We start from the raw sequence: 121896 nt of genomic DNA, 5'->3' as shown, positions 1-121896 counted from the left end.
ATATATTTGCACATGTACGTACAGAAGGATCATCATAAAGCTACGTATTTAATCTAGTATCTTCAGATATTGTAACTTTGTTAGGACTTTCTGAAAACAGATGTATAACTCAGTACAGCCTGAAACATTCTGTTTTTTAGAACCATATAAGTGTGTTATCCAAAAAAGGTACTTTGCCTAAGGGCACTTCACGTGATTGGAGAGCCATCATAACAGATTCCTCTTTTATCAGGGTCTTTTCTTTCGAATAAGCACATCATTTGGATTCTTCTGAATTTATCCTAAGGCTTCCCTGTATAGCACCCAAATCAAGAAATTATCCTACCACTGTCTGAGCCTTCTCTAATCACACAAATCTTAGAATAATGAGATCTTCAAGCTAGAAGAAACCTTAGAAATCAAATATTCCAACCCAAGATCAGCCAGTAGGCCAATAAAAGTGATTTCCTCAATACCACACAGCTAGTTAACAGCAGTATCAAATCTTTCTCCCTGCCTCCTCCCCATAATGCAACTTGCTTATGTATTTTTTAAAGGGTAAGATTTACGGCATAATCCTTGTGGCTTCCAGCTTGTTCTGAGTTAGGTAATTCCAAAGAAACACTCAGCTACTAAGACTGTTTCATCCTCTAGTAAAACGGAACCCAGCTAAAAACATTCTCTTGGCCTCTTCCATTAGAGTTGGGCCCCATCACTTTCTCATAACTGTGCCCACAGGAATGTTGCTCTTTTTAAGAAGCATTAGTCATTTTTTTTCAAAGATTATTTTAGAGAGAGAGAGAGAGAGAGCATGTCCACACACACACAGCAGGGAGGGGCAGAAGGAGAGGGGGTGAATCCCAAGGAGACTCCGGACTGAGTGGGGAGCCTGTCGTGGGGCTGGAACCCACAACCCTGAGATCACAACCCTAGCTGAAACCAAGAATCAGGTGCTAAACTGACTGCGCCACCTGGATGCCCCACTAGCATGTTTCCATATAGTGCTAAACATAAAGTGTGACATTAAGCTTGATTTATTTTCCTCAAGGACAGAAATACAATTACTTAAAGAATTTCAATAATTTCTAAATTTAGGCAGTTGAAGAATACATTGAATCTTGGGGTTATGATTTCATGTGACAAGTAAAGTTCAAATACCTCTTTCAATAAGAAAAAGACATTTTTTACATAAGGTTAAGTGTGTTTCTGAATTCACAAAGAACCAGCAATTGACTAATACAAAAGAATTATGTTACTGCTTAAAAGGCAAACATAAACTTATCTCCAGCAGAAGAGAACAATCACATTAATTGAGCCTGGAGGTATTGTGGCATTGTCAAGAATCATCATCTGTTAAAATGAGGGCTTCATTTTTAATATGACAAAATATGATGATGGGGCTGACTCCCTGATATTAATCCAAGCTTTGCAAAACCCAAACATGTGATCCTTAGGAAATTCAACTCTTGTGCTGTATTTATTATACCTAAAATTGTATAGTCAAGGTAGAAATGGCTTATATGAATAATTAATTTGGACTAAACACTGTAAACTCATGAGTTTGCCTTTGTTCTACCCTATAAAGATTAGTGGACCTGCAGTGAATTCTAATAGATGTGTTTACTTCTTCCTGGCTTTCTTCATTTTAACATACCAAATAGTTACAGACATTTATGATAACCTGTTATAGCTGCATCAAATATAATCACTCCAAGAAAAGGGGAAAGGGAAAATTTTTTTCTTTGACTTTAGTTTCAAATTGTGACACAGTTTGTGCTATAAAGGTGATTTTTGAAAGATTTTATTTATTCATGAGAGAGAGAGAGAGAGGCAGAGACAAGGCAGAGGGAGAAGCAGGTTCCCTGAGGGGAGCCTGATGTAGGACTCGATCCCAGGACCCCGGGATCACAACCTGAGCCAAAGGTAGACGCTCAACTATCTAAATGGCTAAAAGGTGATTTCTAAATCTCTTACTCACATGTCTTTCACCTACGCAAGGTTTTTTAAAATCCATTTGAAGAACATTATTAAATTTGTATTTTCAAATTCATTTACGAGCATTGCTCTAGTAAGATGAAGCTCATGCATCTGTAAGCCAAAGACCACTTTGGAAACAAAGGAAACACACTGCATTTCCAAGTGACTGCCCTTTCTAAAACCCAAGCGGAAAGTGTCACACAGTGGGATGAGCCAGGGCCAAGAGCTGCTTCCAGGTCTTGCAAGAGCGTTTCTGGCAACCTGAAATATTGACAGAGAAGTTGCTGGGTCCCCGTATTCTTTCAGTAAGCCTCCACTTGGCAGGCATATTTTAATTAAGTAGATGGTTTAAAAATTAAACATGCCGGCCACAAAAATGTCCCAACTCTAACAGATTTGCAGGTCTGATGTTAGTACATCAAGTCCCTCCCTCCCCACCCAGCATTTACTAATAAAGAAGCAAAAATACGTCTTTTGGGAGTGCCACCTTACATCTGTTAGAGGCTCTTGGGGCGTCACTGCAGAGGGTAGGGGCCTAGCTTTGGATCTGAACCACTGAGATGCGGGTTCCTACTCTACCGTCTACTTGTGGCATAATCTTAATAAATTCTTTAACCTCTCAGAGTTTCCTCACGTGTATAATCGGGAAAATTGCACTTCCACACTGAGCTGCCGGGAGAACTAGGAACAAGCCTTGCACAGGGCTGGGCACACGCAGGACGCTCTCAACAGCAGCTCCCGAGTATGCACGTGGTAGTTCTTTTTTTACCTTCACAGGCAGGATCTTCCCAAACAGCAGGGCCGTAGCACCCCAGACCCTTCCTTGTGGCCTCCTCCAGCTAGTTCTCCAGGGTGGATGGCTTTGCCCCCAAGGGCACAAGCGACACTGTCTGTGGATGTCTCTGGGTGCTAACAACTGAGGGGGGACAGGGAGAGATGCTCCCGGCATCTCAGTGGGGAGGGCCAGGGATGCTGCTGAATACTCTAGCATGCCCAGAACAGCTCTCCCTACCCCCACAAGGAATCATCCAGCCCAAAACGGCAATCTGTGCTGAGGTTAAGAAACCCCAGCCTACACAATAAGCATAATAAATTTTAGAGGCAGGGGAACCATAGCAACAGTCAGAATATTCATCATAAATTTCAAACTATCCATGAAGGGAATAAAGGACAGTCTTAGAAATAAGCATAAAATAAGCACAAAAAAAAAAACTATTGAACAAGCTGCCTTGTAGGTGGGTGTGGGTGGGTGTGTTTGTGATTTATTTTGAGTTTGTCTTTTTTTTTTTTTCTTAACAGTACAGCCATTCTTGCTTCAGATATATACATATATATAGTGTCTGATGAAGTCAATGTTGTGCACCACCAATCTGGAATAAATGGTGACTTGCCCTGCACAAAGGGCTTTCAGTGATTCCATAAATCTTCAATCCCATGAATTAAAGACCTTAATATGGGCGTGTACATATCTAAAACCTGATCAGACTGGACACATAAAATTAGTACACTTCATACTTAACCATATAAGAAGGTTTAATGTATAAAAAGGCTTATTGTACATACTTCGGTGTATAAAATTTTAATTAAAAAAATAAAGAAGAGAAACCGATATAATCCAAGCAGGAACTGGGCTAAAGTTAACTTTGTTTTGGAGGCGACACCATGCAAACTAAGCATTAAACCCGTCAGAGTTTTTCGTGGACCCTTTGTGCTTTTGAGATACCTATGCACATGGAGAGCCACTTAACTGCTACTTTAAATCACACTTGTTCAAGCTGGTCCTCCCACCTCAATGACTTTTATTAGCGTCCTGTGAGTTTTAAAATAAAAAGCTCATTCATATTTTTAAGAATTCAGAAAGTCTTGTTCCCTTTTGAACTGAAGTTAGTTAAGATCATCTAACTCGAATATTATTTTGGTTTCTCACTTGAGGAATTTTGGTATTTTCAAACCACTGCAAGAAACAAAAAGCCAACTCGGAATGTCTGGGATGGAAGGAAATAAAAAAAGGGAAGAAGGAATAAAGTCCAGTTGCAATCAGTGGTGTACTCTCTCCCCAGATCTCTTGAGCAAACAATGTATATATAGTTTTCCTGTTCTCCCATGATGTAAAAAAATGCCAGAAAATATACCTGATGTATAATAAGGTAACAATTTGGTTTGCTTTTATGCTATTTAATTAACTTACTTGAAATAGAATTTTTGAAAATCATTTGTGGGGGTAAATGTCTAATCCCGTAAATAAAAATGATGGAGATCATTTGAACTACCGAGAACCTACATTTACGGTTTAATTTTTAAAAACGCAGACAGGATTGGCATTACTGAAACACAGTGTAAGCATCCCAGGAACGAGACAGACTTTGGCTCTCAGGCCGCGGTCTTAGAACAAATGCCAACTGGCCGCAGAGGAAAATTCACTTAATCTTTGACATAATGTATTAAAAGAGAGAGAGAGAGAGATTTGACAGCATAGGCAAGGCGGTGGTTGAGAAACCAGGTCTGAAGTCAGAAGAGGCACCAGTGAAGACACCCACATTTGCCTGTGCTTAGTTTCCTAGGAACAGAAGGGGATGTAGGTCTGAAAAGAATCTGAGTTGACGTCCTTGATAGTCTAGTCTTTTAAACTCAGTGACAGAATTTGGTGTGTCTAAGTCCCCAGAAACCAGAATCAGGGGCGCTTGCGAAGCCACAGTGTGGCCTCAGCAAAGGCTAAGGAGGAATGTCTGAAATCCACAGGGTCGTAAAGAATGGAACTGAGCAGGTGAACAAGGAAACCCTTGACAAGGAGAGTGACAGTCTAAGGGAAGGTCCTATTTTAAACGGTAAGCTACAAACTTAAGACTCTCATCAGCCCAGCAAAAACGGAAAATGGATGTAATTTCTTTTTCATGTTGGTGAAATTTTTCACGGATTTTAGATACATACTGAATTTTAGGGAAAACAGGTAAGTGGGAGGGGTTATCTTCCAAGTTAAACAAAGGAGGACGAGCATCCCCGCTGTGTCGGAGGCAAACAGAAGGCCTGGGATTCAGGCAGATGGAGGTTGGCTCCTGGGGCCCTCCTGCGTCCATCCCTTCCACAAGTGCTCACTAGGCCCCTCCCACGGGGCAGGTGCCAGGCTATTCGCACTACAAAGGCAATAACACGGTCCCCACCTGGAGCTGGTAACAGGCTAGCGGGAGACTGAACAAGTGCAGGGATAATTAGAAAGCCGGACGTGCCTTATTCTCCAATTGTTTCCTTGAGGTCTGGATGACGTCCTGCATCCTAGTTCCATCTTGTATTTACCCAACTCAGAGTATAACAGCTGCTTGCGTTGAAAATGTCTTTCTTCAGGAAGAGCTGGGGTTTAGATAAATCTTTGTAACTATGAAAAAGTCTGAAACCCTTTAGTTCTAATTCTTTGAGGAGGCTGTACCAGAACCGCACGACACTGCTGTCACCGCCACTGACCTCAAACCCGGGCCAGTGGAGATGAATCTCAAAGGTGAGCTGTCCAATTTGTTCAAGGACATCTTCCAGAATGAGATTTTCTAAAACTTTCCATTCTGCGCTTTCCAGATCTGCTTTGAGAACATCAATCTGTAACAAAATGATGAAATGAGATTAGCAGATTCAATAAATGTTGTTAAAAATACCGTCTTGACATCAGGAACATCGCTGTGTAACTACCTCCTACGAAAGCAGCATGTTTCAAATTTTAGGGTTAGAGGTTTTTTTTCAATGGCCACTAATGCCATGAGTTTCTAACCTCACTCCACACCATATGTTAACACACAAATAAGGAAATGCCAGTCGGAAATCATAATGGAACCTCCTCCCCTCTGGCCAGGGGGTACAGATGCCTGAGACAGAGATGCTGGAACATGTGTTTCACAGAGCTGCGTGCCCACAGCCTCTCCCCAGAAACCTAGACACTGGTCACAGGAACCCAGCCACGTCAGGACAGAATGGTGGCCCCAGGGAGGGACAGAGGGCCACACTGCCTGCTGGGACCACCTCAAAACCTCACCCCCTTCCAACTTCTCAGGACTGGATGCCAGGGAGAGGTCTCAGGTGTCTGAATATGAGACTTGTAAAAAGAAGAAAAACTATTATTATCCTGTGAATTATTTTAAAACTATGCACCAGCACAGCATTTTAAAGTTGGGGAGGGGGAGGCAACACCGTTCTCTGTTCATTTAATGAACGGAAGTTCACATTCCAGGTGAGATGAAATATAGGGAGAAGGGTAGGATAGGAGAGGTTTTGCAATTAATTAAGTTATGAGAATCAGCTCATTTTTGCTGGCTTTGCTATAGAATCACAGAACCCCAAAGCCTTCAGGAAACGATGAAAGCTAATTACTTACTGGGCCCTTGCTTAGATGCGCCTGGCACGATGCGAAGTGCTTCGCTTGCAATATCCGTTTATTCCTCTCAATGATTCTGCAAGGGTGATTCTGTCACTACCCCTGTTTGAAGTTTGGGAAGTCAGATTCAGAGAGTAAGCCATCCCCAGTCACTGAGCTGGAGAGGCAGGGGTGACACGCAAACTGAGTCTGTCTACGTGGGCCCTGGTTTTAACCACTGTACCATGATGACTCTGCATAAACCACAAGAGGAAAAATGGCCCCTCTGATTCCCTAAAAGGCTTTTGGTTTGGAAAATAAGGTGCTATCGGAGCGTGAATAAGGGTCAGGGAGCAGAAGTATGGTTATCAATATCCCAGTGTACATCTACAGAGCACTTTATAGTTTAAAGCATTACTTCCTACATACATCAGCGCAGGGAAACAGCCTGATCTGCAGACAAGGACTTGGTAAAAATGGCTTTGGGCTGCCAACATTGCTTGTGTGATTTCAGAGTTGGGTAGAGGAGAAGATGCATAGGATTTAGACATAACTGCTCCAGGAAAATGATCCTTCCCAGTATCCTGACATCCCGAGGGAGATGCTTTCTTTTTTTCTGCCTTGCTTTGGACAGTACCTCACGGTCCACCAGGGAAAGAGTGATGGTTATATCCTAAGAATACCAGAAGGCCTCAGAATAGTCCAGATGTCTGTAAACCAGCCTGTCCAAAAAACAAAAAAAACAAAGCCTTCCAAACTCAAAGAGAAAAAAGTAATATGAAAAACAAAACAAAAAGACTCCTTTCTGAAAGGAACCAAGCAAAGGCAGATCCCACGGGAACATGTACAAGGCTAAGATAATTCTTGTGAATTGGACACAACAGAATTAACTCACTTTTTTCATCTCTGCTGCCCCGTCACTTTCTTGACTTTGTTTAATCATTGGAATTTTAAGAATAGTCTTGAATTAGGGTAATTAAACTGCTCAACAGAAATATGTAATTAAAACATCACAAAATTTTCTCATTAGTACAGAAAATATCCAAAATTCAAAAATCACATAGTTACAAATGTTTTAAAAGCCTTACAGATTTATTTCTCACTGTGGTTTTCTGTAAGTTCCCATATGTTGAATGGGATTAATACATCAAACTATCAAACTATTAAAGGGCCAGGGCAAAGTTAATGAGCCTGAAACTGGCCTTTAAACTACATTGGTAAAGATAAAGGAATATGTGTTTCATATTTTTTCCAAACATACTTTTAACATAAGCTATCAATCAGAAGTTATGAGCCACAGGGGGAAAAAAAAAAACAAATCAGGATAAATCATAGCAAATATATGCTTACTGTGAAAATCCAATTTTCACTTACAAAATGCTCTCGTATCTAAAGAGCAGAAAGTATTTTCAAATACGACAATGCTGCTAACCCCTTTTGATCCCAGTGACTGCAAATTCTCCACTTCAATCAGAATTGAGTAGGTCGATCTAAATCATGCAGCCCAGGATAGCACAGTACCGAGGAGCTCATAAACTCTTCCCTGACTTCCAGAAAGCACAACCAGCCAAATGCTGTGAATAAAACACGGTTTTCTTCCCTGTATGCTTTTTCCTTTTTATTTATTTATTTTTTAGTTTTTATTTTTTTTATTTTTTGGTATTTCAGAATGTTCCATCACCACCACTATTTTGCAGATGCAATTTCCATTATTACTGCATAATGTACCCAATATTATTGTTATTATGAGGCACGAAACATTTCTGCATCTCGTAGGCCACTTCCAAGTTTCTACCATCGGCTTTCAACAATCACGGCACGAAAAATCATGCAAATGATTACGTCGGAAGAATCAAGGGTCAATCCGAATAGTTAGGTTAAGTCAGGTTTCTGGAGAAAAACAACTAGGTCTGAACTCTCTGTAAACTCTGGAATAACTGAGGACATAGTCTCGGGTGGAAGGGTCTCAAAGAAGGTAGATCAAACGATCTATGTGTTACAATTTCAGAGGCATTAAAGAGGTCCTCCTCTCAAAAATTATCTCCTTTCCCTTGTGCTTGAAATATCCAGTAAATCTCCTGTGACAGAACTTTTTGAGGAAATGAGAATTTTAATTTTAACCGGATTAAGGTGTGAGGCCATTTGGCAGCTCCATCACGGGCATGAGTGTAGGCCTGCGTGGGCCCAGAACTGCAGAGAGGAGAAAAAGTGGGTAACGGGGCACCGGCCTTTGCACTGGTTTGCTGGGGCTGCTATAAAAAAGCACCACAGACTGTGTGGCTTCAGCAACAGGAATGTACTGTCTCCCAGTTCTGGACAACACGGTGTGTCAGACAGCACTGGTTCTCCCTGAGGGCCACAGGGGACAATCGGTCCCATGCCTGTCCCGAGCTCCTGGGGGTTGGCGGCCATCTCCATCATTCCTTGGCTTCTGCCTCACTCTGATCTATTTCTTCATCTTCACATGGTGTTAGCTCTTCGCCTACACATTGCCCGTGCCCAAATTTCCCCTCTTTGTAAGGACACCAGTCACGTTGGATTAGAGGCCCAGCCTACGCCAGCACGACCTCATTGAAGCTAATTACATCTGCAACGACCCTATTTCCAATGAAGGTCATATTCTGAGGTACGAGGGGGTTAGGACTTCACCATAGGAACTCTGGAGGTGCACATTCCAATGACAACGGTGTTTGAGGTTAGCCATCACTTCGGAGCTTTGGCAAAGCAGCATGTGTTCCGGAGCCAATTCCCCAGTCAGTGCTTGGTGAAAGCGCCCCATACCACAGACCCAAGGGCCAGCCCCTCTCGGAGGCAATTGTGGATGTAGTCCACAGGCCCTACTTCAGCCAGCCCAGCCAGCTCCGACTTCGCAATATCCACAGCAGGTGGCCCCAAGGCCCCAAGGCCCCAAAGCCCCAAGGCCAATTAAAACCACCATCATAAAAAAAATAAAAAATTTAAAAATTTAAAAAATTAAAAAAAAAATTTAAAAAATTTAAAAACCCTGGGCTTCATTCCCCGGTTCCTTCACCACCAGGCCCAGCAGGTGCACTTTGTCTCTGGCACCCGCCCCCCCCCAGTTCCCTAGCTGCTTCCCTTTCCCTCCTGGAACTCAGCAGGCACGCAGCATCTCCAGGCCTGCAGCTCCCCACCTGCGCCTCTTCCCTATCAAGGCGGCTCTCCAGCGGGATAGGCGGGCGCACTGCACACTGCAGCACCTTTCCAGGGCTGGGGCTGGGATGGCTCTGGGATTCACCAGCATCACCTCCTCTGCATTCTATGGGGCCAAAGCAAAGCCCGAGGCCAGGCCAGACTCAAGGGAGGGGAAGCAGATCCCAGCCCTTGAGAGTAAGAGTGGCCCACACAGAAAGGATGTGACAGGCCATTCAGGGTCATGTCTGCAAATAACTGACCCCAGTGATTAAAAGCAATATTCAGATTTATATACAAATCCATGAATGAACTATAGCATTAGGTCAGATGTGAACCTTTGCTGGACACAAGCAACACCCCAGGAAAAATAAATAATAAAGCCCGTATTCATCAGAATATTACTGAAGAAGGGACATTAATTAAAACATAGCATTTGCTATTAGATCTGGCTTTCCTTGGAAGTTGACAAAGAACCTAGGCTAGCCAATGGATTAAGGATGACTAATAAAAAAAATACTGAAAAGGACAAGGAAAATAAGTACGTGCGAGTCTTAGATATCGTATTAGTGTACCGGGGCTGCTATAACAAAATGTCACAGACTGAGGGGGGCTGAGGGCACGCTTAAAAAACAGACATTTATGTTTTCTCCCAGGTCCGGACGCTGGAAGGTCCAAGATCAAAGTGTCGGCACCTGTGGTTTCTCCCGAGGCTTCTCCTTGGCTCGCCGACAGCTGCTTCTGCACTGCATCCTCGGGCGGACTTCCCTCTGTGCCTCATCTCTCCTGGTATCTCTCCCTCGTCTTCTAAGGACATCAGTTTTATTGGATGAGGACCCCACTCTCATGACTCCATCGAACTTAAATTACCTCCTTAAGGACCCTATCACCAATACAGTCACACTGAGGCTAAGTGCTTCAGCCTATGAAGTTGGGGAGTGGGGGACACAATTCGGTCCATAACAGATAGAAAACAGATATTTTTGCTAGAGTCCATTCAGAGGCAACCAGTACTTCTCCACAAGGGGTTTTAAAATACATCCCTGTTACTGTTACGGCAGTCTGGCTGTTGGTGAGCTAGGAGTTCTTCCTTTGTGGTTATCGGCTAACTCCAGATCTGGGGAGACCAAATGTGAGCCACCTCATTAATCGAAGAGGAGTCATAGAGGCCGTGGCAGATTTTTACTTTTCAAAGACAGGGATCCCTGGGTGGCTCAGGGGTTGAGCGCCTGCCTTCAGCCCAGGGCATGATCCTGGAGACCCGGGATCAAGTCCCATGTCAGGCTCCTTGCATGAAGCCTGCTTCTCCCTCTGCCTGTGTCTCTGCCTCTCTCTCTCTCTCTCTCTCTCTGTGTCTTTCATGAATAAATAAATAAAATCTTTAAAAAAAAAACAAAAAAACAAAAAAAAAAAAAAACAAAGACAGTCTCACCATTAACTCCCATCTCTGGATTTTCTACAATATGGCCTTGAGATGGACTCGGTGTTCCCCCCAGGGATGGCTTTATGGGATGCAACATACACAGCCACACCATACTTGGCTTAATGCTCTGTTGTTGCTGACTTAAAATTCTTAATATGTTTTCAACAGGGGACCCCCTGATTTCCATTTTTCTGCTGGATCCCACAAATTATGTCTCCTGACTTGTGATGCCCTTCTTGAATCTTGATAGGCTTGTTGCCATTGACTAAGAGTCCACTAGAAGTGGTTCTCGATGACATCCAAACCCGGTCCATAAAAGCTTCTTACTTGGTTCAGTGGTACAATCACTCTTGCAAACTTTAGCTCCCCTGCAAGGTGTCTGACTGTCCTGAGGCTACTGTGCTATGAGAAAATCCAAACTAGCCCTTGCAGAGAGAACACATGAAGAGGCCCTAAATCAACGTAAAGAAAGAGATGCCTGCCTGGCCAATCCTGCTGTGCCCGCCATCATCTGACTGTAACCCCAGGAGAAACCCTGAACCAACACTACCCAGCAGAGCCCTTCCCCAACACTGCCCCCCAGAAACTGTGATCCACAATGTAATTATCAATTATTGTTTTAAGGAACTTGAGTTTTGGGGATGACTCATTATGTAGCAGTAGGTAACTAGAACAGAGACCAAGCACCATTTATGCAAAAGTTAGAGATTACTTGTAGAGCATCAAATACTATATATTCCAAAGCTGTGATTTCTAGAAGATTATATATATTTAACCAAAAATATTCCCTTATTAAAAAATCAATACAACGGTCATTATTTAAAAATTATAAAGCCACAGATAAGGAAAAAGAAAAGGAGTTAAAATACCCATAATCCAGGTTTTAGAAGAGTTAACTCTTGAATACATGGTGTATTTCTTGCTAAACATTTTTCTTTGCCATAAACACACACACAACACATATATCACAGCATACATAGGCATAACTCAAACACACATGTTGTTTATAAAATTAGAATCATAATGTGTTTTCAAATATGCTTTTTAATGTAACAATGTAACAAGCCATGAATATCTTTCCAGGCCAATCCATTTTCATCAAAATGTTCTCAGTGTCCCTTGGGGATTTCATCAGCATATGACTGAGGTGGCTGGGGCCCCTGCAGGAGCGAGGGAGATGTGGGCAGGCTCTGGATCCTCTACCTCCACTCAATAGGAGCAAGTCCCCTTTTCTCTCTTTTATATATTTGGAATCCCTCACAAATTTTTACTTGAAAAAGAGCTTTCCTGCCAAGAGAAATGGTTAGCCTCCATCTATAACGTGTCTTTTAATGACTTTTACATTGGTTTAATTTACTTAACCAATCCCCCTTCTGATGGACATCTAAGTTCTTTCCAATTGGACATGGCACACCGATGTGATCAACAACCCTGGAGCTAAATATTTAAGTATGTGCTCCTATTTTCTTAGAATAACAATACTCACAGAAGAGGAGTAGCATGTGCAAAGGATAGGCCCAGGTTACAGCTCCCAATAATTTTTCTAGACCCTTCCTGTACTTGCTCTTGGGAAACTGAGGACATACCAAGTTGTGCTAAGGCTAGCAGCCCTGCACAGGCGCACCACTGTCATCAGGCTGTTCAAGGACCACTTGTTTCCTTTCCCCAGAGCCATGTGACACTCTGGAGCATCCCTAAACATCCCTATGTCTCTATGCATCAGTGATTCACTAGATTAGACAAAAACCTGCATGCCATTTAAAGAAAGAAAAAAATGGGGATCCCTGGGTTTAGCGGTTTAGCGCCTGCCTTCGGCCCAGGTCGTAATCCTGGAGTCCCGGGATCAAGTCCCACGTCAGGCTCCCGGCACAGAGCCTGCTTCTCCCTCCTCCTGTATCTCTGCCTCTCTCTCTCTTTCTATGTCTATCATAAATAAATGAATAAATCTTAAAAAATTTTTTTTAAATAAAGAAAAAATAAGACAAACCAATTTTAACTAAGTACATGTTAAATTATTTCCAGATAATTTTAAAAAACATTTTTAATAAAAAATGCTGTACCTATTATTCTATATTTAATCTTTAAAAGGGTATAGATTTTTTTTACACCCAGAAAAATGTGTATTAAAGCTTAAAGCTGGCCATTACCATCAGCTATAAAGCTAATTAATTATTATGTTAATCAAAATCCCTGGCTAAGAGCCAAAGTTATAAGTAATGCCAATAAAGTATCAATATTGACCATCCAGCAATCAACTAACACAAAACAAGGAACTTCCTATTCTGTCAGTCAGTGACCCGCAAACACAGCTGCCTGCCTCAGTATCAGCTGTCTGGTTTGGGGGCCAGAAACACACACTTAATGGCATTTACAGATACAGCTCATATTCTGTAAAAAATAGATTCCCGAAAAGGAGTGTACAAACTGAGCTTTGCAACTGAGCTCATGTTATAAAAAATGATTATTTAACCACTCATCTAGTTATTTATGAATGTTTTAAAAAATTAAATGATCACTACCTACCACCCCAACAGCTCAAGCCACACTCGCTCCCCCATAGTCACTGTAGTTTGGGTCAATATTCAATCATAACTTTTAAATCATTTTATCTATATAACTTCTTCTTACTTTTTGGCTTAATTATGAAAAGTTATTATTTAATGATTAAAGCAAAGTATACCCGGGCTTTTATATATCAATTCTACTTAAAGCAAGATATATCTGCACCTACAAAATTAAAAGCTGAACACAATAAAAAGAGAATCTTAGTTTTGTAGAAAAAGAGAGAAAAATGTAAGAAATTAATCTATCTTAAATGAACAAGAGGATTAAAAGTCTCTTTAAGATCCTCAGAGTTTAAACACACTAAATCAGGCTTAATTATCACCGCTGGCTGGCAAAAATGTAACGTTACAAGATTTCCGCTACCACCAGGGAAAGAGAGATAAGGCTTGCCCTGAATATTTCAAGAAATATGAAGGGTCACTCGAAGCTAATGTAAGACCAATTCTGAACTAATAATAAAAGAAAATAATTTTATGTAGTAATCAGATCACAGAAATGACCTCTGCGGGGAGCAACACTCTGCAAAGGAATTTTTAAGGAAATAAGGGAAACATTTACAAACAGAGACTTTTTTGCCAAATCTCCAGCCTGTGCAGAAGAATCCAACCTGAGGCCGCTGGGCCAGAACCTTAGGGGCAGGATGCGCGGCTATAACCTGGTCTTAGCTCCCGAATCTAGGAAATGGTGAGCTGCTGGGAAGTCAAGAAGTCAGCAGGGCTCCTGGTTGACGTGGGAAACAAAGGCAGAAGAGAAATCATTAAGTGTCCTTACTCCTACAGCCCATTCACTAGCCCTTAAAAGAGCCAGAGGGGGACATCTGGGGGGCTCAGTGGTTGGGCATCGCCTTTGGCTCAGGGCATGATCCGGGGGTCCTTGGGATCGAGTCTGCCATCTGGGCCCCACAGGGAGCCTGCCTCTCTCTCTCTCTCTGTCTCTCATGAATAAATAAAATCTTAAAAAAAAAAAAGAAAACAGGCAGAGTGACATTCCTCTAGGGACTCAACTGCCTGGATGTTAATGCTTTCCTAAGGGCAAAAGGCAATCTCAGCCCCACCCCAAGGACCCTGTAAATCTCCTATAACAATAAAAATTCCTCTGGAAACTTCCTTTATCTCTAAACCCCTGGATACATGTTAGCAATCATCCCCCAAGCACATGGCCCACCGATGTACATCCGAAGGGCCTCATGACTATGGTTTTATTAGACGGTAATAAATGGCCTTTTCCCAAGAGCTAGCCCCCTCCAGGTCCTGGAAACCCCACTTCCTAAATTCCTTAGAGACTGACTCTCTCCCTAACCCCCTCCCAACTTGCAACTATACCATGGGCCACTTCTCACCACCACCCCACCACCCCCTCCACCTCCCACCCCCCTCCCACCCTGGGTGCAGCTCTCTCTGCCCACCAGCCCTGTCCCCATGCTCTAATTTAATCACCTTCTGCACCGAAGACATCCCAAGAATTCTTTCTTGGGCGTCGGCTTTGAACCCTAACATCTTTCCGACATTACGGGGGACTTGTGACAGCGAAGAGCCAAGCTGTGCAGATCTAGCAGGCCCCGAAGCCGCAGCAAGGGCCCGGGCCCAGGGAGCCAGGCAGGAGGGCAGGGGTGGGGCTGGGACGGTGCCAGGCAGAGGCTTCATTTACTTATCCCCTCCCCCCGGGGGGGCAGCTGAAAGGGACACATCTGTCTCAGGCCTTGGGTCAGAACCCTGTGCCTTGAAGCCACATCACCCGGGGCTACGGTTGGTTTATTTTTCTGGCCTAATCGTATTTATACAAGTATTCACAAGTATTTCCAGAAAGAGATGGGACGTTTTTATTTAAAAAATATACATATCAACTATTCCTAAAGGAATAGAGGCATAAACCAATAAATCACCAAGCAAATACTCAAATAGAATGGTTTCCGGCCCGACAGTTCCCCCTCAGACGTGGGCCCGAGTCCACCCCGGAGCACGGCAGGGCGGGCGAGGGGACTTGGGCCACAAGAGACAAGCCCCAATACAAAAAGCACTTAGAGAAACGGAACATAAAGTCCTTGGGTTCTTAATTTTGTTTTTAATAGACTGAAACTTGGGGGGATCCCTGGGTGGCGCAGAGGTTTAGCACCTGCCTTTGGCCCAGGGCGCGATCCTGGAGACCCAGGATTGAATCCCACGTCGGGCTCCCGGTGCATGGAGCCTGCTTCTCCCTCTGCCTATGTCTCTGCCTCTCTCTCTCTCTCTGTGACTATCATAAATAAATAAAAATTTAAAAAAAAATTAAAGTAGACTGAAACTTGGGGTGCCTGGGTGGCTCAGCGGTGGAGCGTCTGCCTTCGGCCCAGGACATGACCCCAGGGTCCCGGGATCGAGTCCCACATCAGGGTCCCCGCAGGGAGCCTGCTTATCCCTCTGCCTGGGTCTCTTCCTCTCTCTCTGGGTCTCTCATGAATAAATAAAATCTTTTAAAAAAAATTTTAAAAACCACTGAAATATGAGTGAAGAAAAACACCGCTGGGGGTGAAAATTATGAAGGGATCAGCGGGTTCGGTGGCAGAAATGAGCAAGGAGGGAAGAGCGAGAGGCCGGGGCTGTGCCCTGTGCCGGCGTCCCCGGGGCCCGTCTCTGGGCCCTGCACCGGCTCGGGCAGGTGCTTATTACGCAGGGGCACTACCCGCACTCACAGCTGCACGTTAGAGTCCCTTCCCCACCTGCCCCATCCATTCCTCAGGGCAGGGCCCCACTCCTGTTTGGCGGCCCCTCTGGCCAGGCTTCCTGACAGGCTGTGGGTACAGGAGCCCGTGGGCTACCAGGTCCTGTCCGCTCGGCCCGGGGACACCTTGCACCTTGACTCACTTTTTCTGTCCCTCTGCCCCCAGCACAGTGACCATCCTGCTTATGACCTACCGCTTGAAAAAGAGAGTCACAGGGTGGATGTCAGGAATGGGGGCAGCTGGGCATCCCACCATCCCACTCTGCACAAGCGGTGGCAGCATCTTAATCATTTTTTAAAGATTTTATTTATTTATTCATGGGAGACACATTGAGAGGCAGAGACACAGGCCCAGGGAGAAGCAGGCCCCACGCAGGGAGCCCAATGTGAGACTCGATCCCAGGACTCTGGGATCACGCCCTGGGCCGAAGGCAGACGCTCAACCGCTGAGCCCCCCAGGGATCCCTAGCATCTTAATTTTCAACACTTGAAAACCCTACACTTACACTTTAGCCAAATGTTATTCTCATTATGCCATGAAACATCCTGCCCTTGCCCTTTTATTCGTGTTGACTCCCTTTTCGTGGAGAACACCAAAGCTTTCTGCCAGTGACCACATCTCGCCTCCGCCAACATCCAGGACGCCACGATGGCCCCTCCAGTACAATCTCATTTTCCCTAAGGAACTTAAGCTGCTGAGAGTTGAGAATGCTGACTTGAGAATATTCCAAAATTCTTGCCCTCAAAATCTAAAAGCAGAAGAAATTATCTAAGAAGGCACTTACCGACCGTAAGTTCTGACCGGACTTGGGAAATACATGCAAGTTGTTTTTCTCTTACGGAATATTTCACTGGCATTAAACTGCAAGGGCCCCATCCCAAACATTTTCTAGTTAAATGACATCCACACTGGAATAAGGAAACAGATAATATTAATACGTAATTCTACATGGGGCATTCAGTTTGTTTGTTTTGTTGTGTCTAATGCAGTGAATAGTACAGATGTAAAGGCCTAGGAATGTTCAGGAACGCTGTGGGGCTAAGTGGTGCCGTCCTACACAATAGCCACTCACCAAGTGTGGCCATTTAAATTTTATTTTTTTTAATTTAATTAATTAATTTATTTATTCATGAGAGACACACAGAGAGAGGCAGAGACACAGGGAAGCAGGCTCCCCTCAGGAAGCCCAATGTGGGACACCATCGCTGGACCCGGGATCACATCCTGAGTTGAAGGCAGATGCCTAACCCGCTGAGCCAGACAGGTGCCACTTGAATTTTAATTAATTAATTAAAATCTAGCAAAATTAAAATTTCAGTTCTCCTGTTCCCAAGCCAGCTGTGCTAGCAGCTACCATGCTGGACGGTGCAGCCATAGGACATTTCCGTCATTGCACCAAGTTCTGCAGGACAGTGCTGCTCAGCGTACCACACGCATCAGAATCAGCCGGAGGGCGTGCGAACACAACAGTTTCTGATTCAGTAGATTCAGATCAGAGCTGAGTATTTGCGTTTCTACCAGGGACCCAGCTGCTGGGGATGTGGCTGATCCAAGGACCATACTTTGAGAACCACTAGACTTGGCTGATGACGCTACGTGACTTATTGGGTTTTGTTTGGTTGGGTTTTTTTTAAAGATTTTATTTATTTATTTGAGAGAGAGAATGCAAGCATAAGAGGGGGAGGGGCAGAGGGAAGGGAGAAACAGACTTCCCTTTGAACAGGGAGCCCAATGGGGGGCTCCAGCCCCAGACCCCAAGATCATGATTTGGGCTGAGGCCAGACACTTAACCCACTGCGCCCCACCAGGGCACCTCTATTATGTGAGTTTTTAATGACATGTGTGCACAAGACTCTCAGCCTCTGCCCAGGCAGGGTTCTCTCCCTTCTTGTGAGCAGGTGCAGAAAGTATCCACACACTGGTAATCCTTGATCTGGGAAGGTATATTGTGGTTTTTCCTAAATAGGATACCATTAGGTCAGAGTTCCCTAAACACATCACCAAGGTGGTGGTGAGGCTCACGTTCCCTGGAACCACATGCAAAAATGTGTGTTAGTGCTCATGAGCACTCTTCCAACACTGTGGTCGCTGGGACTTTGGCTCTAGGACGATTGCTTCATCATATGGGTCTGGGGCAGGTTGTTTAGCCTCTCAGTGATTCAGAGAAAAACAGCAGGACTCCTGCTTGTCCTGAGGTTAAAGGAGAAATGAGCATAAGGCACCATGTGCAGCACCCAACAGAGCATGGGCTCTATCGGGACTAGCACTGCTAGCTGCTACTATTTTTACCAATTCTCAGGGAGGTCCCTAACCACCCCGTCCCCCATATTAAGGTCATCTTGTGCAAGCTAATATAGAAATGTGCTTTCTCTGCACCACAGCAGCTATGTTTTGGGAAAAGACTCAGAGGAAGAATTAACATTTGGTACAGGAAACATACAGAGGTGCTCCACTCCTGATAGCCATGAGCCACCTCTACTTAACACACGGGCAGGTGAAGCTGAAAACAGTTTCTTCAGCTGCATTTACATCTGACAAGAGGCAAAAGCATTATCTTCCCTGTGCCCTACAAGGGGCTGTAAGCTCCATGAAGGCTAATAAATTATTATTTTTTTTTTAATCTTCAGTTTCCAGCCACACTGCCAGGTACTATCAAAAGTATTTGGCAGGTGGATGGGTGGACGGATGGGGAGATGGGGAGATGATTAAATCTACCTCCCAGATTCCAGGTGAGGGAAGATTGGAGCCAGCAGCATTGTGAACATCTGGTCCAATTTCCTCACTTTCAACAGCGAAACCTAAGCCTGAAAGAGGCTAAATGATCTGACCAAGATCACAAATTAATTAATTAGTGGCAGATATTCCACATCTCAAACACCACTCCTCTGCTCTGAATCTCTCTCTCTCTCTCTCTCTCTCTCTCTCTCTCTCTCACTGTCCCACACACACTAACATTCATCAAGCACTAACTTTCATCACACACTAGTGCAGCTGCGGGGTAACTACAAGTCTAAACTTCATCCTCCCAGAGACTTAAGGACCGAGAAGGGTTCCATCCGAGGACTGCTACAACATTTGAGAAAGAAGTGTGATCCCTTCCCTCTCCTGATATCCCTCTCTGCCAAGAATCTCTTTGCACCAGGAGTGCCCAGAAAAAAGCACAATCTGGCATGTTCTAAATTTACTTATGATCGATACCAGCTCCCCACTAAACACACGGTTACAAATTCAGATCCTATTAAATGCTTGGTTCTTAATAGAGAAAAATAGCAACATATATACTGTCATTTAGTTTAAAGGCAAATGTAGCACCGCAAAGCTATCACTTGCTCACGTATCTGTTCTCCCATAAGAAAACCCTGATTTTTAGCTGATCCCATTGCTGCCCAGATAAAAGACCATCCTTCCCAGTCTCTCTGTTATGACTGTGTGACCATGAGATGAAAATCTAATGAATAAGATAGAAGTAAAAGTGTCATGTAGGATTTCCAGGAAGTTTCTTTTTTAAAAAAAAAGGGGGGGGGGGTGGAGAAGGGTGGTACTTAGCACTTCCTCCATCACTTTACCGGGGACAAGGTTGTGATGGCTGAAGCAGCAGCAGCACTATTGGACCCTGAGGGGTGGAAGAGACCAGAGCTGGATGGATCCTAGGTCTCTGATGACTATGCAGTCTCTCTGCAAGATCTGAACTATCTGCCCCAAGACATCTCTTATGTGAGAGAAACATTTTTATAGTTTAAGCCACTATACATTTTTTTCCCAAGTAACTAACCTGATTTTAAAAATATTCAACATATCCCAATATTCTTACTTATAAAGAGTGGTGTCGATTTTAAAAGTTATGCAGAGTTGAAGCCTTCTGTAAAGAAGTAATTAGTGACCGGGAATGCATGACGCAATCCACGCCTAGGGGAAGGTCACTGTTTGTCCTGAATTGGTAAGCAACTTCCTAATTCTGGGATCACTACCCTTCCCCTGGATTCCCTGCATATTTCTCTCTTGCCTCCTCCTTTTGCTCCAGAAACATGGCACGCGTTCTCTTGCCAGAATTCTCACGACCACAGCATTGCACTCTCCCCTCCTCTTGGAGCCCCCAAATTTATAATGCATTAACAAGATGGAGCTGTGAATCACACTTGGCCAGGCCCTTAGCCTGAAAAACCTAGGTTTGAGGCATTATGTTAATGCAGTTAGATCTCTTCTTTATCTGTTCTATACATTTGAAATTCTAATATATACTTAAGAAGCCAGATACTGACTTATTTTGACCATCCAATGAATTCTACATGTCTGTACATTTTCATTGAAAGCACAGGATACTTTTTCTTGAAGAAACAAAGCAAAATTCAATCAGGACTCAAGTTGAACAAGAAAATAAAGATCTCTTCAGTCTCATAATGCTCCCATAATAACATTCACTTTAGACGATTTTGAGTTGAATATATCAAGTCTTTCACCTGCAAAACAAATGTAACTTATAATTGGAGCAGATCAAGGTTTTGTGGAGCTCGAAGCTTATTTAATTTAAGGGCCCTCGTTATGAAAAATAATACAAAATCAGAAATACAGAATTAGGTAAAATCACTTCTGCTTATAATCAAGACATATACACAAGTCCCAACCCAAGAGAAAAGACATGATTAAATGAAAGAAAACTATAAACAGATGTATCACCAACAGCCAGGAAACAAGAAAAAAAATTAAAAGGTTTTTTTTTTTTTTAAAAAAGCCTTCAATAAAAAATACCAGTGTACCAGTTTTGAACCTCCTGTTAAATTTATGTAGCAATTACAATGAGAGGAGAAAAAAACTTAACATACAAAAAGATTAGTACCAGCTATCACATACAGATATTATCCATCAAATACTTAAAGAAATGTGTTAAATATTGAGGCATGGATTATATTTTAAAACCTCATCTTAGGGGAGCCTGAGTGGCTCAAGTCAGTTAAGCATCTGCCTTCAGCTCAGGTCATAATCTCAGAATCCTGTAATCAAACCCCTTGTTGGGCTCCCTGCTCAGCCAGGAGTCTGCTTGCCCCCCTCCGTCTCCCCTCCCTTCCCCCTGCTTGTGCTCTATCTCCTCTCAAATAAATGAATAAAATCTTAAAAAATAAATAAATACAAATAAAAACCTCATCTTAGGGAAAATGTTACGACTTCTAGAAATAACCGTTCATTGGTTCTTACTGGATGCAAAGCCCTAACATTTGTTTTGGATGGGCCATCCCTCAGAACACAGTGTCTTTTTTCTCGTATCCGCTGTAATGGATACAGCCAACTTTAATTAAGCGCTCGCTATGTGCCGAGCCAAGCAGCATGCTAAGCCTTTTCCATGCAACACCCCAATTAATCTCGCAACCAACAGATGAAGTGTTTTATTATCCTCATGTTACAGACAGGGAAACTGAGGCCTAGGTAAGTCATACGGTTTGTAAGAGGTAAAGCCAAAACCAAATCCAAGAAGTTTCCATAGAAACCTGAGATTCAGAGAAGTTAACTAACCAGCCCAGGGCACACAGCTACTCAGTGGTAGATTCTAACTGGGTCTGACTCCAAAACAGGCTATTCTTAATACCATGTCCTTATAAACCCACAAGTGTTAAGGGGTCCAAGTGCAAAATACGACATTGTCAACGGTTTCTGGATTTATAGCTCCTTTTGGAAAAATGACAGGAGAAAAGCAAATGTGGAGTGTTCATTAGTTGGAGAAGGCTTTCTTGAGTTCCTAACTTGTGTATGGTCCACCAGCTGCCATTCTGGGGGAGAAAGGCAGCAGGTAGGCTTGCCTTCAGACAAGGCACACACATTTCAGCAGGTACAGCTTATTTTACCACAGGAACTAGTACCCTCAGTACTTTGTTCCATCGACTTATTTTTCTAGAATAATAACGTTGTCATGTATATTCATTTCATAGCTTCTGTACGACCAAAAGGCATAACTTGGGGCTGGGACATTTTCTTTGCCACTTCGTATTTTGTAAAGTTCCATACAAATTAATATGCATACACAATTAGAAGAAAACCACCATTTGCATCTGTGGAGGCTGTAATAACTGCCACAAGCCTCCGCTCCTGCTAAAGATGGGTTTCCTCCCACTAATTCATCCCCTCTACACCAAAAATGGACTATGTATCCCCTTCAATTCCTAATTTCAGGTGCACGTCCAATTGGAAGAGTCCAGGCCTAGAGCCAACATCATATAACATGTTAAATTGTCAAAAAGAAAAAAACTGTTTGAGACCTAACTTAGCAAACAAGCATATGATATCCCCGCCTACCCAGGCTTCTCCATTCCCTAGAAGACGACAACAATTTGGGATGCTATTTGTTTGTTTCTATTTATAAAATAAGACATGGTATTGTTAAAAATTGGGGAAGTGCAAAAAGATAGGGAGAAGAAAAAAACATTATCGAAAAATCCCTGTCCCAAGAGGAAATGACTATTAACATTCTGGTTATAGTTCTTGTATTATTTTATCTACCATAGCAAATAATTGAGATCAAACAGTATATATAATTCTGAAATCTGTTACTAGTGGGGGGTTTTGTTGTTGTTTTCTTTACTTTAAAAGGCCATCTACTCTTTTTTTTAAGTAGGCTCCACACCCAACGAGGAGCCCAACTTGGGGGCTCAAAAACACAACCCTGAGATCAAGACCTGAGCTGAGATCGAGAGTCGAACAATTAACTGACTGAGCCACCCAGGCGTTCAAAGGCCATCTGATCTTAATGCTCGTGTTCAGCTCTCTTATTTTTCAGGCAAAGATCAATTCAAAATTTTTAGTATTCTAGAGACATCTGCAAACAGCCCAAGCTCCCAGGACTTTTTGATTGCACAGTAGTAGAGATGTGCCCGCTCAGTTGACCCTACACAGAGCTACAAGACAAAACAAGAGGTGATCTTCCCCAGGAAATATGAATTGTCATTGTATTTTCATGCTATTATGAATTTAGTGAGAAGTCTGTTATTTTTTTCAGGTCTCACAACATCTATGATTCACACCTGGCAATCTCTGAATTGCACAAGGAGGGAAGATTGCAAATTCAAAAGAAAGGACAGGACATGGCCCAAACGGAAGAGTGGAGGAGTCACTGAGACACAGGATCAAAGTATCCAAGAGCCTCACTGGTTCGACAAGGAAGTGGTGGTAGAAGAGGATGTTATAGAGGAGGAGGTGGACAAGGCTCGCAGAAGACCTCGGGTTGAGATTTCTCCTCTCCCACTGCCCTAAAATCTTTTGTGTTCCTCAGTCACACAAGGAGCACAGTAGAAGGGCTGCCCAACATTAAAGTGAAAAGACACACTTGCTGCTTTGTTTGATACTAATTGACATGTGAGAGATTTGGCAGATGATTATCTTTAAAATCATCCAACTCTATACACTTCTAATTGAATCAAAGAGATCAATACATATAATGGACTTTTTAAAGTCTGTGCGTTGGCCCAGAACAAGGAGAATGAAGGTAACCGTGAAAGCTTTGCGGGTTGTCAACTCATCATCTTGCTGATTTCAATGGTGACTCATTGGATCATTTTTAAATTGAGGTTCCCAGGATTCTCTACCCTCTTATTCATCTTCCTTCTTTAAAAGAATCACTGATGGGACCTGCCTGCTTCTCCCTCTGCCTGTGTCTCTGTCTCTCTCTGTGTGTCTCTTGTGAATAAATAAATAAAATCTTTTTTAAAAAATTAAAAATCACTGATGCCTGGGAACATTAGACATGAGATGATACAGTTTGACTGGAGCTGGAAGAGTTTTCCAGACGGCATTTTTTTTCAATAGAAACCAAGGAAGGGTAGGATGCAGTTTTCCTAACGTGGATACACTGCTCATGGAGCTTGACAGCCAGGCCATTGTTAACCTGTCGCCATGAACACCTTCCCTATAATGGATGCTCTATATTTCACGGAATGGGTGGGTTCACGCAGATATTTTTCAGGCACCACAAATAGCTCGGAAGCATGTTAAATAGAATGAGCATCATTCCCTCACAGCCCTACCAGCTTCTTCCCTGAATAGTGTAATAACATTGGAACTTCCTGGAAAGCCAAATCTCTTATAAGACACTATCCTAGCAAGTTTAGGAACTTTCCGTTACTAATGACCCTCCTACCAGTGTTTTCCACAAATGTCTAAGTAGAGACAAACGTGTTCTAATTATCTTGTCTCAGAAAGGAAGCAAAAGCAGCACCATCTTGGTTCTTCTGATGTGAGTTGCCAAATTAGGTTGAGTTCCTCCGCACCTGGATGTCTAACTAATGAATTCACACTCAAAACAGTTTCCTAATATCTGTAGTTAACAGCACCGATTTTCAACTTGCTGTTTCCAAAAGAGCTGAACACAGTGAACTAGACTTTCAGTGGTTGAATTTCTTGATCCATGTACTGGAAATTGTCAACCAGACCCACACTGGAACTTTTAAAAACAGGTTACGGGGAAGTTATTTTTTTTAAAGTCATTTCCCAGTTATCTATGGGATAATTTCCACACCCACATTCAAAAGCAGTTATAAGTACACAGTTCATAGCTAAATATCAAATATTTATTTTGAGATCTAAACAATTTAGATTAGCTAGATCCCGGGAGGAAAATAATAAATCGCTGATTGTGCAAAAGCCGCTTTCATTGTTTGTGGGGAATGTGATATATTTCTGCTTTCTTCATAGGCAAAAACCCAGTTCAAATTTGTTTATAGCAAGCCCTGGAGGAATTTTTTAATGTTTTAGAAATGAATATTTCTATAAAATGAATTATTAAATAGAGTTTTTAAACGTTTTATTCTGTAGCTTTAATTTTTTTTTTTCTAGTGGGATTTGACTTTTTTTTCCAAAACAAATTTGTTTTAATAAAAAGTTGGTTGTAAAAATGTAACTGGGAAAGAAATTTACTTTCCATTTTGTGGAAAGTAAAAGTCTCTTATTCCTGCCCACACTTAAAATTTTGGCAGGGATTGACAGACATGATAGCTATTGCTAAAATGCCAAGGCTGACTAATGTCGCCTTCCCCACACTGGCTTTTATCAATCCTTTAATGCTTGCTCACTCAATATTTCCAATGAACTCTACTCTCAAGAGATGTTAGCCTTGAACTGTCCACCCTTCACAACGTTTCCAGAATTATCTACCTAATTTAAACCCTGATTATTTAAGTCCCTTGTTCCAGGGCTTTCTGCAGGCTCCCTGCAGCTTCAAAATGAAATCCAAACTCCTCTAGTGTGCTCACCCGGTCCCTCACAGCCTGGACTCCACCTCCCCTTTCTTGCTTCATGTCCTTGCTCCCGCCACAAATCACCTTTTGTGCCAGCCACACTGAATTCTTTACTTTTGGGGGATGATCGCTACCCCATCCACGCGCTTGCATTAACTACTCCCTCCTACTTTCAACATACTCCTTTTCAACTTGCAAAAGCCAGTTGAAATATCACCTCCACTGAGCCACCTCCCTGAACACACTCCCCAGCCCAAGAAGAGCTACTCCTCTTCTGCTTCTCTTGCAGCTATACTTAGTACATTACTGTATACTTTTTGTACAAGTATTGGTTTCTCTCTATAGATCATGATGTCATTTGAGGGCAAGGACCTGATCATTGCTGCCCTGCCCCTGGCTGAGTTCCTGAGAAAGGGTTCACTGAGTACCTAAAGAGCGTTCATGAGCACCCGGCAGAAGTAAACAGCAACACTCTTCTTCTTCTTCCATAGCATGGAATAGGAAATATCCGAGAGCATTAACAACCTACGGCTGGTCTTCACAAGCCATAAGACTCTGCAGGTGAGCATCTCCACAGCCTCAGTCAAATGGCAAAGAAGGCAAAGTATACTCGGGTGTTTCTCCTTCCCATCTTCCTCCTGCCTTCCTCTCTCACCCCCCGTGACTTCACACCCACTGCATTTGCTCCTGTGTGCCCGCTGGCTTGACAAAGCTCATTATGGAACGTATACCAAGCCACACACACATAGCTCCCCCCCGGTCCACCTCAGCCAACTTCTAGTCTCCCAGCCAAGTGCCATGAGACACCTATTGGAGAACCAAATAAGGTTATATGACATAGTCACTGATGTTCAGTTAAGAATAGGCTCAATCTTCCAGAGAGACATACCTTTTTTAAAGATTAGCTAATTAATTTAAATCTAACCAGCAGAATATACTAAAGAGGTATTTTTATTAGAAGGCCTTCCCCAGAAGTACTTTGGACTTTCTGGGCCACTAGATACCACCAGCTCCCAGAAGGAAGAGCTGCTGTCTGGGAGATGCTGGGCCCCCCATCTCTGAAAGGCTGCCCACACCTGGCACGTCCACAGGGATTTCCCAGGGCACCTCGCTTAGATGGTCAGTGCTCAAAAGACCACAATGGCTCGGTGTACACTTTTGGCCCCAGTGGAAAGAATCATTAAAAGGCACAGAGAAGTAAGGCAAAGGGAACGAGGAAAGAAAAAGTTGAAAGGACAGTAACAGGTGAGAAGGTTCTTCAGTATTGGAGGAACCACACAGAAGACAACACCCAAATAGATGGCACTGGGCACTCACACAAAAAGCTTACTGTAAAAAATCAGAAATGTATCCATCTCATCACTTTTTTCCATTTAAAACCTGTTTAAAACCTATTTGCCCCTGAGGAAGCTGAGTGTCCTATAACATAATAGCTATAAAAAAATTTTACAAAAGATCGAGTGGGTCAGAAGACTCCAAAGAACTTTTCTTCCTGAAATTATGAAAGCCTACTAGAGTGACTAGAAACGTCTCCGCTCTACGCTCATTTCTCACGATATTAGTTTCTATCCCAAATTTGATCTTATTTTCAGCGCGGCCATTCCCTTTATAGCTACGCATGCTGAGATCAAAGGATGGTGAGTCTGTCGCAAAGAAGACTAAATGTTACTGAGAGAAGAGCTGGAAAGGGCTCAAACTTCATTACATAAAAAATAATTTCAAGGGATAAAAACCAGTTCCAGAAGAAGCCAAAACCAAAAATAGTAGCAACTTTAAACTTCATTTTAGGAGACTGAGGATGTGATACCCCTCCATGTGGTTGCCTAGGGAACAGGATTCATTTAAGCTTTGCTATCCAATAATGTTGTGGAAATTGCTACCCTATATTATATCTATGATGGTTAAATTCACTCAAAATGGAAAAGCCTCTCAAAAGTACAGCTGAAGTTATAGTATAGGAATCTTTGTCAGGAAAGTGTTATAGAAAGCTAAAGCTCCTTTAATATCTCTTGCTGTCGCCACACATGAACATTCTTCTACTTGGATAGGAGATTTTCTTATCCATAATATCCTATTCTTCATGGTGATTGCATGTGATGTGAAATCTTCGCATAAGTAAGTGAATCTGTCTTGATGAAACCCACTTAACTTAGCATGTCCAAAAAAAAAAAAAAAACCGTAAATAGAAATATTCCAGTCTGAACTAAGCCATGCAAAATTATTGTGACTTTCCCCTAAGCATTAGTGAAAGAATGTCCTTAATAACAGAATGTGTAGGAAGCATAAAAACAATATTGGGTTTTCCGTACATGATACATTTTCTTCGACTGTTGCCTGTTAATAGCCCAACCATGAAGGAGAAAAGCTTGGGTAGTGTCCTGGGAGGCTTATTGAAAGTGCCATCATTATTAGCACATGCTTTTTAATATAAAAACACTGTTGGCCAGATCCCTATCCTTCTTCCTTCCAGCAACTCTGTCAGGCCAAAGCCGCTATTTTCACTGAATGTGCTGAGTTTTTCATTTCTGTGTCCCTTGTGTTGTTAAATGAATAAAGAGCATTTTGAGAGCTGACGTTCCAGTGGGGAGAATATTCCTTCTTGTTTATGTTCTTTGCTAATGCTTTTGGCTTCTCTACGTAGGACCACTTTTTACAAGGAAGCTAGCTAGACAAGGCTAAACTGTAACTCTTCGCTTTCCTCTCTGGACCAGCTTGTGTTAAAATCTAGATTAAAATCTAGATCGGGGGAAGAAACCGAGACCAATGGCTAAGGAGGGGGTAACACATGATTTGATGAGTTCAATATTCTATGAGATTTTAATTAAGATACTGCGTGTCCTGTGCCTGAGACCAGAGATGTTGTCCTTCAGACCTGTAATCCTGTAGCAAGACCACCTCTGCAATGATGGCCATTAGTTGATGGCAAAATCTCAATGAACCAGAATTTAACCACAGGAAAAGGAATCCTACGTGTCACAGAGCACTGTCATGGGCACTAGGGGCCTTATAAATATGCCCAAATAACTTTTTCTGCAGATCCATTTTAAGGGATTTGAAGAGAGCAGATTCATATAAGAAATTTCGTGGCTTTTTAAAAATATATTTATATGTTTATTTTAGAGAGAGAGAATGAGGGAAAGAGGGTAGAGGCAGAAGAAAAGAGAGAATCCCAAGTAGACTCCATACTGAACATAGAGCCTGACATGGGGCTGGATCTCGACCTGAGGCGAAATCAAGAGCCCAACATTCAACCAACTGAGCCACCCAGGTGCCCCATAAATAACTAAAACTATAAAAAAAATTAAAGAATGGAAACTATTTCCACAGGAGGTCCTAAGGTAAGTGTACACCCAGTTCTACCTTCTACAACCAATTCTGTAAGAGTGAAGTTCAGAATGACTTTACAGTATTGTCAAATATCTCAGTTTGCTCACTCTACGTTATGAGTGAGGCCCTAGTCATAGCTGGATAGAGGTGGTTGAGCATTCAAGTGCTGAAATGGATTAATGATGAAAACAAAGTTAGTCAACACAATCTTATCAATTTCAAGTTTCTTTTTTTTTTTTAATTTCAAGTTTCAAACTAGTCATGTGCATCTGTTGTTTTGAGACTATTCAGTTGTGCTATAGAAGACAAGTAATCAAATAGGATGGGTGAAATTCTAAGATGCGTAAAGTAGAGGTAAGTAACTCAGGAGACTTAAAGCATAAGTACAATAAGTAGTAGAGACATGTGCTGAACATACATAGGGGTAGAAATACTGAGTAAACACTAAAATTGTTGCTGAACATTAAATATAGATGAGGTATGAGTCACCCAATATTTATGAGGTTTTTAATTGGCCACCCATTGATTACACCCACTCTGGCCCCACAGATATTGAGCCAAATAAAACTCAAAGCTGTTCACAGACCAATTAGTGAGTTTCCAATTGTAGCCAGACACATTTGTCCCTGTGTCTCTCCAGTTGAGTCTCCTTGCTCCAAAGCTCAACTCTGTTCCTCATAACCCCACTATCGGCAGGGAAGGCTGATGAGAAAAGAAGAAGGGGTGGGGGAGAGGAAGGAAGAGAGTGGAAGGAGGACAGGGAGAGGAACAAGGATGGGGGCTGAGACTGACCAGCTGGCCAGGACTGTGTGGGCTTTCTACCTCACTTGTACCCAATTCCAAATACAAGGATACATGGACCTACTCCATCTCTTCCCCTTATTTCTCACTGTATGTTTTTAATTTATTCAATAAACCATGTGATTCAAGCATCTTACTTTGTGATCTGTAACCCATGGGATAGCTCACCCAGTAGTATATTGGGAGACTACACAGCATCAAGGTAATTTCTCACATGACAAAACTAATTAGTGTCTCTTAAGCCTTCACACAGTCTGCTAATTGTCTGCCACCAAAGGCCAAGAGAAGAAAAAGAAATAAAAGGTGGCAACCAATTATTAATGGGGAAGCCTGAAATTGTCAATCCTCCTTAGTCCTACAGCTTGGTTACACGTGGTCCTTGTTGTGACTTTATAGTACATACATATATAGTCACATTTTCTGCTGGTAAAATGATCGTTAAGTCCAATGGTTAAATTACAGGTATTGGTACTTGATGATGTTCCACAAAGAGGACAGTGGTCTGTAAAGAAGGCTACGATCTCAGGATGCTCAGCCAGCTGAAAAGTTTCACTACCAACATTTTAGAAAGCTGCTCATTAACGGTATGAAACTAACTCATTTCACTGCACCTGTATTTATTTACTACACACTTCGTGTGGGCCAGATGCTATGCGGCGGAGAAAAGGTGAACAGGATAGATCACCATCTCAGGACTTGCATAGTGTATACCATAGAGACACACAACGTATCACAAAGATACACTAAATACCCAGGTAATTATACAAAAAACTAGCTACATTTCATAAAAGGCAGGCAAACAGAAACTTATGGAAATTCAAACAAGTAAGCAATCACATTCACTGGAAGAATCTCAGTAAAATAAAGTGATAAAACTCTCCAGAGAATCATTTAGTCATGTATATAAAAAGCCTTAAGACTGCACAGTTTATGGCAATTAAATACTGAAAATAATCTATATACATGTCTAAAATTTTTAGAGTGGTTAAATAAACTCTGATACATCCATTCACTAGAATATATGCAGCTCTTAAAAATTACATTGTTGGTAGGCATTTCATAAGGTGATATGGGAAAAGTAAAAAATCCACATGGTAAAAAAAAAAAAAAAAAAATGTTCCAACTCTTCAAAAGGACAGAGAGTGAAATGTCTTTCTCCCACCCCAGAATCTCCAATTGATCTTGGAGATCTTTTTTTTTTTTTTTTAAATTTTATTTATTATTTATGATAGTCATAGAGAGAGAGAGAGAGAGAGAGAGAGAGGCAGAGACATAGGCAGAGGGAGAAGCAGGCTCCATGCACCAGGAACCCGACGTGGGATTCGATCCCGAGTCGATCTTGGAGATCTTTACATTATCAGTGAACTATAGATCAATAACCTATTCTTTATCAGAGTGCAACTGTAGGAGTTTTAAATATATTTCACTTAGTCAGTCCCCTATTAAGGCAATCACGTTGTTTCCAGAATTTTGCTATTACAAACAATGCTGCAATACATCTAGATGAAATGTCTAATAATATGCGAAAATGTTCAAGATAATTCCGTTAAGTTAAAAAACAAAGGCAGATGAACGTCTGGCTTCCAGTTCCTCATGTAGGAAGCTGGAAGTTGCTACTCCATCCTAGCAACAAGTAAAAAGCTGAACAGACTGAAAAACTGACACCTCTTGGATCTGTAAGAGAGGAGGATGCAGGGCAAACCCCAACCCCTAAGATTAGAGAACAAGAAGTCCAGAGAGAATACAGGGAGGCTTGGCTTTCCAGGGCACAGTCTCAGGAGTGGAACAGCGGGAGCTGGTGCTGGGGCTGGAACTGTAACCCACAAATTGCTGGAGGCTCAGTGTGGACAAGTCTGAAGACTTAAAAACTCCAAGGAGACCCAGTCACAGAGTATATATACCCACAGTACTGTGAGATTTACTCCTAGGTATTTGGCCATATTCCCACAGTAAACATCAGAGAAAAATCCCCTTCTGGCAGGGGCCATCATTTTTAAATATGTCAGAGCATTCTGATTTCCCTAACAAGGCTGCCCTCAGGAGAACCTGGCTAACCTGAACTTCACCTGCTGGGGTATTCTTAGAGCCTAACTAACCTGAGGAGGGGAAATACCCAACTCCAGCCCACTCTAGCCATCCTGTACCACTTAACGGAAAGGGAAAAGCCTGAGAAGCTCTTGAGAAGTTCACAGTCCAGAGGCATATGCTCACTTAAAGACTGAGGCTAGGGGACACCTGGGTGGCTCAGAGGTTGAGCATCTATCTGCCTTTGGCTCAGGGTGTGATGCCGGGGTCCTGGGATTGAGTCCCGCATCAGGCTCTCCACGGGGAGCCTGCTTCTCCCTCTGCCTGTGTCTCTGCCTCTCTCTCTGTGTCTCTCATGAATAAATAAATAAAATCTTAAAAAAAAAAAAAGACTGAGACCTAATCATAAGACCATAGAACACCTTCCCTCTCCTCACACCTCATCATCACATTACTAAAGGCCTATTTATAGAGTTCCTTTTACGCAATACATCATGTCTGGCTATCAAGAAAAATTGCAAGGCATTCTGAAAGGCAAAAAACACAATTTGAAAAGACAGACCAGAATCAGACATGGCAAGGATGTTGGAATTATCAGACTGGGAATTTAAAATAGCTACGATTAATATGCTAAGGGCTCTAATGAATAAAGTAGATAGTATGCAATGCAAGAACAGATGGGCAATGTAAGCAGAGATGGAAATCCTAAGCAAGAATTGAAAAGAAATGTTAGGAATCAGAGATGTCTGGGTGGCTCAGTTGGTTAAGCATAAGACTTCAGCTCAGGTCATGATTCTGGGGTCCTGGGATCGAGCCCTGCACTGGGCTCCCTGCTCAATGGGGAGTCTGCTTCTCCCTCTGCCTCTACCCCTCCCTCACTCATGTTCTCTCTCTCTCTCTCTCTCTCTCTCTCAAATAAATCTTAAAAAGAAAGAAAGAAATGCTAGGGATCAAAAACACTGAAAAACTAACCCTAACTCTGATGGGCTAACAAGTAGACTGGACACAATATAGAAAAGAATCTCTAAGCTTAAGGATGTATCAATAGAAACTTCCAAAACTAAAAAGCAAAGAGAACAAAGACTGAAAAAAAAAATCAGAATAGAGTATCCAAGAGCTGTGGGACAATCACAGAAAGTATGTAGTACTCACATAATGAGAAACAAGAAGAAGAGTGAGAAAAAGGAACAGAAGAAATATTTGAAATAACAATGACTGAGAATTTCCCTCAAATTAAAGTGAGACATCAAACTATAGATCTGGGAAGCTCGGAAAATATCAAACAAAATAAATATCAAAAACCTACACCCAGGCATATCATTTTCAAAATACAGAGAATTAAAGATACAGAAAACATCCTGAAAAAAGTCAAAGGAAAAAGAAACCTTACCTATAGAGGAAGAAAGATAAAAAGTACCTCCTAGTTCTTTTCAGGAAACATGCAAGCAAGAAGCGAGTGGATTATACTGAGTATCCAAAGAAAATAAAAATATTAACTTGAAAAGATGTATGTACCCCTACATTTATTGTAGCATTATTTACAATAGCCAAAATATGTAAGCAACCTAAGTGTCTGTCCTGCAGATGAATGGATAAAAGAGCAGTCATACACACACACACACACACACACACACAGGAATATTACCCAGCCATAAAAAAGGATGAGATCTTGCCATTTGCAACAACATGGATGGACCTAGAGGTATTATGCTAAGTGAAATAAGTCCGACAGAGAAAGAGAAATACCATACAATCTATAACACAAAATCTAAATTAAAAAAATCTAAAATAAAAAATCTAATTCTAAGAAAAAAACAAAGAATAAACAAACAAAAAAGCAAAAACAGACCTATAAATACAGAAAACAAATGGATGGCTGCCAGAGGGGAGGCGGTGGGAGAGCTGGGTAAAATGGGTGAAGGGGGGTGAGAGAGACAGGCTTCCAGTTATGGAATGAATAACTCACAGGAATGAAAAGTACAGCACAGAGAACACAGTCAATGATATTGTAATAGTATTGTATGGTGACAGATGGTAGCTACACTTGTGGTGAGCACAGCATAACAAATAGAGATGTTGAATCACTATATTGTACATCTGAAACTAATGTAACATTATGTGCCAACTATACTCAAATTAAAAATTTTTTTAAATTATAAAAAAAGAGAGTGGAGTAAAATATTTAAAGCATTGAGAGAACCACTGACCTGAATTCTGTACTCTGCAAAATTATCCTTCAATGATGAAGGAGAAATAAAACTTTCTCAGACCAACAAAAATTGAAGGGTTTTTGTTGCCAGTACATTTGCCTTGTAAGAAATGTTAAAAAGAAGTTCTTTATAGACAGAAGAAAAATAATATAAGTCAGAAACTTGGATCTACATAACATAAGAAAGAGCTTTGAAGAAGGAATGAGGTAAAATAAAACCATTTTTCTTATTCTTAATTGATCTAAGAGATAACAGTTTGTTCAAAATAGTAATACCAAGAAGGTATTTTATGGTGTATGAGTATGTATTTATCATATGCTTACACATAAGCAATCAATGAATTGGAGGGAGAAATTAAAATTATCTATTATTATAATGTACTCACACTACCCAGGAAGTGGTTAAGTATTATTTGAGTTAACTTGGATTAGCTGTAAATGTGTAATGCAAAGTCTAGGGGAACCACTAAAAAAAGTTTAAAATGAGGTATAAAGGATATGCTAGGAAAGAGGAAAAAATAGAATCATGTTCAACTAAAAAGTTCAATTAAAGCCACAAAAAGCAAAAAAAAAAAAAAAAAAAAAGTGGAAGACAAAAACAGAAACAAAGTACAAAGACAAAAAATAATAAACAGTAGTGAATATGGTAAATATTAATCCAATCATAATCACTTTGAATGTCAATGCTCTAAATGTATCAATTAGAAGACAGAGACTGTCAGAGTGGATCAAAAACAACCCCAAGTATGTACTTTCTACAAGAAACCCACTTTAAATATAAAGACATATATAGATTAAAAGTAAATGGACAGAGAAAAAATATACCATGCCAACACTAACCAAAAGAAAGTGAGAATAGCTATATTAATTTCAGACAGAGCAGATTTCAAAGCAAGGGGAGTTATCAGGAATAAAGAAGGGCATTACATAATGATAAAGGGGTCAATTCTCCAAGACATAACAATCCTTAATGAGCATGTGCTTAACAACAGAGTGTCAAACTATGTGTGGCAAAAAATAATAGAATTGCAAAGAGAAATAGGCAAATCCACTATCATAGTTGGAGACTTGAATACCTCTGTATCAGAAATGGTAGATCCAGCAGGCAGAAAATCAGTAAGGGTATAGTTGAACTCAACACCACCATCAATCAACTGTATATGATTGATATGTATAGATCATTTCATCTAACAATAGCAGGTGACATGTTCTTCTCAAGCCCATATTGAGCATTTACCAAGAGAGATCACATTCTGAACCAAAAGACACACCTTAACAAAATAAAAAGAATAGAAATCACACAATGCCTGCTCTCAGACCACAATGGAATTAAACTAGAAATCAGTAACAGAATGATAGCTGGAAAATCCCCCAATACTTGAAGATTAATAAGCAAACTTCCAATAACACAGGGATCAAAAAAGAAAACACACACACAGGGATTGAAAAAGAAATCTCAAGTGAAATTTTTTAACATTTCAAACTAAATGAAAATGAAAACAATTTATCAAAATTTGTGGAATGAGAGAGAGAAAAAAAAGAAAAAAATTATTGAGTGCATTTAAAGTAGGGGGCAGCCCGGGTGGCTCAGCGGTTTAGCACCCCCTTCAGCTCAGGGCGTGATCCTGGAGACCCAGGATCGAGTCCCATGTCCAGTTCCCTGCATGGAGCCTGCATCTCCACCTCTCTTTCTGTGTCTCTCATGAATGAATAAATAAAATCTAGAAAAAAAAAAAAAAAGCAGTGCTTAAAGTGAAATTTATATCATTGAATGCCTATATTAAAGAAGAAAGACCTAATATCAATTATCTATGTTTCCATTATAAAGAGACTAGAAAGAGAGCTAATTAAATCTGAAGTAAGCAAAGGAAAAAATAAGAATTAGAACAGAAATCAATGAAATTGAAAACAGGAAATCAATAGAGAAAATCAGTGAAACCAAAAGTTGGTTCTTTGAAAAAATTTATAAAATCAATAAGCCTTTAGTCATGCTAACTAAGCAAAAAAGAAAGAGGACACAAATTTCTAATATCAGAAATAGAAAAAGGACATCACTACAAATCTTATGGCATCAAAAGGATAGTAAAGGAATTCTACGAACAACTCTATTGCCAAAAATTTGAAAACCTGGATAAAATGGACCAATTTTTTGAAAGACAGAACCTGCCAAAATTCACACAAGAGGAATAGACTATCTGACAGGCCTGTACCTATTAAAGAAATTGAATCAATAATTAGTAACCTTCCAAAACAGAAAGCACCAGGCCTAGATGAGTTCACCAATTAATTCCACCAATCATTTAAGGAAGAAATTATACCAATTCTTAATAACCTATTTTAGGGGCTAGAAGTAGAAGAAATATTTAAGTATAAGTCCAAAAAAAATATGTACAAGATCTGCATGAGGAAAATCATAAAGCTCTGATGAACAAAATAAAAGAAAAACTAAATAAATGGAAAAATATTCAATGCCCGCAATTAGTTAAGACACAAAACTGTCAAGATGTCAGTTCTTCCTAATTTGATATAGATGCGACACAATCCCAATCTAAATTCCATCAAGCCATTTTATGGGTATCAACAAACTTATTCTGGAGTTTATATGGAAAGGCAAACCCCGACTACCTGATGCAATACTGAAGAAGACTACAGCTGGAGGATTGACAGTATCCATCTTCAAGACTTACTGTAAAGCTATGGCCACTGAGATAGTATGTTATTGGCAAAAGTATAGACAAATACAACAGTAAAACAAAACCTCTTAGAGGACCTAGAAAGAGACTCACATATATAGAGTCAACTCGTTTTTGGCAAAGGAAAAAGGACAACACTGGAGGAAAATACAACCTTTCAACAAATGTGCTGAAACAATTGGGTAGCCACATGCCCTCCCCCAAGCCCCCAAGAATCTAAACATAGATTTTACACCTTTCACAAGAATTAATTCAAAATGGATGACAGACCTAAATGTGAAACACGAAACTATAAAACTCCTAGAAGATAACATAGGAGAAGCTCTAGATGACCTTGGGTTTAACAATGACTTTTTAGATACAACAGCAGAGGCACAATCCATGAAAGAAAGAATTGATAAGTTAGACTTCATTGAAATTTAAAAATTCTCCTCTATGAAAGAAAATGTCAAGAGAATGAAAAGATAAGCCACAGACTAGGGGAAAAAAAACAAAACAAAAACACTGGCAAAGGACGTATCTGGTAAAGGACCGTTATCCAAAAAATACAAGGAACTCTTGAAATTCAACAATAAAAAAACCAACAACCAGCTTTAAAAATGAGCCAAAGACCTTAACAACTTGCCAAAGAAGATCTACAGATGACAAGTAAGTAAGTAAAAAGATGCTCCACATATGTCATCAGAGAAATGTAAATTATAACGATGAGAGACCATCATGCACCTATTAGAGTGACCAAAATCCGGAACACAGCCAACACCTGGTAAGGAAGAGGAGCGACAAGAATTCTCATTCATTGCTGGCAGGAATGCAGAATGGTATGGAGCAGCCACTTTGGAAGACAGTTTGGTAGTTTCTTACAAAACTAAACAGACTCTTGCCATATGATCCAAAGGAATTGAAAACATGATCACATTTTTTTAAAAAACCTGCCTGTGGATGTTCATAGCAGTTGTATTCATAATTGTCAAAACTTGGAAGCAACCAAGAGGTCCTTCATTAGGTGAATACATAAATAAACTCATTCAGACTATTGGACTATTAGTCAAGGCTAAAAAGAAGTGAGCTATCAAGCCATGAAAAGACACAGAGGAAACAAATGCATATTACTAAGTGAAAGAAGTGAATCTGCGAAGACCACATACTTTATCACTCAAACTATATGACAATCTGGAAAGGGCAAAATTATGGAGACAGTAAAAAGATCAGTGGTTGCCAGCAGGTGGTGGGAGGAGGAGGTGAATAGGCAGAGACAGGATTTTTAGGGCAGTGAAAATACTCTTCATGATATGATGATGTATACATGTCATCATACATTTGTTCAAAACCACAGAATGTATAATACCAAGGGGGAAGTGTAATATAAACCATGGAGTTGGGTGGTTACAATGTGTCAACATAGGTTCATCAATTATAACAACTGCACCACCCTGGTGGGGGACGCTGATAATGGGAGAGGCCATATAGTTGGCGGGGGGGGGGGGGGGGGGGGGCAGGAGTATATGCGAAATCTCTGTACCTTCCCCTCAATTCTGCTGTGAACCTAAAATGCTCTAAAAAATAAACTCAAAAGCTAAGGGGAAATAATAAAACAGCATATGCATTATGATCACATTTTAACTTTGTGAAAATATTATTTACCATTGCAAGAAAAAGTCCAAAAGAAGAGACTACATATATTGAGTAGTTGTCTTAGTGGTAGAATTATGTGTGATTTTGATTTTCATCCTTGTACTGTCTGTATTCTCTATTATCCAAATTTTCTACAGTGAACAAATATTAAATATATAATTTTAGAACATTAAATTTGAGACATTAAAGAACAACTTTGTGGATGAGACAGCATTTGGGCTAGGACTTGGAAGACAGGTGAGATTTTGATTTGCTCAGAAACAGAATGTTAATGATAACAAGAATTGTGATCGAAACTCCATGAGGTGAGAAATTTCAGGCAACTTGGAAGTAAAACTGTCTAGTTAGGTTAGAGCACAGAATATCCATAGGAAAGTGGTAGAAAAGAAAGAGGTTGGAAAACTGCACTGAGACCTTGCACATCAGCTGAGGGATTTACACTTAACATAGTAGGAAGCACAGCAGAGGAGCAAGAAAGACCAGAGTTGGGCAACAGCACCTCTTTCATGTAGTCAGAAAATGTGGTTATCCAGAATATTCCTGAGCATTTAGTTCAGGCAACTGCTGGTATTATACTTGATATGTCTCCAAAAAGGAGTCAAAAATTATCTAACAGGGGTTTCAGAGACAGAGAGAGATCGACCTAGAGAAAAGACAATGTCATAAAGCAAGTGTAATGAAAGTATTAAAGAATCATTGCTTCATAAAATACTTTCAAAGACATCAACACTCACCACCCAAGTGATTTCCCAACAATATACTCAATAGTCCTGTGGGACTTTAAGCACTTATGCCCAAGAGATGGACATGAGTCAGACGACTGAACTACAAGATGTTTACCAATGTCCTGAAGCTGGTGGACTATTTGAAATTCACGCCAATTGTATTTATGACCATCACTGCGGGAAGATCAATCCTAAGGACACTGCAGTGGTGTCTCGACATGAGATTCATACTGCTGTGTTCTAAACACTTCCATAATCCATTCCAGGATACTGATGCTCCTTAACATTTCCTGGAGTGAACGGTTGACCTATTGGAGATTCCACACTCTTATTAAGAAAACAGAACCATAAAATATACCTAATGCTCCACACCAGAATACTCCATTCCAGGTATTTGAATACTGCCTAAAACAATTCATATCAATCCAACTTAATACATATTTTAAAAATAGCTCCCACCTGGGGAGCAACTGGCCAGGCACTGTGCTAGGTTCTTTATAGACTTTTTGTCTTTGATCCCAACGGTCTTGCACAGAAGGTGTTATCATCTCCATTTTACAGAAAAATAAAATATGGCTCAGAAGGCTTTCAACTAACAGGAAAGAGAACGGATGCTAAGGTCTTTTTGGCTGAGAGTCAGTGATCCTTCCATTGGACAACCTGCCCCCAAAACATATTCTGAAAATATCACCAATACTGTTTTCCTGTGCCAAAACCATGATGGGAGCAACTGTGAGAAACCCTCAGGATTCATTTCAGACAGATAACTGGATCTCTGTAGTTTCTCATCATAATAATGCTATGGCAAACAGCAAAACCAATATAAATTTCCAAGGAAAGAGCTATGCTGAATAATTCCGTGGCCAGCCTCTTTCTTTCCTCAATTGCCAGCAAAATAAAAAAGGGATAGAATAATAACTATGTCTTTCATTGGTTTGGGGATCAGATAAACAGATTCCTTTTATAAAACTAGAAGCAAGAAGTAAAAAGTCTCCAAATACAATGCATATACATTTTGAATATCTGAAATTCCCTTTAAAAATCTCAAGAATTAAATTGCAATTTAAGATATCTATAAATAGCATGGAATTGAGCAAAATGCTACTGATTTAAGCCAAATGAGAAAATGAGCAAGAGCCCCTTTTGCTATCTTTGTAGAATGAAATTCTTTAGGGACTAGAGGCAATGTTCTAAGAATAGAAAGAACATTTTCTCCCTGAATGCCCCACCACTCACTAACTTCACTACACTTTCATCTTACATCTGCAGGCAGCTTTCTTTTCTCTCCCCCAAAGAAAAGGCAGGAACATATCTGGTGGAAATATCTCGACATCTTTGAATATTAGATGAGATACAGAATAAGAAAAAGAACACTACTGGAAAATACTTCCCGTACTTTCACCAGAGATCAATAGAGGTAACCAAGGAAAAGCTAGTAATCTATTAAATTCTCTTACTGCCCTGCAGTGCCATTCCTGCAGAACAGAGGGCAGCTGGGTATCAGGAAAGAAACAAAGGAAAGGGATCCAATCACCTAGGGTCTGAATGGTTCATTTACTCACCCATCAGTTATCAAGTCCCCACTATGGACTAGGCATCAGGAATACAAAAATAAATGGCATATTAAATTGGATTTCTCTATTAAACGCTCCCATAGCACATCACACTTCTTTGTAGCACTCATTACAGGATCACATGTCTGGTTTTTTAGCTGCATGTTAAATCTTAAGAGGCTTGTTTATGGTAATGTAAAATGGTACAGCCACTATGAAAAACTGTAAGGCAGTTTCTCAAAAAAAATTAAAAATAGATTCCCATAGGATGTAGCAATTTCATTTCTGGATATGTATCCAAAAGAACAGAAAGCAGGGTCTTAAAAAGATACTTATACACCCATACCCATAGCAGCATTACTCATAATAGGCAAGAGGCAGAAACAACCCAGTGGTCCAGTGACAGATAAACAAAATGTGGTATATACATGCAAAGAAATACTATTCAGCCTTAAAAAGCAAGGAAACCTGTCACATGGTAAAACATGAATGAACCTTGAGGACATTATGCTGAGTGGAACAAGCAAGGCACAAAAGACAAATGCTGTATCCTTTCATTTACATGGGGTACCTAGAATAATCAAAATCATTGAAACAGAAAATAGAATGATGGTTGCCAAGAGCTGCAGGAGGGGGGAATTAGTGTTTAATGGGAAGAGACTTTCAGTTTTGCAAAATGAAAATGTTCTAGAGATTAGATGCACAACAATGTGGATATAAGATGGTTCCCAACTTATAATGGTTCAACTTATGATTTTTCAGCTTTACCATGGTACAAAAGCAATATGTATTCAGTAGAAACCATACTTCATATTATAATTTTGATCTTTTCCCCGGGCTAGTGATCCTCTGTCCAGCTCCCAGTCAGCCACATGATCACAATGGACAACCGTCCATTCGCTTACAACCATTCTGCACCCATATAACTACTCTGTCTTTCATTTTCAGTACGGTAGTCAATAAATTACATGCCATACTCAACACTTTATAATAAAATAGGCTTTGTGCTACATGATTTTGCCCAACTGTAGGTTAATTAAGTGCTCCGAGCACATTGAAGGTAGGCTGGGCTAAGCTATGATGTCCAGTGGGTTAGGTGTGTTAAAGACCTGACCAGACTCTTCCCGAAGTGCCCATTGTTAGGCAGTGGGTTCACCACCTTAAGGAAGTATGATAGTCAAACTCAACCCATTCCAACAAAAGGTTCTGTAGAGGGCTTTGAGCCCTCAGACAACAAGTGTCTGTTAAGAGCTATTGACGGTGAGCTCCAAAGAAGTGAACAAGTTTCATATGGCTTACTCAGACCTATTGAGAGCTAACACGGATGGGCTGAAGAAGAGGGACTAACCAAGCAAGAGTAAGAAGAGCAAAGCAGCACAGTGAAGGGCACCAGATAGCCTGCTTTCACCAACTAACCACCAAATTACTATTTTTCTTTTGGTTTTTACTTTTGGCCACAAAGCTTTTGTTTCTGGTTCCCCTATAACAAATTTTCATGGGAAATGAGGGTCATGTTGGATGGAGGAAGAGCTGCAGTGTTTACAGGATAGTTGTAAGAAGCCAAGTTTATTTTAGAACTGGCTGATTGGTCAGTGTTGCATGGTTGTATATCCTGGGATTATAAAATCTCTGTAGCCATCTGTGTGAAGAACAATGGATCATTAAACTTGCATTTATCCACCAAAAAAAAAAAAAGTTAAGATGGTAAGTTTTATGTATATTTTACCACATTTTAAAAAAAAGTCCTAATTTAAAAAAAGACTTGGGGCACCTGGGTGGCTCAGTGAGTTAAACAGATGACTCTAGGTTTCAGCTCAGATCATGATCTCATGGTCATGGGATCCAGCCCCGCATAGTGTTCCACTCTGAGCACAGAGTCTGCTTGAGATTCTCTCCTCTCCCTTTCCTTTTCCCTTGCCCTCTGCCCTGCCCCCGACTGTTTGCATGCACACGCACTCCCTCTCTCAAATTAATAAATAAAATCTTAATAAGAAAGAGACTTTTCCCCCTGTAGCTTCATGATTTAAGCACAGGTCTTTGCATATGGAAGATACTTAACAAATATTTATCGAATGGATAGATGAATGGAAGAATGGATGGATGGATGGACTGGACAGACAGATGGGAATCCAAACAGAAGAGTAACACATAAACCAATAGTTACTATACCATTTGAACATAGAGAAATGGACCCTGTGAATATGAAGAAGGGAGAAGTTCTTGTTATGGTTGATTCTGATATATTTACCATATAGAACTACTTTGTCTTATCCACCAATATCACACAAAAAAATTTTAATAGAGATGTGGTTCTTTCTGGTTAAATAATTCTTATTTTTCCTGTTATTTCTCTTTACCACAGTATAATCTGTCTTCTGACCTAGATGAAATTAAAAGAGAAAAATCCATTTTTTTGTCACCTTTGCTCTTCCCAGCACCTCTTCTAATCCAAAAGAGTAATGTGAAATAAAGCTTGCAATCAACTCTGCAGAACACGAAAGCAGGTGATAAGTTGCTTGCCCATAAGTTATTAATCAGCGATCCTCCAGGGCGTAGTGTTATGAAGCTGTGTCGTGTAATAAACAGCAGGCAAAATGAATAATCTCCATTTTCTGACTCTGAAGTGCAGGCATGTGCTATAAAACTAAATTGACATCTGTTAGCAGGCTTGTCACATGGATGGTTTTTTCCTGCAGAATCTGGAATAAATTAAATCTTAAAATAAAACTTGGAACAGAGAGGCTGCTTTACATAATTCCTTCTAATGGCGTGCTGATTTTAAAGAGAAGTTCTTATAAGAAATGTTTCATTATCATTTTAATTGCAAAACTGTTGAATGCCACTCCATGCTAGGAACGTCAGGTTTTTATAAGGTCCTTGTGTTTTTTAACTAAAAAAGTGGCAAAGGAGACCTTCCTCACTAGCTGGAAAAGAAATCAGGTCTTACCTCCCAATGAAACTATGCCCACTTTTCCCCAAGCCCCAGGAGCCTGTTTCATGGGTGGTTGGGCAGGCCTGGCACCTCAGAGAATCGGCCTGGCTGAGCTCCTAAGGCAGAATGGCTGGCCGGGGTGTGACCTCACAGGACTGGCTCAGGAGTACACCCCTTCAGAGGATTCACTAATATGATAGCAAGTTCTGGAGCCTCTTACTGTCAAAAGGCATTAAGCATTTGTTAACACATATAGAGGAATTGCCAGAGTTGCATGACCCGGTGAAACCGGGCTGTGCAGCTCTGAACATGACATTCTTCTGCTGAACCACAGTCTCCATTAGGAGAGGAAGTCACACAGAGGGAGGCCTTCACAGGCTCCTGAAGCTCATGGCCCCGCTGCCCCAGAGGATTCATTTGGCTCTCCTCCCCAAAACTCTGTCATAATGGCAAAATCCTCAGACAAATATACCCACCCCAGTACACAGCAAGGAAAAAACAAAAAACAAAACAACAAATGCCAGCTCCCTGGAGGCTAATTTCCTAAGTGAAAACTCCCCCTTTTGTAATAATTCTTTGTGCCTTTGAAAACCCCAAAGAAGCAACAATCAATCAAAACGCTTTGCTTTATGTAACATCATAATTCTGGCCTCCTTAAGAATTCTTCATTCATTTCTTTCACCAACATGAGTGCACTTGCCTGCACGAACTTCCAAATAGTAGGGGTTCATATCCCACGCCTTACCACAGGAAAAACTGAGGCACAGAGGACACAGGACCTCGGTGAAGTGACAGAGACAGAGGCTGCAGTAGCATACGGGCTCTCAATCCCCTTCTTGTTTAAAGGGTTTTATGCACAGCAGGGGATGGGGGATTTGCAAACGGAAGGCTGAGTCACCAGGGTCCTCTGAACACTCAGGTTCCTCGCAGGGTGATCTTCCTATTACCTGGGTTAGAGTTTCAGTGGGTCAGTTAAAAATGCAGTTTCCTGGGCTTCAGGCCAGACCAGCTAAGTGAGAATCTCTATGGTTGCTTCTGGATTCGACGTTTTAATCAAGGTTTCTAGGTGATGGGATTCTTTGCTTCCGCTGTTATTTTTGGTTTGTTTGCTGGTGTTCCCAATTCTAACACTGAAATCTGAGAGCCATTCTGTAGTACAGGTGGGAGTGGGTCTCTGGATTCCAGAACACTGCCTGCACACAACCTCACCAGTCATGGCTTCTGCCCAAGGGAAACCGAGAGGAAACGGCATCAAAGAAAATACAAACCACCGCTAAATCCAGATGCACCTAGCTCATTCTTCAAACAGGCTCCATAATCTACATGCTGGCTAAATACTGAATGGTTTGAAAATCACTAAGACCCCAGAAATTTGCTTCACAGCAAATCTCACCATTACAGATAAATGAAAAGGATAAAAAGCCCAAACTCATTTCCTACATGTTGAGTACCGAAGTTCTAGATCCACATTCTCAAGATGGTTTGTCCTTTGGGTCCACTACGGATTGATGGAGACATAAAATTGTCTTTGTATTTCAAATTGCAATTCAGGAGCATAGCTGACTCATTACTCCTAAATTGCTACTGGCTTATTTCACAGAAACATAGGCTTGTCGTGATTAAATAGCATTTCTGCAAGACGAAGTTGCCTTCAAATACACAGAAAGATACATACTTCTCTTGGAAAAAGTAATATAAACAAGTTTAAATAGAAGATTGCACTGGGCCCTAAAAGAATCACCTGGATTTCCACTTTTGCCATAGCATATCTTGTTTCCATGGTGTTTTTCACCCAAATACTCTGAACATCAGTGGTTAAGGCCTTTGGATGCTCTAGTTGCTGCTTATTAATTCTGCAGTAGGCTGTGTGAAAAGATAAAGCATTCAAACTTCAATACCCTGCACATTTTACTTAGGAAGGTACTTGACCTAGAAAGTCAGGTCAAGTATCTTATATATTTCCTGAGCTCTTCCCTAGGTAGTTGGGCGGGGATTCCATACCACGGAGTCCCTGCTCTCAAGCCATATACTCCTTAGGAACATACATCTGAGATGCAGGGATCTGGCTGGAGGGTAAACCATTAGCCATCTAGGACTCAGGCATGTCTGGCCCTTGAACTGGTATGGGAGACCACTGGGAGACATTTTTACAAAGGAGCTTCCTTCCTGAGGGAAAAAAAAATTTGTTCCAAGAAACCAGCAAGTTCGAAACAGAAATCTGGTACGAGCTGGCACAGGAGTAGAAAAATGATCTGGAGCATAGCACATCATCTGTGCCTCATTCCACCCTTGGCAGGGACTCAGGCTGAGGGTGGAGGACATCAGAACACAAATGGTCCAGCGGCACCTGGGTGGCACAGTCAGTTGAGGTTCCGAGCGTCCAACTGTTGGCTTTGGGCTGGGGTCTGATCAGAGCATCCTGGGCTGGAGCCCTGTGCTGGGCTTGGGGCTCAACAGGGAGTCTCTCTCCCTCTTCCTCTGCCCCTCCCCCTCTGCACTTTCTCTTTCCCTCTCACCGAAATAAATTTAAAAAAATAAGATATAAAGCAAAATCAAATAAAATACAGAACACAAAGGGATCCAGTGCTGGGCCTCTGGGGGAACACAAATTACTAGTAAATACCCTCTGCTTCTGTGTTTCTCAGACTATGGTTCAGGCCTTGCTACTCAATGTATGGTTCCCCAACCAGCAGCCTCAGCAGAGCCAGGGAGCTTGCTGGGAATGCAGACTCTCGGGTGCCACCCCAGAACTTCAGAATCAACATCTGCGTTTCAGTTAGACTCCCCAGGTGATTCACATACACATTAAATATGAGCAAGAATGGCATGAAATATGATTTGTGTCACACAAGCATTTCAAAATCTTTTGTTAGGTATTTTTAATATGGGTTAGAAAACATAACTAAGCTGGTTTACTCATGAGTGCATGGGTATTATTTCTCCAGATAAGTCTAAGAAATGTGAATCGGTTTAGAGTTGACTTAAAGGGAAGATGTGCCCTCCCCATGTCAAACACAAACTGAGAAAACTGGAAAAGAGGGAGAACACAAAGGACATAAACTAAAACTAGGTGAAGAAGGAGGAGGAGGAGGAGAAAGGGAAGAAGGAGAAGGAGGAGGAGAAAAAAGGGAAGAAGGAGGAGGAGGAGGAGGAAAAGGGGAAGAGGAGGAGGAGGAGAGAAGAAAGGAAGAAAAAATACAAAGGATTCTAGAATGACATTTCACATATTTATCAAAAAACAAAACCAAACAAAAACCTAGTAGGGCAGAACTAATAGCAAACAAAACAGAATTTAAGGCAAAGAAAATTCCGGGGAATGAAAAGCGACATAATGTACAGGCGCGGCCAAATTTTCTCCCTGAATCTACCATTTTCCGTTTCCAGCGGCAAAGCGAGCGGATCCTTCCCGGGAGCGCTTCGCTCCAGGCCCGGGGATGGGGCGCAGCGCGAGCAGCCACAGGAAAGGGAAACGCCGCGGTTCGCTTCAAAGCCCCATCAGTCTCCATGGGGGGGCCCCCCCACTGTGTCCCCCTAGAGGACGTGCCCCCAGAGCTCAGCAGGTGCCACCCCGGCCACCCTGTCTGGGACCTGCAGCCCGTGCCCCCAGAGCTCAGCAGGTGCCACCCCACCACCCTGTTGGCGACCTGCAGCCCGCCCCCCCCGGAGCTCAGCAGGTGCCACCCCGGCCACCCTGTCTGGGACTGCAGCCCATGCCCCCAGAGCTCAGCAGGTGCCACCCCACCACCCCGTCGGCGACCTGCAGCCCGCTCCCCCCCCCCGGAGCTCAGCAGGTGCCACCCCGGCCACCCTGTCTGGGACTGCAGCCCATGCCCCCAGAGCTCAGCAGGTGCCACCCCACCACCCCGTCGGCGACCTGCAGCCCACGCCCCCGGAGCTCAGCTGGTGCCACCCCGGCCACCCTGTCTGGGACCTGGAGCCCGTGTTCCCAGAGCTCAGCAGGTGCCACCCCAGCCACCCTGTCTGGGACCTGCAGCCCGTGCCCCCAGAGCTCAGCAGGTGCCACCCCACCACCCCGTCGGCGACCTGCAGCCAGCTCTCCGCGCCCCCCCCCCCGGAGCTCAGCAGGTGCCACCCCGGCCACCCTGTCTGGGACCTGGAGCCCGTGTTCCCAGAGCTCAGCAGGTGCCACCCCACCACCCCGTCGGCGACCTGCAGCCTGCGCCCCCGGAGCTCAGCTGGTGCCACCCCGGCCACCCTGTCTGGGACCTGGAGCCCGTGTTCCCAGAGCTCAGCAGGTGCCACCCCAGTCACCCTGTCTGGGACCTGTAGCCTGTGCCCCCAGATCTCAGCAGGTGCCACCCCGCCACCCCGCCAGCGACCTGCAGCCCACGCCCGTGGAGCTCAGCAGGTGCCACCCTGGCCACCCTGTCAACGATCTGCAGCCCACGCCCCCCGGAGCTCAGCAGGTGCCACCCCGCCAGTGACCTGCAGCCCGCGGCCCCCGGAGCCCCCATGCCCCACTTCTGCTCTGTATTCATCCTCCGCGGCTGATTTAATTTCTCTCCAGCACCGTGTTTGCTTCCCCCACCGTGGCCAGCAAAGCTGCTCGGCGCCCCAAGGCAGCAAACAAGAACAGTCCTCCACGACCCTGTCCGAAGAACCAACTGCCCTTCAGTTTCTCACAAGGCTGTCATTAAAGACTCTTGGGTGGAATCAGGTGCGGTTATCAATTTCCAGGGAAATCAGACATAGTTTCCCTGAAAACAAAGAAAGAAGGAAAGGAAAAAGAAAATGCTTTCTATAAAAATTTTTGTAAAGACTTCTTGAAATTGTTAATGAAAGCTCTTGGAATTCAAGGTCATCATTTTTATTTATTTTTTTTTTTATAAATTTTTTTTTAATTTTTATTTATTTATGATAGTCACAGAGGGAGAGAGAGAGGCAGAGACATAGGCAGAGGGAGAAGCAGGCTCCATGCACCGGGAGCCCGATGTGGGATTCGATCCTGGGTCTCCAGAATCGCGCCCTGGGCCAAAGGCAGGCGCCAAACCGCTGCGCCACCCAGGGATCCCAAGGTCATCATTTTTAAATCACACTGTGTCCTCTGATGGAATTCTCAGAAACAAGCCATGTAGGTAGTAGCATGGTCCCTGTCACGCTGCTGATCACCCCCAGCCCCAGAGCAGCTAAGTGACTTGCCCGGTGCCAAAAACGAACAAGAGAATGGGTGATTCGAACCTAAATCACTGACCTCCCCGCGGTAAGCTCTAAGGCAGCCCTGTTACTCTTATCATCAACAGCACGGTTAAGGCTCAAAGTAGTTATAACGTCTCATGAATCAGCTCGGATCATTTAGTATACTCTAGGTAATAAAGATTTTAGGGGGGAAAAAAGCACATGTATGATTAATATGAGCAGAAATTTCAGACTTGATATTTCTAGTCCCATCCTGGAAATTTTCTTTTTTTTTTTTTTTTTTTAAGATTTATTTATTCTTGAGAGTCACAGACAGAGAGAGAGGCAGAGACACAGACAGAGGGAGAAGCAGGCTCCCTGCAGGGAGCCCCATGTGGGACTCGATCCTAGGACCCCAGCATCACGCCCTGAGTCAAAGGCAGACACTCAACCGCTGAGCCACCCAGGCGTCCCATCCCCATTCTGGAAAAATCCTTATGCATGGTTCCAGCAATAAGCACATCAGCAATGAGAAGACAGCTTATCATTACTACCGATCCAGGTGATATTACTCCCTGACAGGCCGGCTTCTGGTTCTTGGGCTTTGGCTTTTGCAGCTGCTCTCACCTGATGCTCTAGAAACATTTTCGACTTACAGCTTGAAATTAAAATTATCAAAGAGTTTTAAAAGCAGTTCAAAAGCCACATGCAGGGCAGCCCTGGTGGCTCAGCGGTTTAGCGCCGCCTGCAGCCCAGGGTGTGATCCTGGAGACCCTGGATCGAGTCCCACGTCAGGCTCCCTGCATGGAGCCTGCTTCTCCCTCTGCCTGTGTCTCTGCCTCTGTCTCTCTCTCTCCTCTCTGTGCATTCTCATGAATAAATAAATAAAATCTTAAAAAAAAAAAAAAAAGCCACATGCATCCTTCTCTCACCATCTCAGAGTACTGCTTTTCGTTGTGGCCTGAGGGGCCGGAATCTAGGTATGGATAAAGAGAAGCAGGAAAAAACCCACAGCTTAATGGGGAAAACATCACCCAACTACTGGAAACAGTTTAATGTCATGAGGTGAAAACAAAACAGTGAAAAGCTCTCTGGTTTCTAAAGTCGCCAGCAGAAGAAATGAGTGAAGAAGGCAAGGCTCAAGCACAGACATATTTTACTGTGTGTGTGTGTGTGTGTGTGTGTGTTTTCTATTTGCTTTCCCTGCCAGAGCCACATCATATTTACCAGTATCTGTACACATGCAGAAAAATGAAAACAGACCTTGCTTGCTGCAGGCCAGAAATGAAGTTTCCTTTTATCTGGCACCACATAGCTTTTAGAGGCATGTTCCTAATGGAAGCAATCATTCACCGATGGGTTTCATTTTTTTTGTTTTGTCTGAAAGCATTCACCAAAAAAAACAAAAAAAACAACAACAAAAAAAAAACTCCAAAACAAAACAAAAACTATGAAAGATTATTAGTATCTTTTAAACAATAAGGAATTTTTCAAGCAGCAAATATATACCCAAATCATTTTCATGTGTTTTTTTTTTTGTAGTAAAATACCCATAACATAATATTTACCATCTTAACCATTTTTAGGTGTCATTATTAATGTTTTTAATAAAAATAAATAGATTTAGGAATATAAAAAATCCTTTATAACATTTATCCTTTTTAGATACTACTGTAAGTATTTCTGCTGTCTCAGAAGCCGTGTAAAAGATTTCAGGCTTCATCTTCAGCATAAAGGTTGGCCCACTGCAGCTCCTATGGAGTTAAACACAATTCAGATGCATACCTGGTCATTAAAAATACATTTTCCATAGGAAATGTGGCTTGGATAAATTATATCCACAGGCCATTTTTTTCAAAGCCTTATTTCGTCCTCATGTTTACCAAATATTTTGCTAAAATATTAGCGAAAAAAAAAACAGTATCTACTCATGTCTATTCTTTGGAGTGTGAGGGTAGAGAGGGCCAGGGTGTACAGAGTAGTAGGGTGGAGCAAGAGAGTCCCAAATGGATGCAAAGAATCCATAGTTATCTCTCTGAATAACCAAGACTTGACATATTATGGAATGAAGCCTCTCATTTTCAGCTGTAAAACAAAACAAAACAAAGCAAACAAAAACAGCTCTCTGAAGGTCACAAGTGGCAAAAATAAAGTACTGAAGAATGCTCCCACTTCAGTTTCTGTTGGGTGATTTTACCCCAAAAATCCTATACATATGTTTCACTTAGGCTCCTGATTATTAAATGCTCGTGACTGTCAATGGCAGCACAAAATACAAATCAGCGGTTAATCACATGTTAAAAGAGCAGAAAATTCTTCGAAATGGTTCTTGAAGAAGCTCCTGTTGCCCGATTAAAGGGAGGGTTTTTAAAAAAATAAAGAAAGAAGAAGAAGGAGTAGGATGAAAAGGAGAAGAAAGAACAAAGCAGAGGAAAAGCCCTTTTATTAAAGGCCAGTCAGCCAACTCCAGTTTAAAATCGAATTCCATGTACACTGTTTTTCAGAAATACCCGTTCTGGCATGTTCTAAACCACATGCCATCTCTGGCTGAGAACGCTAAGGCAAAACAGGCCAAGCCCAAGACGGGTTGGCAAACAAACACAAGCCAAGTACACTCGGGAGAATTATCCAGTATTTGCCTACAGCATGTAATTGGCTCGGGTCTACACTAAAAATTGCTTTCAAGGAACACGGTTCAAAGATTGAGTTTCTTTTTGCTCTCCATTCACGATAAAATACTTGTAGGGATCTGACATCTTTTGACATGATTATATCAGTTGCAACACACATACTGTCCAGTCAGTGGTACAGATTCAAGTAATCAAAGGTACAGACTTTCTGGTCTTTGAGATGCCTGGAGACTCAAAACAGTCGTTACAACAGTGAGAAACACGATACACGAGCAATCTCTTATCAAACAGAAACCTGGCTCTGATGGCTTTGTATTGGAGACTGACATAAGTAGTTTGCTCCGTTGGAACATTTTCAATCAATTGCCAAATGAAAATGGGAGTCTTGAGTCTAGGCCAGAAGTGGGTTTCTTAGCTCCTTGCCCAGTCTTGGCCAAAACCCTACTCAACAGCAACTACAATCTACAAATCAACTTAAAGATCTCGATCCCTGCCAAAACTTTATGTCTACAGAGCTGACTCTATAAATAAGGATGGGTGATCATCAGCCAGGTTGAAACCGGATCCTCCACTATCCAATTCTTGGTTTGCATTTTATAAGGTTTATGAGTTTGTTCACTTTATTTCATTATGAAATCAAATGAAGAATCTCACCTTGTGATGCCCAAATTCATTCAGGATGGTTCCCAGCTTTCTGGTGTTGCTATGCGGTTTTTGGGCAGCAACAGCTGGATGAGGGTCCCGCCAGTCGATGGACAAGCGGTGATACCACAGGCGCTGACTCTCCAGAATATGAGCCGACTTAACACTAGGATCAAAACGATGTACTTCACATCCACTGTTGGCCATGCTAACCTCAAATTGGGTATCCTCACTCCCTAGCCTATAAAGAAAGAGGATGGAAATCAGTAACAACAAAAATATAATGAGGCAAAAGTGTTGGATTGACAAAATGACGATTCTAAGGCCAATTTTCTTATTCTTATCGAGCTTTCTCCGGTTTTAACACATGACTAACTGTGCACATTCAATAAACCTTCTTCTTTCACAAAAACCATTATAGCTAAAAGCTTCTGGATGAAAAGCAAGCAGAGAAATTATCTGCTAAATGCAGACCAGAGAATCACATGTTCCAACATGTAGAGGCATACCAAATTAATTTTTTAAAAAGATGTAAATCAGAGCAGCAACGAAACAAGACTATCCAGTAATCTTAAGAGGTTTTCTCAGAATACGTCAAAAAATAGAAGTGCCAGGATCAGTTCCCTTAGGGAGAGGTACAGTCTACTAATGTGGTAATTTGTCTCCATTCTAATGGCCACGATGCATGCAGCCGGACCTAAAGACAATAGGTATTTTCTTAGAAATGGAAGTTATTTTAAAATCGTACAGTTAAAGATAAAGCAACTGTGTGTGGTTCTACTCAAGAAGTAGAAGAAATACGTCACCTAAATTCACGTCAACAGGAGGAAAAAATTATGAATTATTTGTACTTAAGCATCCAGTATGTAGCATATGATGTGGAATGTTCATATACTTACACATTTTTAATTTACTCAGTCATATTACTCAGACGTATTTGATGGAGTTATATTCATCACTTTAAGAATCGATTTGAATGAAAAACATGAAATTAAATGAAAGAGGATTATTTTTTAAATGGTGATTATGGCTTCTTTGCCCAAAATACAATAATTAGATGTGATTTAAGATACCAAGACCTCACAGAGTATCTATAATCCATTGACCAAACCTGAACCTAGTGCAGAAATGTTTCATTCTCTTAGACTTTACTATCTCAGATATTTCATAATTTGGAAATATGCAAGCTCATTGGCTAACAATTATTTACCCGCCTTTAGTTGACTAAAATAAGTCTTCAGTACAGAGATCCTCCACCTTGACATTTTTTTAAAATATTTTATTTGTTATTTATTCATGAGAGACACAAAAAGAGAGAGAGGCAGAGACACAGGCAGAGGGAGAAGCAGGCTCCCTGCAGGGAGCCTGACGTGGGACTCGATCCCAGGTCTCCAGGATCATGCTCTGGGCCGAAGGCTGCACTAAACCGCTAAGCCACCGGGACTGCCCCACCTTGACATTCCTATTATACTCTTAATTTGCCTTATTTTTCTCCTTTGCTTCTACTCCATTGCCTGTTCCCTTTCTGGATCTGTGGCATGTCAACCCTCTGCTGTCCCTCAGCTATAATCCTCTCCACACTTTTGGCTAGAAGATTTAGCACTCCTCTCACAAACAGTACCATTCCTTTGACCCAAGCGATCCTATTCCTATTTTTCATCTCTTACTGAATCCACACAGCCCAGACCATTGTAATGTCTCCTAGTTTTCCACCCAATTTTTCCATTATCTAATCCAGTGTGGCAGGTTGACTTGCTGGCTCCAATTCTTCACCCCTTCACCCCTACTACTGCCATGCTATGCTCATCATGGGCAGAGTGTCTTTTCCTGCCCCTTGATTTTTTTTTTTTTTTTTTTTTTTTTGGGCTTGACTATGTGATTTGCTTTTTGGAAGGAAGTGACAGTATGCCAGTCCTGAGCCTACGCTTTAAGTACTTCTGTTCACTCTCTTGTATCATCCTCATGAGGAAAACATACCCTGGATAGTTAGCTGGTCTCAGGACAATATGAGTCATGAGAGGCCAAGGTACACCAGCCAAACCACCAGCTTTCTATGAAAAACAATTGTCCTTGGCCACGTCACCTTGAAGTTAAGTCTCCCAGGTGAGGCCAGCCCCAATCAACTGAAGCCCAGCTGATTGGGAGACATATAAGCAGGAATAAATAATGGTTTTAAGCCACTGAATTTTAGAGTGACTGGTTACACAGCAACAGCTAACCTATAAGCCTACCATGAATTATAAATCCAAGAGTTGACAGGACGCCTGGGTGGCTCAGTGTTTCAGCCTCTGCCTTTGGCTCAAGTCTTGATCCCAGGATCCTGGGGTCAAATCCCATATCAGGCTCCCTGCAGGGAGCCTATTTCTCCCTCTGCCTATGTCTCTGCCTTTCTCTCTGTGTGTCTCTCAGAAATAAATATATAAAATCTTTTAAAAAACAAATAATATTAGTCCAAGAGTTGAGTAAAAATGACAATGCATTTTTTAGCAGATAGATTTCCTTCTGCATAGATCAGAATGTTGCCAAATTCAGTTGCCCCAAGGGATTTTTCACTTAATTGAATATGTTGAAACTTAGATGAGCAAACCAGTGTTCCACTATGGGTCATCTATTAGAAACTGGCAGTTTTGAAAAAAAATAAAAATTAAAAAAAAATTTTAAATAAATAAATAAGAAAATGGCAATTTTGTAGCTTTAATAAGAGAACACTGTGTCAAAAAAAAAAGTACTCATTAGGGGCACCTGGGTTGCTCAGTCAGTTGAGCATAGGCCTTCAGCTTGGGTCATGATCCCAGGGTCCTGGGATTGAGCCCCACATCCAGCTCCCTGCTTCATGGAGAGCCTGCTTCTCCCTCTCCTTCTGCCACTCCCCCTGCTTGCACTTGTTCACTCTCTCTTTCTCTCTCTCTCTGCCAAATAATAAAATCTTTTTTTTAAAAAAAGGTACTCATTAAATATAATTTGTATGTAAACTTTCTAGAGTAGAGAAATTTGAATAATTTCTTTCTCTGTGAATTTTCTAAATATTGTTTTCATGGAAACAATCTCTACTCTAAAACATGTATTTTAATCAAGACTTCAAAAAATTTTAAGGATTAAATTAAGCACATACACTTCTGTAACTAAATTTCTTAGCAAGGCCCTTTATTATATATTGATATGTTTTCAATTTAAACTAGTTTGTTATAATGAAAAAATAACAATACACATAGAATTCAAAGACATAGATAAAATGAAAAGTAAAAGCTTTCTAGCACTAAAAATTTTGGCCACTAATTCCCAGGGATAATCACAATTAGCATTTTTTCGTGTATCTTCCTAGAAACTCTACACATGTACAAGTGTTCTCTATTACAGCTATCATAAGCACGTATACAAATTTAAGTTCATCATCAAATAGCGAGGAGCGATTTTGTATGATACACTAAATAACATAAAGATACTGAAATTTGTAACTTTGGGGTTAATTTGTTACTTTTACTAAATAAAATACACTTAATATGTAAGCGTACTAAATTGGAAAGTAATAAACTGCATTCATTGAATCAATGTCTATAATTCTCACTTTCATTTATTCAGAATGGTACTTCTTCAAGCTTGGTTACATCAGCCAAGTTTATGGTAGGTGTAAAAGGCAAGAGGAGGGCAGATGTAATATTCATAATTGCGGCAGAACTTGTCCCAAAATAGTGAAACCAAGAGTCAAATCCAATCCGGGTGGTTCCAAAGCATGTGCTCTTTACACTGCACTTCACTGCCAATGAACACAGGACACAGGCTTCTAGAAGGAATCTTTGTGACCTTAAAGACCTAGGAAATAATTGCTAGAGTAAAGCTCTGTAAGGAAGAGGACTGTGTCAATCTGGCTTAGTTTTTTTTCTTTTCTCTTTTTTTTTTTTTTTTTTAGCCTCTAGTTGTTATTTAAACTTCAGTTAGTTAACTTGCAGTGTAATCTTCTTGCTTATTTCTGGACCCCAAGTGCTGAGCAGAATGAGTGCTGACAGACAAATCTACAAAATGCTGCCCCAAATGAGAGAAAACTAGAAAATTAGGTAGGATCTGGAATTCCCACAATACACAGCACAGTGTCTGGCATGGGGTGGGGCAGGCTATGTTTCATATCTTATTTGTGTCTATAAACAAATATTTATAAAGTGCTTTAAAGGACACATGAGGGGGCTCGGTCGGTTAAGCATCTGCCTTCAGCTCAGGTAGTGATCTCAGGGTCTTGCGATCAAGCCCCACCTTGGGTCCTCTGCTGAGCAGGGAGCCTGCCTCTCCCCTGTCCCTCCTCCTCCACTCATGTGCTCTCTCTCTCTCAAATAAATAATTTTTTTAAAAAAAGTACTTTCATATGTTTAAGGCACTATAGTAGGCACCAGAGACAAAGAGATAAATTAAATTTAAACCCTTGATCTGGAGCTCACATGTAGTAGTGAAGAAAGATTTCTAAACAAATAACTACAGTAAAATAATGAAATAACGAAAACTATTGCTTACAACAACAAAAAATGTATCTAGTCTGGAAGAAAATCATTTTCTGTTCTTAGTTAACTGGAAAGAGAACTCACTGTAGGAATTTTCTACTTTATAGGAATGCTCTACTTAATGTTTATTCCATGAAGCAAGAAATATAGATCAAAAGGCTTCTATCTCAGGGTCTAAGATAGTTGCTCCATTTCCTGCCACCACATCTGCATCCTAGCCATCAGGGAAAGTAAAAGGGGAATGAAGGTCATGTCCTTTCCTCTTAGGGCATGGATTCCAAGTTGCACACATCACATCGACTCCTATCTCGTTGCTCAAAGCTAGTCGTATGGCCACTTGCAGCTTCAAGGAAGGCTAGGGTATGCAGTCTTCAGCGAGGTGCTAGGTGCCCTGCAAAACTCAGGAGTTCTCTTACCAAAGGAAAAAGGAAAAATATACCTGAGAGAAGTGAAAACTTATGTCCACACAAAAACCTGTACATGAATGTGCACTGCAACATTATTCACAATAGCCCCAAAGTGGAAACAACCCAAATGTCCATCAACTGATGAGTGACTAAATAAACTATAGAATATCCATACAATGGAATGTCATTCAGCCATAAAAAGGAATGAAGTGCTGATACATGTCACAACATGGATGAACCTATATGCTAAGTGAAAAAAGCCAGTCACAAAAGGACACAGGTTGTATGCTTCCATTCATATGAAATGTCCAGAACAGGCAAATCTGGAGGCAGAAAGTAAATTAGTGGTTGCCTAGGACAAGGGGTGAAAAGTGGGAAAGGTGTTAGAGAGAAATTGGGAATGACAGCTACTGGGTAGATGACTTCCTCTTTGGGGTGATGAGAATGTTCTAAATTTGACGGTAGTGACCAAAAACCAAGTGTCTGTCTCAGAGGAGTGAATTGTATGGTATGTGAACTATAACTCAACAAAGCTGTTTAAAAATAAAATAAAATAAAAGCAAATATAGGGAAGGTTTCTAACTGTGACCACTAAAGCATAAGGGTGGGAAGAAGGGAGACAATTGCAACCCCAGGAGTTTCAGTAACTCATTCTCCAGCCCTGCAGGACCCAGAGAATCTGGGCAAATGGTGATCTATTATGAGATCTAATAGATAATTAGGTTATTTGTTATCTAATTATTGAGGTGATTATGATTAGATCTGTAAACTCGCAACTGCTAGAGGGGGAGAAATGGGTTTTTCAAATGAATAGTAGATAAAAAAAAAACATGTTAAAATGACCAGTTTTTGTTAAAGAACATTGCATGACCTGCTAAGATTCCATCTAAAACATATATCCTTAGGGCGCCTGGGTGGCTCAATGGTTAAGCATCTGCCTTCAGCTCAGGGTGTGATCCTGGGATTGAGGATCAAGTCCCACATCGGGCTCCCTGCATGGAGCCTGCTTCTCCCTCTGCCTGTGTCTCTGCCTCTCTCTCTCTCTCTCTCTCTCTCTCTCTGTGTGTGTGTGTGTGTGTGTGTGTGTCTTTCATGAATAAATAAAATCTTTTTTAAAAAATAAAACATATATTCTCAACAAGGGTGATATCACCCCTCAGGGGACAAAAATCCATTCTTGAGAGCCAAGGAAACTTCCTCTTTTTACATAGAAAGCATAGATAGATCCATGCATTACATAAACAGATATATACTTTATGTTGTTAACATTTCCTGAAAAGTATCCTTGGGTCCATAATTTTCTGATTCCTCATTCATATATCCCACGAGCTCCTGTTGTGTTAATTAAACAACTATCAGTTGAAAATGTTTCCCTCTGGAGCTTGTTCATTCCTCATGAAATGCTCATGGCACCCAGAAGTCCCAGCTTTTCTGTGTAACATACTGGTTGTTGCCTAACTACACGTCATCTATCGAATGTTCTTCAGTCTTATGCTGAGCACTTATGCCTGAAAACCAAATGGGGCCACCTGCCAGAGAACTAAAAAAGAGATGAAAAAGATTTACCTATGTGTTATCTTCCACTCCCATTCCTACCCCTGAAATAACAATATCTGACAGGACGGATAAAATAGGTGACTTTTCTCCCCATTGACTTTAGCTACCACCCTCACCCTCACCCCCACCTCACAGGCCAGGGGCCCAGCCCCAGCCTTCAGACAGACAACATGATCATCCAAACCCACAGCACCTCCTTTCTCTTCTCTTCCCTGTTCCTGTAACAGAACCTCCCTGCACAGCACCTCCCCCACCTTAATTGGTCTATCCCACCCCATTTCAAAGTTGAAAAGGATTTGATTTTAATTTTCAACTGAACTCCACACAGAGTGCCCTTGCCCAGAAAGATGCTTTTTTACATTAACTGTGGAATAAGAAGTTTTGACTCCTGGTAAAGATATTCCAGACTCTGAGATAAGGTGGGCGTGAGTCCTGCTTTAGCTCTTAGGATGGAGGAAAGGCAGGGACCAGATCAGAAGGCAGGGCATGCGGTCTTCTATCTTCTGGTCCTTCTGTCCTCAGATCCCTTTCCTCCTTTCCAGAAAGATTGTCCTGAGCCTCCACTTTATCCATCATCCTCAGTTTGCTTGGGAACTACCGGGCACAGTAGTGGCATGGTCTTGCTGCTGCCACAGCCCTGGGGCTTAGAGCACAAACTGCCTGGGGTAGGGACCCCAAGACCCACCTGCCACCTGCCCTCCCTGCCATCTCGCAACTACCCCAATGCTCTCGAATGCTGAGAATCCAGAGTTCACATTCCCTGTTCTCGTGCCTCATTTCAGGACCACCACTTCTGGGCTGGCTCTCTTTCTTCCTTCAGCATCAACCTGCCCCTGGGCAAGCAATTCACCTGAGAGGGGAGTATGCTGGTCCTGCCCCCTAGCCCCGGATAATAATGCAACCTATGTGTACATCCATAATCCGAAGCATCCTTTTTTTTTTTTTTAACCCATCCAAAATATTTCCTTTAGTTTCCAGGTTTCAATTAAGCATTTTCAGGGTTTTTTTTCTTTTCTTTCTTTTTTTTTTTTTCATTTTTAGGTTTTGAATCAAACGTTCGCTCTTATAATTTATTCATGTCTCTTCCCAGCAGAATTCAACTGTTCTTAAGTACTCTTTATAAAGTTGAGTTTGAATAGTGAACATTTAAATGAAAGTAAGAAGCTACCTTTCTATGTGAAGTAATCTGAAATCTTAGAGCAACTATCTTATCTAATGGCTCTGAAGTATAAGGAAACCTAAAAGGAACTTTAAAGATTAACCCCCAAATAGCTTTCCCAGTTTCATTTAACTCAATGAAATTTCATTTAAATGAAATTATCCCAGGGTGTAAAATAATAAGTAAAATATAAAGGCAGTTCAGAGCAAGAAAATAGGAGCAAGCTGAGATCTCCAATTTGCATGTGGTACTATGCAAATTATTTTTATGACCTACTTTCATACATGTTTAATATGATAGAAAATAAGGTCTACTGTCAAAACTTCCCATTCATTCTATAAGCTTGAAGCATAGCTGATGGGCTCCCCTCTGTTCTAATCAAGAGGCTGAGCAACTAATTTCCCAAGGTTCGGCCTCCTGGTTTAAATCACAGCCCAACCAGCACCTCTCCCTTGTCTCTTACCTGAAGCAATCATTTATGTAGCAAACCTATACTGAGCGTCTACTGAGTGTTCCAAACTCTACTGATGCACACACTCTTCATCAAACCCATAGAAGAATGTTTCCATTATCCTGAAACTTTATTTGAACCTTTCATTTTTACAAAGAATCCATGATGATTGTAACTAAGAATTCTTGTTTGGTAAAGTTTGGCATCCATGGTGATCCTCTGGGCACATACTCAAATGTCTGTCCTTCCTTCCCCTCCCACCCATCACTTATCATCTAGGATTAAGGTTGGCAGTCATTACTCATGTGCCTGAATGTAAATCACAGAAGTGATGAAAACCTATCAGGGAAAAACAATCATAAGACGCTGGCCAGGGGCCTCAGTATTTTTGTAAGGGATCTTGCCTAAGAACCTAATCACATAGCTTCCTCGAAAAACCTGTGGAATAGGGTGTTCCCAATAAAAATGACTCTTCCCTGCCTTTTTTTTGAGACGTATATTGATAAGTTCACATCTCGATGTGAATACTACTACACTTGGTGAAGTAGTCTCATTACTTCATATTTGCCTTTCTATAGAAAGCTCTCGAAATTCACTTGTATATTCAGGTCATTTTCAGCCTGAATAACTGAATATTACTATTTCCCACAATTGTGATGAAATTGCACTGTTTTCACAAGAATTCCCTTTTCTTTCTATGTAGAAGTACACACCGATTTACCATTGGCACATAACATAAAGATCCAATAGTGGCCATTCATCTTGGGTCACTCATCATAAGCATCCATAAAATTTCTAATATGCTTGTTGTTCTTTTTTTCTTAATTCTTAATATTCTCTCTCTCTGTAATAAGGATGCTATATGTAATTCTAGCTGGAAATCATTTGCTTCACCAAGAGGATCATCGTCATGATGAAAATTGAAGTTGCCAACTTCCCACTAGCACAATGAGAGACAAAATGGCCCTGGCCACTCCTGGTGATCTGCAGGTACCCACTGTTACATAACAGAGCAGTCTGAAATGATGGCGAGAGACCAAATATAGCACCTGTTAAACTCAGCAGCCATTCATAGCTTTGTGTTGCTGAAAAAGCCTTGGCCACTTGCAAGAGTGTTTTGTGTTCTTCTGCGATAAAATGCACTTACCCTAAAGAGTAGAGGCGGCATTGCTTGTTGCGGATTTGATGAGCTAAGCCAAACCTGTCATCAAGACAGACTGACCAGGGCTTCTTTGCAGGGCTGGAGTCAGTAGCTAGGCTGTCTGTGCTCATGTGATTGCATGCAATCTGTAAGGATTGGAAATCAATATGAATAATTTAAAGCATCGGATGATAAATGGCAGGTAGGGAGTTATGCTTCCCCAGTCCCTGAAAGCCAGAACAGGAGAGTTATGTCCTTCTCCACTGCTAACCACACCTCTCCCCTGGCAAACATAAGACTGCTGTCAAATGTTCAGAGGAACTCCAAAGGCTGGGTCAGAAGGAACCCTGTGGAGACTAGAGATAGGTTTGAAGCAAAGTTAAGAGCTACTACAGCTCTATGCACAGATTTGCAAGGGAGAACAAGTCAGGAACAAAGGTGGCAGAGAGGAGAGGTCCAGAAAGGCTTTGCAGAGGTGTGTTAGCCTTGGAGAATGAACAGAAGCTGACTGAGAAGGGCATTCCAAATACAGAGAACAGTGCTGGCAAAACTCAGAGGTCTGTAACCCATCGTGTTCCCACCTGGAACTTGTGAGGTGCGATTGTGGGCAGATAAGCTGGGGCCACCATGGTCCAGAAAGGTAGCATATGTGATCTGGGGTAAACAGCTGATCGAGGGTCAATTGAAATGAATTTGTAGTCCCTGCTGCCTCGAACCCTATTCTTTGCAAAACGCTGTGCTAAGGAGCTTCCTCTGGAGGAGAAGAGCAAGAGCTCCACGCAGGAAGTTCTTTCTGAGCCAACCAAAGCGCTTCTTTTAACTCATCCATCAAAATTAGACAAGGAAACCAAAGGGAACACGTAACTAAATCAAGCAGAGGCAAGTCTCTGATTTCAAATGCACGTTAGGCAAAGACACCGACTGGGGAATCCTGACTTGGGTTTAAGGCTGCCGCAGTGTGCACTGATGGAGGCTGCTAGAACCAAAGCAAGCAGGTTCTGGGGCCCTGGTATTCCTCTGTGGCCAGCGTTGCTTTACTGAGCCTCAGTCTCCCCCAGCCCCTCCAAGCGCCCTCATCGTCATGATGCTCCACAGATCATGCAGCAGCCCCGGCTGTCACAACACAGACAACAGACCGCACGTGGCAAATGTTCTGAGGCTCTTTAATTCATCAGGAAGCCTACAGCAAATTATTTTCTTCCTAAGAAGGTACTCTAGGTTTGCCCAATTCTCTTATCTAACAGAATTTCCAACATTCTAATCTGAAAAGCATATCTGCACACAGCCTACTACTCAACTGATCCAGCATCTCCCTAACTGGCTGCAACGTGGGGCTGCTGGCCTCGCAAGATCACCCAGCGCTGTTTATCAGAGATAAATGAGAGAGTCCAGTGCTAGGATTTGGACATTTTAGAGGAAAGCCTAACACGTGAAAACCTAGATATGTATTCTTTTCCCTCAACCAATGTCTTATCACGGCTTAAAGGAAAATAATAATAATGGAATTGAATCTTCTTTCAAGCAACTATTACAGAATATATTTATTAACGGGGCCCATCAACAGGTTAATTTGTATAATTCATTTCCTACAATGCTCCCACGGATAAATGGAAATGATACCTCTGTGTGCCCACTTCCTAGTCCCCACTCACCCGAGGGAGGAAACACGGCCGATCTAATTAACCAAAGTTCAGTGTGTTCACTGGGCCTGTCTCACCAGTGGGCGGACTCCTGTGCCTTAAATGTCCCAACTTCATTGTCACTCTGTCCCGCGCTGCCCCGCGCTGCCCCGCGCTGCCCCGCTGCAGGTGTGTAGATAGGCCAGGACAGCTCTGCAGGTCCCGGAGGATACCGGGACAGCTTCTAGGGCAGCTTCCTGCAGTGTTTTTATTAAAGTGGTATGAGAATTCCCATTTCTTTGCGTGCACGTCTCCCTAAGGACCTTCATAATGACAGAAAGTGATAGGGATGTGCCCAGGTTCTTGTTCATAACTCCCTCCTAACACCACTGAAAGTTAGCTCTCGCCTGGTTTCTGAAGGTATGGTTCCCGCCGACATTCTGACCGACCTGGGAGGTACTTCAAAATACAGATTCTTGAGTCCCATGCCGTATCTGGAAAGTCAGAATCTTTGAGGCTGATGCCTGGGAAATGCATTGTAATATGCTCCCCCAGGTGATGCTTCTGCAGGAGGTCCTGTGAGCTTACAGGCCCTTTTGTAAAGCCCCACTGAGATATTCCAGGCCAGCCTCACCTGTGCCTTAGCAGACTAAAGGAAGAGGCTACACCTGGGCCAGAGCCGTAACATGAAAACAGCAGCCCTTCCAAACCCAGCCCTAGCAACAAGCCAGAGAGGCAGGCATCGACCATTAGGGAGAGGCCTCCAGGAAGCAAGTAAGGAATAAGGGCCAAGGTTCAGGGCTTTGAGGCTCAGCTGTCCTTCCTTTTAACGCTGGGGAGTTGAGTTTTATTCTATTAAATGTGACACTTCAAGCATTTCTTCTTCCATAGATTTCATCTTGCACAGATATATCCCCACTGGAAAGACATTCTTTTCCATTCAGTCTCTCTCTCACAGTTCGTTCCCCTTTCCTCTCCTAGCTCAAAAATGTAACACAGGAGTTGTTCCCTTTTAACCATTTATTAACCATCTCATGGGCAGACATCAGCTTTTGAAAACAACTAGGAGTACTCAGGTCCTAAAAATTAATTAAATATTGATTTTTTAAACTTTCTTGTTAAGATTTATGGCCAGGGATTCAATAAACTCTTGCAAGCAAAATAATTGAGGGCAGTAACTCCTAGCTAAGCTCCAACTCCAGTAATTATGTTCTCTCTCTCTCTAATTCCCCTTGTAATTTTAGCAAACTAGGCCTGGATAAAGGAGAAGAGACTCCAGGAAAAAGTGATTCTGAAATGCATTTCAGTTATTTAACTTAAAGGGATTTATTTATTTTTTAAGATATATAGATAGATTTATTTACTTATCTCTAATGCAACATGGGGCTCAAACTCACAACCCCGAAATCAAGTCACATGGTCCACCAGCTGAGCCAGCCAAGTGCTCCTTAAAGGGATTAGTTTATTTTCTTTTCATTTGGTATCCCAAAAGATGGAACAGAATTTCTGGCAACCCATAAGTAGAAACTGGCAAAGGGAGCCCTTAAAATGTGGGGACTTACAATAGCCAAACTGTGGAAGGAGCCTCGGTGTCCATCCAAAGATGAATGGATAAAGAAGATGTGGTCTATGTATACAATGGAATGTTCCTCAGCCATTAGAAACGACAAATACCCACCATTTGCTTCAACGTGGATGGAACTGGAAGGTATTATGCTGAGTGAAGTAAGTCAATCGGAGAAGGACAAACATTGTATGTTCTCATTCATTTGGGGAATATAAATAATAGTGAAAGGGAATATAAGGGAAGGGAGAAGAAATGTGTGGGAAATATCAGAAAGGGAGACAGAACATGAGAGACTCCTAACTCTGGGAAACGAACTAGGGGTGGTGGAAGGGGAGGAGGGTGGGGGGGTGGGAGTGAATGGGTGACGGCACTGGGGGTTATTCTGTATGTTAGTAAATTGAACACCAATAAAAAATAAATTTATTATTAAAAAAATGTGGGGACTTCTGGCAAGAATCACTTCAATGACCACCTGCATGTGTATGTAATACCATTATTTTGAAAGGCAAAATCTAAGGAAAGAGTTGTATTTTTGTTGCTTTTATCCCAGTGTGTATGTGTGTGTGTGTGTGTGTAGCCATAAGTATAATAGATACTATTGTTATAAAGTTGTAACATCTGCATCTCCAGGGCTTGGGTTTTTATGTTACTTTTCCAAATAGATAGACGGGTAAGTGATTAGATAGATGGATGAACAGATAGATGGATGGATAGGTAGACGTGCAAAAGAGAAAGAGAGAGAGAGATAAATCTTTTAAAATCTATTTTTTCTTTTTTAAAACAGCAACTGTTGCTTAGATTAATTTTGTGCTGGAAGGCATGCTTCCTAGAGGCATATGGTTTGGGGGTGGCCATAAAAGGCTGGATCTGGAGCCTTCCCTTAGAACAGAGCCCCGTGTTTATGATTTAACCATTTCTTGTTAGCAGCACATAGTATATCACCAACTCCAGAACTCAGAGATGTAATTACGGTCTTTGACATTAGAAAACAATACCTAATTAAACTGTGCTTAATGCTGCGCACACTCTACCAACCACTATATCCTCTAGTGTTTCATTCAAAATTCCGGTCCCCAATCATGCCATCAGGGCCATTACAATGTGCAAGTCCAGGGGTGCCATCCCATTGCATGCCAATACAATGGGATGCCACAGTGTCCCCTGCCCTGTGCTTCTGTTTTCAAGCTCCCCTGGCCAGGGGAATCTCCCCCGCCCATCTGTTCACCCCCTATTAGAGAACACGCAACCCTCTTGCAACCTAGCTGTTTGGCAGTATGGATAGATATTTGATGCAGGTTGTATACCCTAGTCAGCGCCGGTCCCAGAACAGGTGCTCAACAAATGCCTGCCGAATGGAGGGATGAATACATCAGTGATGAACACATCAAATGCTGGGCCTTGCTGTACAAGCTTGAACACAGATTTGAGGGAAATCATTTTTTTTTTAATTTTAAAAAGCAGCATAACAGGATGGGGGTGGAATTTGCTTTAGTACCTTCAGAGGGCCTCCCCCCCCCCTGCCCATTATGACTCACGATTGCTAACAGGAAATTTTAGGTAACAGTGACTCTAATATTCTTCCAGTTTTTCAGGCTTCCATTGTCAAGATGGGTTCTAAATGAAGCCTAAGACAGCCCCCAAACCCACTGCATTACATAGAGAAGGGAAGGGAACACTATTTAGCAAAAGATTCTGATTTAGAATCAGTTTTGGGGCCCCTGGGTGGCTCAGTTGGTTAAGCATCTGCTTTTGGCTCAGGTCATGGTCCGGGGTCCTGGGATCGAGCCCCATATTGGGTTCCCTGCTCAGCGAGGAGCCTCTTCTCCCTTTCCCTCTGTCCCTCTGTGCTTGCTCTCTCTCTCTCTCTCTCTCTCTCTCTCCCTCTCTCCAGTGCTCTCTCGCTCTCTCTCAAATAAATAAATAAAATCTTTAAAAAAAAGAAAGAATCAGTGTCATCTCCGACGAGCGCTCACCTGCTGGCTTCCCAGTGACCTAGAAGTACAGGAAACCATAGGGCTTCACCTGAGTAATCGACCCCTGATTACGAAATCACAGTGAGGTCTAGAACTCTCAGTTTTTCTGGAGGATGAAAATCCTCTAGTGAGCTCCAACAACCAAATCTTTATCATCACGCTCATCAAGCTGAATAATACAGCCCTTTATCTACCTTCCCAACTAGTTTGTCAGCTGCTTGAAGCCAGAGACTGTATTCCCAGGGCCTGGCACAGTTCCTGGCACAAAGTACGTGCTCAAAGACACTTAGTCAATAATGATCCTATGCTACTCTGGGTACAGTGCAGCTCAGAGAACTGGGAGAAACCTGAGAAATAATTCAATAACTCTCTTCCTTTTTAAGAGCAGAACAGTGAGAGCCAGAGAAGCAAAGCAAATTGCCCAGGGTCACATCAGACTACATTGCAGGATGCTTTTCTTTTCCCCTCAAAATTTTTCTCCTCTCAATTTATAACTCATGGGAAAAATCCAAGAGGGGCTTGAATAACACCCTTTCATGCCTCACGAATATGCCTTTTATAAGTTACAGAACATTAACCTGAAATACATATAAAATAGAATTTGGAGACTTGTACTTGGTCAATTTATTTTGGGGGGTGGAGTCCAGAGTTCTCAAATCCAACTCATAAATTTAACACCTCTCATTTTCCTCTGGTGCCTTAAGGGCTTCTTAAAGTCACAGTCGAGAGGTCCTTCATGTAAAACCCAACTATAAAATTAAAATTTCAGCATTTTAATTAAGTCTGTGAAAGTCCACCAAATTAATTTGCAGCAGCAAAATAAGATGAAATTATGTAAAGCACAGGGATCAATTTATCATCTCATAACTCATGATTAATTCAACAAGCTTTTACTTCCATGTCTAGGTGACAGATAACTAAAATCCAATTGTCTGACTGCATCATATGAAAAATGGGACTTTCTTTTACCCCTAAACTAGCTTTCTAAAGATCTAGAAACATATTCTCTCCAAGGATAAAAAATGGGCTCTGCTGCCAGGAAGGTTTTGGAGGAGAAGTGGGATGCCCAGAACCAGTGGGCTGAAGGGACAGCAAAAGAGCCCGGGACCTCCAGTGCCACAGCAGCTCCCGGGGCACCTTCCTCCCCGTCAGCCTAGGCATCTTCTAGTGTGAGTTCCTAATTTACCAACACCTCTCAGTTCAGGGCCAAGTGTCCCTCGGGCCTTGATCTTCTCTTATGTCTCTCTGTCCCCAAGATCAGGCTACATGAGAATAGAATCTCCCGACTCACGTGTCAAGAGCCATAGACTCTGCTTAGTGGACGTCCCTTTACTTGCCGGGGGCGCACAGACTCAGCCCAGGCAGGAGCTGCCACAACGTGTTAAGTCACTGATAAAGGCCGATGCTCCATCATGATTTTAAATGCCCTAAGATCTGAGTGCCTTTGGATTCGTTAGCTTCTCACACCACTGCCTGCAACATCTCCTCTGCTCTCTGGCCTAGTGGGTCCCGGTCTGCCAAGCATCTTGGGAGAAAAGCAAAAAAGGCAGATTCCTCCAAATGCAAAATGGAACTTGAACCTCCAGATGATGGTTTTGTTTTGTGACACACTTGACTGCCTACTCACGGGCATGAATCTGTCGCTTCAAATGGTTTTCCAAAGCAATTTACTAAAGTGGATCTTTAAAACACGTCGGGATGAATCATTAAAACATCTCAAGATGATGATAACCCTGGAAGGCGGAAGATGCTGAAGCAAATGGAAGGCATCTTATCTGCCTCTAAGTAAATGGATAAATTTAAGCAGCAAGGCCTCAGAAACTGTATCCCTACCAAGTCCCTATCAGGAGTCCCTGAGAACCTTACCACCCCTTCACTGATCAAATCCTTCTCTAAAAAGGGTGTATCAGTATCTTTCACAGTGTTTCCAAACCCACTTGCGCCTGGAATACAACCTGGGGGGTGCTGATGTATCTCAGGAACCTCAAGACTTCTTCATCCAGGGACTGAGCAGGGCCTGCCCACGGCTGGAGATCTATATGCCACCGGGGACCCTGTGAAAGATAGAAAACAGGTCCATGTATAAGGGCTTGAGGCGCTAGGGGTGGGGGTGACAAGGACACAGAATATCAGCTAGGCTCCCTGGCTGCTTTAGCTGCCTGCAAAATGAACATGTCTGCACACAGGCAGTGGGGAGTTGGTTCAGACCTGCTGTCATTAAGGTCACATCAGTCACAGGAAAGCAAACAAGGCCTGAGAAAGCCCAGCTACTGGGCTAATCAAAAGACTACAGAGGCCTGGGGACATCTGACTCTTCTGATCAAAAGCAAACTCCACTTGATCCCATGAGGCTCTCCCAACTGTGGCTTTGTATCACACAATCCGCTCCCCATACGAAGAAAAACTCCCCTATCTACTACAGTTTCCAAAGCTTAGAGCTTCTGAACTATGCATGCTCTTCACTCAGGTATTGCCATGGCCCGAATGCATGTGCCCCTCTCCCCCATATTCATAGGTTGAAATCCTAATGACCAAAGTGATGGTATGAGGAGCTGGGGCCTTTGGGGAGGTGCTTACGTCACGAGGGGGAGCCCTCCTGAATGCTATTAGTAGTCTTATAAAAAAAAAGACCCCACAGAGCTCCCTAGCCCTTCCACCATGTGAGGACATGGCAAGAAGGCAGCAACCTGAAAGAGGGCCTTGACCGGAAGCTACCTCTGCTGGCCACCCTGACCTGGGACTTCCAAGCTCCAGCACTGGGAGCAGTGAATCTCTATTGTGCATAAACCACCCAGTCTGTGCTATTTTGTTATGGCAGACCAAGATAGGTATTGAGGCAAGAATTGCCTGTCACCCAAGCAAGAAATACCTAAACAGGCTAACCCTGATAGGCTTCAGTATAAACCGGAGGGGGGGTGTGCCCCTAAATGGAGTGGCCTGGGTGAATGGGTTCTACTGAAAGCTAGGAGGAGTGGGAGAGCAAGCAGGTTGGTCAGCGTCCAGCCGGGTGTGTGGGCTTGGGAAAGAGGAGCGCGCCCTGGTGTGAGGGTCTGAGACAAATACCAACACTTCATAAGTGATAAGCCTCGTTCCAGGTAAGACATTATTATTAGGTTCCAGACAGGTCTGTCCCTTCTGGTAGTAGCTGAGCGCCCTGCCACTCTCTGATCCCCAACCCCCCCCCCCCAGGCCACCTTCTTCTCAGCTGCCAGTTTCCTGGGTGTGCACCCTGTGCCATCTCAGAGGGGCCTGTGTCAGGCTCAATGCTCTGCTGATGCTGTCCTGAAATTCTTTCATTAAATTTTTGAATCAGGGGTCTCACATTTTCATTTTGCCCTGAACCCCACAAATCACGTAGCCAGTCTGCCCCGAGGGGCACCCTTCCCGGGAACCCAGACTTTCCTTGTAGCTGTTGCCATTCTGTGAAGGTTGAGCAGGCAAAGACTCTCATCAGAGAAAGCCGGAGAACATTAATATATCTTCCCAGTTAATGCCTTCCACCACTGTCCCCCGCCTTTTTTTCCTCTTCTCTGAAGTAGATGTGGATTACCATTTGGTCCAACAATATTGAGCACCAGTCACTGTGTGCCAGACAGTGGTCAACACAGATATGAACAAAACCTGGACTCTCTCGAGAAGTACAGGCTGGTGGGGGAGACAGATACACATAAACCGACTTTGACAGGGGAAGGCTGAAACATTAGGGAAAGCAGTTCTTTTCAGGAGATTATTTAATTATGAAATCATGAATTACGTGCACATTTAAATACAAATACTTCCCAGTTTTTCTTGGTCACATTCTTCTGACATCAAATGACGGAGTGCCTTACCAAGTTGCCACAACACTGTGCTTTGGGCAAACTTGTCTAGGCCTGGGGTTCAAACTCCTCATGTCCCCATCATATGGCCACTCACAAGTGCCCCCAGCCTCTGGCCCAGGAGCCTCTTGATAAAAATGATTAAGTCCACCCATAACGGTCTTCCTCTAAATCGGGGATCAGTAACCTCTTTCTGTAAGGGGTGAAACAGCAGATATTTTAGGTTTTGCAGGCCATACAGTTTGTTGCAATTCCTCGCCTTCTGCCGCAGCTCAAAAGCAGCCACAGACAGTAAGTAAGCCAACGGTCATGGCTGTGTTCCAATAAAACTCCATTTACAAAAATAGGTTGCAGGCTGGATTTGGCCCACAAGGCTGTCGTTTGCTGACCTCTGGTAGAGTTGATTCTAATTTGGAGGCAGACTGGCCTAGGAGAGAGCATTTACTCAAAATAATGCAAGAGAGATAGATTACCATATCTAGATTATAACTAACTTTGTCATCTGGGTGACTGGGGCAAATGTAAGTCAAGAGTTCTAGCAGGATACAATGGGCTCCTTCCAACTGGTGAATTTGAGAAGAATTTAAGAAAGACTATTTATAAAGGTGTGGCCAGGGTTTAAGGAAACTGATAAGAAGAATGCGATGCCTATGGTTGATAGGACCTGAGAGCCGTCACAAATCCTAAGCCTGAACGAGGAGGAAGAGAAATTTGTGGAACCCAGAGAGGGCAATTGGATGGAGAAGGCATTCAATAAAGGAACAAAGCCAATCCCATCACATCCAGTCCTATTGTATACCCACACTGTCAAAGCCAAGAAGAGGCAGAGATGAGAGAGGCTACAGGCTACGGTTAGCCTCGCGGGGGGGGGGGGGCTGTAAAACAAGACAAGAGTGGAAACAGGAGAAGCAAACAGAAGGTCTCCTGCATAGCTTCCTTTGGAAAGAGGTAAATGACACTTGACCGGGGACTTATTCATTCATTCATTCAGTGGGCATTCGTGCCTCATGCCAGGCTCTGGGCTACAGTGTAATACAGGATAACTTAATAATACAGCTTTAACCCAATAAATGTAACACAGTCTGTAGGGGGCTCTGACAGATGTCTCTATAGGGCAAATGGGGTCACAAAGAGATGGTGGGCCCAAGCATAACCCCAAGATAAATGCCAAAAAATATAAATGCAAATTGTGGAAAGCAGTCTCCACTGCAAGAAGCCCCAAGGCTTCATTAAAGAGCCACCCTAAACACAGCAGGAGCCACTTAACCTGAGCCAACACGCGAAAATAACTTCACAAATCAATAACAATGAGTCCACATGGTGAAGCTGTGTGGGGAAACTACAGGATTATCTTCAGGATCCTAATTGCAATCTGATATTTCTCATTTCTGACTGAGTGTTGACCATGATGAAGCTCAACGTGGCAGCTGGAACACTGAAGCTCAGTCGAGGAATCGCAGGTGAAGAAGGTATAATAGAAAAACACAGCCAAGAGGTGCCCTGGACGTGCTCTGGCTTAATGCTCTGGTTGAGCTGTTTAAAAAACATTTCACATAAAAGTAATGTTCTTATTGGAATCCGCCTGACAGCAGTTCGTGATTATTTCCCCAAGGAAACCACTTGCTTTTATCATCTCTTTCAATTATCATTTGTCTTAATTCTCCAGTGCACACATCAATATTTGTCCTTCCCAACAACCCGCCGACAGAATTTTCTGGGCACCTTAAAACATCCATGGCTGGTGTTTCATAGAACAAGGCAAAAACAAAACAAAAAACCTTTAAAAAAAATTATGATTTTATCCCCAAACAATTCCCTAATGCCAGCATACACTATTAGCCATATGCTCCAAATATCATGTGGCCAGAACGATGCTACTCCCAGCACTCCCAGGAAGTGGAGACCTGGATTCCCAGTCCTGTCTGCCACCCCCGCTTCCTCCCGGGATGGGTAAAGGAACAGCTTCTGCAGAAGGGGGTGGCTGCACTGTCATTCGGGGCCAGTCCATCTGTCCCTGGCTGACTTGGGCTAACATGTCAATAAGCTGCCACAGAGAAGTAGCCAAGCTCTTGAGCCACTGCAGGGACGAGGGGCCCTCTGCTCCTTTGCAGCCCAGGGACCTGGGCCCCGAACCACCAACCTCCATTCCTACAAAGGAGGCCCTCCCCCAGCATGGACAGCGGCTCAGGGAACACAGGTATCCAGACTTCCCAGGAAAAGCAGCAGCCTCCACTTTGTGAAGGTTTTATCTGGCACTTTCTCTAGGCAAATGTGCATTGAAAAGTGAACTGGCTTCCTCTAAACCCTAAGATGTTTTGGGTGCAGAGAAAAAATTTGCAAAAAGTAAGATTAAGGACAGCAAAAGATATATACTGCTAACTCATGTTGTTCTGAGGCTGTTTTGCAGACATCCGAGATTCTGCATCCCACAGGGTAGGAAAAAAAAAAAAAAAGATCACTGAGTCAGTCCAAGCCAGTGCACACAGATAATGGACCTGGCTCAAAAGACCACAACAAGCATAGCCGTGGGGCTCTCAGATATTTTTACGATTTATGATTTCAGCGTTAAACTTGTTTCTTAAAAAAAAAAAAAAAGATTCTTTCAAGCCAAAGAGACTGAATTCCAAGATTTTACTATTAAAAGATAATGCAAAAAATAAAGCAATGTTTTAAAAATACTCTTTTGCCTACCAGCCTACACTTATGCATGTAATAGGAATGTCTTACTTCAAGACCACAAGCCCCAAGCAAAACTGATTGCATGGAAAAAAAGAAATTAAGAAAAGCAGACCCACCCATGACCCAAAAAGAGAGCCATCAAGTCTGCCTCGTGCAAGAGCTTTCCTTGTCTTGAAATTTGGAGTAACAGCTTCTCTTCCACGGGCAGTTCCCCCACGTACATGAATGACTTCATGGAGCCCCACAGAAACTGTCAGAAAAGGGCACCTGGGTGGCTCAGCGGTTGTCTGTCTTTGGCTTACGGTGTGATCCCGGGGCCCCAGGATCAAGTCCCACATCGGGCTCCCCGTGGGGAGCCTGCTTCTCCCTCTGCCTGGGTCTCTGCCTCTGTCTCACATGAATAAGTAAATAAAATCTTTAAAAAAAAAAAAAAAAGAAAGAAAGAAAGAAAAAGAAATTGTCAAAGAAGGCCCCTGCTACCATCAGTTACATGAGCATCTTTTAACATATTTGTGTAAAATACGAAGTAGGCCCAAAGGCAGGCTTCTAATGATCCATTACTCTGTGTTTCAATGCTACAGTTCTTTAGGGATGAAATTATAGGATGAGTGGTTTAAATGGTCAGTTTCCTTATTGTTGTGGATAATTGGTAGAGTTTGGGGGGTATTTTTATAGTTTCAATACTCCCAAAGGCACATTCCCATCACTAAGTAAGTTCCTGACAGGTTTTAGAACCAGCAACTTTCTGTTGGGAGAGGTGGCTAACAATTGATTCTCTGCATTAGGGTCATGCTATAGAAAAGAATCAGGTTGTGAGCCCTTGAATCAAACTAAACAACATGCAGAGCATGTGTTGATGGGCTGATGTTAGGGAAGTCTAAGCTTTCTCCAACAAACCCAAAACAAGCAAAATTTATTTGTTTTGCAATTGTGTGCTAATTAGGAGCATCTGTTAGTGGGCAGGAAGCAATGATTGAAGGAAATTGTTTATTCCTTTTTAGAAGGAGAAGGCGGTGGTGGGAGTTGTAGGGCCAGGGGAGAAGGAGGCACACAAAACAGTGCCCGGGGCAGAACCTGGGTCCAGGTGCAGCTGAGAGCATGTGAGCATCAGTCTCTGCCTTTCTGTAATGCCCTTAAATAATCATGGTTTTTAGGACTTGGCCTGAGTGTGCAGGGAGGGCTCTGTGCATCTCTGGCAGCTTACACACCTTCCCCTCTGCATGCTTGTGGGCCTTTTTCTCACTTGTTAGTACTGCTTCGGAAAGGGCAGGGGGTCAGTTACACATTTTGTAGTGACATTTAAAATTCAGATACCCCATGCAAAAATGTCATTAAAAAAAGAATCTCAGTTTCAGTTCTGGATAAGATGAGTAAGCACACCCCCACCCTGTGTCTTATACTGAATGTAGCAATAAAACCTGGCCGGAACGCACGGAGCAGTGATAGGAGGAATCTGAAAAGTAAATACCAGCGGGCAGATTGGAGAAGACCAGAATTCAGAGTACCACTGAAGCTGCAGTGAGGTCACATTGTTTGTTCTTCTGGGGTCCTCTCTCCTGGTCTCCACCCAAAGTGGCCCCACCCTGGCAGTGGGCATTGGCACAGACCAAGAGCATCGAAGCCCCCTAGTTCAGGTTCCAGCAGGGATGTGGGGAAAATTCATCTTCCCCTGTTGTTTTTCTTCCTTTTCTCCATTCTAGCATCCTAACTCCTGGGTAATCCCACATTTTTCTTCCTTTTCTCCATTCTAGCATCCTAACTCCTGGGTAATCCCACATTTTTCTTCCTTTTCTCCATTCTAGCATCCCAACTGCTGGGCAATCCAGTGGTAGAAGCCAAGCAGAGGGCTGCAGGCACCTAAAACTCAGAGAGAAGGGAAGCTTACTCTTTGATCTGTGGCTGTGACCCCAAGAGAATGGGGTGAACTCCCAGTGAGTATTTTCTGTCTCTCCCATATCTTGGCCTAAAGATTCAGGCACAATTGCCAGGCATATGCAGCAAAGCACAGGCAGAGAAGAGGTAACTAAAGCCCAACCTTTCTGGCCAGAGGTTCTGAAACCATGGAACTGCATAATACTGAAGAAATAGTGAAAAAGGAAAGCAACCCCATAAAGTGGTTTATGGAGTCCTGGGCTCACCCCTGAACTGTAAGAGCATGGATCGGACCCTAGTTAGAATAGCAAAGGCTTTGGGAACCAAGATGACAGGCCTGTGCAAGGTCCCAGACTAGATGCCAGGTGGCATGTATGTGGGATAGATCTAAAAAAAAAAAAAAAAAATCGCAAAGTGTTTGAAAACAGGACTGATATTGAAATCACAGTCCCCTGAGTCTGGCTGAAATTTGAGGCCTGAATCCAATCAGATTGTCTGTGAAAACAAATATATTGACCTTATCTATAGTATTTAAACATGACTCAGAGTCTCATAACATAAAAAATGTCTAGGATATAACCCAAAACTGCTCAGCACGTGAAGAATCAAGAACATCCCAACTGGTGTGCAGAAAAGACAATTAACAGGTGCCAATGCAGGCATAACACAGATGTCAGAATTATTTAACAAAAACTTAAAAGCGAGTATAGAAATAATCCAAGAAGTAAGAGCATATTTTCTTGAAACTGTGGCTAGATAGAAGATCTCAGCAAAGAAATAGGAGGAACAGAGAGCTACAAGGAAATTTTAAAACTGAAAAATGCAATAATCAAAACAAAACTCTCAGTGGATGGACTCAGCAGCAGAATGGATATGACACAAGAAAAAGTCAGTGAACTTGAAGACTGATCAACAGAGAGTATCCACTCTGAACAAGAGAGAGAAAAAAATGATTTGGAGGGACAAAAAAGAAAAGAAAAGAAAAGAAAAGGAAAAGGAAAAGGAAAAGGAAAAGGAAAAGAAAAGAAAAGAAAAGAAAAGAAAAGAATAGAATCTCAGGGACCCATGGGGCAATATCAAGGGGTCTAAGGTTCAGTCACCAGAATGCCAGAGGAGGAAGAAAGAATGCAGTGCAGAAAAATATACACATAGATTTAAAGTTATAATGGCTGAAAGATGACGAAATTTAACAACAGTTATGAACCTAAAGATTTAAGAAGCTCAGCAAGCCCTAAACAGACTCAAAGAAATCCATGCCTACTCACATCAGACGCAAACTATTCACAACTAAACACAACGAAAGCTAAATCTATTACTCTTGCGATGGACTCGGTAGTGGGCCGGGGGCGAGTGGGGAGAAGCAGAGCCCATCCCACGGGGGGGTGGGGGGGCGGGGGGCTCTCAGCCTGAGGTCCCCTCCCCGCGAAGGCCCAGTCCCACCTCTCCAAGTCCATCTGCTGACTGCCTCTGGCAGCAGACAGCACACATGCTGAAACCCAAATCCAGAGCAGCATTTTGAACCCTTTGCCCATCAATCTGCGGCCTCTGCATCATCACACAGAGTGGAGGCTGCGAGGCAAGGCAAACAGAAATCAAATCAACTCTGGCAAGAAAAAAAAATGCACTATGATTCAGGCAGGCCCTGATAACTTTTAGGAAGGAATTAAGCACAAGGAAGAATAGATGCTCAGCTCCAGATTTAATCTCTAAGTTATCTCTAAGCTGGAAAGAAATGCCAAACAAGTCTGAGCTGGGTTTTGTTCTTCAGCCGGCATCTTTAAATCCCCCCACATTTTCTGCGTGTGACAAGACAGTTCAAGTCTGGGTGAGATAGGAACCCACAAAGGAATGGCTAAACGAATAAAACATTACATATTTTAGGTTTTTATTGCAGACAGTAGAAAGAGAAGCCAAATTCCTAGATAGATCCAGTGAAATGCAAAGGTTCTCATTTGTTTTCATGATGTAGAAACCATACAGCATCTGCATACTTAGTAGGAACTCAAATGTCAAATCTTGCTTCTCACTGGGGCAACACATCAACCAGGAAAGGAGGAAGGAGTTTCATTTGTCTTATGAAAGTCAGATGATATAAGAAAGTTTGCCTAAGAAAACAAATGGGGATTTAGAAACATTAACCACATTTTTAAGGAATCTCTCTCTCTCTCTCTCTCGCTCTGTTTCTCTCTCTCTCTCTCTCTCTCTCACACACACACACACACACACACACATGTGCACACTTCCACAGATATGCACACCCTATTCAAAACATATAGGGGACCCAGACTTTCTGGAATTCAAAATCCAAGAAGCTTAACATCATTATCTGAATCAATATCAATCTGCTAAGAGTTCAGGGACTTATTTCAGTTAGAAAACTCCATCCAGTTAACATCTCCCCCAAACATTTACCAGTTCCTGAACCATCAGCCTCAGGTAGAAGTCTATAGCACCCCTATAAACCCATTTCAAGGAGCCTTGGATCCTGAGTAGCTCCAAACCCAAAGGAGAAGTGGAGTTAGCAGAGGGAGGTGTGGGGGGGAGGACAGGAAAACCACTGGGATGGGGAGAAAGGAATTGAGAAGGGAAGAGGGGAACAGGGGAGGGTATGAGAGGAAAGAGGGGATGCTCCCCCAATACGTGCACAGCCAGCTCCATCCTCCCCACAAGGTCACCTGGGACTCAGGTTGTCCGTAAGGGGTGCCCAAGGCCTCTTTGGTGGCTCTCAGCTCACGTCAGTCCTCAAACCTCAAGCCAAACCACAGGTCTCCCCACAGGCTCCTTCACTGTGATTCCAAAACTGTCACTCAACCCATGCAGATGCCCCATTAGCCTCTCAGCCTGAGAGCCACTAAGGAAGCTCTGTGGCACAAGGTTGAGCAGAAAGTCTATCAATGGTAAAGTTCGGTGCTGCTGAACAATTTTACAGGGTAAAGTTCGGTGCTGCTGTAAAATTTTACAATTTTACAGTGTTTTAGTTCTAGACTCTAAACAAGATGTGATTTTCACTACCAAAGAGAATTAAAATGTGTCACCCAGAGTCACCAAGGGCAGGGGAACAGGGATCATCCCATAGGCCACCACAAGCCTCTGAATCACAGAGCCACATACCCTGCAGCCACCCCAGAGGCTAGCAGGGGGAACAGCAGCAGCATAAGGCACACACATAGGTGGGGAGTGATAAAACCTTCCCTGGGAATCAATGGTAGGCACTGGATGGTACTGGAATAGTCTCCTTCGAGAAAGGACATAAGCAAGCAAGACATAAGGGGCTCTGTCATGAGTAGGACAGCCCAGAGTGGGAAGAAGGAAGAGAGCACAGCAGAATCCAGGACTCCAGCCAAACCACCCACTATTTACCACATGGTTCAAGGGCATCATCGGCTTCCTGATGAAGCTATCACATCCCATCGAATACGAGCCATCAGCAGCACACAATTACGTACGTAGGCACGCATGTAGGTACGTATTTCTCAGTTTTCACCAAGTTTTCTTTTATTAACTCTGTTGTCGCTTTCATATTGTCCGTATTGCCACTCTCTGGCCTTTCAATTGTGATATAGTATTAGGAAGCCTGAGTGAATCCTACTGACAATTAGAGATAAGACTCTGGTTCTGGGACATTCCTCTCATGATTCTATATTTATAGAACATTCTTCTTCTGTCTGAATGCACTGTAAGTTATAGTGCCTGACAAGAAGAAGCATCCCAATAAATGTCTCTTTGTCATCTGTGGGAAGCTGCCAGCAAGATAAAACAAGGCAGAGCAAGTTCACTGGACGACTCTGGAACCAAAAGCACTTACACTTCAAACCTAAATGGAAGGAAAGATCTACAATCTTTACCACTAAGTGGCCCTTTTCAGGAACATGAAAAAATTGCTGAAAGAAACAGACCTTTTCAGAGGTCAGTTATTATTATTGGGTTTGCCACCATGGAACTCTCTGGACTCAGAGCTCTCTGGTGAATGAGAGTGAGAATCCCTGAGTTTAGAAGCGAAACTGTTAATGTGGCAGACGACCTTGGCCCAGTCCCCTTTTCCCATTTCAGCGTGGAAATCACAAGAGTAAAGGGGACGAATTGTGCAAATAAACATAGCAGATCTAAGCTGATGAAAATGTTGACCATATTTCTTAATGGTATGAGAAAGAAGGACTAACAGTCCTCATGTTAAAAAAAAAAAAAAAAAAAAAGGCAGCCCGGGTAGCTCAGTGGTTTAGTGCCACCTTCAGCCCAGGGCGTGATCCTGGAGACCCGGGATCGAGTCCCATGTCAGGCTCCCTGCATGGAGCCTGCTTCTCCCTCTGCCTGTGTCTCTGCCTCTGTGTGTGTGTGTGTCTCTCATTAATAAATAAAATCTTTTTTTTAAAATCCTGAAAGAGTTTTAAAAACAAGCACGAATCCAGAAGACAGGAACTCTTCTAACTTTAAATTTTACTTGTTGGGGATCCCTGGGTGGCGCAGTGGTTTGGCTCCTGCCTTTGGCCCAGGGCGTGATCCTGGAGACCCGGGATCGAATCCCACATCGGGCTCCCGGTGCATGGAGCCTGCTTCTCCCTCTGCCTCTGTCTCTGCCTCTCTCTCTCTCTCTCTGTGACTATCATAAATTTAAAAAATTTTTTAAAAATAAAATAAAATAAATTTTACTTGTCTCATACTTGTAGAGAATCACTGTAATCAGAGAACTTAAGAATGAGCTAGACCAACTCTTTTATATAATGACTGAAGAAAGTCAAGGTGAGAGACGTGAAACGACATACCAGCATCACAAAGGTAGGAGGAGGTGGGCTGTGACTCAGAGCCAGACCTCTAGGCTACTAGTCCCATACATGCTCTGCTACACCGTGCTGCCTCCACCCCAGGTCTAAGAGTTTTATCCTCCCCATACCTAGATTTCCTGTTGATATAGACATTACTTGTTATTTTTATCCACTAAAATTCTGGGGATGTTTGTTACTGCAGCATAACCTATCCTATCCTGACTGACACAGGTACTACTTAAAAGCACAAGGTAAAAGATGCTTATCATTGTTGTTAGGTACACATCCCCACTGAACCCTCCTAATGCCACATCAGAGACTGAATGGTAGGCTAGAACAGACCATGGGTTTTCTGGACATTCTCAGATAGGGAAAGAAGTATAATCAAAGACAATTCACCAAAACTCAAAGAAGTTAGAAAGTGCTCAGATAGAAACCATAAGGACTTCTTAGGAACTTACAGGACTTTCTAGGTTTACATAACAAATCCTCCTCTCTGTTCTCTAAGTGCATCCTGTCCTGAACATACCTTTATTCTCCTACTCACGATTCTCTCTTTTATTCACTACTTCAGTTCAAATTCCATTTGTTTATTCCCACATACTTCCCCCAAATTTCCTAATCACTCAAGCTTTTACTATGTGCAAAATAAACTATGCAAAGCAGGTCCTTCAGCAATTATTGCTTGTGCTTCTCATTTTACACTTAATCAAATGTTTGGTGTAATCTGTTTCAAGTGCGTTGGTCTGGTTTCTCTAACTGGACTACAAACCTGTGAGAACATCATGTGTTTTGCTTCTTTTACAGTCCCCCACAGAAATGATTCCCAGGGACATTTTTACATTGATTTAAATGCCAAGAAGAAAAGAACATGATATAATTCTGGGGATGGAGGACAATGTTTTATTACTTTGGATGAAAGGAGGGAAATTCCCTGGGCTTTATAGTAATACCTTAACCCAGCTAAATATAAATACTATTTATTTATTTTGATGGAAATAAGTTATTAACCCTAAATGTTCTTTTTGTTTTTTAAAAAAGATTTTATTTATTTATTTGAGAGAGAGAGCACAAGGGGAGAAGGGTAGAGGGAGAGGGAAAAGCAGACTCCCCACTGAGCAGGGAACCTGACGTGGAGCTCTATCCCAGGACCCCTGAATCATGACCTGAGCCAAAGGCAGATGCTTAACTGATTGAGCCACTCAGGTGCCACAAACTTAAATGCCTGATAGATAAAAAGGGTAGTAACCACTTACATACCAGTTATAAAGTTTAAGTTAAACCTGTACATGTTCTATACCTTGAAATCATCCTATTTGTTAAGAAGAGCACAGAGCGGGGCGCCTGGGTGGCTGAATCAGTTAAGCATCTGCCTTTAGCTCGGGTCAGGATCCCAGGGTTGCATTAGGCTCCCTGCTCAGCTGGGGCGGGGGGGACTGGAGGGATGGGGGGTGAGAGGGAAGGATCCCCTTCTCCCTCTCTACCTCCACCAACTCGGGCACACTCTCTCTCAAATAAATACATAAAATCTTTAAAAAAATAAAGAGCACAGAGCTCTTCTACTACATTGAAAGTTTGTCTTCATAATTCCAAAGACCATTGGCATATAATCTATAAATACTTGCTACTGTAAATTTTATTTGTTAAATGCAGAAGTGTTCACTTAGAGGTGAAAACTATGTCATGAGAGGCCGATCCCACAAAGCCTTGCACGGATGCGCCTTCTGACCGTAACTGTCCTGTTCCCAACATTCCACCTGCACAACTATGCTGTGTAGATTCTCATAGAGGTAAATAAATGCATTCCTCCTTGAAAGAATCTGTTTTACAAATAAATAACAACTCTAAAATATGGTGCACAATTTTTATTTTCTTCAGCATATATTATCGTGGAAGCACTGTTAATCTCTCCGCCAAACCAACCCGTCAGATCAACGGACACTCCGCATCTTCTCTACCCGTGCTCTCCTGCTGCTACTGGTTTAGTTCTATTTTCACCAGGTGTCACTTGGTTTGTTCCCAAACCAGTTTATATCCCTTGTACAAGTTACTGGAACTCTATCATTTAATTAAAATATAGGTAAAATCTAGATAAATCTGTGCACAAAAAGAAAGCCAAGTCACTAAAGAATTAGGCACTATTTTTATTTTTATTTTTTTTTTATTAGGCACTATTTTTAAATGCTGTCGCATGAGGTACGAGTGAAGTAACTGTGAGATGGAATCACAAAATCACTGAATTCTAAAGGTGTTCTACATGCAGGTTGCTCCACAAGCGTTAAGTTCTTGCCCCACTTTGAAGAAACCAAAATTGGAAAGGTGTGATGCAGTTGAGATGGGCTTCTGCAAGAAAGGCCAGCACCCCAGCCAGAGGCCACACTCACAACAAAACCGGCAAACAAATGCCCACGCGTGGTTGGAATTAAAACGGACGGCATGCATACTTTTTGCTAATCACTGTTCTAATCACCTTCTACATAACTGGCCAATTACTGTGAATCGGTGACTTTCCAGTTGAGGCTTCTACTCACCTTGCCAACTAAATGGTGGTAGAGATTCCACAAGCGCACAGGATAGTGCAATGTTGGTAATCAACTTAGATGCGAGGCTAATGTCAGGGCGTCGCTGGAAAAACACAAACATTAAGTAGGACCATGGATAAGGCAGGAGAGTGGAAGAGATGACCATCACTTCCATTATGCTTGTTTCTCAAGAAGCTATGATGTTTTCTGCCTTAAAAAAAAAATTTTTAACAATCAACATTTTGGGGTACCTGGGTGCCTCAGTGGTTGAGCATCTGCCTTTGGCTCAGGGTGTGATCCCAGGGTCCTGGGATCGAGTCCCTGTATCGGACTCCCCATGGGGAGCCTGCTTCACGCTCTGCCTATGTCTCTGCCTCTCTCTCTGTCTCTCATGAATAAATAAATAAAATCTTTTTAAGAAATCAACATTTTTATAACATAAAACAAGCACTTATTTACAAATGGAGTAACATAAAAATCCATAGCAGGGAGGAACCACTGGGTACTATTCTGAGAGTAAATCATGGCTCTTCTCCAAGGTACAGCTTAACCAGGGCAGAACTGGCCATCCGCAGGACTGCACTCCTCCGCACCCCATCTCCCACCAGGCCCGGGCCTGCTGTGGCCCCAAATCTACAGGCCACTGGGCTGACCTCCGGGCTCCACCTCCTGAGGGCTCAGCCCAGCCAGCAGTGAGGGGATTCCAGGAGACCAAAGCCATCACACTGGGGCAGCTCGCAGTTAAAGGTGGACACCAGTTACAGAAGCTTCTACACCAAGGTTAGGAATCAGCCATCACAATCATAATGGACGAGTTTTACCCCGGGACTCACGCCTCCCCAAGGGAGGAACGGGTCCTGCACAGGAGGCCTGGGGCAGGTGCGGCAGAGGTATCTGCAGTCTGCAAACTCCTAGGACTGATCGTGATCCACTCCCAGGTTAAGAATTTAGGCCTTCGTGAGGCCCACGCTCCCCCTGAAATCAACTGTAGACAAATATGTATGCAAACAGACGTTCACTCTTCTAGAATACTTGTCTATAGATTCCATCGGTTTCCATCAAATTTGGAAACTCCTGTCTACACAGTTCCACAGGAAATTTGGGAAGAAGCTGAACATAAGTATTCTCTGCACAGAGCCTCCCTGTTGTACTTCTCTCTTTCTCTAATTTTTTTTTTCCACCAAACTCCAATCTGTTCCTATTTCTCCGCTTCTATTTTTAAATTGAAAAATTTTGGGAAAAAAAAAAAAGGAGAAAAATTTTGGTTTCAAAATAACTATAATCCAAAAACTCCTTGAATAAAAGATACAGAACATTAAATCCCCAACCTTCCTTACCACTTCCCCCATTCTTATATGGTTTTGTTCCTTTTAAAAAAAATTTTTTAAATAAAAACCTTAAGAGCACTTTTGTTTTTCCCATGCAGTTAATGATTTGACCAAACATATGTGCTTTATTTTAATTATTGGCAACCCTGCTCGCCTATACTTTTTAAATAACAAAATTATACATAGAGATACTACTCTTTTTTTTTCTTTGCCCTGTTCCTTGGCTGGACATATCACCACCATAACTAGGAAGGATACAATGTTGTGTATGTTAAATAGACTTCCATTTATGCTAGTGGTTCAGTTTTATAAATAAGAACATTCCCTGTGCAGGAGTGAAGCCCAGGCATTTAGATTTTCCAAAACAATTCTCTGTAACCAGGGTGTCCAAATGAAGTCAAACACTTAGGTTTCAAAAGTGAGGGAGCTATCTGTTCCTGATTGAGGTTAATGTCCTCTTAGAGCACATTAGGTAAATAAGCCATTTTTTCACTACTTCTGTACAAAATGAATATTCACTATTCAAAAGAACATTCCCTATCATAATTACATAATCAGTTCAAATTTGTTCTTAACCAACATAAGGCATGCTTGAAATTCCAACCTGACGAAATAGCTAAAATTAAGCTTTAAAATATATTAGCTGACTTGGAGAGGATCTAAGAAGCCTTAATATCAAACCTAAAATCAATATATTTTTCTGAGATCCAGATTTCAACATCGATGTAGGCATAGTATGGAGTAGAAACAATATTAAATCTGACCTTGGCCAACCGGGGTTATAATCTCTATTTACCTTGAACCAGTTATTTAAGAGTCCTTCTTGGTGGAATGGAAATAACAACCATCTCACTCAAGAGACTGTTATGAGAACCATTAAGGATAATGACACAGCAAGCTTTTATAAGCTTGGGAAGACTTGTTTAAAAGTAAGGTATCAGGGGTGCCTGGTTGGCTCATTTGGTAGAGCATGTGACTCTTGATCTCAGGGTCATGAGTTCAAGCCCCACATTGGACATGGAGCCAATTTAAAATAATTTTTTTAAAAAGATTTTATCCATTTATTCATGAGAGACACAGAGAGGCAGAGACACAGGCAGAGGGAGAGGCAGGCTCTATGCAGGGAGCCTGACGTGGGACTCGATCCTGCATCTCCAGGATCAGGCCCTGGGCCAAAGGCAGCGCTAAGCCACTGAGCCACCTGAGCTGCCTTAAAATAATTTTTTAAAAAGGAAAGTATTGGTATAATTGCTGTTCCTTTTAATGCAAATGCCCTAGAGGAACAAACACATGGATTCCACATTTCTGCTAAACACACTCATTCCCATCAATGAGCACCATCAGATGGAGGTTCCAGGAACTCTCCCACGGTTAATATATCTTTATCTGAACAGAGAAAAACATGTAGTTTCACACTGGTCATAAATTCCATGGGCTTCTGGGCATTATTTTTAACTGAGATATAATTCACATACCGTAAAGTTGCCATTTTAAACAATTGAGTGCTTTTTTATATATACACAGATTGTGCAACCGTCACCACTATTGAATTCCAGAATATTTTCATCCCATCAAACTTCATCCCATCCATTCCCAGGAGCAGTCACTCTCCATCCCTTCCTCCCTGCAGCTCTGGCAACCACTAATCTACTTCCTGTCACTATAAATTTGCCCACTCTGGTTATTCCATTAAAATGGAGTGATGTAATATGTCACATTTTGTGACTGTTTTCTTTCACTTAGCATAATGTTTTCAAAGCTCATCCACACTGTAGCATGTATCGGGGCTTCTTTAAGATTTTATTTATTTATTCATGGGAGACACAAAGAGACAGAGAGAGAGAGAGAGAGAGAGAGGCAGAGACACAGGCAGAGGGAGAAGCAGGCTCCATGCAAGGAGCCCGATGTGGGACTCGATCCTGGATCTCCAGGATCACACCCCAGGCTGCAGGCGGCGCTAAACAGCTGCGCCACCGGGGCTGCCCTTCTTTCTTTTTTATATCATATGATAATAAAAATCATATTTTGTCATATAGATACACCACACTTTGTGTATCCATTCATCAGCTAATGGACGTGTGGGTTGCTTCCCACTTCTGGCCATTCTGAATGATGCCACTATAAACAACTGTGTACACGTTTTGCGTGAACCTGTGTTTTCAGTTCTCTTGGGTCTAGACCAAAGAATGCAGTTGCTGGGTTATTTCCAGGAACTCTTGAACCCATGTCAGAAGCTTTTGTGTGAACTCATTTCCATGGCAGACAGAAGGCAATATAGTTCACCAGGGATCCCAAAAGTAACATGAGGAAAACAAGACATACATGAAGGAAAAAAAGAAGTTCTGCAGGAAGCAATGTATTGCTTACTCCCCAAATGCCCTAATCATGTATTTCCCCATGCCATAAACAACAGCGGTAGCCATAGTCAGAATGAGGGGATCAACGCTGGACCTAAACTGGCATGATTCTCCTAATAATAAGAACAACCAACATGTAATGAGTGCTCACTATATCCGAGGCACTGTGCTGAGCACATAATATGGACTGTGTAACAGTTGAGAGGATGGGGAAACATGATTTTTTTTAAAACAAACACCGATTGCAGCCAATTGTGCCTTCCTACCACTGTGCCATAATTCATCTCTAGGCCAGGCCTGGAAGGAGAGAGGAAAACAGAAGAAGATAAATTGCCTGAGTAAGGAAATGACATGTATCTGGAATTTGTTTGCTGGAAGCTCAAGAGACTAGAGAGGTCAGTGGGGGCTTGAGCCTTGAAAATGGAAGAAAGGAACTGAAGTATAGACAAGAGAAGACAAGACCAACCGTGCATGAGTCTATGAAGAAAACACAGCCAGCAAGAAATCCTTAATGGCCAAGAAAACTTTAGGTAATCGATTTTAAATTGATTTCTGTTTTGAACTACATTGGTATCTCGCTCTATGACCCTGAGACCTTCAGCAAGCCTGTGTTGGTGTCCTACTGGGAGATTAAAGAATTGGGCAGTGCAGAGCAGAGAGGAGGGGTGGAGCAGTGAGCAGGAATTCAGAGAGAGTGACCAGGAAATGTAAGCCTCAGACATTGTCAGATCATTGGAGGGCAAGAAAAGTACTGGACCTCTCACAGCACATGGCTCAAGCCACCTTAAATATTAAGGGCCAGGACCCCAGAAATTGGAAAAGATGGGGTCACCTGACTGTCATAACACAGACTGGCCCAAAAATATACTTGTGTTAGAAAAGGTGGGTAACCGCCCGGCAGTAGTAAACAAACGCAGAGATTTTTTTTTACTTTTTATTTTTTTTAATTCTTCAAAATTTTATTTAAATTCAATTTGCCAACATGTGGTATAATACCCAGTGCTCATCTCATGTTGTGCCCTCATTAATGCCTCTCACCTAGTTACCCCATCTACCCCCCCCACCTCCCTTTCTGCAGCCCTTTGTTTTTTTCCCCAAGTTAGGAGTCTCTCATGGTTCAAACACCAAGATTTAACTCACTTTAACGTTCACTGCATGGCAAAAAAACAAAGACCTGAAAACTTCATGATGCTGCTCCTAAGAATGGTTAGAGAGGAACAAAACTTCCTCTAGGTGTCCTGGTGGGAAGTCAAGACCTTTCTTCTCATAAAGGTCAGTGGTCGCCCCCATGTGGAAGTCATAGTTAAGTGGTCCTGAGCCCACTTCTATTAAAGGGGTTGGCAAAGGTTTTCTGCAGCAAGTCAGATAGTAACTACTTTAGACTTCATGAGCCAAGCAGCAAAACAAGTTACCCACATAATAAGAGAAAAGACATATTTCCACATTTTTATTGATGAAATTCAAAATATAACAATTGTGCATAATTTCTTATAATATAGAGCTACCAATGAGAAGAATGGAATCTTTTTGGATAGCTTTTTGCTTCACTGGGGTTTACAGTTAGTATTTCCTAACATCAAGTCAGTTGCAAATGTCCATTTATAAAAACCATTCTTAGCTCATGGGCCATACAGGCTTGTGACCTCTGTTCTGTACTCACCAATGTCTGGAAGCAAAGTCAATGCTGGGTGCTCTGTTCCAAGACTATTGTGTAATACCCTGATACAGAAATCAGAAACCTGGGACTCTGAAGTAGCTCTTGAGATGTTCCTCAAACATAAAGGTCTAGCACTGCGATGATTAAAATTAGCCATTCCTTCAACTGTTATTTACTGAGCACCTACTATGTGCTGGTACTTATCAAAGTCACGTGGGACACAGTGGTGATCCAGACAAATGAGTGCCCCACCTTCACAGGGGAATGAGACTGTAAGTAAGAATAAAAGAAAGAAGGGCACCTGGCTGGTTTAGACAGCAGAACACATGACTCTTGATCTCAGGATTGTGAGTTCAAGCCCCCTGTTAGGTGTAGAGATTACTTTAAAATTTTTCTTTAAACCTTTAAAAAAAAAAAGAATAAAGAAAGAAAAAGTTGTCAGCCAGAGGGAGTGTCATGGGGAAAGTACGAGAAGACATTACAAAATAAACTGTGGATGGGGAGCTATTAGGGATAAAGTAATTTAGCAGGGAGTTCCTTTTGTTCAACATTCTCATCAATCCTTCTTTTATCAGCTGTTTTGCATTTTTCCCAATATGCTGGGGGTAAAATAGAATCCCACTGTGTTTTGATCTGCTTCCCCTGTTAATTGGTGGGATTGATCATCTTTCTGTACACTCATGCTGCTCTCTCTCTCCCATATGTACATATATGGTCTTCCAGGTTTCCTTTTTAGCTAATTCCCAGTTAATTCCCTGCCTGTTTTTCTGTTCTGCCTTTTTTTTTTTTTTTTTAAACTGGGCGGCAGGGGTGGGGGTTGTTTTTGGTTTTTGGTGGTGGTATCTTAAAATTTTGGATATTAATCCTTTATTGATGATACTCATTCAGTATCCTCTCCTAGCCTATGACTTGTCTCTTTGCCTGAGGGTATTTTTTGTTTGTTTGAAGAAGATTTTAATTTTTATCTGGTAAATAATCTACCTTATGTGAGAATTGGCTGTTAGCTACCTATCTCAGTGAGCAAATAGAAAAAGTTATGGGTTCATTTCATCCCTTATAGCTATGTCTATCCAAATTCATAAGTGTCTCTGAGACTTGGCTTCCTCATCTGCAAAGTAAGGACAATTCCTACCTCATGGGTTTGTGGTGAGAATTAAATGAAAGAATATATGCCACTCCTCTAGCACAGCCATCCCTGCCCACCCCAACTCTTATACTGTAAGCTTCTTGAAGGCCTTGTATTCTCCGTACTACCAAAGTCAATACTTAGTTTGTTTACTGTTGGTTAAATTGAGTTTATCTTTTAAATGCATATAAAGCAACAAGCATAATACTATGCACTTAACTGACTAAAATGCAGACGACAGGACCAGAAAAATAATTTAGTAATTAACTCTATTACCTATAATTACTCCACTGGCCTCCTTTGAACTAAAGAAATAACAGTTACAGTAAGAGGCACAGTTAATAGATTTGTAAACATTCTTTTGAATGAAAAATGTATTTCAAAAGTGTGGAAACATTTATACAGTCACATTAACCCAGACCAAAATTATTTAACAGCATGTTGCAAAAGATATTTGTGATCACTTTTGAGGGGGGAAAATCACAAATTAATGTGACCAGGCAAGCCTTAACAATTTCATAATAAATGAGCTATATAGGAAATAACTTTATAGTAAAAATTCTAACAAAAACTTATCAGTTACTGCAAGCTTTTAAGATCTTAAAAAAAAAAAAAACATATTCTAGCCCCTGTGATGGCTGAGCATATTATATATGCTTTAAATTTCAAGAATATTGCTATAAACTTCCCTCTTAGAACTGCTTTTACTGCATCCCAAAGATTTTGGACCACCGTGTTTTCATTTTCATTTTTTTCATGTAATTTTTTATTTATTTTTTGATTTCTGGGTTGACCCATTTGTTGTTTAGTAGCCTGTTGTTTAACCTCCATGTATTTATGGTCTTGCCAGATTTTTTTCTTATGGTTGATTTCTAGTTTCATAGTATTGTGGTCAGAAAATATGCATGGTATGAATTCAACCTTTTTTAATTTGTTGAGACTTGTTTTGCAGCCTAATGTGTGTTCTATTCTGGAGAATGTTCCATGTGCACTTGAAAAGAATGTGTATTCTGCTGTTTTAGGATGGAATGTTCTGAATATATCCCTTAAACCCATCTGGTCCAGTGTGTCATTCAAAGCTAGTTTCTTTGTTGATTTTATGTTTAGATAATCTGTCCATTGATGTAAGAGGGGTGTGAAAGTCCCCTACCGTTATTATATTCCTGTCAATTAGTTCCTTTGCTTTTTATTACCTATTTTATGTATTTGGGTGCTCTCATGTTGGGCACATAAATATTTGCAATTGTTACATCTTCTTGATGGATTATCCTCTTTATTATTACATAGTACCCTTCTTTGTCTCTTTTTACAATCTTGTTTCAAAATCTATTTTGCCCAATATAAGTATTGCTACTTTGGCTTTCTTTTGACACCCATTTGCATGATAAATGTTTCTCTATCCCCTTACTTTCAACCTACAGAAAAATCTCAAATAATCAACTAACCTTACACCTAAAGAAGTTAGAAAAAGAACAAAAAAAAAAAAAAAAGAAAAAACAAACCTCAAGCAGAATGAAGAAAACAATAAAGATTAGAGCAGAAATAAATGATACAGAATCTAAAGACAAACAAAAACCAGTAAAACAGATCAATAAAACCAGGAGCTGGTTCTTTGAAAAGATCAACGAAATTGAGAAACCCCTAGCCAGACTCACCAAGAAAAAGAGAGGACTCAAATAAATAAAATCACTAATGAAGAAGGAGAAATGGCAACCAGCAGTACAGAAATACAATTATAAGAGAATATTACAAAAAATTATATGCCAACAAATTGGAAAACCTAGAAAAAATAGATAGATTACTAAATACATAGAACCTACCAAAACTGAAGCAGGAATAAATAGAAAAATTTAACAGACCAATAACCAGCAATTAAATTGACTCAGTAATCAAAAACTCTCAACAAACAAAAGTCTAGGACCAGATGGCTTCACAGGCAAATTCTACCAAACATGTCAAGAAGAGTTAACACCTACTCTTTCCGAACAATTCCAAAAAATAGAAAAGGAAGGAAAGTTTCCAAATTCATTCTATGAGGCCAGCATTACTCTGATACCAAAACCAGATAAAGACACCCCCCCACCCAAAAAAAAAAAGAGAACTACAGGCCAATATCTTGATGAACACACATGCAAAAATCCTCAACAAAATATTAGCAGACTGAATCCAACAATGCATTTTAAAAAATCACTCATCACTATCAAGTGGCATTTATTGCTGGGATGCAAGTGTGGTTCAATGTTTGCAAATCGACCAGTGGGATACATCACATCAATAAGAGAAAGGACAAAAAAAAAAACAAATCATTTCTATGGATGCAGAAAAATAGTTTGACAAAGTACAACAACCATTCATGATAAACTCTTAACAGGGTAGCCTGGGTGCCTCAGTGGTTTAGTGCCACCTTCAGCGCAGGGCGTTTTCCTGGAGTCCTGGGATCCAGTCCCACATCGGGCTCCCTACATGAAGCCTGCTTCTCCCTCTGCCTGTGTGTCTGCCTCTCTCCCTGTCTCTCTCATGAATAAATAAAGAAAATCTTTAAAATTAAAAAAAAAAAAAAACCAACTCTTAACAAAGTAGGATTACAGAGAACATACCTCAATATAATAAAGGCCTTATATGAAAAATCCACAGCAAATTTCACAGTCAATGGGGAAAAACTGAGAGCTTTTCCCCTAAGGTCAGGAACAAGACAAGGATGTCCAACTCTCTCACTTTTATTCAACATAGTACTAGAAGTCCCAGTCACAGCAATCAAACAACAAAAAGAAATAAAAGGCATCCAAATTGGTAAGGAAGAAGTAAAACTTTCACTGTTTGCAGATGACATGATACTATATATAAAAAAATCCAAAGACTCTACCAAAAAACTACTAGAACTGATCAATGAATTCAGTAAAGTCACAGGATACAATGTGCAGAAAGCTGTTGCATTTCTCTACACTAATAATGAAGCAGGAAAGAAAAGAAAGAAAGAAAGAAAGAAAGAAAGAAAGAAAGAAAGAAAGAAAGAAAGAAAGAAAGAAAGAAAGAAAGAAAGAAAGAAAGAAAGAAAGAAAGAAGAAAGAAAGAAGAAAGAAAGAAAGAAAGAAAGAAAGAAAGAAAGAAAGAAATTAAGAAAACAATTGCATTTATATTTATACCAAAAATAATAAGATATCTAGGAATAAATTTAACCAAAGATGGGAAAGACCTATACTCTGAAAACTATAAAACACTGATGAGGGCAGCCCTGGTGGCGCAGCGGTTTAGTGCTGCCTGCAGTCCGGTGTGTGATCCAGCCCAGGCTGTGATCCTGGAGACCTGGGATGGAGTCCCATGTGGGGCTCCCTGCATGGAGCCTGCTTCTCCCTCTGCCTGTGTCTCTGCCTCTCTCTCTCTCTCTCTCTCTCTGTCTCTCATGAATAAATAAATAAAATCTTAAAAAAAAAAAAAAAAACACTGATGAAAGAAATTAAAGATGACACAAAGAAATGTTCATGGGTTGGAAGAACAAATATTGTTAAAATGTCTATACTACCCGAAGTAATCTACACATTTTTTTTTAAAGATTTTATTTATTTATTCACGAGAGATACAAAGAGAGAGAGAAGCAGAGACACAGGCAGAGGGAGAAGCAGGCTCCATGCAGGGAGCCTGACGTGGGACTCGATCCCGGGACCCCAGGATCATGCTCTGGGCCAAAGGCAGGTGCTAAACCACTGAGCCACCCAGGGATTCCCCCGTAATCTACACATTTAATGTAATCTCTTTTTTTTTTAATTTAATGTAATCTCTAGCAAAATACCAAGAGCATTTCTCATACAACTAGAACAAGCAATCCTAAAATTCATATGGAACCACAAAAAATCCCAAATAGCCAAAGCAATCTTGAAAAGAAAAACAAAATTGGAAATATCACAATTCTAGACTTCAAGATATATTACAAAGCTGTAGTAATCAAATGCAGTATGGTACTGGCACACACACACAAATTACATATATATATATATATATATATATATATATATATATATATATATATATATATAAAACAGAATAGGAAACCCAGAAATAACCCCAAAAGTTTTTGGTCAATTAATCTTTGACAAAGCAGGAAAGATTATGCAATGGGGAAAAGACAATCTCTTCAACAAATGATGTTGGGAAAACTGGACAGCTACATGCAAAAGAATGAAACTGGACCACCTTCTTACACCAACACAAAAATAAATTCAAAATGGATCAAGGGCCTAAATGTGAGACCCAAACCCATAAAAAATCCTAGAAGAGACCACAGTCAGCAATTTCTCTGACATTGCCATAGCAACATTTTTCTAGATAGTCTCTAGAGGCAAGAGAAACAAAAGTAAAAGAAATAAACTATTGGGACTACATCAATATAAAAGCTGTATAGCAAAAGAAACAATCAACAAAACAAAAAGACAACCTACTGAATGGGAAAAGATATTTGAAAATGACATATCTAATAAAGGGTTAGTATACAAAATATATAAAGAACTGGTATGGGGCACCTGGGTGACTCAGCTGGTTAGACATCTATCTTGGGCTCCAGTCATGGTCTTGGGGTCCTGGGGTGGACCCTCATGTCAGACTCTCTGCTCGGTGGGGAATGTGCTTCTCCCTCTGTCTCTCTGCTCATGCTCTATCTATCTAATGAATAAAATCTTAAAAAAAAAAAAAAGTACCGATACAATTCAATACCCCAAAACAGATAATCCAATTTAAAAATGGGCAGAAGACATGAACAGACACTTCTTCAAAGAAGACACACACAGATGGCCAACAGACACATGAAAAGATGCTCAACATCACTTATCATCAGGGAAATGCAAACTAAAACCACAATGAGCTATCACCTCACATCCATCAGAATGGCTAAAATAAAAAATACAAGAAATAACAAGCGTTGGTGAGGATGTGGAGAAAAAGGGATTCTCATACAGTGTATGGGTGGGAATGCAAACTGATGCAGCCACTGTGGAAAACAGTATGCAGGTTCCTCAAAAAGTTAAAAACACATGATCTAGGAATCGAACTACTGTATATTTGACCCCAAAATACGAAAATACTAATTCAAAGGCATACATGCACCCCAGTGTGTATTGAGCCAAATTTTACAATGGCCAAATTATGAAGCAGCCCACGTGTCCAGCAGTAGATGACTAGATAAAGAAGATGAGATGTAAACACAAACACACACACACACACACACACACACTAGAATACCACTCAGCCATAAAAAAGAACAAAATCTTGCTATTTGCCACAACACAGAAGAATCAAGAGTATATTACACTAAGTGAAATAAGTCAGTTAGAAAAGGTCAAATACCATATGATTTCACTCATAGGTGGAATCTAAGAAACAAAAGAAAGGAGCAAAGAAAAAGAAAGCGAGAGACAAACCAAGAAACAGACTCTAAACTATAGAGAACCAACCGAGGATACCAGAGGGGAGGTGGGGGAGAGGGCGGGTGAATGAGTGATGGGGATTAAGGAGTGCACTTATCATGATGAGCACAGGGCGATGTATGGAATTGTTGAATCACTATGTTGTACAACACCTGAAACTAATGCTTAACAATGCTGGAATTAAAACTTGATGAAAATAAAATTAAATTTAAAATTTCAAGAGTAAAAGAAATATTAAATATCCCAATGAATACTAGGCTTTACGGCCCACAGACAAACGTGCCTACACCCTTCTGATGCCCAGGGACCTGCTTCCCACAGACTAGGTGTTTTCACCCACATACCCCTGTTTACTCTTCATGACTACCCTGTGGGTTAAGCACCATTCCTTTTTACAGAGGAGAAAACTAAAGTTCAGACCACATATGCCACATCCAGGGAGTAGTGAAGCAGAATTTATTTATTTGTTTATTTTTTTATTTTATTTTATTTTTTTTTAGTGGAGCAGAATTTAAACTTCCAACCTGAAGTATCAAAATATGAGCCCATCTTACAGGTGAGGCTGCATCATAAGAAAGTATTTTTATGACACTTGCGAATCCACGAAAGTAGGTCTCCAAGGAGCTCAGGTGTTACCTTCACCAGCTTCCCCATATTCTCCCCCAAACCTGAAGAACTATGGGGCTTCCCTTCTCTCGTGATCTAGTTACTGTGCTCAATGGGCATTTTGCTAATTAGGATTTTTAAGTGATTTGTGGTGCTCCACTCAAAGTAGATGAAATCTAAACCAGAACACTTGCTGGCATATTGTGCACAACAGCAAACACTACACAACAGGAGTCTTGCCTCTGACTGGGGGCCAGGTCCTGAAAACAAGTCTTTCAACTTGCTCCACCTAAAAGTTAGTGATCTCCATCAAGGTGGACTGAAACACGGAGTTTGAGTCATCTCCCCAGAGGCCCTTCAGCTCATTTAGATGCGTGGCTTTATTTATTCAAAACTTGCTTTTCTTTTCTCCAGAAAAAAAAAGACCTGCAGACCATCCTCCCATCGCTAGGCTGTGCAGGGAATCTAGCATAAACAACGTCAAGGAGAATCATTGTGTTTAACAAACTCCAGGACACGCCGCAGCACTGTTTATAAGCTATAAATCGAGTCTTGTTTTATTTCCCTGTTCTGCTAAATTCAGATGTCTGCTTCATTTTAGATCCAGGCCCCCTGAAAAGAGCTTCCCGTGTTTTATTCAATGCTGTCAAATGTGCATATTCAGCGAGGCGTTCAAAAGAGGGAGCGAGAAACATGACCTAGACGACGCCCGTTTAGACACGGATGACTGAAGGGCTACCCTACTGTGGTCCCCAAAGTGCTGCTCACCCAACATTTCCAGGCCTCTGACCTCTGAGCACATGGCAGGCCTCTGCCCTCCTGTCCTGGGTATCTGGCCACTGGGCTGTGAGCAGGAGTGCTGGGTGGGGTTTCCAGCCAGGACATTTCCCAATGCCATGCCAGACCCTCCAGAGCACTCGCCCCCCTGCCAAGGTGACAGGCAAGTTCCCAGATGGTGACCGGGTTGCCAGCCTGGGCCCCAGGGAGAGAAGGATGATAGCACCGGGGGTCACCCCAACCCGGCCCACCAGCAATGGCTCTACAGCATGAGTGAGAAACACACATTTGTGAGTGTGAGCCCTGAGATGTGAAGGTTGTTTGTGATCACAGCACAAACCGGCCCCCTCGGGCCCCAACCCCCCAGACCAATGGTGCCATGAAAAAGGGGCTTCCATCTCTCTGATACGTTAACAGATCTGTGCCATCCGGAGCTAAATGCTATTATCTCGTCAGGGAAACGGCCCTCGGCCCATAGTTCACTTGAACCCCAATCATCATGTCCTAAAATCTGAATTAAATAGGCCAGGCAAAATTGAAGAGAGAAATTTACCGTTGTAACCTTCCAAACTGCCAGTTCTAATTTACTGATCTGTCAAGGTTCTTGGTTGTAAACAATAGAAACCACTCTGGCTAGTTAAGGAGGAAAGGAATTGATTGAAGATTTAAGAGCTTACACGGAATCTCAAGGGCAGGAATCCACCCTTCCCGCCAGTGTGGGCCACACCGCCCGTTGCTGGGCACAGACACCATGGCTCATTTCACGGCCCTGGGGAACCGGACGCCTGCCCTAGCGTCTCAGCCACCGTGCCACTCCGTGGTCCGCAGGCCACTTGCTTCCCCAAATCTCTAAGGTGCCAACAAAACTCTCAAGCAGGTATATCATGAAGGCACTCAAGGTGCAAGAAAGAGTGAGGAAATTACTTTTTGGCTTTTTTTCTCAGAAAGGTGGAGAATTCCTCAAACACAGGAGGGGGAATTCAAAGGTCTGGTCAAAAAGAATGATAGATACCCACTACCTCTGGGGTAATGAGTAACAGCAAAAAAAAAGGTCTCCAATGCTCAGTTCAGCCCATAGTCAAGTCTCCTGAGCCTTTCTGGGTTTTGCAGCTCTTCCTCAGCTCTACCCAAGTACTCTTCTAGTGAATCCCTGTTTTTACCAGTTTCAGAGACTCCTACTACAGAAATAACCACATGTTAACCAATCTCAAGCTAGCCAGTTGCAAACAGGGCTGTCAATATTTAGATGCTCTGAAAAATTTTTCAGATTTTTATTTTTTTGCAAAGTAACTCTGCATTGACAGAAAAATAATCAAACAGAACATAAGAGTCTAACTTTGGTTTGAGAGCCCTAATTGGGATAATGAGCTGCATACTGATTACACTTACTTTCTCTACTAAAAGTTGTCACAAATAACTTATTAAAAGAAAAAAAAGGAAAACATTGCATCTACAAAGATCTTGTGTGCATATACCCAAATGAATTTTTTAAAAATGAGAAATAAGCGGAAGGTACCAACTTATTGCCAAATGCTACATGGAAGTAAGGTCATCATCTACAAGAAGAGATCTAGACAGAGAAGTAGCTAACCAATAAATACACGCAGAAGCACAGATGCTAGGCTTATTAAAAAACAAACAGGGGCACCTGGGTGGCTCAGCGGTTGAGCATCTGCCTTGGGCTCAGGTCATGATCCTGGGATCCTGGGAAGGAACCCCGCAGGGAGCCTGCTTCCCCCTCTGCCTCTGTCTCTGCCTCTCTCTTTCATGAGACATGTTTGTTTAAAAAACAAACAAAACAAAACAAACAAAATCTACGCTCTGTTTCTAGATGCTCAGTTTCAAGATCCCTGAACTGGACTAGTTAAAAAAAATAAAATATGAGAAAAACAAAATCCTAAGGGCAAAGTGTACCATAAATTTACTAAATAGTTAAGGAATGCCAAAGACTTGACTTCTAGGGGTAACTTAGGGAAGGTTTCCTCTTTCTCTAAGAATGGCTTCTGGGGCAGGAAGGGGACTCCTGGGCTCTGTTGATGGCTTGTGGCGAGAGCTGGCTGGTCCAGGAGTGAGTGTCTAAGACATCAGGCTGGAGTGGAGGGAGGCCAGTCTTGTTACACTCTAGGGAGAAGGTCGAGGAGAGCTGGGATTTCCTGAGCAGCCCTGCTCCTTCTCCTCTGCACTTAACTCTTCCTCCAATTCAGTGAGAAGTTCTCAAGTTTTCCCAAAAAACAATTTTATTTATTATTTTTTTTCTTAAGCTAGGTCACAGTCCATTCTTTCTTGTTGACAACCAAAAAGAACATTGTCTTAACTCCCCTACAATCTTCCTCTCCCCATTATCCAACTCCAGCCTTAGGCAACTCATCTTTCTTTACTAGGAATGACTACAAAGGACCTCTGGCTTCAGTGTATCTAGTTTTTTGTGTGTGCCATGTGGTCATCGAGCTTAGCAGCATTAACCTCACTTGTCACTTTTTTAGGAAAAACAATTGTTCATTTTGACATCTGGCTGAGGGGTTGCAACTTCAAATGCCTTCAGAGATCAGACAGGTAAAGTAAGTGGAGTGAGCGCTGAGCTGGAGTCCCCTGGACACTACAGGCCCCGTCTAATGACGTTTACGTTCAAATACTTAAAACACTGAATGGTTCAAACAAAATTCTTCATGGGCCAAACTTACCTCCTGAGCCATCCACTAACAACCCAGCTTGCTATTATTTTAAATTACATATAGTAATACGTAGTCCTACATGTGAGCCTCCTACAACTCAATTTTGTTGCAATCATTTGAACAGGATAAAAATGCTTAAGAGACAGCACATTTTCCTACCCTCTCTTAGAAAACTCCACGGGCCATTAAGGGGGACCCATGTGAGGGACGCCCAGGTGACTCAGCGGTTGAGGATCTGTCTTTGGCTCAGGGTGTGATCCTGGGGTCCTGAGATTGAGTCCCACCTCGGGCTCCCCTGGGATCGAGTCCTGCATCAGGGAGCCTGCTTCTCCCTCTGCCTGTGTCTCTGCCTTTCTGTGTCTCTCATGAATAAATAAATAAAATCTTTTAAAAAATAAAGCGAGGGAGGAACCCATGTGAGGTCTGTAGAGAATTCAAGGGCTGCTTCTAAAAGAAGTTTCTCAGTGCTGGGAGACTCCGGCTTCCATGTGTGTCTCATGGTAAATGTGAAGCAGGCTCCTGTCACTTTCTGTGACTCACAGAATAAAGAGCCCAAGTCCTCAGAAGCACGAGGACTCCGAAGGTGTCGTAGCACAGATGGAAAAACTCCAATGCAGACCCACCCTGGACAGGCTCCAGCTTGACTATACCACTGCTTCTCTTCACAGACCAAAAGGGAAACCCAATTCGAGAAAACTGATAGGGTTTTCTGTTCCCTGGAAAATGGACTGGACAAATTGCCCACAAAAACCTAAAATCTCCACTGCCAACTGTTGAAAAACAACAGAGCCTCCATTAGCAGTTCCTTTGCCCACAGATTGCTCTCCGAGGAACTGCGGGGTTTGGAAGGAGCGCCGAGGCCTATTCCCTGTCTAAGGCACATCAAAGTTTTAATCAAAACCTGCTTTTCTTTCTGAAACCAAGCAACTGCTGTTTCACACCCACATACTGCCCGAGCTCATTCAATTACCCTCAACGACTTTGTTTAAAATGAAAATGCTTTGCCTCCTGAGGACAGTGGGAGAGGACTGATGAATGCTGTTCCCTGAAGGACAGAAATGTAGGCGCAGGCAAAAACCTAAGTAGCTGGAAACTACCGCTGGGCCGGATTTTACAAGCCATTCAGACCTACCTGCAAGGATTCTGAACCGAATAAGGACTTTGAAGGCAGTTGGCTGTGTCAAGGGGTACCTACTGTGCATCCTCCTCTTCCCCCTTGATGGAAATCACAGAATTAGAAAACTAAGATGATGAGAAGTGAGAAAGAAAGACCAAATTATTCCATATGGTTTTTCAGATGAGGAAACAGCACTTTTTTTTGCTTTTTTTTTTTTTTTTTTCCTGACACATTATTCCGAAGGATCTGTAACTAGCAAACCCAACCAGCACATCGCCGGGTTCTGTGGCTCTGTGACTCACAAGTCACTTTTCCATCCAACATATTAAATGTCAAGTAAAATACCTCCAATAAGAGAGAAGAAATTTCTTCAGGAAGCTTGGCTCCTGTGTGAGCGTTTCTCCTGTGCAAATGAGCCATAGACTGTGCGGCTGTCTTGCACATGGTTTGCTAACCCGTGAGAGAAACATCTTCCCAAGACTGCATAACGAAGCATGCATCGGGGCACCGGGGTGGCTCAGTTGGTTAAGCGTCAAGACTCTTGATTTTGGCTCAGATCATGATCTCAGGGGCCTGAGATCGAGCCCCACCTTGGGCTCCACACTTAGCAGGGAGTCTGCTTGAGATTCCCTTCCTCCGTCTCTCTCTCTGCTCCTCCCCTACTCTAAATAAATAAATAAATAAATAAATAAATACATACATACATACATACATACTTTTTAAAAGAAGCATAATTCCTGGGGACCATATCTTGGTCCTCAACAAATGCAACCCTCCTCCCCCACCCCATCCCCCCCACCCCCCCACCCCCGGCCCCAGCAAAGAACTTCACCCACGTAATCACAGTAAATATCCAAGACAGAAAAACCAGAAAGAAACACGGGCGAGGAAGAAAAAGAATCACAGGGAAATGTTTATGTGTGTGTAGTATGCAGATTTTGAAGGCTCCTGTATATACAAAAATGCACGGGTTCCAGGGTAGTCCTACTCAAAAAAGGCAGTATTTATCCATCATGGATGGCTTGCCACCATTTCACAGTGCTCTAAGGTTACAACCTCTGATGTGAAAGAAGATATAATATTTAAAGCTAGTTCTTGCACAGTTTGGTGAAAGAAAGGGAGGAGGAAAGAGAGAAAGAATTACATGAGGACTACACTTTTTTATAACAGATTATTTTCTTTAAGAGAAGCATAAGCTGTGATTAAAGTGGCAATGTAATTGCTGAATTTTTGTGCCTCTAACACCTGCAAAGGAAGCACGTTGACAAGAAACCCTCGGCAACCCAATTATTTCATGCAGGTTTTCATCCGTTCCCAAAAGCCATCCTCAAAATAGAATGGAACTTCTCCTTCACCAATCTGGTAGGTGCCTTCCACAAAGTAACCGGAAACCGAAATAACATTGTTTACCAATTATTCTCAACAAACAAAATTTAAATAAAATAGGATCCAAGGTTTTTAACACAGCACTTCCAAACTTTAATTATATCAATTATTTAATGGGTGCGTGGAGCTTACATTTCACATCTTGATAGGAGGCTAAAAATGGAACCAGATTTGTCCCCAGGGAGATAAGGGATCTCAAACTGTTCCCAGAAGTGGGAGAACAGATTAGATAACTGGTCTTTTCAGCTTTGAGGAACATTTTAACTCAACTGAAAAAATGGGGAAATGAAACAAATTCAAGATTCCCACTATCTAGGAATGTGAGGAAGTTAGAATGTAATAGCTTGGAAAAAAGTAAATAAATAAACAGATAGCTGGGGAAAAGGAAATCCAGGGACAGTTCTTCCTTAGGAGGCTAAAAAAAAAAATCAATATTTTCAAAACAATAAGCTCAGTTCCTTCTTATACATTTTTTTAATATACATTTTTAACCAAAGACATCTAGAGTCACGCAAAATAGGCTAAAATAGTAAGATAGTTTTTGTTTCGTTTTGTTTTGTTTTTTACCTATCAGTGTCTCGGGAGTAAGCAATTCCTGGGTATTGCCACTCTGGGAAATACAATCCTTTTCTGGGAAATACAACCGTGAGGGCAAACTATCACAACATGTACAAAACAACTCACAAATCAGAATGCACTTCTGTTGTCATTCCCAACTGGGGGAGAGACCAGCCTGGAAGTACAATCATTACGGGAAGGTTTCCAGGTGATGACTCCTGACCTGAACCTTCAAGGACAGAAAGGCCGTGAATCATATGAGAAAGGAGGATGAGGGCCTCCCAAGTGAGGATCAGCATAAGCTCAAGGAACCTATTTCCACAGGTTACAACAAATAACACCTGGGGAATGGCTGAGGCTGAAGACTCAGGTCAGGTTCGTGACCCCTGAAGCTACGATTAGTGAGTGCTTATAACACACCAGACTCTATCCACATATTTCCTTTTGGTTTTTTCCTCATTTAATTTGAATAAAGCTGAGCCTCAGGGCTCAGACCCAGATGGCTCATTTCTGCTAGCCACCCTCACTCCCTAGTAGATCTACAGTCTCATGGCTTTAGTCCCACTTGTACACTGATGGCTCCCATATCTCTCTTTCTTCAGCCTGGATGTTTCCTCCAGCTCTAGACCCCTATGCCCCATGCCTGTTTGACATTTCCACTTGGAAGTCTAAAGGACATTTCAAACTCAACATGTTTAAACCCAACTTCCTGATTTCTAGCCATTCCCCTCCAAAACCAAAAGCTGAACAAGGAAAACTTCTCCTCCCTCCCTCATCTTCAAAACAGATCCAGAATCGGACCCCTCCTCATCCCTCCATCTCTACCACCCTCCCCAGCCTGAATCAATACAGCAGACTCCCAAAGGGGATGGATGTAAACTTCCTCCCGAGTGACCCTCTGAGTCTGTGCATTCCAACCCTTTCCATTTGCAGGACAGGCTCCAGTTACAGATACTGTTGTCTGAAGTGGTGACCAAGATTTAAGACTGATTCTTGGACAGGTGACAACAGAAACAACAGAGGCTGAGGGCGGATGTGAGAGGAAAACATCGGGGTGGGGTTGAAGGGACGTCTGAGGACATGGAGAGAAACAAAAGAAATTGCACTTTTAAGAAATAAGTCCTGGGTCAAACGTCCCCTCACAGCCTTTTTTGACTCCTCGGCCAGAGTTCAAGACCTTAATACACACCATTGGTCACATTACTGGAGGCCTAAGCTGAATGCCTCCCTCACCAGACTTTGACCTCCCTTTGTGCCCCCAGCACCTGATACAGCATCTAGGACCTGGGAAGCCCTTGGCAAATGTGTGTTGGAGGCATTACACGGTGCCATGGAAAGTGCGTTAGGAGCATGACGAAGGGAGTGGAAGAGCCACTTACGACTTGGGCGGTGAGGTTTCAGGGACAGAAAAAAAAGGGTTTGAGGTTATCTAGGAAGGTAGATAACCCTGGCCTGGGAGCTACAGGGTTATCTACCCTGTAGATGCAGGTGGTATGGTGGTCAGAGGCAAGGGGGGGGGGGGGCACGGAAAGCAGGGGACAAATGGTGGAGTGTGACCCGGAAAAGCAGGTTAGACTGAGAAGCGAAAGAAAGCAGCCGAGGCAAAGGAAGGGTTTTCCATCTCCCCAAAGGCAGGCGGTGAGGGCGACGGACACAAGGGGCTGTGGGTAGGAGGCCCGGGCAGGCTCACCCCGCAGTTCCTCATCTTTTCATCCCCAGTGCCTAGTAGGTCGCTGAGCTCCAAAAGGGTAGGGAGGCCAGCGGCTTAGCACCCTGGGGTCAAACTTGAGCCAGTCCCGGTGCGGAGGTGCGAGCCAGGAAGTTAATGCGGCAGGAAGCGCGGCCTTACCGGGGCCTGGAAGGCAAACCGAGGTTGGCACCTCCGGCCTCGAGCGTCCAGGCCCCTGCAACACGGGCGGTGGCACTGCAGGCGCGGAGGCTGGAGGGGGGCCGCGGGGGGCCGCGGGGGGCCGAGGGCAAGCCACTCAGGGCGCAGGTCCACCAGGGGAAGCGGGGCCTGCAGGCCAACCCCCAACCGCTTTGGGGTCTGCCCGGCTCACACCCTCGCCTCCTAGACTGCAAGCGCCCTGAGGGCAGGGCTGGGTGCTCCGCCCCGGGCGCCGCCAGGCCCAGCAGGTGCGGGAGGCGGCGGCAGGCGCGGCGCCGCGGGCACGGGCGGGGCCCGCGGGGGGTGCGGGGGGTCCCTGAAGGCCCCGGGGCGGCCCGCGGGCGTCGCTCCAGGGCCCGAGGTCGCGGCGGCCGCACTGACCTTCCGGCGGGGGCGCCCGCGGGGGGCGCAGCAGCCCGGCTCCGGCGTCCCGCTCCCGCCGGCCTCGGTGGGCGCTCGGCGGCCGCTGCGCACGTAGGTCACCTGCCTCCTGCTGGCGCCGCGGGCCGGGCCGGGCGCGGGCGGCGGGGGCGGCGGCGGGGGCGGGGGCGGCCGGGGAGCGGGCGCCGGGGCGCGGGGGGGCCGCAGCTCCGCGCACAGCCGCAGGCCGAGCAGCAGCGCGGCGCCGAGCACGCACCGCCGCAGGGCCCCGCAGCCCCGCCCGGGCGGCCGCTCCCGCGCCATGGGGCAGGCGGCCCCGCGGGCCCGAGCCGCGCGCCGAGGGAACTGCCCGGCGGCCCCGGCGCGCCCGGACCCGCCTCCCTCCCCGCCGGCCGGGCCGGCCTCGGGGCGTAACCGCTCCCGCCCCGCCGAGCGCCCGGGCCGCGGGAAGGGGCGAGGGGCGAGGGGTGCGGGCGCGGCCGGAACCCGAGCCCTGGGGGCGGGGGCGGGGGGTCCCGGCGGGGCGGGGGGCGGCCTCCGAGCCTGGAGGGGTGGAGAGGCCACTTGCCGAGCCCTGGGGGCGGGAGGGTCCCCGGGGGGGGGCGGCCTCCGAGCCCGGGGGGTGGACAAGCTACTTTCCGAGCCCTGGGGGGCGAGGGGTCACGGGGGGGGCAGCCTCCGAGCCCTGGGGGGCGGGGGGTCACGGGGGGGGCGGCCTCCGAGCCCGGGGGGTGGAGAGGCTACTTTCCGAGCCCTGGGGGGCGGGGGGTCCCCGGGGAGGCGGGAGGCCTCAGAGCCTGGGGGGGGACGAGCTACTTTCCGAGCCCTGGGGGGCGGGGGTCCCCGGGGAGGGGGGAGACCCCAGAGCCTGGGGGGGACGAGCTACTTTCCGAGCCCTGGGGGGCGGGGGTCCCCGGGGAGGGGGGAGACCCCAGAGCCTGGGGGGGGACGAGCTACTTTCCGAGCCCTGGGGGCGGGGGTCCCGGGGAGGGCGGCCTCCGAGCCCCGGGGGGTGGACGAGCTACTTTCCGAGCCCTGGGGGACGGGGGGTCCCCGGGGGGCGGGGGGTCACGGGGGGGCGGCCTACGAGCCCGGGGGGTGGACAAGCTACTTTCCGAGCCCTGGGGGCGGGGGTCTCCGGGGAGGGGGGAGGCCTCAGAGCCTGGGGGGGACGAGCTACTTTCCGAGCCCTGGGGGCGGGGGGGGGGGCGTCCCTAGGGGGGCGGCCTCCGAGCCCGGGGGGTGGACAAGCTACTTTCCGAGCCCTGGGGGGCGAGGGGTCACGGGGGGGGCAGCCTCCGAGCCCTGGGGGGCGGGGGGTCACGGGGGGGGCGGCCTCCGAGCCCGGGGGGTGGAGAGGCTACTTTCCGAGCCCTGGGGGGCGGGGGGTTCCCGGGGAGGCGGGAGGCCTCAGAGCCTGGGGGGGGACGAGCTACTTTCCGAGCCCTGGGGGCGGGGGTCCCCGGGGGGGCGGCCTCCGAGCCGGGGGGGCTGGCGGGGAAAGGCGCATTCCTAACGGGGTGCGGGGGTGACGTCACGCTCTAGCGGTCGCGTGGCCGCAGGTGCGCGGCGGGCTGGGCGCGGGGATGCGCAGGAGAAGACCTCGCGCTCGGGCCCCGCGGTACGGCTTCTGCCCCCCGAGAACGACGGGAGGGGGCGGCCGGAGCAGCGCCCGAATTAAGAGCCATCCCATCTCTGAATCCTGCCCGAAGCCATCGGGCCTCCCCCCGCGTTATGCAATGTGTGGGGGTGAAGGGGAGGGACCGCCAGCGACGACATCTGACGGCGGGGAGAGAACAGAAGTTACCGGGGCTTGATGTAAATCAGTTTAGCTCCAAACACACCCCTCCCTGCCCTGCTGCCTCGCAGAGATACAAAAGGACGAATTTATCTTTCGGCAAAATGCTCCCCAGCTGGTCTTTCCATCACCACCTTGACCTTAATTAATCAGCCTGAACGCTCACAGCCTGAAGCCCGACGCTGACTGTTCATTTGCGATTGTTAAGGATCCTTTCCCACAACCCAGAGGAGGTCTGGGCTTAGGGTTTGGGTTGGGTGTGGGTTGGTTTTCTTTAGCTGTGGCCACGTGTTTTTATGCGCTACACTTTGATTTCCTTTACCTCCACGTGAGGCTACCCCCCACTCGCCTGCCCCCTCCCCGGACACCCTGCGGCCTGGACAACTGGAGCCTCCCCCCCACCCCCAATCTCAGGAATCTGCCATCAGGAGCCCTCCTCTCTAAAAATCTAATTTAACTAAGACCCAATCTATTCTTTGTCACTCTACAAAGCACTTGAGCTATTTCTCTGCATCTAACAACCCCATCTAGTCCGTTCCCTGGGCCACATCAGTCCTTAGGCTCCTGATTGTTTCATTATGATGGACTTTGGGGTTGTTTTTTTTTTCTTAGATGCAGCCCTCCGGCTGTCGCAGATCAGCTTTGTTTTAAAGAATCCAAGCAAGTACATTTTCCTGATACAAATTTTTAGGGAAAACCTCGCATCCTGTGACTATTTAAATAACGAATTTGGGTGTCAGACTTGAACTATGTGCTGAATCAGGACTCTGCCTTTCAGAAGCTGTGAGACTTGGGACGCGGTACTTAACCTCTCTCAGCCTCCCTTCTCCCATGTGTAAATAGACCTAGATGTCTGGTAGGGTACAAAGACTGCATAAAATATTAAATGTTCAGTAACCTAAATAATACATGGCTCCCAGAAGGTACTCATTTGATGGTAATTCTTTTCTTTTTTTTCCCATTAAAGAAAACCCTGGATGTTATCATGAAAAATGAAATTGAAGCATTGATTCCAAAGTAGGTAAACATAAGAAGGGATAAGGCGATTTATAAATATCTTATACATTGTCTAGAATTAGAGGAGTATCCAACAGTGGGGGAAAAAAAACCCAACTACTAAGACTCACAAATGTACTCCATTAGGTTGTATAGTGGTGTAAAACTGTTTAAGACACTATGCATATTGTTTTCGATGAACCTGAATCACCAATGTCTGATGTAGACTTTGCTAGAGGTTTTATTTTCTATGCAACCGACGCACAGCCCCTAACTAAAGAAATAATCTTTTGAAGATTATGATATCACTAACTTATGCACTCTGCTCATGGTTGAGTTACTCTCCAGAGGGAAAACATGAGGAGTATCCTATATTATGAAAATGGGGACATTTAATAAAATCTGGACTGGAGGTGGGAGGGGGGCACACAGAACAGTGTAGCTCTTGAAGAAAATGGGCAAGATGACCTCATATTTTCCCTTATCTCATTTCTGTGATTCTCTAATAATGTTTCCATTATGAGGGAAAAAACCAGATGAAGTGCAATATTTAAATGCTCTTTTCCCTCATCTTTCCGGACTGTCTCTATGTGTTTATTACTAATAAAAAGGAACTATTTATGTGTACCACAGCATCATTAATTTTCTAGGAAGAAATGTCCCATTTTTAACTTCCACACTTTTCCCTGTGTTGTGGATGATAACCAATAGTGAAATGGGTTTGTTGGTAGGCCGGTGAGGACAATCTGATCACTGATCACTGCCTTAGCTGACAAGAAATCTTTCATTCATGTTGGCTTTTCTCGCAGAGTTGAACTTGTCATGTTTTGTTTCTGGATATGTTTCAAAAATGCAGTTAATCACTAACCACTGAGTTGTAGGTTGGTTACTTAAATGTGCAGGTCGGCAAATCACAAAAGCAGTTTTCATCAGATCACAAATTATCCTTCTTGAGGTTTCAGCCGCAAAATGAGTAAAAGAGATCATTTTTATTGCTAATCTCGTGGACACCATACATTTAAATTAGCACACATGCTGTAGTGTAGTGGTTCTTGATCAGGGGTAATTTTGCCACCCCGAGGATAGTTGGCAATTTCTGAGACATTTTTGGTTGCTACAATGGGTGAGGATGGAAGGAAGATGCAAATGGCATCTAATGGGGAGAGACCAGGTATGCTGCAAGATAGCCTCGAATACAAAGAATGGTATTCTCCAACAAAGAATTATCCAACCCCAAATGTCAATAGAGCTGAAGTTGAGAAACCTTACTGTAACAACAGATGTTAATATGGCAACTTTTAATTACAGACTGTCCGAAGAGAAAACAGAAGCCAAGAGACGAGGCTCTTCACCTCTCCAAAGTGATTATTTCCCTTTCACTGTGAAGTATCCTGCCCGAATTAAAGTAATCAAATTTAGAAAGGAATAGAACTAGAACATCTGGCATCAGCATCTTTCCCCCACTCCCACCCCATCCATGTAATACACGCTCTTTGAGGAGAATATACACAAAGCAAAAGAAGATGTCAACAATCATTCACGTACCACGATTCAAAGAAAGCTGTCCTGTAAGACTTCTATGTGCATAGTTTACAAAAATGAAAACATATTATACATATTTCTTTATAATCTGCTTTTGTCTGTGATACAAATATTTAGCTATTGAATCATATGATGTCTGAGATTTGATTAGAAACAATCCAGTGGGAGATGACTTGGGGTATAAATGAAGCAGGAAGAACCTTGAGTTTATAATTGTTGTAGCTGGATGCTGGGGTTCACAGATCTCTATAATTGAGCACGTTTGAAATTTTCTGTAGTAAAAATGTCATTAAACAGTAACCTGTTAACCTGTAACACAATTCTTAATGGCCACATGTGTTATGATCTAACCAATCTTCTGCTGTTGAGCAATTAGATCATTTCTGAGTTTTCATTTTGTAAACAATACTGTGATGGACATCTTTGTAGCTAAATCTGATGGATCTGAGATGGACTGAAGGGAAAGAAAGAGGTCATGAATGATTCCAAGGATTTTTCTGAGTACTTGCAAGAACAAGTTTCCATTAATTAAGAAAGAAAAGATTTAAAATTAAGAGTAACTTGGGATGGAAAATCAAGAGTTTGATTTTGACGGTCACATTAAATTTTGGAAGCCTATCAGACATGTAAGTGGAGATGTCGAGTAGGTAGACAGTCCCATTTAAGGACTGGAATTCAGGGGAGGAGTGAGGGCTGGAAATATATATTTTAGATCATGGGCATATTGATGTTGAATAAAGGAGCGAAGAAATATTTGATTTCTCCAGGTCCGTTAATTTACGATAAAAAAGATGAGGAATCAACAAATAGGCACCGAAATAGGTAGAAAGTAAAGGAACAGAATGTGATGTCCCAGAAACCACGTGAAGAAAGTATTTCTAGAAGGAAGACACTGAGAGGTCTAATAAAATGTGAGCTGAAAAACTGCCTGTGAGATTCGGCAACCTGATGCCTTGTTTATTATCATCTTTCCCAACTACAAGGGAAGCTCCATGAGTTCCGGGACTTCGCTTCGGTTATTTCTACAATCCCAGTTCCTAGAACTGTTTTTGAAATATAGTATGCGTTCAATAAATAACTGTTGAAACAAAGAGGGACAAATAAATCAAATCTGTGTGCATTTGTAATTAGTTATAATTCCTAAGAGTAGAATTACTAAGTTCAAGCAAAATTGTAGGTCTTTTGATATGAAGGGCTATTACTAATTTTTCAATCCACCAAAAAAGCCTGAATCAATCCCACTGAAAGTCCATCCACTATTCCCTTGTTGTTATCAGTGGGAAACCTCAAAAAATAGCTTGAGCCAGCCTCTGGCAGACAGATGAACCAAGCAGTCTATTTTTAGTTCCCTCCCACTCTGCTCTCACTGTGCTAGAACCCACATTTGATTCCCCCTCAAGTGCCCATCTCTAGGATTGTGTCCATTCGTTTCATCCTCCCCACCCTAAGGACGTAGCTGAATATTAAGATAGCAGTTCAACATCATGGTAAAGCAAGAGCTCAACCAAGATGAAAGCTTCCAAGACCTAGAAGAGCAAAGCTGTAATAGACTCACAGACACTGGAACTGCTGCTTGGGGCCGGGAGCCCTGCCTAAAATCACATCACTGCTTGGTCCACAACCTAATAAAGCTGGCTCTGAGCTAGCCTTATGGAAAATGCCTGGGGAATGGCCTAATGCCCTGACCTGCCTGGGAGAGAGATCCTGAGCCTATCCTGCTTCCTCTGAATCTCCAAACGCTGTGTCCTCCCATTCCCGGTGTTTAACTTACGCTAGCACATGTGGACTTGCTTTATCTTTCCTCTTCCTAGGCTGTTTCTCAAACATACAGCGTAGTCTTACCTCTGTATGGCTGCAATGCCCTGCATGGGATGGGCCTCAAGCACATCTCGGGAACTGTTGACAAACAACCGACATCACACCCAACCAGGCTGAAGTCAGACCCAAGATAGCACATTTCTCCCAGCACCTGTTGCTCATCCATCCTACCCCCAAAAAAGAATCATACTCAAACCTGTATTGGATGACTCAAAGGTACTACCTCCAACCTGGTACCTTTTTTACCCGAGGGACTTGGGAAAAAGCAGGGAATGCTTCGTGTAAGCTAGTGGAAAAGAGGAACTAAAACCAAAGATGTGCATATGGGGAGGACAGTACGTGGATGGGGTAGAAATTATGGGGGCTGATGGCTCTTAGGTAAACCCTCAACCCAGACAGGAAGTTCAAAAGAGACACACTCCACACATACACACACAGACTGGATTCTGAAAACACATGTGAGACATCATTAGATAAATTTATTTACAGACGTTAACTCTCACAATGAGCCAGGCCTGGGTTTTATGACAATAAAGCAGCTCAGGTTAAGAATTATCAAAACACTGCCTATTTCATAGGACCACCTATGGAGCATTTCCCCTCCCTCACCCTTGGCTCATCTTATCATTATGACACATGCCAGAAATAATCTCCCAGCTACAGATCACTTTGAAGTCGGAAACATTCCTGGTTGAGATTTTCCCAAAGTCAAGGGCTTAAAAAAAATCTTTTAAGGTCAGAAAAGATCACCAGGGAACTGACAGGATAAAGTGAAGCCCAGCATGCCCAAAGGCAAAAATCTCCAGGCTCTGTCATTTCAACTTAGCTTGTGAATATATTAAAAATCCCGAGGTCAAAAGCCATTTTACTTTCTCATCACATTACGGCTCTAGCCCCGGAGAAAGCATACAAACTGCATTATTTTCAGATCATGACGCAGGGATTCTCAGACTCAAGCGTGTGTGAGAACCACCTGGGGAGCTGCTTAAATGTAGGTCAGAAGCCCCACCTCCAGAGATTAACAGAGGCGAACCCCCCCCCCCCCACCAATCTTTATTTTAACGTGTTTCAGGTGGTCCACGGCTAAACTGTTAGCAGTCTTGGCACAGAGGTCCCCCAGCCATGGAAATTGTTGAGGCTCAGGGGTGGGATGTAGGGAGTGGTTGTTTCAAGGTGACCATGTATCTGTGGGTGCAAATATTCCCCCTCAAGCCTCTAAGTACACTTACTAAGAAAGTTTTAAGTTTTAACAAAGGGGCTTCAGAATTCAAAAGTTCAGGAGCCCCAGGGCCAGCTGTTCTCTTCTTCCCATGACTCCTTCCTGCCTGCCTGCCCTCCCGCCCCGGGAGCACTAGCCGGGCTGCAATGCCATTCAGCTCAGGGGACCCTGGAGAGTTAAGGAGACGTGGTCTCGGGAAGGTAGATTAAGGAACAAAGCCAAAAAGTCAGTGAGAAGCAAAAGACCCTAATGTAAGGTAGGCTTCCCTTAAACTACTCACTGGCAGTGTAGCCTTATACCAGTTACCTTACCTTTCCGTGCCTCGGTTTCCCCACCTGTGAATTAGGGATAGGAGCGCCTGGGTGGCTCAGAGGTTGAGTGTCTGCCTTTGGCTCAGGTCATGGTCCCAAGGTCCTGGGATCTTGTCCCGCGTCGGGCTCCCTGCAGGGAGCCTGCTTCTCCATCTGCCTGGGTCTCTGCCTCTCTCTCTCTCTCTCTCTCTCTTTCTGTGTGTGTCTCTCATGAATAAATAAAGTCTTTTTTAAAAAATGGGGATAATAATAGTAGCTTCCTATGTAATGACTAAATAAGTGGGTCTATGTAAAGAACCGAGACTCCCGTGCCTGCCCCATAGGAAGTGCCACCGTGAGTATGCCAAGTGTCACGACTGCTCACTGGAAGTCAGAAAGGACATGGCTTTTCATCCTGCACTGGGTCATATTCCTCTTGCCTTCGCGTTGACGGGTTTGCTTGGGGCCTGGGCTCACGGCCTGCACTGGCCCGACTAAGAGGGGCAATGAAAACCGCACCTGGGGCCTGTGCTGCCCACCCAGCCCCCTGCCTTTTTCCGTGACGGTCATCCCAGGCCAGGGAGTGTCCTTCTAAGCTTTCCACAATTTCTGGGAAAGCAGCCCGATCCAATGGAACCGAGGGTCTCTTCCTTCCCGCCTTGCCGGGCAGGTCCTAAACGTGCCCTTCCTCCCTTGCCCGACTGATTCCTGCGGCTCTGGGGCCCAGAGAAGCACACACCGCTCTCCGCTCTCCCCTCGGAGTTCTCCTCCCTCCGCTTTTAGCGGGGCCCCGAGTTCCCTGCCAGGGCCATCGCCGCCCCTAGGACAGCGCGCAGGTCCCACTCACTTGATCTGACCTTGCACCTGACACAAAGGCCATCGCGGAGCACACGTGCCCCCTCCCCTGACACCTCCTAAAGGAATGTTCCCGAGCAGAGGCCCCCTGAGGATCTGCAGGGAGGGAGGAGGCCTGGATCTGTGTCCCTCCTCTGTCCCCCACCCCCACTCCCCCGGTGACTTAGACGGTTGCTCAGGGAGAGGACACAAAGCTGTCTGCGAGAATGCTGCTGTTGCCAGGAGGACAGGAAGCCGGAGAATGAGCTGCCCTCACAAAGGGCGGGCAGGAGAAAGGCGGCTCCAAGCTGGACCACAAAGAAGGGGGGACGGTTTCCACGCCTTGCTAACACTGTGGGTGTGTGGCTCCCATTAGTTGCTTCAACCGCAAAGTATGAGATCACTGGAATAGGTTTTTATTAGCTGCGGCTCTTATTTTAACATCTTTGTGGGTTCTTTAATTCAGCCTCTCACGTGGGGTGCGGTGGGGGGAATTGTTATATTAAAAACCAGGAAACAAATTCCAGTTATTGCTCTGACTTTGGCCCCCAGGTATCCCAGCACCTAACTCTCCCGGCAGCAATTGTTCACCAGCCTAAGTCCCACGGCGGATGCGGATGTGGGGATGGGCATGGTGAATTATTTATTTTTGCCTCCCTGCAGTAACCAGTGTCTTGCACAGAGAGGAGCTCAGTGAAATGTGTGCAACCGTAGGTTCGGAGCACCCTGCCATGCTGGATGCGGTGTATATGAACCCAAACATCAGGCACCCCCCGTCCAGCCAGGCACCCCCACTGGCTATACTCCAACCCCCCACTGCCCTTTCCTGCCTCTAGACCTTTGCTTATGCTATTCTTAACTGCCTGAAAGGATCGCCCAGTCCTGAAGATGGGGAGGTCGTGGACAGGTTTGGAAAGGAGCAAGCCGAGCAATTTGGATTTTCTTTAATGAGCAATGGGGAGTTGCTGATGGTTTGTGAGCAGAAGATACTTGGATGGATTCAAGGTAGAACCTGATTAAGACCTTTATAGACCCTAAGAACGCATGCAGATCAGGGCACTCCCAAACCTCCACCTTATAGACCTCAAAATGAAAATAGTACCAAATAGTGAAACACAAAACATCAGATATACTGACAGTGAAAAAACTTGAGTCTACGTCTTCTGAATGTAAAATTCTGAATGCAGAAAGAGGACTCTTCCCCACACCTTTTTCTGCCTTTCCTTTCTACCCAAAACTGCAGTGGTTTCATCCTCTCAGAAGTTGATAGAATTCTATAAGGCTTGAACGCAGAGATCTAACAAAATTCAGTGGCCATTGCCCACCTGTGCATGTTCTTCACACAAAATTAGGTGATGGTGCAGCATAATTGCTTCAGGATAAATCCTCTTGCTTTGGCTGCAGCCTCACAGAAGGCACTGGGAATAGCCTCAGAGCACTGCTGTAGGATAGCCAAGTGTCTAAAGTGTCTTTTCCTTGAAACCCTTAAAAGCCGATGAACTCTCAAGATAATCTTGATTTTGTCCTCCTAAGTTTGGTGGGCAATGATGAAAATAGTTCGCGAACCACAAAATACAATCATATGCCAGCCTTCGATTTCAGAAGGGTGAGATTGCTATTGTAACTGGTGAGCACTGGCACTGCATGTAACCAAATCCTTCATTTTGCCTAATTCTGGTTCAAAAGCAAAAGGGTGCTGATTTCACGAGCGTCCTCCAGCCTTGAGCTGCTTTAACAAATTAAACACGAAAAGGAGATACCGTAAGGTGTCACTGATAAATAAAAATCAAAACTAAATCCACAATCTGTCACCATCAGGTCTCTCTAAAGCAGAGAAACCCTTTTTTACATAAAAGTCTTCATCTTGTCGACCTCCATGCTCTAATGAAATACAACTATTTCTGTGTAGCTTGTTTCAAATCCCATGTTAAACAAAGAGAAGTTCCATTATCTTTCAGGCTTTAACATCCCAGGATAAATTGGCTGTTCGTCTATTATTCACCCACCACTGTTGGAAATTAAGTCTTTGTTACCGACAGGGGTAAATCTGAGCTGGGCAGATCAATAGAATTATTTCTCTCCTCAGACAATAGAAGTTAGGAAGAGAATGATTAGCAATGTCTTCTTTTTTTTCTCTTTTCTTTTTTCTTTTTTTTTTTTTTAATTCTGCCTTTCATTAGCAGTTCATGCTCCAGAAAAGGCCTTTTGAGTTGCTGAACAAAAGGCGGTTCCTAAGGTTCAACAGCTTCATGTATCAGGGAAATTTTCTGCAACTCTGAAACCTAAGTACCTGGCAAAAAATAAATTAATTAATTTTAAAAAAACACATATTCTGTATGCAGTCTGGTGTCAGAACCATAGGAAAGCCTTCATAATTAACACTCTTTGAATGTTATAGGTCAATGCTAAGTCCTGCGTTACTACATGGAAGACCATCAATAGCCATAAGGGCCGAATAAAAAGAAGAAAGCACAGACTAAACAAAATGCTTCGGCAATAAGAATAGCAGCTCTGCTCTCTGCAGACAGACTGCTCTGACTGGCTTCACGCTTTGGCCCCACGTGGTTTCTTTGGAAACTACTTGTCATGAAATTTTATGATCTGTTAAAAAAAAAAAAAAAGGAAAAAGTGTAAGAATATATCTTCTTACCTACCTCACAAGGATGTTGGAAAGATTAAAATTAGATAGTTGTGAAAGTGTTTCCAATTCTCCTAGGAAAGATTGCAGAAATGCTTTGTGGATAAGCTTGTTCTTTGGAACTTTAAAATACTCGTAATGATCCCAGCCCACAGCCTTCTCCCATTAAAAGCCCGGGATTCTGCTGACCAAGCAGGCGGCTCCCTTGTCCCTGAAAAGCTCTTTACAATCATTCCAACTTGAAGCCCAGAAGTATTTAATACATGAGTGACAAAGAGCAAAGCAGAATGGCATCAGCCCTCCAAAGCCTCCCCGGGTTAGTCAGAAGAGAGATTCCAGCGGCCTTGCGTGGTCTAACAGTGGAGGTAGTCCCGTTACCCTTCTCCCTTCCTATCCCCCTATCCTTTGGGTCCCTCCAAATGAAAGAACTAGCAAATGCCTTGCCCGCTGTTCACATACCTCCTTCGCATCTCTGCATACGAGCATCTCCTCTTCCTTTAGCCCTAACAGGAAAAGGCGCGACCCACCCTCAGCAAAATGTACCTTCGACGTGTCCACGCTCCGCACACCACACCTCTGTCAACAGGCACTTCCAACTCCAGCAGAGCCCCGATACGTGTGGATGTCCCAGACGCTTCCACCTTCTACTCCACAGCGCTTCCCACCCAAATTCTACATTATCAGAACCAACTCTCAACTGGGATCTGCGTAACAGTCACACGAAGTTGTAAGTCCCGGGGATCTGCTTAGGGAGCTGCAGCTTCCTAAATATTTTTGCCTCCTTTTCCTCTCCTTTCAGACTCTGACACACCTTCCCTCCCCATCCTGCAGGCAGATTCTCTCCCACAACCTATCATGCCCAGGGAGCCAGACGGAGAGGAAATCCCATCACGTTAAAAATCAGTATGTATTACAAGAGATGGTCCAACGGGGGTGTGAGGCACACAGCAACAGTTTGGAGAGGGGTGTGGAAATGAAATCCTCAGAGTTGCATTTCAAGTGAAATTGGAGGGCCAGAAACTCAGGGGATAGAGGGCATCCCCTGTAGTCACTCAGCTTGGGAGCCACCCATGCGACCTACCCGCTGACCTGATCCTGATTACAGGGCTGCATGCTACCAGGCCCTGGGGACTGAGTGGTGCAGAGCACGGTGGTGGCTTCTCAGCACCACCATGGTGGCTGTAGAACATTCAGTTGCAGACAACAGATGCTACCCTTAAGTTCATGAAAGCAGAAAGGTACCTATTTCCAAGTATTATGTGGCTTCCTAAATCATGGGAAAGTAGAGGAGCAGGTGCTGACCCAGCTACCTAGAACAGCTCACAACCGCCTCTGCCATTGTTGGGAAAGTAGCTGCTATTGCTATGGGGTGCAGCCGACTCAGGAAGTAGTTGATGTGGAGCTGTGACGCCTCTGCCACCATCTGCTCCAGCAGGAGTGGATGTTTCTGGCCCTGCCTCTTTCCACATTTTACTCAGTTCCAAATCCAAGTTTCATAGAAATGCGCCAGTCCCAAAGAGCCTAAATCACATATGGAACGCCGTTAAGAGAGTCTTGGAAATGTAGTTTTCAGCTTTCAAGTCTCCACAGGACAAAAAGTCACATTATAAAAAGGAAGAAGTGTTGAGCAATTCTACTACATTGTATTCCAAATGAATCAGGAAAACGGAAGACCAGTCTGGAAATATTACATACCTTTATTTAACTACTTTCTGTGAAACATTTTTTCAAGTGCCTTCCACTTTTCCCAGGCTCAGGTAAAGAAAAAAAGGACAAAATTCAATTTTTTTTTTCTCAATGCCCCAAAACCAAAACCATAAACATTGATTACTATGCTGCAAATAGATGTATGTACACACACACACACACACACACACACACACACACGACACACACCTTTACTCATAACAACATAAGGTGGCATACTCCTGACTATTTCAGTCCTCATTTCTATAACTGGTCACAAGGTTGAAGCCAGTATTTATAAAACTACCTTCCTCCAGTATCCATTCCATACTCCCTTTGCCTTCAGCAAGCACCTCAGCTGGTCATGGTCCTTTACCTGGTGGGGTGACCCAAACCTTCATTCCTGAAGGGTCTGGGCCACTAGTCCTGCCAGGACTGGGTTGTTGTACTCCTGACCTTAGTCACAGAGAATGGTAATAGTAAGAGACACTCTAAAGGATCTCCTATATTCCAAACAAACTTTTCCTTCCATCCATGGTGGACTAGTCCAATTCCCGCCTCCCCCGCCTTGGTAGCCAGGATCAATCACACAGGCAATACCATAACCCCATTCTTTGCCTGCCGATTCAGAGGACCCCAAAGTGATGGGGTGGTCATCTTTACTTCCAGTTCAAAAAGATCATTATGTCTACTTCTGGAACTACTGAAACCTCTAGGCAAGCAGAGACTAAGTTATGGGAAGAGGAAGCAAAAATTTTGCTAGTGAGTCACTAACGGTAATAGTAAGCACTGCCATTCCCGTTTCCACCCCTTGATTTCTGGATCTGTGAATCCTGATTATGAGAGAAATAGCACTATATACTGGATGCTGATTCAGAAGATAGGACAGCCTTCTGGGAAGCTTGCCCCAGCTCTGCAAGGTATTGCCACCTACATAGCACTATAACTGAGTCTTCAAAAGGCCATTTCTCTGCTGCTTCGGGATGAGTGGGAAACATGATAAGAACAGTGAGTTCCATAAGCATGGGCCCATTGCCATACTTCTTTTGCTAGGAAGTGAGTTCCTTGATCAGAAGCAATGCTGTGTAGAATAATATGACGGTGGATAAAGCATTCTGTAAGTCCACAGATGGTAGTTTTGGCAGAAGCGTTGTGTGTGGTGAAGGCAAATCCATATCCAGAGTAAGTGTCTATTTCAGTAAGAACAAAACATGCCCCTTTCATGCTGGAAGTGGTCCATCGTACTCAACCTGCCACCAGGTGGCAGGTGTCCTATCAGGGACTTAGTATTGGTCTCCACTGCTGGCAGATTGACCTTGACAGCAGTAGCCATAGTCAGGTTGCCTTTGGTGATCGGAAGACCATGTTGTTGAGCCCGTGCATAACCTCTATCTCTGCCACCATGGCCACTCTGTTCATGAGCCCATTTGGAAATGACAGTGGTGGCTGGAGAAAGAAGCGTGTTGGTATCCACAAAACAGGTCATCCTATCAACTCAACTATTAAAATCGTCCTCTGCTGAGGTCACTCTTTGGTAAGCGATGCACATGGGACACAAATATCTTCACATTCAGAGAGGTCTACCCACATACCTCTTCCCCAAATGTCTTTGCCACTAATTTTCCAATCACGTTCCAATGTCCCAGCTACTCAACCAGACCATTAGCTATAGCCCATGTATCAGAAGATAATCACACAACTGGCCATTTCTCCTCCCAAGCAAAGCGAACAACTCGGTAAAGTTCTACCCACTGGGAGGATTTCTCTTCACTGCTGTTCTTCAGGAATGTACCAGGAAGGGGCTGTAGCTGTTTACTTTCAAGTAGTGCCTGCATACCATGCAGAACCATCTGTAAACTGGGCCCGAAACGTCTCCTCTACTGATCATAAGCACCTCCCCATGAGTCCACAGGTGCAGGCTGGGAAAGAGAAGGCAGTGTAGCAGGAGTGGGGACTATAGGCATTTGGGCCACTTCTTCATGTAACCTAATTATGTCTTCAGGATCTGCTTACATCCAGTTGCATACATTGCACTTACGTTTGATGATGGAGTACTGCTGTGTAAGCTCAACTTTATAGTTGGGGGTCAGATAACACCCAGCTCATGTTGGGCAGCTCAGGTCTCATGGTAACTTGGTAGTCCATGATTAAGTCTTCAGTCCCTAGTAAGGCTTAGTAGCAAGCCAAGAGCTATTTCTCAAAAGCAGAGCAGTTATCTTCAGAGGATGGGAGGGATTTGCTCCAGAATCCTAAGAACCTCTGCTGGTGTTTACCTATAAGAGCCTGTCAAAGTTTCCAAAGAGCATCCCTATGCCACAGACACTTCAAGCACCGACGTATCTACTGGATTGTATGGCCTGAGTGGCAAGGGCAGTTTAACGCAGCAACCTGGACCTGTCGCAGTGCCTTCTCTTGTTTTTAGACCCACTCAAAACTAGTAGCTTTTCAGGTCGCTCAGTAAATGGGCCAGAGAAATACACCCAAATGAGAAATATGTTGCCTCCAAATTCCGAAGAGGCCCACTAGATGTTGGGCCTCCTTTTTGGTTTTAAGAGGGGCCAGATGCAATCATTTTCATTCACCTAAAAGGGATATCGTGACATGCAACTACTAGACACCAGAAATTTCACTAAGGTAGAGGTCCCCTGAATTCTTGTCAGGTGTATACCACCCACCCTCTGACACAAAAATGTCTTAACAATAAATCTAAGGAAGTTGCTACTTCTTGATCACCAGGTCCCGTCGGCATGATGTCATCAATATGATGGACCAGCATGATGTCTGGTGGAAGGGAAAGGCAATCAAGGTCCCTGCAAACTGAATTATGTCATAGGGCTGGAGAGTTGATATACCTTTGAGGTAGGAGAGTGAAGGTGCATTGCTGGCCTTGCCAGCTGCAAGTAACTGTTTCTAATAAACCTTATTGACAGAGACAGAGAGAAAAGCATTTGCCAGCTCAACAGTCACATAACTATTGACTACTAACAGGGGACCTACTTCTTTGCTAAAACAATGAAACCATATGTGGTACAGCAGCTGCAATAGAGCCACCACCTGAATAAGCTTACAGTAGCCCACGTCATTCTCCAAGATCCATCTGTCTGCTGTACAGGACACACAGATGAGTTAAATTATGAGGAGATGGTAGGAATCACCATCTTTGCAACTTTCAAGTCCTTGATGGTGGCACTTATCTCTGAAATCCCTCCAAAAATGTAATACTGCCTTTGGTTTACTATTTTCCCAGGTAGAGGCAGTTCTAGTGGCTTCCACTTGACCCTTTCCACCATAATAGCCCTCCATAGGTCAGCAAACCAGCGTGGAACTCTGCCAGCTGCTGAGTCGATCTATTCCAATTAACACATTCCAGAACTGGAGAGATAATCATGCGGTGGGTTTGGGGATCTACTGGGCCCACTGTGAGACAGACCTGAGCTAATACTCCCTTGATCACCTGACCTCCAAAAGCCCCTACTCTGACTACCGGCTCATATGATTGTGGAGCTTGAAAAGTCCCACAGTCTGCACTGTGCCAGGTAAAGACCCGAAAGCCAGTGGAGTGGATTGAAGACCTAGGAGCCAGTGGTGTAGATTCCAGCCGCAGTCTGAAGGCCTGAGAACCAGGAGCACCAAGGGTAGGAGAAGACTGATGTCCCAGCTCCAGTAGTCAGGCAAAGAGAGAGAAAGAGACAGATGGAGGGCAAGTCTTCCCTTCATGTACCTTTTTGTTCCTCTCAGGCCCTCTGTGGATTGGATGATATCCATCCACTGGGGAGGGCAATCTACTTCATTGAGACTACTGATTCACACGATAATCTCTTCCAGGAACACTGTCACAGACATACCCAGATATAATGGGCATCCCATGATGGTGACTATTAAATTAACTGTCACAAGTGGTTACCTTTGGAGAGATGTAAAGTGGGAGGAGCATGAGAGAACCTTCTGAGGTATTGTAAATATTCTATATCTTCATCTGAGTGATAATTAAGTATATGTGTATTTTGTAAACTATACAACTATCTTTTATATGCCTTCCTATATATAAATTATACCTCAGAAAGGAAGGAAGAAAGGAAGGGAGGTGGGAGGGATGAGGGAGGGAAGAAGGAAGGAAGGAAGGAAGGAAGGAAGGAAGGAAGGAAGGAAGGAAAGAGGAGAAGAAGGAAGAAAAGAGGAGAAGAAGGAAGGAAGGAAGGGAGGGACAGTGAAAGTGTATGGGCTTCAGAACCAGGTAAAACCAGATCAAATTCTGACCATTTGCTAACTGTGTGAACTTGGACATGTTATTTAAATTTTGAACTTTAATCCTTCCAGGTATAAAATGGGAAGTGTAATATCTCTAACTTGTAAAATGTTAGAGTTAGTACATGTAAAAAGCACCTAGTCTATAGTAGGTGCTTAATCAATGTTAGTTTCTTTCTCTCCCCTCAAGTATCTCCTTTTCTTTTTAAGTCATTTCTACCATAGTCATCAACTACCATAGTTTTAAATATGCTGGTAACTCCCAAGTTTGCACTTCCATTCTGGGCCTGTCCCTAAACTCCAGGCTCATACATCCAACTGCATCCTCGACATCTCCCCTTGGGTGTCTAATAATTGAACACGCCCAACACTTCTGATTTTTTATACTTCCCACCCTCCAACTAAACCTTCCCCATCAGTGTTCTCCCTCTCAGAGCATAGCAGCTCTGTTCATCCAGATGCTCAGACCACAAACCTTGGAGTTAGCTTTACCTCCTCTTTGATTTTCACATCCTCCAAGATCCATTAGCCAATCCCATTTATATATATATATGCAGAATCCAGCCACTTCTTACTCCTTCCACCACCCTCGTCCAAGCTACCCTCCTCTTTCCCCAGATCATTGCAATGCCTCTCTCAGTACTGTCTCCCTTTTTGCTTTCTTGGCTTTCCATTCAGTTTCTTCTCCACACAGCAACCAGAGTAAAATCAGATCATGGTATTCCCTTATTCTCAACCCTCTGATAGTTTCCCATGGCACTTAGTACAAAATCTGAAATCCTCATCCTGGCCCCCAGTCCTAAACAATCTGACCTGACCTCTGACCTAATGTATTCCCACTCTCCTTCTTGCTCATTGCACCCAGACACACTGGCCCCCTTGCAGTACCTTATACAGGCCAAGCACACTCCACTTCTCCCACGCTCCACTCAGGACCTTTTCACCTGTTCTTCCCTCTGTCTAGAATATTCTTCTCCCAGATATTCACGTGGATTGTAATTCCCTCACTTTCCTTAGGCTTCCAGTCAAGAGCCACCTGCTCAGAAAGGCCTAACCACACCACTCTGTATAAAACAGTAGCCTTTAATCCTCCCTGTTTAAAATTTTTTTAAAAAATAAAAATTGAAAAAATAAATATAATAAAAATTTTTCTGTGTAGCATTTAATACCTCTGTACATTAGGGTATGTATGTGTGTTCTCTGTCTCCCATGATTGAATGAATATAAGTTCCCAGGTGATTGTGATGCACAGCCAGTATTGGAAATCTAGATCAGTGTGTCTTAATCCTGGTTACACATTAAAATCACCGAGATGAGGGTGGGGGATACTTTTTAAAATTTTGATGCCTGCTATCCCCACCCAAGAGCTGATAATTCTGTTGGTCTGTGGGTAGGCATAGGTTATCAAATTCTTGTTTTGTTTTGTTTTTTCCCATGCACAGTCAGGGTTGAAGACCTCTGGTCCAGACGGTCAAATAGAATTTTGTTCAGGAAAGCTAACTCACATTTGAGTGGGTGCAAAAGTAAGGCAAACCATGGGAGAAGACCAGACACACTAAGGGTGCCATCAGCGGGCAAGGCAGACAATGGGATTTGGGGGTCAAGGTGGGATGGTCCAAGCTGAGACAAGGTATTGAGCTTGCCCAGAAGGCTTTCTGCCAATACAGTTTCCTGACTCTAGGCCCATTTTTTAAAAAATTTTCTCTCATTCCTCTCTTAGTAGGAAAAAAATCCCGGGCACAACAGGCTAGAGGCTGCAGAGATCACAAAAGCAGGGAAAGGACATAGCTTTCACCCATTCCCTTACCAGAGGACAGTCTTACGTTCCTTCCTGGGCCCAGCCTAGTAGAATAATGCCAGTGGGATGTGCAGGCCTGGATGAGAGCACTGACGTAAAGACTCTGCT

The 121896-nt window shown here is 43.1% G+C and overlaps 1 protein-coding gene and 1 long non-coding RNA gene across 5 annotated transcripts; one reads left to right on the top strand and one right to left on the bottom strand.

Moving 5' to 3' along the window:
* Positions 1-990: 990 nt before the first annotated feature.
* METTL24 (methyltransferase like 24) lies at positions 991-103227 on the bottom strand. 3 transcript variants are annotated; one of them, XM_077902793.1, is made up of 5 exons: positions 102925-103227; positions 67962-68060; positions 60854-60993; positions 51658-51886; positions 991-5541 (listed from the first exon to the last, which is right to left on the bottom strand). In XM_077902793.1, the coding sequence occupies exons 1-5, from the start codon at positions 103225-103227 to the stop codon at positions 5227-5229; spliced, it is 1086 nt and encodes a 361-aa protein (XP_077758919.1). In that variant the 3' UTR covers positions 991-5226. The 3 variants fall into 3 exon arrangements, with proteins under 3 accessions (XP_077758919.1, XP_077758920.1, XP_077758921.1); XM_077902794.1 differs by lacking the exon at positions 67962-68060 and having other exon boundaries at positions 102925-102945; XM_077902795.1 differs by lacking the exons at positions 60854-60993; positions 102925-103227.
* A 1192-nt stretch (positions 103228-104419) lies between these two features.
* Positions 104420-108351, top strand: LOC144316997 (uncharacterized). 2 transcript variants are annotated; one of them, XR_013382847.1, is made up of 3 exons: positions 104420-104955; positions 105335-105739; positions 107027-108351. It is a non-coding gene; the product is annotated as an uncharacterized LOC144316997 (long non-coding RNA). The 2 variants fall into 2 exon arrangements; XR_013382846.1 differs by having other exon boundaries at positions 104435-104955; positions 105690-105739.
* Positions 108352-121896: the final 13545 nt, after the last annotated feature.

This window comes from Canis aureus, chromosome 7 (genome assembly GCF_053574225.1).
Source record: "Canis aureus isolate CA01 chromosome 7, VMU_Caureus_v.1.0, whole genome shotgun sequence".
Taxonomy (NCBI): domain Eukaryota; kingdom Metazoa; phylum Chordata; class Mammalia; order Carnivora; family Canidae; genus Canis; species Canis aureus.
The sequence above is the reverse complement of the archived record's forward strand: the minus strand, read 5'-3'. Positions and strand labels throughout refer to the sequence as shown.

What these genes read in the sequence shown, in the direction of transcription:
- METTL24 (XM_077902793.1), bottom strand. Translation starts at nt 103,227, where the DNA reads ATGGCGCGGGAGCGGCCGCCCGGGCGGGGCTGCGGGGCCCTGCGGCGG. An exon ending in GATACATCAGCACCCCCCAG is followed by an intron (nt 60,994 to 67,961) that starts GTTGTATTCCAG and finishes CAATCCTTACAG; the next exon opens with ATTGCATGCAATCACATGAG. An exon ending in TGCCGCCTCTACTCTTTAGG is followed by an intron (nt 51,887 to 60,853) that starts GTAAGTGCATTT and finishes CTTTCTTTATAG; the next exon opens with GCTAGGGAGTGAGGATACCC.